General features: G+C 45.7%; 3 protein-coding genes and 1 long non-coding RNA gene across 5 annotated transcripts in view; 2 read left to right on the plus strand and 2 right to left on the minus strand.

Annotated features, from left to right (window-relative positions):
- Window positions 1–62106: 62106 nt before the first annotated feature.
- LOC116472549 (uncharacterized) lies at window positions 62107–89129 on the minus strand. 2 transcript variants are annotated; one of them, XR_009214457.1, is made up of 2 exons: window positions 88982–89129; window positions 62107–62533 (listed from the first exon to the last, which is right to left on the minus strand). It is a non-coding gene; the product is annotated as an uncharacterized LOC116472549 (long non-coding RNA). The 2 variants fall into 2 exon arrangements; XR_004249113.3 differs by lacking the exon at window positions 88982–89129 and adding an exon at window positions 65511–65610.
- CCND2 (cyclin D2) lies at window positions 87716–116192 on the plus strand. The gene is made up of 5 exons (XM_032159341.3): window positions 87716–88200; window positions 89963–90178; window positions 92719–92878; window positions 102733–102881; window positions 114059–116192. The coding sequence occupies exons 1-5, from the start codon at window positions 88006–88008 to the stop codon at window positions 114206–114208; spliced, it is 870 nt and encodes a 289-aa protein (XP_032015232.1). The 5' UTR covers window positions 87716–88005; the 3' UTR covers window positions 114209–116192.
- A 14861-nt stretch (window positions 116193–131053) lies between these two features.
- TIGAR (TP53 induced glycolysis regulatory phosphatase) overlaps window positions 131054–143537 on the plus strand; it is a 33334-nt gene continuing 20850 nt past the window's right edge. The window contains exons 1-2 of the mRNA XM_032159342.2: window positions 131054–131182; window positions 141112–141149. Coding sequence (XP_032015233.1) covers window positions 131151–131182; window positions 141112–141149 — 70 coding nt within the window. The 5' untranslated portion in view covers window positions 131054–131150. The remainder of the gene's footprint in view (window positions 131183–141111; window positions 141150–143537) is intronic.
- On the minus strand, window positions 134255–134677 carry LOC116472552 (small ribosomal subunit protein uS19-like). Its single transcript, XM_032758093.1, has one exon. It carries the CDS (start codon window positions 134675–134677, stop codon window positions 134255–134257), a length of 423 nt encoding a protein of 140 aa, XP_032613984.1.

Consider the following 143537-nt stretch of genomic DNA (forward strand, 5'->3'; position numbering starts at 1 on the left):
CAAAAAATTAGCTGGGTATGGTGGTGGGCGCCTGTAATCCCAGCTACTCAGGAGGCCCAGGCAGGAGAATCCCTTGAGACCCAGGAGGCGGAGGTTGCAGTGAACCGAGATCACGCCATTACACTCCAGCCTGAACAACAAGAGTTAACCCTGTCTAAAAAAAAAAAAAAAAAAAAAAGTGTGAAAGCATTCACATACTGTTGATGGGAGTATAAATTGATGCATCTTCTATGCAGGGACATTGCTAAACCATCAAAATTACAAATTCACATATCCTTTGAGTCAACAGTTTCATTTCTAGGCATCTATCCTGCAAATATGCTTGCACATATTAAAAATCACTATTTACAGAAACATTAATTAATGTTTTATTTTGAGACAGGGTCTCATTTTGTCACCCAGGCTGGAGTGCAGTGGTGCGATCTCGGCTCACTGCAATCTCAACCTCCTAGGCTCAAGCCATCCTCCCACCTCAGCCCCCCAAGTAGCTGGTACTGCAGGCACCCACCACCACATCCAGATAAGTTTTGTATTTTTTGTGGAGATGGGGTTTTGCCATGTTTCCCACGCCGTTCTCATATTCCTGAGCTCAAATGATCTGCCCGCCTCAGCTTCCCAAAGTGCTGGGCTTACAGGTGTGAGCTGCCATGCTCCACTTAATTAAATTTTGATATAGCCATACAATGGAATAGTATGCATGGTCTATTAAAAACTGTATAGCAGCTTTTCGTTATGATTCAGAAAAATTGCTAAGATAAATAAAAAAGACAAAGTACAGTACAATGTATATAATATGCTACCACTTGTATAAAATATATTGTGTATAAATGCACGGGGGGTGTGTGTGTGTGTATCAAGCAGCTGGTAACTCTGGTTGCCTCTGAAGAAAGAAGCCAGGTAGATGGAGAAGAGGGATGGAAGGGAGACTTTCTTTTCACTAAATATCTATTTTTTGTACCATAGACATGTAGAACCTATTTTTTAAAGTAATAGAAGATATCAAAACAGTGAGGAAGAAAAACACATAATCTCGCCACCAAAGATAACATTTTGGTGTGATTATTTTCCAGTAATTATTATTTATTTTTAATTGTTTTTATTATTATTTTATGTTCACTTTGCAGGAGTTGTAAAAAGTTTTTTTTCTACACATGTAATTTTTTAGCAGGTGTGTTAAGTTCATACCACGGACTAGGTGCTATGGTTCATGCCTGTAATCCCAGCACTTTGGGAGGCCAGGGTGGGTGGATTGCTTGAGTCCAGGAGTTTGGGAGCAGCCTGGGCAAGGTGGTGAAACCCTGTCTCTACTAAAAATATAAAAATTAGCCAGGTGTGGTGGTGTGCGCCTGTAGTCCCAGCTACCGTGGGGCATGGGTTGGGGGTGGGTGGGGATGCTGAGGCAGGAGGATCACCTAAGCTTTGGGTGGTCGAGGCTGCAGTGAGCTGTGATCGTGTGACTGTACTCCAGCCTGGTCAACAGAGTGAGACCCTGTCAAAAAAAAAAAAAGAAAAGATCAAGAAAAGATCAAACCATGTATGCATGTATTGTTTTGTATGTTCATCATTTCCTTTTATATCATATCATGAACGACTGGAATTATGTTGATACTTGTATTTCATTTTACATTATGTAGGCAGCACCTTCTCAGGAAGAAATGCTTTCATAGGTAACACAAGCCATTACAAGCTTCTGACTCAAGCTCATGGAGGAAGGGAGCTGGAGACTCTCAGGAGCCCTTCTTGTGAAGTGTAGTACCTGATAGGAAGAGAGAAATAGAGGTGACTAGATATTCTGTAGTAGAAGTTGCCAAGTGGTGGAGCAGGAGGAAGACATTAACAATCACCCTGAGGTTGGGTGTAGGAAGCTTCCAAGACCCTGAGGGCGGGGGTTAGGGGAGGGGAGGGGACAGGCAAGGGGCCTCAGTGGGCCTCAGGGGGCTTAAACCAGAGCCAAGGCTACTGAGCACACACCCCAAGTTTTCTACTTATAACCCAAGGAATACATTTAACAGACTCTTTGAGCACCTACCATGACACTGCTGGACGAGGCACTAGGAATCAACAATGAATAAGATACAGGCTCTTCTTTCAATGGGCTCTGCTGGTAGAACTCACTAGTTGCAGTTAAAAAGGAGTGTGGTGAAGGCTCCATGAAAGAGTGCACAGGGTGCGAGGTGGAGCTGCAAGGCCTGAGTGCCTGAGCATCCAAGAGGCTGCAGCATCCTGAGACCTGGAGACTGAGCTTGTCTCTGCAGTGTTCTGTACCGTGTGCCGTGGAAATGGCAGTGGGGTGGGGTGATGCCTTCCATTTCTGGATATTTGATCCACACCTTGAAAAATGACCGCACCATGTGTCTTTGGGATTTCCTGAAAGCAGCGTTTGAGACAAATATTTGTTTGAAAACATGATTCTGGGGAGCAGAGAAGAAGGGAATATTTATACAAGAATGCTTTATTTAGTTGGCCACTAGTAAGGGCAAAGGATGCTAGATCCCATGGGATTCCTCTGAGGAGCTTATGAAATGCATGTTGACCCACGGTCCTGAGAACACAGGATGAAGAACCTAAGATGAAGCTAAGGGATACAATCTCTTGTATCCCCTAGCTCAAGGGGGGGCCCACCAGTTGTGCTTGTGTGAATAGATTCCCCAGGAAGCCCAGGCACCAGAATGGGAAACAGAGGCACAGGTCAACTGCGCGAGGTGCTGTAATGGGAACCTGAACAAGGCTGCGTGAAGCCTGTGCAGATGGTCGCCACACAGAGGCTGGATGAAGAGGGAGGGCCAGGGGGATTGGAAATGGCACACGAGTGTTCCATCAACTGTAGAAAGGCAGCAGGGGCAAAGGCCCTGAGATGGGAAGCGCATTTTAACACTGGGTTTGCCCAAGCATTGTTGGAGGGTCGTGGTGCATCTAGAGGCTGGGGTAGACTTGAGCTGGGTACACACTGCAATGAGTCCTGAATCCAGGTTAGACTGTAGTAGAAATTATGTATGTCCTTGTGGTGGAAATGAGAATAAAACAGTCCCCACCTCAGGGCTGCCATGTAAGTTGTCTGGCCTAACAGAGTTCGTGTTGGTTTCCTCTCTTGATACACCACATGGAGGATTTCACCATCCCTAACAGACATATAGACGGGAAATGTCAGGGAGAGACAAAAAAATTCAATTTATTTGGCTTTTCCCCAACTCTAATTCTTTCTAGGGTGCGACGCATATTTAACTCAGGGCTTGGGTTATAGTAAATGTTTAAAGGGGAACTAACATTTTACTCAGAGTCTCTTACGTACCAAGGACTGTGCTAAGTACTGTCTTCATGTTATTTCATTTAATAGTCCTGATGATTCTGTGACATATGGGCAGTGTTCTTTTCTCCATCCATATAGGTAAGGAAAGCAGGATTCAGACACATTGAATAGTGTATCTGGGATCACACAACTAGTATGACGGACACAGAATTTAAACCCAGATCTCTCTGATGCCAAAGCCCACATATGCTCTCTCCCCTCCCCATGTTGCTTGCTACATTAGCTTCTGAGGGCTGATGCAACACATTGCCACAAACTGGGTAGCTTCAGAAAACAGAAATTGATTATTTCACTGTTCTGGAGGCAAGAAGAGCAAAATCAAGGTGTCCGCAGGGCTGTGCTCTCTCTTTGAAAGCTGTAGGGGTGAGTCCTTCGTTGCCTCTTCCTAGCTCTGGGGGTGGCCAGTAATCTTTGGCATTTGTTGCCTTGCAATTGCAGAAACTTTACTCTGTCTCCATCATCACACTGCATTCTCCCCTTGTTTATCAATGCCTCTGTCTCTCTTTTCCTGCAAGGATACCAGTCATACAGGATTAAGGGCCCATCCTACTGTAGTGTGGCCTTATCTTAAGTAATTACATTTGCAACACCCCTCATTTCTAAATAAGGTAACATTATGAGGTACCGGGGGTTAGGACTTCAACATAACTTTTTGGGACACGCAATTCAACCCGTAACACTTGCTTCATATACATTTGATGAGTGGATTCATAGGTGAATGAATAAATGAATAGGAATAGAGGAGCTTGATGAGAAATAGGAAGCGTGGTTAATAATTCCCCTCTCTGGTATAGAGCTCTAATTTACATGCTTTTCATATCAATCATTTTCACTCATTCTCGGTGGGAATTGCTGAAAAGTGAATTATTTCCACATTTATCTGGTGGAATAAGTTAACCTTCTCCACGCTCTCTAGTTACACATTTTTAACCATACCCAAGATCATGTATCTCCATTCACCTAAACTTTACTGCAACCATGTGAAGTATGAAACAGTATTATCCCCATTTCATGGATGGGGAAGCTGAGATATAGAAGATTACGTGCAAGCCCTGTTAATAAGTGACAAAACCAGGACTGCAGCCCGGAACTTTGGCCCTCACAGGCATTTTTCTTCTCGTAAAAAAATTACTCATTTTTTCATTGCACTTACAGTATATAAACATGTGTTCACCATAAAAAAGTTTTTAATAATACAGAATTAAATAAAGCACAATGTTACAGAGCCTTTTTGCCACCCCCAACCCACTCCCAGAACTAATTCCCAGCTGAGAGGTCATCATACTTTCAGGCTTCTCCTTCCTGGATTGTTTTTCTCTACATTTACTGTCAAATATGTATATGTACGCCTATTTTTAGGGCTTGTTTTTTATTTACCTAAAGGGGATTACACTCCTTGTGCTGTTCTGGTACTGACGTTTTCCACTTAACAACACCCTGGAGATTTTTTTCATGTGTCAGCAAAGCTGATCTTCACTCTGTGTGCACCAGTACGTCAGCGGGGCCAGGTTCTGCTCTGCTGCTCAGGTGTCTGTTCTGACTGGTCACGCTCAAGCAGGAGCTGCAGGCTTTGGGGTTGTTTTTGTTTCTGACACAGGGTCTTACTCTGTCACCCAGGTTAGAGTGCAGTGGCACAATCATGGCTTACTGCAGCCTCGACCTCCTGTGCTCAGATGATACTCCCACCTCAGCCTCCTGAGTAGCTGCAACTACAGGCACGCAACACCATACCTGGCTCATTTTTTGTAGAGATGGAGTCTTGCTTTGTTGCCCGGGCTGGTCTTGAACCCCTGGGCTCAAGCGATCCTCCTTGCCTTGGCCTCCCAAGTACTGGAATTAAAGGTGTGAGCCACCACACCTGGCTGGTTGCAGATTTTGAATATCACCCTGCATGCCAATACCTACAGGTGTGTCTCACTTCATTTACATCACTGCGTCGTGTTCTTGAGCATGGAGCTACCATTTTTATGTAATCATCTACTATTAGTGCAGATTCAGGTTTTTCTGGTTTTTCAGTATTTTTTAGCAAGGTAGCCCTCAACATGCTATACCTGCCTCTCTGTGAACCTGTGTGAGAATGCAAAATACTCTTTCTATCACTGCTTATATAATAGAGACACCTGTGAGCTCTTCTTGCCCTACAGTAGGACCCTTGAAGAAGGGCCAGGTATCTGGGCCTCAACACCTCTAAGAATCTAATTCATTGCAAGAACATTAGCTAGGACAGAGGCTCACCACACTAGCTGCCATTAGGATCATCTGGGGAGATTCTGAAGCAACATCTATGCCTGGGTCTCCAGAAGATCTCATTTAACTCAATCAAGGTTAGTTCCAGGCGTCAGGATGATTCCATCATCCAAGCTGGAATGCAGTGGTGCAATTATAGCTCACTGCAGCCTCGAACTCCTGGGCTCAAGCGATCCTCCCACCCCAGCCTCCTTAGTAGCTGGGACTACAGGTGTGTACCACCATGCTCAGCTAATTTTTTAAAAAATTTTTTGTAGAGGCAGGGTCTTACTATGTTGTCCAGGCTGGTCTTGAACTCCTGGCTTCCAGCAATCCTCCCACCTTGGCCTCCCGAGTAGCTGGGACTAGAGGTGGGCGGCACTACACCCATGATTTTTTTAAACTGCTATATGTACTTCAAATGCACACTTAAGGTTGAGAACCAATGCCAAAGAACCTCTAAGACTTTTATAAAGGGCCTTCCAAAAGATTTTAAACCTGAAGAGGAAAAAATATTAACAAAAGAGAGGGAGAAAGGAGAAATAAAAGAGGACAGAACTATTTCTTTCACCCCACAAATGCTGAGACCAGCCCCAGCTCCAGCCCTGTAAGTACCCACAAGTTGGGCTGTTTCTTTCTCCAGGAGCTGCGTCCCCACCTGTGGCTCTCTTGCAAATCCGTTCCCCCAAACGAGCCCCCAGCTCTAACCCAGTGGTTTCCAGCCTCTGAGGATAAGGATTCCTAACATCATGGTGACTTTCAGGGCAGTGAAACTCTTCTGAATGAGACTGTAATGGTGGGTACATAACATTATGCATTAGGCAAAGCCTGTAGGACTGTACAACACAAAGAGTGAACTCTAATGCAAACTGTGGACCTGTGGACTCTAGTTGATAATAATGCATGGATATTGGTTCATCATTTGTAACAAGTGCATCACACCAATGCCAGATGTTAATAATAGGGGAAACTGAGGCAAGTGACTGGGAGTATAAGGGAACTCTTTGTATTCTCTGCTCAATTTTTCTGTAAGTGTAGCATTGCTCTAAAAAATAAAATCTATTAATTAAAAAAAAAGACCTTCTTACACACAGATATAAGTCTTCCCTCTCTATCTCCCCTCCCCCTTCCCAGGAGAGAAGCTAACATTTTAACATCTTTCGATTGAGAAATTAAAGGATGAGCAAGACCCTGTAAATGCCTAAAAGCTTTTTTAAAATAAATAAGTAAATAAATCAATAGTTTATTCATCCCCACGGCATCAGCACACATCGAAGACAATGTTGCTCCATCTATATTCAAGTCCTCTTTCTTCTTCAAACTACACGCAGTGCCTGCCATGCTTACTTCTCCAGGTCCTCCATGGCCATCTAAGGGTTAAGGACCGCCGTGTGTGTGCGTGTGTGTGTGTGTGTGTGTGTGTGTGTGTGCGCGTTCTCCCTCACTTCACGTTTCCGGGCCCAAGACTCCTTTTGCAGCAGAGGTTAATCTGATTAGAGTTGAGGTGCTAATAACTTAAATGAATGCCATTAAACACTACCTGATAAAATCTGCATTTAAACCTGAGCTCCCAAAGGGCCAGAGGCTGTAATGTCAAGCATCTGGGTAGGGCAGAAGGAGTGAGACTAGTGGCGAGGGGGTCCTTTCCGGGTCCTTGGGTAGCCTCCTGCTGTCTATATAATAATCCCTTTCATTGGCACAGAATTTTATAGTTTGTAACGCAATTTAATAAGGACTTTTTGAGTGCATCTAAGCCTCAGATACAGTGCTCAGTGCTTTATACAAATCATCTCATTTGATTTTCATAACAACTCAATAAAGGTATTGCTGTCTCCATTTTGCAGAGGAGGCACTGGAGGTTGGGTGAGCCAAGAAACTTGCCAGTATGCAAGGGAAATCCAAACCTAGTTTGAATCCCGCTTCAATCCCTTCCCTTTCTCATCTACTTCTCCCTAACTATGTATTAGTGGGGGTTAGATGTGGTAGAATTTCTGTCACTCCTGGGTGACAGCAATGGACAGGACCCTGGGATGCATGCAGCCTTCCCCTCGGCACACCCCACTTTCCTCCCCTCCCCACCTCCCTGCTAGTCCTCCCTCTCCTCCTGACCCTGCATAGCTGAAGTTATCAATCCAGCCTGAAGAGCACTCCGTCTTTCCTGACCTGACTGTGCCTTTAAGCCAGCTTTGATATAAGCAGGTTCGGTCCTCATGGGTCTGTACCTGGAGCCACAGTTGGCCCAGGTGTTGGAGCATCATGCTAAAGACACCAGGACCGTGGGTGTCATTCACTATTTCCTGTGCACTCATCGAGTGCCTGAAAAAGTACTGCAGCTGGGACACCAACTATGACCCTGCCCTTGGAAAGCCCCCAGTCCCTTGGAGGAGTAAGAAACCCATGGAGGAGTAAGAAAGAGAGGTGAGGGCGGGCGCGGTGGCTCACTCCTATATTCCCAGAACTGTGGGAGGCCAAGGCGGGCAGATCACCTGAGGTCGGGAGTTGGAGACCAGTCTTAACAACATGGAGAAACCCTATCTCTAATAAAAATACAAAATTAGCCGGGTGTGGTGGCTCATGCCTGTAATCCCAGCTACTCAGGAGGCTGAGGCAGGAGAATCGCTTGAACCCGGGAGGTGGAGGTTGCAGTGAGCTGAGATCGCACCATTGCACTCCAGCCTGGGCGACAGAGCAAAACTCTCTCAAAAAAGAAAAGAGAAAGAGAGGGGAGAACTGGGGTTAGAGGTTGGGCAGGCCATTTATTCCGGAAAAACCACACAAGGAATTCTGGTGTTCCCTTTACGAAAAGCACTTTCACAGAGCATATTCCAGTCTGAAGGTCCCTCTCACCCCTCCCTTTCCACAGATGTGGCCATTAGGCTTAAGAAGACAGATAAAAGCATGCACATGAATGATTTCAAACCCATGTCCTCCTTGTCTGTTCCTCTATTTGACCCATATATACTGTGTGCCCGCCTTGTGCCTGGCACTATTGTACTCTCTGGAGAGCACAGGAGGGAAACAAGGAGAAGACGCTTGCCTTGAAGGAGCTCACCTTCCAGTTGGGTCCCCCGGCCACAAACTGATAAATAAGTAGACATAGTATAATCACAGTGACATTTAGTGCTGGGAAGGAAAGAAAAGCAGTGTCAGGGAAAGGCGAGAAAGTATCGCGAGAGAAAAACAATTTCATGTAGAGCCAGGGCCTCACAGGTGCGCCAGCGACGTCAATTCCACCCGAAAAGCACAGCCCTGCCGCTGAAAAATAAGTTAACTTGTGCATGCAGATCACAGAAGTCATGACAGTGTCACACGCAGTATGACCAGGCGGCGATCTGGGACTCGGGTGCCGGTGCGGCGCGTTGCTTAAGAATTTGAAATCCGGCCGGACGTGGTGGCTCACACTTGTAATCCCAGCACTTTGGGAGGCTGAGGCGGGTGGATCACGAGGTCAAGAGATCAAGACCATCCTGGCCAACATGGTGAAACCCCGTCTCTACTAAAAATACAAAAATTAGCTGGGCGTGGTGGCAGGCGCCTGTAATCCCAGCTACTCGGGAGGCTGAGGCAGGAGAATCGCTTGAAGCCGGGAGGAAGCAGTTGCAGTGAGCCGAGATCATGCCACTGCACTCCAGCCTGGTGACGGAGCGAGACTCCATCTCGGAAAAAAAAAAAAAAAAAAAAATCTGAAATCAGCCCAGGTCCAAATCCAGGTTTTACCATTTGCTAGCTGTGTGACTAGGGGACAGTTACATGTTCTTTTCAATTCTGTTTCTTCACTTGAAAAATGGGGAGAGTAATTATCTGTCTTAAAGATTGCTGTGACGTTTAAAAATAGATCATATTCGTGTAGCACAGTATCTGGTACTCAGTATTCAATAAGTAGTAAATACAATTTTTAATTTTTGTTACTAAAGGCTGAGATGGTCTAAAAAGTTTTCTTATTTTGTTATCAATAGAAAGCATAATGACTTGAATTTGTAATGCTTTCTTTTTTAAAGTAGTTTTACGTATGTTATCTTAATCCTCATGGCAGATCTGAGAGTTGAGTATTATTTAGGGACAGTTTCCTAGGAGCAATATTATTCATTTCTCACATAGGAAAATGGACACTAAGTGATGTTTTGATCATGCTCCCTTTTGCTTTTGACCCGTTAGTGTCTTCTTGTTGCTCCCAAGAAAATGCCCAGAGTCCCTAACACGACTGCTCAGTCCTGCATGGTGGGGGCCGAGCCCTTCCCAGCCCCATCCCACACCACCCTTACCCTCCGATCTGCGTCCTCCCCGCACTGGGCTTCCAGTGTCTGTTCAGCGCTGTGCTTGCTGTCCCCATGAGGCCTCTACCCAGGCTGACCCCTCCTCCAAACCCTGCAGTCCTCTGCCCCAGCACCTGGCTACTTACCCCCACTCCTCCTTGGTACTCACCACCCTACCCTCACACCTCCATCTAGATCAGGTTTCCATGTAAACACTGTATCAATTGGGAGTTACATTCATCTCTGAGCAATTAAGATTCCTTTCCCAATGATGGCTTAACCAAAATGGGTAGGGGCACCAGGCGGCAGTGGGGGAGTTCCTCTCTCATGAGGCTAGCAGCCCAGAGGCAGGCAGCGGAGGCAGGCAGCGGAGGCAGGCCCACCCCTTGCCCTGTGCGGAGGCCTCCTCAGGCTCACCTTCCTGGGGCCCTGGACAGCATTGCACTCACTCCCTATTAGAGAGCTTCCCCAGAAGTCCCGCTCCAGAAATTTTACTCTTAAAAAAAAAAAATTAGCCGGGCATGGTAGCACAGGCCTGTAGGCCACTAGGGAGGCTGAGGCGGGAGGATTGCTCGAGCATGGGGAGGCTGAGGCTGTAGTGAGCCATGATCATGTCACTGCACTCCAGCCCGAGTGACAGAGGGAGACCCTGTCTCAAAGAAAAAGAAAAAGAAAAAAATTTTACTATAGCTTATTCACCTCAAATGAGCTAAACAGCTGCTCCAGGGGAAGCTAAGAAATGTAACATTCTAGCTGGACCCATTTTTCTCCCTAACCAAATAGGGATCCAATGAGGAAAGAAGAGAGGAGACTGGATATTGAGGAAGCAACCGGCAGCCTCTGCCGCATAGACTTTCATGGCGCTGTTCCCTCTCCTTCATAACACTTCCCCCAGCTCACAGTTACACATTCGTTAGATTCAGTGTTTGTGTGTTTATTAATATCTGCCTTCCAGCTGGACCATAAGCTCCATAACAGCAGAGGCTGTGTCTGGTTTTGTTCACTATTGAATTGCCGATGCCTAGCACACACCTGATACGTAGTCACACACGTAGTCAGGTGTGTGCTAGGAATCAATGAATAGTTAAAGAGCAAGCATGAAGCTATATGGAGGCACAGCTATGGAGCTAGCTTCCTACTAGCTTATCCCATCTAGTCACTCTGTAGTGATGAGGATAAGGTGATAACTGAATTCCTACATATTCAGGGATCTGCAGACAAGTGGAGAGAAGCGACAGGTGAATTATGGCTTCCCTAGGAGCTGCCTACAGAGACAGATCACCGGGTGGTGCAGAGCATCATACGCTGAAGCAGGAAATCGACTCCTCCCCACTCAGTCCTGACAGGCTCAGTAGCTGTAGGTCCACCATGTGGCACTGAGTACCTAAGCTAAGAGGCCATGACTTCCTGACCTTGTTTACCTCATTAACACCCAAGGCGTGACCTGAAAGTGACAGGTTCATTTCCCTGTGAAGAACTCATTATCTAGAAGCCTCTGGCATCCTGGAATCCATAGTAGAAAATGTCCAACTAGTAAGTGTCCAAAACCACACCTTTCATGGACATCAGCTATGGAAAGTGAGTCACAGAATGTTTGTCTCATGAGAAACCATAGCAATGACCTTGCCAACCCCTTCATCTTCCATCCCGGGACACTGAAGCTCGGAAGATGAGGGGCTTCCCCTGAGGCACATGGTAAGTCGGGGCAAAGGGAGGCCTGGAAGCCAGGACCCCACTCTTCCTACTAAACTACTTGAATGGGAGCGAGTCTGAGAGCAGAAAGCAGAGGGCCCACAGTGAGAGCTGGGAGTCCTTTCCCACTTCTCTCCCCTCGTCTCTGTTCAGCAACAGAGCAGATTTTCCAAGCAGTCAGTACCCTTGAATTGTAAGCAGTGGCTTCATGAGTGCTCCTGCTCTCAGGAAATTTAGATTATTAGAGGGCACTGGATGCACAGCTGAAACAAATGACCCCTAAATGGAGGTGCTAACCGGAGCTTTGCCCCGAGAGAATGACCCGGTGCCTCCTCCATCCTGCAACTCGCCCGTGCCATCACTGGATGCAGTGGAGGCCTGGATAGTGTGAATCAAAGGATTGCTGTTCAGGCTACATCTAGGTCAGTGTTTTCATCCAAAATTACAAGTTTGGGTTCCTGGCATAACTCTTTACTTATTCATATTATTGTTGTTGTTCAATATATGTTTCTTATACATCAGTATTTGTTGATTGACTGCCTAAATGAATTAATTAACAGCACATACATAGTAACAACCGGTTGAGGAATGTGTTGCAAACAACTTCAATCAAGATTATTATTTATTTAGTATGTATTATGTTCTAGGTCCATTACATAAATTACTTTTAATCTTTACAACAAATATGCAAAAAAGATATTTAAAAAGAAGATCATTTGCCCAAAGGCATACAGCTTTATAGGTAATGGAGACGGGATCTGAACTCAGTTCTGGCTGATGCCAAAGACTGTTCTTCCACCACTGTGCTTCCTTCTAACTTTTCAGGATATGCTTGTCCACACAAACGTGGGTCAGCTCTGTTCTTCCTACCATGGGTGTCAAATGAAATTAATTTTTGCCATCAGCCTAGCTTACAGTTTTCCATTTTCTGGACCAGTAGGCAAGCAATTATTTGCAAGAATATAGAACACTCAGTAGGGGTGGGGGCAGAGGGTGAGAAGAAGCCTCCCTTTTGCAGATAGACAGGAAGCAGGCAGTGGGCATTCAGTATATTTTTACCAGGTAAGTATCCTTAGAGTGGAAGAACTACTTAAAAGAAACAGGCCAAGATAAAAGGGATTTCTCATCCCCTTTGCAAATGATGTTCTCTTAGCACTCCCTAACACAATGAACGGAGGCCAGTCTTTCTGTCTTTCATGTCACAGATTGTTCAGGCTTTGCCTCTCTGGTGAAAGGGGTCCCGTGAGGTTGAATCTCCTATAAGGGCTCTCACACCATCTTATACTCCCTGAATCACTGGAGGGGACACAGATTGAGCTAGCATGGAACAAAGGATGCACAGAGGAGGAGAAGGTGAGGAAAGGGGGGAGGAAAAGGGAGGGGTGCAAGATTCCACTCGGAACCTAATGCGTGGTTATCCATCAGCCTCTGTCGTTCCTGACTCTGGGTTGTTTACAAAATCCTCACCCTAGTATGCCCTGGGCTGCCTCAAATAGCCGTTGCTCCTTCCTTTAAGGAGGCATTGCTTTTGTTATAGCAAAATCCAAAAGCCTTAACTTACCACCAGGCAGGACACAGCCAAAAGCTGGCCTGGGGAAGATGGGACGAACTCACAGGTAAATTAAACACCCACTCGGTGTGCATGCTTTCTCTGAATATTCCCAAAGACATTCTCCCCTCCCCTATGCCCACCCCACACTCTTCATGTGAGTGAATCTATCATAAGCATGGGGTGGAGGAAATGTGAGTGCTCAGAGCCTTGTGAAGTGAGTGCCAGCAATTCTAAACAGGAATGGGGAAGGACTGTGGTAGGCAAGCCATGAAGCCTCTAAGTCACTTAACTGTGATCTGTATATCCCAGCAAAACCTAGGCCCCATTAGGGAATCTTTTAGGGAAAAGGGTACTCCTGTCATCCCACGTGCTCATTCGTGAGTGAGGGCAGATGCGGGGAGCCGCATTGGACAGCAACCAGGATGGAGAGCCGTGTAGTGCAGCATGGTGCCCTCCCGTAAATTCCACCTGCGCACTCCAAGGTTCCAGGGCACACGTAAACCATCTGCCCAGCCCTGAGACACCATCTCACCTGTTCTGTGTATATGCAAGTCCCACTCTCCTCTGTCCTCAGCACTGGCCTCTAGTCCATTCTCCATCCCCATTCTACCTCTCACAAAATAAGTGTGTGCTCAGGGAATGCAAATGCATTGAAGAAACCTTGAAGAACGGAGCTGAAGGTAGGTCTGCTGCCTACCTGCACCAAGAAAACCAAACAACTCTTAAATATTACTAAGGCCGTGACCCCTGATTAGGGATGCAAATGCATCTCTATTGACCAAGATTATAAATCAATGTTTAAGAAATTAGATCATCTGGCAGATGTATATTTAGAGGAACAGTGTTGTAGGCCCTTTTGCACAGTGTGACCCCATCTCCCCGCGTACATCTTGACCATGGGTAGCCATGGGTGTGGGGCACCGGGAGCTCCTGGCGAAGGCAGTCCTGCCTGTCCCCTGCATGTCCACAGGCCAACTGAGCTGCAGTGGATGGGGTTTGGTCCAGCGTCTCTCATAGATTTACTTTTTGCAGGAGCTTGAGCTGGCAGATGCGAAAAAGTATTTGCCTCCAGCATATTCTCCCTTGATTTTCACACCTTTCTGCATTTCAAGAGTAACGTAACTCATGGGAGCCTGATTCACTGAAAACAGCTCAGCGAAGTCTGGTTTGTGAGAGCCATTTGGTATCTAAGAGGCCTTTCTTTCCTCATCTTCTGAGCCCATCTACTCCAAACCCCAACTCTGGCTGGAAGTCGAAGAGGCAGAACCCAAAGCAATAGCAGGGAGGGGAGCCCAGGCACCGTGCAGAGGTGGATTTAATCCTCTGAAATCACCTATGATTCTTATCCCCATTTAGCAGATGAGAGCATCAACACTCAGACAGGGGCAGCACCTGCCTTACAGTTTGTAAGTGAGAGATCTGCCACTACACTGCCGCACATCCTGGGAAGCAAACTGCTCAGCCCCAAGATGCCAGGCCAGGCTATGCTTCACTTAGTGGCTCTTTTGAGCTTCCTCCTTCTGAAGCCCTACACTAGCAGGAAGCCAGAAGGGTCCACTCACAGTTACCCTGCAGATCAGTTCTGGTTCAGACCCTACTACTGGCATTGAAATCTTGCCGTGTTCTTAAACAGTGGTCCTGGTGGCTTGGGGAGTAAGTGGTGAAGTTGAGAGGGACGCAGTATACCATACTGCCATGAGCCTTCAAAGGCGCCTCAGCGGTCTCCCACCCTGGCGCCACATCCTGCTCGGCTTCAGGTTCCCTGGTCACCAAGTCTCCTTCCCACCCTGAAAACCTACAAGGTAAGTTGATACAGATATGTTGGTGCCAGGGGCGATGCTGTTCCAGATTGCATCTGAAGGCAGAACCAGGGGTCAGGGACTACAATTACAGCCAGAGGATTTAGATTAGAGAAGGGCTTCCTGATAAGTTGCTAAACTCAGTGGGTAATAGGGAGAGTTTACAGAAACTCTTTCCCAGGAAATATAATCCCATCACCCTACTCAGGAAGAGTCTCCCTAGGAGGACAAACCAGAAAGTTTCAGGCTTTTCAACCTCGAAAGACTATGGATGTGAGTGTCGTGAAATGAAGCGGGGTTGATGGGGAGTTGTAGCGCGCGAAATCAAAATCAGGGCGAAGCTGACCTGCCTCCTTTACAGACTTGCCAGGATAAAAGGAGATAACATCTCTGCAAGCATTTGTCAACTGTTTGGTGCCAAGGCGAGGATAAGGGATTTTTATTGTGCCCAGGAGCTGGGGTCTCTCCCATGAGGCTTTAAGGAGTAAATAAATGCAGCATCGCTTTACACAGAGGGCAGCAAACTACCCAACTGAGAGCAGTGTAGACTGAGGAGTGCAACAGGCTCCAAACAAAACTTTAAGACAATTCACCAATATCAGGGGCTTCCAGGTTAAAATCAAGGGACGCCACTGTGGCTTAATGCGACCAAAAAAATTGTCATGATCATCTCCATTATCATCCATTACTCTTTGTATATGCGTTTCGCACATTTTCTCATTTGATCCTCATCGCACTTCTGGGGAGCAGCTCAGGGAGGTATAACCCCATTCTACCAATGAGGAAGTTGAGGTTCAAAATTGGGTTGTGTGAATTGCCCAAGGTCACATAACCAGCAAGTGGTACCACTGCCTTGTTTAACTTCGGGTGGAGGTCAACGCCCTTTCCACTCTAACTTTGCCCACTCTTGTGATCGATTCCTTCATTCACCCATGTGTTCATTAACCCAACGGATATTTGCTAAACATCTTTAAAACAAAGGAAACAGCAAACTGGAACATATTTTATTTCCAAGCTCATTGTGAAATTGGGACATACTCCAGGAAATAGTAACATCATTTCTTTCCCTTGCTCTAAAAACACTTAATCTCATCTCGTTAGGTCTGTGACGCTTCTTACTGATGGCCGACAAGGTCTTAACAATTTGCCTCATCCCTTTGACCCCGTCTTCTGCCGCTTCCCACCTCCTTCTCTAGATCCTGAGTACACTGACCTTTCAAGTCCTCGGTGACACCAACTAGGCTGCTTCCTCAGGCCTCAGGGCCTTTGTGCATGCTATTTCCCCCGTGCATACATGTCTGCACCATTCTGATAATTCAGGTCTGAGCACCAATGTCATATTCCCAGAAAGGATTTTCCTGAGCTGCTTCATCACACACAGGCCTGCCCCATCACAGTACTTTTTATTTTCTTGATGGCATCTATTACTTTCTAAAACATTCATATTTATATTTACTTGTTGGCTATCTGTATCCCCTTGCCCCCAGCCTCAAATTCTGGGAAAGCAGGGGTCTTGTCTGTCTTGCTTGCTGAAGCAGGCACCTGCCCCATGTTTAACATATAATAAATAAATTAATTAATTAAATAAAATCATGAATTATTGGTCAAAAGTATTTATTACATTACATTTGATTGATGAATTATTGGTCAAAGGTATTTATTACATTACACTTGATTGCACAGTACAATTATTGTTATAAGCTATAGATTAAAAAATTTTTTTCTTAGGTTGCACTGAAATCTAATTGCAAGAGAACTGCGCCTGCAGCAGTAGGTCAAGTTCACACAGAGTATATACCCTGGATCAGAATACTGTTCTGTTCATTCCGTGTTTTGTTTGTTTACATATGGCTTCAATTTATGGACACAGTTTCTTCTGCTTCCAGACTTACCTTAGAACCTCCAGTCCTTAATAAATGCTGAATATGGAGAAAGTTTCTGTAAGTTGTGGCCAGTGGACAGTGGTCCACTTAGGAGTCATTGTGAAGTTAAAAATACTGACAGGTCACAGAGGGCGATGGGTGTCCAGCCAAAGCTAAGACTTCTGTCCTTAGACTTAGAACTACGCCTGCAAGAAATGAAGCCCCTTTCATCAGCTTTAGCCCCTTTCATCAGCTTTAGCCCCTTTCATCAGCTTCAGCCCCTTTCATCAGCTTTAGCCCCTTTCATCAGCTGTTTTCTTCATGGCTGGCAGCTTTTCCTCAGTTACTTCTTCTTTTCTCTTTCTTATTTCCTTCTTTCCTCATCTCACTTGCTCTTGCAAAAGGAGCCTTAAAAAAACCTTATTCACATTAAGATGTAAATGACTGTTCACTTCCCAGGGGTCCCTGCAGACTAAGAGAGAACCCACACTAAGGAATAAAGCCACGGTGGGATTCCAGGCATGCAGAAGCACCTGCTTAGAAGGCTCTGCCCTGCTCCTTCCTGCTTCAACTCTTAAGTGTCTTGAGAAAACAAAGACCTTACAGGCCATCCAGCCATGCTGACGAGCATGGAGACCCGGAATCTAAGGAGTTGATAACAATAAAGTGTCATGGCCTGAAGATAAATCTGGAGGGATCTTCAAGGTACATGGCTGGGTCTTCCTTGCAGCCACCACTCTTCATAAAATTTCCATTGCCAGGTGTATCTTACAGGCATTTGGCTGCAGAACCCTTAACTCTTCTCTTGTCCCAGTGATATGGGCTGTAATCACAGACAATGAGTGTGGGTTTAAGGAACTTTCAGGAAGATAATCACTCATTTACAAGGCACCCCCTTTATAGTTGCAGTTATGGGGGGAGGACTAGCACCTGCTTCCTTGCTGTGGTTTGAGCTGTGTGATATTAACATGACTCCAAGAACAATGTAATCAATACATTTCTATTTATTGAAGAGTGCTTTATGTAATGCCCACAACTATCCTCTGAAATAGATATTGCTACGTCCATTTTCAGCTGAGAAGAAAACTAAAGCTCATGGAGGTAAACTAATTTGCTCAAGTTCACATAGCTGGAAATGGTGAGGCCAGGATTCCTTCCGACTCCAAAGGTCTTGATCTTTCCCTTAGTTTCTGCCTTCACGTTTGCAGGTCATAGTAACCTACTGTAGAATGAGCTCATAATTCCCAATAAAATGTATGCAATTACATTTTTAATTTCCTGAATGAGAAGTAAGTGTTAAAACTATGTTTTGAGTCGTTTACTTGAGTTGAATGAGTCAATCTATGTGATATTCACTTCTTAAACAAATATTGACTGAGCAGATACTAAGTGCCAGATGCTATCATTTGAGGACACAGGGAAAACTGTGACCAGAAGAGCCCAACAGCTCTGTCTTCAAAGAGCTTACATTCTACTTGGGGAAGATGGAGAATAAACAAATAAGGAAAACCTAGACTATGTCAGGAAGTGCAGAGGATCGTGGTATCAAACAAAGCAGAGAGCAGAATTGGGAATGCCAGGAGTGGGGTTTGCGATTTTAAATAGGCTGTTCAGGGGAGGCCTTGCTGAAAAGAAGGGATTTGAACAAGGAGCTGACAGAGGTGGGGAATACAGCATGGGCCTCTCTGGGGAAGCCTCATTCCAACAGTGGGAGAGCAAGGATAAAGGCTCTGAGCTGGAGTGCACCACTTTGCTCAGTTACTTACAAAGATAGATTAATATGAAAAATGTTAGTCCGATAAGTTGTTTGGTATTTTAAATGCCAAAAAAAAGAGGGAGAAAATCTGAAGATTAATCTCTGAGATAGAATCAGGGGGAGTGGTTGCTGCAGGAGAGGGTGGGTTATGGCTGAGAGGTGAGGGAGCTGGAGGGTGCTGGGGCGGTTCCACATCTTGATCGAGGTGGAGGTTAGAGGCTTACTGTCACCTGCTGCATATTGAGGACTGTGCACTTTACTCTGTGAAGTTATATCTCAGGGTTTTATTTTGTTTTGTTTTGAGATGGAGTCTGGCTTTGTCTCCCAGGCTGGAGTGCAGTGGCGCCATCTCAGCTCACTGCAACCTCCACCCCCGGGTTCAAGCGATTATCCTACCTCAGCCTCCTGAGTAGCTGGGGTTACAGGCATGCACCACCATGCCTGGCTAATTTTTGTATTTTTAGTAGAGATGGGGTTTCTCCATGTTGGTCAGGCTGGTCTCGAACTCTCGACCTCAGGTGATCCATCGCCTCAGCCTCCCAAAGTGCTGGGATTACAGGTGTGAGCCACTGCACCCAGCCCATTATCTCAGTTTTTTAAAATGAATTTAAAAAGAGGCCTTAGATCTCCACTTCCAGTATTCTGAAGTTACATATTCACATGCCGTGTAATATCAGAATTTTTAGCGCACGCTTCATGGTTTCTTCTTTGCTGCTCAAGCTTATGAGATTCACTGAGAAAAATGCAAGCTTGAAAAGAACAGGGTTCAAGTGTTTGCTCTGGGATCTTGAGACAATTGACCATCCTTCCTGGATCTGAGTTTCTTTTTTTTTTTTTTTTTAATTTTTTGAGATGGAGTCTCGCTCTGTCGCCCAGGTTGGACTGCAGTGGCGCGATCTCGGCTCACTGCAAGCTCCGCCTCCCGGGTTCACGCCATTCTCCTGCCTCAGCCTCTCCGAGTAGCTGGGACTACAGGCGCCCGCCACCACGCCCGGCTAATTTTTTGTATTTTTAATAGAGACGGGGTTTCACCGTGGTCTCGATCTCCTGACCTCGTGATCCGCCCGCCTTGGCCTTCCAAAGTGCTGGGATTACAAGCGTGAGCCACCGCGCCGGGCCCTGGATCTGAGTTTCTAAACTATAAAGTAGGACTGTCAATGACGGGATCCACCTCGCAGAACTGTTGGGAGGCCAAAACCAGATCATATCTGGGAAAGTTCTCATTTAGTTGCGAGACCACAGAAATCCAACTTCACGTGATAATTAACAGGTGCATCCAGTGTTTTACTGGAGTGCCTGCGGGGTCACCACCGCGTCAGCTCCTACTTGGGCTATGTCCCTTGCCTCTTGTCTCCTGCCAGTCACCCTCTGCTAGGCGCTAGGCACTGCCACACACGGCAGGTCACGCTGCCAAATGATGTTCTATGGTGGGGGGCAAAATGACTCCTGTTCCTTTTGGGCAATGCTCTGACTCTCAAACAGATTATTATACTCTAAAAATCTAGAGGGTGACTCAACAGCCCTTTCTGTTACCATCCCCTCGACCCTGCAAGACTCAGACCTGAGTGCAGGGGAAGCTGGACTGGGAGAGTCATGTGACTGGTGGGAGAGGCGAGGCTGTGCGGTGCTAAGATGTAATGCTGCAAGATGTAATGTTTTGTTTGGTAACAGTTCATTTGGGTTCAAGCATAAAACGTTTTACAAACTCTCCCAGTGGTGACTAAGCCCTGTCACTAGATCACGCTTGTCCTCCTGTTCCTTTAGGAGGAGGTTTCCCAGGTATCAGCCACTCGCATGGAGACAATTAAGTTTGCGGGCGGGGGGCGGGTGGAGGGGTGCATCGTCAACACGGGATTTGGAACTTAGGGAAGCTCAAGTGGGTCTGACTTTTATTATCACCATGCACTTGAAGTTCTAAAGAAAGTCAGTGACACAATACTGCCCCCCTCATCTTTGTCTTATCGCTCATCTTGGTCTTATCTTGGTCTAAGTCTCAAATAGTTGCTGTGATTACTATTTACTGACTTTAATTACATATAGATCTATAATTACATCTGTATAATATTGTTCTATGATGTAGATGATTACTTTTTAATTGCTTACTTTTAATAAACACTGTGTTCTCCATGGCAGTTAATTTTGAGAACTCCCAATTGTATAGTGCTCTCCCCAGCTACTAACCCCAGCCCCCGAAGATTAGCTAAATGCGTCTGATTCCAGAGCTATTCCTAATGGCATAATGGTTTGGAATGGTTAGAACTTTCTTCCGGGTATAGTCTGCCCCTATGATATCACATATTCTTGCACTTAAACAGTTTGCTTGAAAAAAATAAGCACATTGATTATATGAATAAAGGCAAAGAAACATAGTGTGAGTGACTTCAATTCTGCCATCCTATGTGAGAACTTAGAGTTTTTATCTGCATTTAAAATTGGAAACAGCGAAATAAAGTGTGAACTGCAAGGTATAATGTTTTGTTTGGTAATAGTTCATTTGGGTTCAAGCATAAAACGTTCTACAAACTGTGGATAATATCTTTAATATTGCTGTTTATTTTTTAGTTGTTGTTTTTAAAGTAAAGAACAAATCAAGAAAATAATTATTACTACGTGGCTATTATGGAAAATAGTTTTGAGGTTCAGAGGGAGGAGGTATCAAATATTAACAACTCCAGGTTGAGATGCACTAGGCACAGCAAAGACTGTGTGTACCACTCAGCCAAACATACTGAATTCCAGTGATGGACATATTTGACTCTCAAGAGCCATGCCCTGTGATGTTGTTATTGCTACCCTCCTAGGATGGTTTCAGATACAGCCCCATCAAGAAGCAAGTGGGTGATGCAGATGGCCCAGGAGCTCTCTGCTGTCATCACTCATACATTCAAAAAGCACTTACTGGGCAGCCTTAGTGCACATTGCCCTGGCAGAGCTCTGCACTTGACCTGGAGGTTATAGGGTTAAGGAGGCTAAGGTCTCCCTACATATACCCAAACTGAGAAAACCAGCACCAGATGAAGGCTAAATACCTTGCTGTTTGGTTGGTCAGACACAGTGGCTCACACCTGTAATCCCAGCACTTTGGGAGGCCGAGGTGGGCAGATCACCCGAGGTCGGGAGTTTGACACCAGCCTGGCCAACATGGTGAAACCCCGTCTCTACTAAAAATACAAAAATTAGCTGTGCGTGGTGGTGTGTGCCTGTAATCCCAGCTATTTGGGAGGCTGAGGCAGGAGAATCGCTTGAACCCAGAAGATGGAGGTTGCAGTGAGCTGAGATCGCGCCACTGCACTCCAGGCTGGGCAACAGAGTGAGACTGCATCTCAGCAAAAAAAAAAAGAAAAAAGAAAGAAAGAAAAAAAAATCTTGCTGTTTAAAAAGCTACAATTACAGTATCATTTCCAAAGCACACCTATTAAAAAGAGGGCTTTATAGGGAGGAAACGCACACTTATAATGTAATAGTTGATAAACAGAAAACCCATTTATGTTATTATACAGTTAGAAGATGAGTCCTAACCTGCTGTGGAGAGACTAGTAATTGTGGAGAAACTCATCCGTAACGGATGACAACACATGCTCCAACATCACCCGAGCATTTAGAGCCTCTTGAGGTGTCTCTGGAACTAGTTGTAAAGTGCATCTTCCTGATTTATTTAATAAAAGCAATTCCTGCTCATTATTCCTCTTATTATCGTTGGTAATAATAGTGACAGGGTGTTTGAACACGTTAGTTTAGCTCTGGGATTGGCCAGGAGGAGAGGCTTATATTCTACTGTTTATTACTCATCTAATAGTGAAGACCTGTGAACCAGCTGGTATAAGCATGGGAGGCTGGGGGCAGTAAAGACACTGCCAGGAAGGCCAGGGAGAGGGTGATCAGTGTGACATGTATTGGTGGCAAAAACCATCGGACACTGGCAACTGACTCTCTCTCCGTAAGAGCAGAGATGCAGACGTCCTCCCTGGTATGAAAACAATAACTAGCAATTTCACAACCTGCTGAGTTCTCCGAACTTTCTCACCCAGAAAAGTTCTTCTGGCTTGTTTGTAAACACCGGTACAGTCCTTTTTGTTCTAGACTCAGAGGAGCTGGAAATCAACCAGGAATACCAGGAAAAGCAAGCTCTAGCATTGACTTGAGTTTGAAGCTCTTTTGCTGGCTGTAGGTGAGACTTTCAAGAAGTTTCTCAAGGGTCAGGAGCCCTGTTGTCCTCAGCTGTATAGGGTACACCATAATACCAAGCATTTGGCACGTTATGAGAATTGGATGCAAAGCTCTATGTTAAAACAGCTAGCATACACTGTGGATCCGCCCTGGTACAGAAATACACGGTTGTACTACTGCGCCCAACTACAGCTTGTGTCATCCTCATTTCCATTACAGTCCCGTCCAAGTGGGGACTGTTGCTGTCGCTGCTCCTTCTTCTTACTCAAAGTCTTGAGAAATTCTTCTTTCCACATGCTAGTAATGGTCAGAATAAGAAGAATGAATTAGAAATGTCTGTTTCCTCCCACGGCACTGAAAGATCAGTCTGATTAAAAAATAACTTCACTGGGGTTTAATAGCAGCACTAAGGGCAAAGTGTAATTACTCTCATGCTTTAGATGGAGAAACTGAGGCTGGAGAAGTTAGGGAAGTTGCTCAAAATCATGTAATAAGCCTGAATTTTTATTCAGGGAGTTCTGGATGTTTTGTCCCCCTTAGGGATGCTTCCCACTATTATCAGTTGGTGAATAAGAAAATCCTTTCTTGAGTCTGAGTAAAATAAATTGGAACCAATATTAAACAGAGTTCTTTACAGTTTTACAAAGCACTTTTACAAAAAGTCTCTAACTTCATGCAAGATTACTTGTATTACTAAATAGTACTACTAGATATTGTCATTTTACAAAAGAGGAAACTGAAATTCTGAAACATTATTGACCTGTCCAAAGTCACGATATTCAAATACGTAGAGCCCAGACCACTGTGGTTCCAAACCCCCATCCTACCATTGTATTTCCTAGACACGTAAGGTAAAAATGGTATCTCCCCATCCCTGTGTTCCTCACCACCTGCCTCCTGCATCTTTTCTCTCAGTCCATGTAGCTTCCAGTCTTCAAATTGCTTGCTCCACTGTTAAGGCTTCCTTGATTAATACCTTTCTTCCTGACCTCAAGGCATCTTTTAACCGTATCTGTGTGGTCCTGACACTCCAAGAACATTGGATGTGAGTCATGGATTTGCAGAATTCTATTTTATCATCTGATTTCAAAACCCAATCCCTCATGAAGGATAATCTAATGTTTCTGGGTCCCGAAGCTTATGCAATTTGGGGAGCCCTTGGTAGGAAAAAAGAAAGAAAAACAAAATTAGATACAGAGCTTTGAAAGAAGCCCATCTGTGTGAGGCGTCGGTACAACGCTTAAGCTTCAGAGCTTCAAAGTAGAAGCCATGAATTCACCTCCATCCCCACGTAAGATTCAACTCCAGTCTGGTTCTCCTTCAGTGAACATACTTTGGGCAAATACTGAGCTGTCCACCTTGCAGGTTTAGCTCACCTAACTCTCACAGCAACACAGACAAGAAGGTATGATTGTCTTTTATTTTTTTGAGACAGAGTTTCGCTCTTATCGGCCATGCTGGAGTGCAATGGCACTATCTCAGCTCACTGCAATCTCTGCCTCCTGGGTTCAAGTGATTCTCCTGCCTCAGCCTCCCAAGTAGCTGGGATTATAGGCACCTGCCACCACGCCCAGCTAATTTTTGTATTTTTAGTGTAGCATGTTGGTCAGGCTGGTCTCAAACCCCTGACCTCAGGTGATCCGCCCGCCTCAACCTCCCAAAGTATTAGGATGACAGGCGTGAGCCATCGGGCCCAGCTGATTGTCTTTATGTTATAATTTGATTAGTCTCTAGTTCATTGTTTTCTTTTTCTTTTTTTTTTTTTTTGAGATGGAGTCTTGCTCTGTAGCCCAGGCTGGAGTGCAGTGGCGCAATCGCGGCTCACTGCAAGCTCTGCCTCCCGGGTTCAGGCCATTCTCCTGCCTCAGCCTCCCGAGTAGCTGGGACTACAGGCACCCGCCACCATGCCCTGCTCATTTTTTGTACTTTTAGTAGAAACGGGGTTTCACCGTGTTAGCTAGGATGGTCTCGATCTCCTGACCTCATGATCCGCCCGCCTCGGCCTCCCAAAGTGCTAGGATTACAGGCGTGAGCCACCGCGCCCGGCCTAGTTCGTTGTTTTCAACTCAAGTTTCAGTTTGTTGAGCCAAGGAGTCTTGCTTCTAATTTCTTGGTAGGACCTCCCTTGATCCCAGAACAATCTTGAGTTCATAAACGTTTTATGAATGAATGGATATTTGAACAAATGAATGAATAAAGGAACACGTTCAATGGCTACTTGTTGGATTTATAGCAGAAAATGTAATCGTTATAATAATTGCTACTTTTGGAGTGCTTATTACGATGCAGTCACTCCTCATATGTTATTTCTAATTCTCACAGCCTCCCTGCGGAGTGGGTATTATTATCTCTAATTTATAGCCAAGGAAACTGAGGCTCGTTGCAGTTAAGTTATCTGCCCAGGGTCAAACAGTTAGTAAATGGCAGAGCCAGATCCGATTTTCTCCAAAGCTTAAGTTATTTCCATCTCAGAAGCGACACTCCGGATTCTGTGGTCAGGGGCTGTGTCCTCCCTCGTGCTGTATCTGCTCACAATTATGCCTCGCCTGTACCTGGAGGTGGGTGAGGCACCTTCCTGCTTCACCATGCTCTTTCTTCTCCTGCCCCATGTGCTCCCACAGTACCTTGGACATGCTCTGCACATGTAACATGCTTGTCACATGGAAATGAACAGTGGGCAAATTCCCTTAGTGGGTCTACAGGAGGAAGTAGAATGAAATAGGAGTTGCCTTGGCAAACAGAGAATGCGGGCCAAGGAGACCAGGGTGTTGAGGGGAACAACTACCCCGGCCCAAGCAGAGGGGAGGAGGCAAACAAGATCCTCTGGGGCTTTTTACTTTCTGCCCCAGACGGACCAGACGAAAGATGCCCTTTGTGGTCTCTTTGGACCAACAAGACTCTGTGATCATAGAGGAATGTGAGCATGAATGCCAGATTCCCACCAAGCGCTGGTAATGATGAAGTGTCTCTTGGGCAATTTTTATATGATGAAAATGTGGTGGTGCTTTTAAGAGGTTTCAAGAGCCTTAGGCAAAAAGATGCTCTGATAACAGTGGAATGGGATGCTCAAAGGCTCTCACCTCCATTATCTCATTGAAGTCTCTCCAGTCCTTTAGGGATAAGAGGGAAGCAGTCAAGATAATTCCCATCTTACAGAGGGGAAATTAAAAATCCAAGATCTTAGAGCCCAGAAGTTCACCATGTTTATTCTATATTTAGCTTAGTAAGTGATTACCCTTAATACCAGAAGTTTCTAGTAGACAGGACAACTGGAATATTTCCTTCCTTTACATTAAAATTCAATCTAGCATCACTGAGAATTTGGTATTTAAAAAATGCTGTTTGCTGCTGGGAAAGAAGGTTATGGTGAAGATGGTGATGATGCTGACAATGATGACTCTCACCAGTACCAGAGACTTGAATTCATTCAGGAATAACAGTACAAAGAACACCTGTCCCCAGGTCCTTGAGCACTGAGGCCCAAACACCTTACAGAATCCCCCCAGTTTGGTGACAAACCACCCCTAACATGAGCTACCAAAAAAGGGGAGCACAGATTGGAATAACCAGCTCTTTGGTGGATAATCCAGGTCCATAGTCTATGGTTTGGGATTCTCGATGATTCCCTGAGCCAGCCTGTCAATAACTGATTCCAGCAGGGATGTCTGGCTTGGGCTGACATGGGGCGCTGGCAGATAAGGACATGCACTGCTCAGACACTGCTTCAGAAAAGGACTGCAGAGTGTGATTAGCTGATGGGCTCCAGCTTTTAGCTCCCTGGGGTCCGCCATGGCTTCCTAGCTGAGGTCACACATTCCTTGCAAGAGGGTGGATGGGAATCAGCCAATGATTGAGCAAGATGCTAGCACAAATGCGTACCCATTTCCATGCTATGTGGGACTCCTTCATTGGGCAGTCTTTGCTCTGGAGCTGCCCATTGGGCTGGCATGGACTTTGTTGGATGTACATGGTAATCTTGTGGCTCTTTCTGCCGTGTTCTACGTTCTCCTCTTTTCTCTCATAAGTCTTCCTCCTGCAAACTTTCTGCACTCCTAACTCCACCGCAGCATCTGCCTCTTGGAGAACACAGCTGTCACACCTGTGTTAAGCTCCAAAGCGCTGGAGGTACCTAGTGCCTGGATGAAACTAGAGACATGGAGATATTGCACTCAATAGGAGGACAAGGATGAATCCAGCCCACAGGCCACCAGAGAGGAGGAATACCGCTAAGTGGCTGAGGGCATCGATGCTAGCAGCTGGCACCAGCGCTAACCAAGGGCTTATCAGGACAAGGGAGGCAGCTCCCCTCCATGCCAGCCAACTGCACTTAGTTGACGATGCTGAGGATTTCTGCAGTCTAAGTTACTCTGAAGCTTGGGTAAATTGTTTGACTGCCTTCAGCCTCAGTTACCCCATATATATAATGGGATAAGTGACATGTGTTGTTAAGGTTCACCTTTCATCGTACCCCAGAATGATTCCAGAGATAAAGAGCAGATTAGGGGTTGCTTAGGACTGAGGAGGATGGGGCTATAGGAGGATGATAGCTAAAGGGTACAGGGTTTCTTTTGGATGTGATAAAAAAAAAAAGCTCTAAAATTGATTGTGGTAATGATTGCACAACTCTGTGAATATACTAAAAAATCATTGAATTGTACACTTTGAATGAGTGAGTTGTATGACACGTGAATTGTATTTCAATAAAGCTGCTATTTTAGAACATTTAGCTCAATGAATCATTGCAAGATGAATAACCCATGTAACCATCACCCAAGTCAGGAAATGGAATATTCTAGAATCCCAAAGTCCACCTACTGCCTGCGAGGACATGTATTTTTTGTTTGTTTAGTCTCCTGTCCCCAGAAATCTTATGGCACATCTCTGAAATAGGTCATTTTGTGTGACTGGCATTAACTTCCACTGAGTCTGCAAGGAAACATGGTGGCCTCTCTGGTGATCCTTCCCATGAAACACAGAGTTCATTCCTAGTCTCCTATTTTAAAAGGGATACTGGCAAATCTGAGCCCATCCCAAAGGTGTGTGAACGGATGAGGAGAGGACTAGATCACATGAACAAAAGCTGAGGATCCAGGTCCACATAGCCCGGAGAAAAGATTTCTGGGGGACTGAACTGTTGTCTTTCCATAGTAAAAGGTTACCACATGGAAGTGAAGGTGCCTGTGCTTTGTCACCCACGGGGCAGATCTAGGAAACAGGAGATAGGGGTAGTGCCAACATGTGTAGTGTCCAGCATTACATATGGCACGTGACAAACAAACACCACCAGAGTCATTTATCAAGAGCCTCGTACGTGTTGGGCTTTGCGTGTTCTCTCGAATCCTCACAAGGACCTTGTCAGATGGGTATAATAATCCATGTTTTGCAAAAGAGGAATGAACTGGGAGAAGAAGATTTGCCAATGGGGACAGATGAGACAGTGTGGTCCTCTTGGGCGCCAACATCTTTATCCTGCATTAAATGAACATGCAAGCTTGTCCAACAAACAGCTATCAAAGGCTATTTAGAAGAGGAGGGAAAAGAAATGGAGAGGGAGCATGGGACCTCCCAAGCTCACTGCCGGTGTGGCCCTAAGAACTGCAGAGGCCGGCCAGGCGCAGTGGCTCACGCCTGTAGTAGCAGCTCTTTGGGAGGTGGGCGGATCACGGGGTCAGGGGATCGAGACCGCCCTGGCTAACACGGTGAAACCCCGTCTCTACTAAAAAAATACAAAAAAATTAGCCGGGCGTGGTGGTGGGCGGCTGTAGTCCCAGCTCCTCGGGAGGTGAAGGCAGGAGAATGGCGTGAACCCGGGAGGCGGAGCTTGCAGTGAGCGGAGATCGCGCCACTGCACTCCAGCCTGGGTGACAGAGCGAGACTCTGTCTAAACAAAAAAAAAAAAGAAGATGATGAAACTGAGGATCAGGAAGGTTAAGTGACTTCCCTGGACCAAGACCATCAGCTGCATGAACCTCTTAACAAAATATTGGTCTGAAAAGCTATGTCAGGCTTATTCCTGGTTCCTCATCTAAGCTGCTGTGACATTATTCACACACATCACCTCTTCCCTAGCCTTAGTTTCCCAATCTTTGAGCATGGGGCCTGAGCAGAGGGCTGTATAGCGGCTTGAGCAAGTGGTCTGGGGAGAAAAAAGAAAGTGCCTTTTGAAATTGAGTCTGTTCTGTGGTAGCGTTCGGGTGCAGCCCCCGATTTTGGCCTAAATTGCGCAAATAGTTGATCATAAAATTAGACAAGTGAGATTTGCGCTGATGGTCTCAAGATGGGACGAGTTTGTTCTAGATTTGAAAGTCATGCTTCGATGCCCCAATGTAGCAAATTTTCTGTCGCTGGGGCTCTGGGGAAACCCTTGTGTAGTATATTTGCTTTCAGTTTCCCTTGACAGAGGTAGGGAGCTGGTGAGTGGGGGAAACATGCCCTTTTTCTGGGATCCCTCAACACTTAATAGACATGCAATCACCATCATCCAGCAAGGGCGTTGACAGCTTCTCAACTTCTGAACATTAACCCAGCAACCCGCACCATGCCCCTGCGGTCTGGCCCTTGTCCAGCCTGCTGAGCCTTCTCTGTCAGAACCTTCATAAAAAGAGGAACAGGATCTCTGATGGCCCAGAGGCTGACTCTGTCTCCTTTCTTGCCCATTCTACTCTGGGCCCTCCCACGTGCCCTCCAAACTCTGAAGGGAAGATTTTCTCAACTCAGTGAATGGCCACACATGTGTCTCGCTTCTGCAGTTCTGGCTTGGAGAAGTTTAATGTCTCAGGGCTGGAATAGCCTTGGAAGTCCTCAGGTTCATCCCGCTGCCTCTGGGTTGGCCATGTCGAGAGCTCCCCAAGACTCTCTGCCTCCCCATGTTTCTTAAGCCCACATCTGTGCAGAGCTTGTGGATCCTTGGTCAGATCAACCAGTCAGTCTCCAAAGCTGCTCACCATCTAGTGCCAATGAGAGCCTTAATGCACATAGAGATGATGACCTGGTAGCTCACATGTACTACCTAGGGCTTCAGAGAATATTCAAAAAGTGCAAGTCCTTGTATGACTCAGGATGTGTCAGGTAGGTAGATCCCGGGAGGCAGAGAGAAGGTAGGTAGCCCCTCCACTGTGTGGTTAGCTCTTTCAACAATCCCTTGTAAGGTCTGTTAAATGATCTTGAGCACACAGCTCATTTGCTCAAATAAAATCTGTTCACTTTAAGGAAGAGAGATGCTTTATCCTCCCTCCTATTATTCCTGGCATCAAACCTAGCAAATAGTAATAATAATAATAGCTATGAGTTATGACTGCCTACTCTGTTCCAGACACTGCAAAAGGAACTGTAAATACATTCGCTTATCTTACCTTGATGAGAATTCTATGAGTCAGATATTGTTACCATTTGAAAGACGAAGAATGAAGGAAAGATCAGATTCATTCAGTGACTTGTTCCATCCTGACCTTTCAGCCTGTAGCTGATGGAATCAGCATTCTAACCCAGGATAATCTGAGAAAAGGCTGGATTAGTCAGGATAAGCCAAGCTATGCTGCAGGTACAAGTAAACTCTAAAGTTTCCGTGGCTTTGTATAATAAAAGTGTATTTTTCACCCATGCAAAAGCGGTTGCAGATCTGAGTGCATCTCCAGGGTAGTTTTCCTCCTTGTGGCAGCTCAGCTACCCTTCCCTTTTCCCACCCCAACATGGGGCCTCTGTTGTCAATCTACCTGAAGACAAAGGGCTGGAGCTTCACACAGGGGCTTCCATGCTCAGGGCTGAAGATGACCTAACTGGATCACCACCAAACACATTCCATTAGCTAGCCACTCACAGGCCCCACCTAACTTCAAGGAGCCTGGGAAAGTAGACTTCTCTGTGTCCAGGAAAGAGGAAAACCAGGTAAGGAGAGGCCCTAGTAATCTCTGCTGCAAAAGCCAACATGCTTTCTACCATGCTAAACTGCCTCTAAAACTGAAAGTAAAAAATAAAGTATGTTCTAATGACATTGCCACTGAGGTTGTCATGTGCATACAAAAGACTGGAGTGGGTGAGTTGGGGGAAATAGAGGAGCCGTTCATGCTGTAGACAAAACACAAGACTTTTTGGTACATCAAATCAGCCCCCAAATCCCCGACCTAACTAGCGCCCAGACAGAGGAGCTGGACTGCCCCCATCTTTCCCCTCAGATGGATTGCCAGTCTTCTGTGACTTCTTCTTATCAAGGTGCCCCTAATATTCACTGTAACGGAACCTCCCACATATACACCACTCGCTGCTGGGGTGCACAGCAGAGAGAGAGGAAGTTAGGAGGCAGGGCTGGCATATGTGACACTTCGCATACATTTTCTCATTTCATCCTCGCAGCAAACTCACTTGGTGTAGCTCTTGGTAGTTTCATCCATTGAATACTACAGGAAATTGAGACTCAGAATAATGAAATCACTTTTGAAAGGCCACTTACCGGGATCTTCTCACTCCAAATGGACTTTTCTCACTACGACCATGTCGAATTTGCCCCCAGTCTGTTTTATTTACTTAAGTGAATCTCAGTCACGTGGAAATGGATTAATCATAATACTTATTTCATGATGCACTCCTATAGTTGCCCCATGTGTAACCCTACTTGATTGTTTGGATATTGTTTTGAATAATGGAACACGCTCCTAGAAACATACCACCCAACACATGGTTCTTCTTCATCCCACTCTCCCTGCCTCTTCCATGCAATGTAATTAATATACTACATTTTAGATGCATCATTATCTTGCTTTCCTTTTATATAATTTCATTTTGTTTATTTATTTATTTATTTTAGAGACAGAGTCTTGCTCTGTCACCCAGGCTGGAGTGCATTGGTGCAATCATAGCTAACTGCAGCCTCAAACTCCTGGGCTCAAGCGATCCTCCTGCCTCCCAAAATGCTGGGACCACTGGCAGGCACCATCATGCCCAGCTACTTCTTTCTAATTTTTTTGTAGAGATTGGGGGGTCTCACTATGTTGCCTAGGCTGGTCTTGAACTCCTGGCCTCAAGCAACCCTCCCATCTCAGCCTCCCAAAGAGCTGCAATTACAGGTATGAGCTACTTTGCCTGGCTGCTTTATTAATTTTGAACACTGTAATATTTCATTGTGTGAAATACTACAAATAATGTTTTCAGCTACTCTCTTATTTTTGCTATTGTGAGCAATTGCTATGAATGTCTTTTGCTGTGTGTGAAAAGGTTGTTTGTATAACCAAGAGTGAAATTGCTGGGCTACAGAGTATGTGAACATTTTTCAAAATGGTTGTAATCATTTATACCCCCTTAAGGAATGAGAGATTTGCGGATTTATTAATACATCTTCTGCAACATTTGGTTTGGTTAGACTTTGTAACTTGCCAGTAGAATTAACACATTTCCCTGATCACAATGAGGTTGAGTATCTCTTTGTTTATTAACTATGTGTGTTTCCTCTTCTTCAGAAGACCTGTCCAGGTCTCTTAATGATTTTTCTATCAGCTTGCTTATGTTTTTCTTACTGATTTCTAGGAGTTCTTTATAATATTCTTCAAACTAATCTGTTTACAACTTGTCTTTTCTGTTTATTCAAGGCATTACATGATGTTCTTTGCTTTAATATCTCTAAGGTTAGCACTTTCTGTGTTTTGAGAAACTCTTTTCTGCTTCAAGGTTTAAAAGATATTTGCCTATATTTTCAACTAAATTTAGAATTTACAACCTGAAGTTTAAAAATTTTAGGGTTTTTTTTTGACAATTAAGTCAATCTGGAGTTGTTTGTTTTTGTATGGTGTGAGGTAGGGAATAATTTTCATATTTTCCTTATAGATAACCTTTTTTTTTCAGCTTTATTTATCAGATAGTACACAGGTCTGTTTCTGCATTCTCTCTCCTATTCCATCAGTCAATGTGCCCATCCTGTGGCACTACCACAACGTCTTCATTACTCAGGCAGTGTGTGATTAGCCTCTTGTGGCTCTGATTCCCCCAAAATTGGCAATGATGTTATCTCTTTCTTTAGAACTTTACGGTTCAGATGAATTTCCTTTTCTCTCTGACCTACTCAATTGTAATCTGATATTTGTCACACCCAAAAAGTCTTTACACACAGAGGGAGTGGGCAAAGTAAGCTCTTGCTCCCATCAGACACCCTCCTCTAGGGACTCTCGCCTGTTCACCCTTCAGTGGCCAGGGCCCAGAATCTCAAACTTGCTTGCCTCTAGCACCAGGCACCTCTGTCCATCCCAAACAACTTCCATCACCTCTGGAAGGTCTCACAGTATCCCCGCCAGGCAGAGTCCCCATCTCCAGTTTTTTGTTTCGTTTTTGTTGTTGTTATTGTTTTCTTTTTTTGAGACAGGATCTGGCTCTGTCGCCCAGGCTGGAATGCAATGGTGAGATCTTTGCTCACTGCAACCTCTGCCTCCTGGGTTCAAGTGATCCTTCTGCCTCAGCCTCCCGAGTAACTGGGATTACAAGCATATGCCACCATGCCAGCCTAATTTTTGTATTTTCAGTAGAAATGGGGTTTCACCATATTGGCCAGGCTGGTCTGGAACTCCTGGCCTCAAGTGATCCACCCGCCTCAGCCTCCCAAAGTGCTGGGATTACAGGTGTGAGCCACCATGCCCAGCCCCTGCCTCCAGTTTTACTAAATCCCAGGGAAGCATTTGTGATGGGAAAAGAAAAGCTTTACAACTTCTGCGGCTAGCTCTGTTTGGTGGATGAGTGAGTCCTGCTTGTCTAAGATTTGATCCAGTTCAAATTAAGAAAACTGTAATTTCAGAGTTTCTCTTGGTTCTTTGTGTACTTAATGACAAAACAGCTGGGGTTTAGGAAATCTTAAAGGGATGCAAAGGGAGATAGATCTCAGAGCTCGGTGTGATATTGAAGTTGAAAGCAAAATCGCTTAGTGATCTGGTAAAGAGCTATCTGGACATTACATAGGTGTTGGAACTCCGAAAGAGAGGAGATGGGTGCGAGGGTCTGGAAAGGAGGGTCTTCAGTAGGAACATGCCCAGTAAAAGCATTCCAGATCAGAGAAGGGCCAGGGAGTTTCCAGAAACAGTAGTGTCTGACCTTCAGTGTGTAGTTTTTCCTGTTCTGTGCCACCCAGCCAGGGATTCTCAAACCTTGGAAAAGTCTCTTCAGCACAATAGCCTTGTGTTAGTGATGCTTTGCAGGGAAAAGAAGCGGCTCTGCCTTCTGGACAAGAGAGAAATGAGGAAGAACAGCTGTCCCACGGTGGGGGTGGGGAGTGGGGAGCGAAATGTAAGTGAGAATCAAAAACTTCATGAGGGAAAGAATTAAGAGGAAAATATGAACATAAGAATATAAACCCCCAGCAGAATTCTGGGAAATACTTGGGAGGGTTCTAGGGAAGGCTCTGGGCTTCCTATGGTACTGTGATGAATGTGCAAGTTGTATTACTTGGATATTAATGCAAAGGTAACAACAGAAGGGCAGAGGATATGAATTCATTTAGTGATATAGGAACAGAGGGGCTGCCAGGGAAGTGATGGTCATGAAAACACATGGGGCCTCTTTAAGTCTGGTCTGAGCCCTTCATTTCACAGTTGCTTTGTGGAAGGAGCAGAGACAGCTAAGTGGGCAACTCCAGGAACTGAAGGATCAACTTACTAGAACTGAAAGACAAAAATCCATCCCTTAGAAGCCCCTATGTTCTAACAACAGGCCCTTCTCTGAGGCAGGAGGCTGGCCAGAGTCAAATGTTGGCGGAGATCTTTCTTCCTCCCTCCGGTCTCCTCTGTTGCGCATGGATATGATCACCCCAGAGAGCATTCGTCAGGCCTATCTGAGCTTAGGCTGCATGCACCAGGCAAGCTTGCATGAAGGAAAAGGAAGCAGCCCTTAATGTGGCACTGGGTCAGGGGCCCCCAGCCACTCACCACTGATGACTGAATCTTCTCTCTCTCTCATACATATTTTTATTCTGATAAAATATACATTTTAACCATTCACCATTTTAAACATTTTTAAGTATACAGTTTAGTGCCATTGATTATATTCACAATGTTGTGCAACCATCACCACTATCTATTTCCAACATTCCTCATCATCTCAAATGGAAACTCTGTACCCATTCCCCCATTCCCCACTTCTCCCAGCCCCTGGTAACCAGCCTCTAATCTACTTTTTGTCCCTGTGAGCTTGATTACTCTAGATACCTCATGTAAGTGGAATCATGCAATATTTGTCCTTTTGTGTCTAGCTTACTTAGCATAATGCCTTCAAGTTTCATCCACGTTGTAGCATGTATCAGAACTTCATTCATTTTTAATGGCTAAATCATAGTCTATTGTATGTAAATACCACACGTTGTTTATACATTCTCTGTTGATAGAAATTTGGATTGTTTCCAACTTTTGGCTATCATGAGTAATGCTGCTATGAACACTGATGTACAAGCATCTGTTCAAGTCCCTGCTCTCAATTCTTATGGGTGTATACCTGGGATTGGAATTGCCAGATCATATGGTTTAGCTTTTTGAGAACTCATCAAACTATTTTTCCATAGCAGCTGTTCCATCTTACATTCCGCCAGCAATGCACAAGTGTCCCAATTTCTCCACAATCTTTGCCTCATTTGTTATGTTCTGTTTTGTTTTTTAATTTGTTTTTCATAGTAGCTATCCTGAGGCGTATGAGATGGTTTCTCATTGTGGTTTTGCTTTGCATTTCTCTAATGACTAGTGATGTTGAGCATGTTTTCTGTGCTTATTGGCCATTCACAGATCCTCTTTGCAGAAATGTCTATCCAAGTTCCTTGCCCATTTTTTAATTTGGTTGTTTAGTTTTTTGTTGTTGAGTTGTAGGCATTCTTTATATATTCTTGATATTAATCCCTTATCAGATACATAATTTGCAAATATTCTCTCCCATCCTGTGTGTTGTCTTTTCACTTTTTTTTTTTTCGAGATGGAGTCTCACTCTGTTGCCCAGGCTGGAGTGCAGTGGCATGATCTCAGTTCACTGAAATCTCTGCCTCCCAGGTTCAAGGGATTCTCCTGCCTCAGCCTCCAGAGCAGCTAGGATTACAGGCACATGCCACCACATCTGGCTAATTTTTGTATTTTTAGTACAGGGTTTCACCACGTTGGCCAGGATGGTCTCAATCTCCTGACCTCGTGATCCACCTGCCTCGACCTCTCAAAGTGCTGGGATTACAGGTATGAGCCCCTGCGCCTGGCCCACATTTTCTTAATAGTGTTCTTTGAGGCACAATAGTTTTAAATTTTGATGTAGTCGAATTTATTTATTTATTTTTCATTGCCTGTTCTTTTGGTGTCATATCCAAGAATTGCCAAATCCAATGTTATGAGAATTTTTTCCTTTTTCTCCTAAGAGCTTTATAGTTTTAGCTCTTACATTTAGGTCTTTGATCCATGTTGAGCTGATTTTCGCATATAGCATAAGGTAGGAGTCCAACTTTATTCTTTTGCTTGTAAAATTCCGTTTTCCTAGCACAATTTATTCTGGAAACTGTCCTTTACCTATCAAATAGTCTTGTCCCCCTTGTTGAAAGTCATTTGACCATGTATTTGAAGGTTTATTTCTGGACTCTCTATGCTATTCTGCTGGTCCACATGTCTGTCTTTATGTCAGTACCACACAGTTTTGATTACTATAGCTTTGTAGTAAGCTTTGAAATGAAGAAGTATGAGTCCTCCAACTTTGTTTTCCCTTTCCGAGATTGTTTTGGCTATCTGGGTTCCTTGAGATTCCATGTGAATGTTAGGATGGGTTTTTCTATTCCTATAAAATAATCAAATTTTAATAGGAAATGCAATCAATCTCTAGAAATAGAATCTCAAGAAATGAAATTATTTTACTCTGCTGTCAGAAATGAAGTTTAAAATGTATCTGGAAAAGCACTTTGGGTATAAATTTATGATAACAAATGAATGACTACTAGCATTAGATCCTCCCTTTGGAACAATTCTTAGACGATTAGAACTTGTAGGAACTTTAGAGATCACTGTAGCTGAAGGCCCAGAAAGGTTAAGTTTTTCTGACTCTTCTCAAATGCTATTTATGTTATACTACACAGCAAAAACACAAAACAGGCCCCTGCAACTCTATAGATGAGAAAAGGATCTCGAAAAGCAGAAAAGGCACAGAACAGGGTGAAGCATTGGAGAGTTGGATTGGTTCTGAGGACAAGTCCTCACTTCTTCACAATTTGGCTAGCAGTCACCCAGAAACAAATTAAGTTGCACAGCCCTATTTCTGAAAAAGGCGTGGCATGGATCTGAATGCAAGAAAATCAGGTCCAGTTGTAGAGTTCAATTCTAGAAACTATGGGGAAAGCAACCATGGGAATCTTTCGCTGTCAGAAGTCCGGCCTGCATCATCGACATTCTTAGGGTTGTTCCTTTCTCACAGCTACGTCTCTCTACTCCGCCTGCCCCTGTCTTGCTATCCTACTCTCTACCCTAGCCTCAGCTCTAGTGGGCAAAATGGAAGAGCAGGGAGCAAGTAATGAGAAAGCCTTCAGAGAACATGGCTGAGTCTCCACCCTGAAGTTCAAGGGAAGGTCAGAAGCAGGAGTCAGAAGAATTGGATTTGAGCTTCATTTCTTTCTTTAGCTTGTTTGCGTCCCTGAAAAAAAAAAATCACTTTACTGTTCTTGACCTCAGCTTCCTCATCTGAAAAATGGGGAACTGCATTAGTTAAGGTAATAGTAGCTAATAATATAGCAGTGAAAGTCCCAAATCTCAGTGCCTTAAGAAGAAGGAAATTTCGCATTCACTTAAAGTCCACCTGGTACCAAAGACGGGGAGCCACTTCACAATATCATTCAGGAACCCAGGCTGGCACTGGCTCTGCCATCTTCAACCTGGCTTCCAGGGACACCTAGATGGTGACATCCAGCTGCCAGACAGGGTAGAGAAAGTGGAGTGAGGGTTCTGTGAGAGGCGTCTATTCCAGGGACCAGGCCTGTAAACTGCATACATCATTTTTTGCACATTCAATGGCAGCATCGCACTGCAAGGAAGACTGGGAAACACAGATGAGCCACATACCTGGGGGGGCAAGGGGAGCAGGTTTCATGAGTAGCAAGTCAGCCTCTGTCATAGGAGCCCAACCTCTGCTTTGTAGGGGACATGGAATTGTTTTGACTTTTAATTAGATAGTAGGTATCAAAATGCTCTGAAATATCAACATTGCCACACAGTGTGTGGAAGTGATGATAATTATGATGACAATGATTCGTCATTGGTCCAATAAATAATTGTATAACACCTAATATATGCTCTGAGCACTGGAAATTGAGCATTTGCAGACCTTGCACTTCTAAGCCTTGCTGCTCTCAGTGTGGTTCATGGACCAGCAGCATCATCATTTCCTGGGGAAGTATTAGAAAGGCAGAAGCTCAGACCCCACCCCAGATGCAGTCAGAATCTGCAATTTAACGACAGCCCCCAGCAGCCTGTATGCACATTGCAGGTGTGAGAGGCATGCTCTAGTAAGGGGAAATGAGGACGTGGGTCCAGCAGCCTAGGTTACCTGCTGACAATGCGGAAGGACTGTGGAGTCCAATGATCCAGACCGAATCCTCGCTCTCCCACTCGTTAGCTGCATCATCTTGGGCAAGATACTCACCAAAGTCTCAGTTACCCCAGCAGGAGTAATTAATCACAGTGTTTCCTTCTCAGGGTTGTCAAATGAGACAAATTACCAAATAAGGCCATCCATGAGAAGTCCTGTTCACAGTGCCTGGTGTGCAGTTTGTGTTCAATACCTGTTAACTAGCATTAATCATCTTATCGCTGTTAATGTTGCCACAGGTTGATCCCGTTACCTTCCATAAACCAACCCCAGCACAAGGACAGCAAACACATGGCATGTGTCTCACTACTTTAGTCTCCCATATCCACAATAGATGTTGCTGATGCATCAAGATGTACTTTCTCCTAGAGCCCAGGCTTGCCTTAGAATCTGTCTCACACAAGTCTCCAGGTAGTTATTACTAATGAATGGAGGCAGGTATGCAAGATAAAAGCCGTTGGCCATCCCTGGTTGACTTGGGCATTCCCAAAGACCAGATTTTCCCATTACTCTCTGCAACTCTGATATTCTTGTTAGTGGCTGAAATGGAGACAAGGAAAGGCAGGAGGGCAAAGACCTGCAGGAAGTTTCCCATCTGGGAGCCTATGAGAATGGTAGAGTCATCAACAACTCAGGGGACTCAAGAGAGAGAGAAAGCTGCCCTGAGGAATGTGCTCAGCCAGGAGTATGTTAAATGTGAGTCGTCTTTAAGACCTCCAAGCAGACATATCCAGAAGGTAGTTGAAAATACAGGTCTGGATTTAGGAGAAACAGCTGAGTTGGAGGCAAAGACCTGGCCACCATATGTGGCAGAAACAGTTGATTATCCAACAACTCTCTCCCTTTTCTCAGCTAACTGTGCCCCACATTTGTTCACGTCGAGTGGCCACATTTTCAGAGGAGGCTGGATCCTAGTCCAGCGTTAGACCCTAGTAAAATCTTGATTAGCCCAATACAATCACAGAGAATTCCATTCCCTTGGCCAGTATTTAAGATTGGAAACATAATACAGGTCTGGACAATGAAATGGTAGAGGAAGTGTGCAAGGAGGATTTGAGAAAAGTCATCTTTATTTTTAAAGGGATAAAAAGAGACAAAAAGAGCATCTCCCCTGCAGTTATGGGTCTGTGAGGAGGCATTGCCAGAAGCTGCTGCAGCCATCTGGTGACCATGAGAGGACATGGCTGAGGCCAAAACCAACATGCTAAGGATGGCAGAGCAGAAAGATGCAAAGAAATTGGGTCTCTGATGATATCATCAGCCCACCAAGTTATCCCACCCTAGAAACAACCTCAGGACTCCTGTCCTCCTTGTTTAAGCCAGCTGAGCCAAGGTCTCCATTACGTGCTGCTAAAAGTATTCCAAGCAATCCACCATCTCTGCAGATAAATATCCACCTAACAGAGGTGCCTGCTGAAGCCATGGGCGTGTTTGTAAAACTCAGCAGAGTGTGCACAAGGAGGAAAAAGGCAGTGGGAAGGACCCATAGTACAGAGGGAGAGAAGAAAAGGAAAGAGCACAGGAGACAGAGAAAGAGCACCACCAGGGCGGGAAGGGAATCAGAACACACTCCGCCATGCCAGCTCATGGAATGATGTTCAAGAAGACATACATGATAAGCAGAATGAAATCGTGTATGGAACTAAAGCTGGACTAGTTCGGCAACAATAGAGTGGTGCAGATGCCAGTGGCAAAAGAGGGAGGGAAGAGTTATATGTTGGCTGACTGACACTACCTGTCTGATGAATTGCCTGTTTGACAGCTTTGGTTCCCCTCACTGGCCACTTCACAGTGGTCAGGATAACCCTGGTGTCTAGGACTTGGGAAACATTGACCTTTGGGGTGAGAAAGAAGCATCCCTCTGTGGATATGAAAATCATATGCCCAGGGTCTCCTGGGACCACGGAGTTTACAGAATGCTGCCCATTGTCAGAGCAACAGTCCCGACACCTGGTCCTGACCCTATCTTCTGCAGACAGAATATGAAACACAGAGCTGTGTTTATCAGCTGTGTGAGTTTTGTTTATCATTTGATGGAAGCCAATTTGTTGCATTCTTGTTACCAGTACAGGGAGCAGCCCCAGCTTCCTGGTCCTCTCCTCCCTCCTTCTTCCTTCCTCTTTGCTCCCTTGGTGTTGCTATACCCTGGGCTTCCTGGCCTTCGATCACAGGGTTCCTACTGTCGTGAATGCCCTTCCTCCTCATCCCATCTCTACTTGGCAAAATCCCTTTCTTGTCCTTCAAGACTGACACCTCCTCCATGAAGCCCTCCCTAGTCTCCACAGGTGAACATCACCCCTAGCGTTCGGCACTCCTATTCCACTTGATTGGAAACTCTGTTCCCCTAAGCACCAGGGAGGAAGTGTTTGGGGCATGTGTGGTCTCCTGGGAGACAAGAACATAGACCAAGAAATAAACCCACCTATACGAATAAACAGAAAGCCTGCACAAAGTCTGCCCCATGTAAGTGCAGAGGGGGACACAGTGGGGAGAGAAAAGTGACCGGACCCTCTCCTCCCACCTACAAAACAGCCCTGCCTCTCTTCCCTTCTGAGATTATCTTTAGGGTAGAACCTTGGCAAAGTGGACTGCGTAGCCCCCCAGACATTGGCTACGAGCAGCCCTCCCAGGCCCCAGTATGCACTGTCTGCCTTCCCCACCTTCTGAGAGCAAGTGACCTGACAGGCCTCCAGACAAATGCCCACTGCCTTTGGGCCAGCCGCGCTCTGAGCCTTCCCTCCTCTTGGCCTCTCTCCACCTCAGCAGCCCCTCTCCTGGGCTCCAGTCCCAATGTCTGACCACTCTCTCCTTATCCCTTTCTCATTCTTCATCTGTTACTGTTTCTTTCTCTGACTGCCCATCTCTGTCAGACACTGTCCTTGTCCTTCCTCACCTCTCTTCCTCACTCCCCAGTCTCACTGACTGAAATGAAAATCTTCCAAAGAAAACAGATAGTTTTCCTTGCACACAAGAAGTGAGAAGTTGCTAACAGATCCTGGGAAACTAGGAAAGAGACCCGAAGGAGACAAGATTTTAGGATATACTGAGCCTCACAGAAACTTACACACGTTCTAACTGTTCTGGGTCTAACTGCAGACTCAGTTAGAACTTGGGGTGACAGCACCTATCAGGATCCGAGAATACTGAGCCAGAAATACAAACTGTCCCCTGGCTGGTATTTGAGACTGGTGGCGTATATTATTTTTATTGTGTACCTCTATCAGTTAAAAAATGCACAGTCCTTTCAATATATGCATACCCACTTATTTACAAATCATAAAATAAATAAATAAATACAAATATCATCAACTATGGCAAAGAATGCTCGTTGTCTCTCAACATCCTGTTTACCTTCTTCTACAGTATTAAGCCCCCGACATGTCGGGTGGGCCTGCAGCTACTCAAAATTCAGACTCTGTTTTCCATGCCCTAGCAGCTGGGCATAGCCATTTGGATTACGTTCTGGAGACTTTAGCGGAAGTGATATGTACATTTTTTAACCTGCCCTGCTATAGTTTGGATGTTTGTTCCCACAAACCTCGTGTCTAAATTGGATCCCTAATGTTACAGTGTTTGGGTCATAGGAGTGGATCCCTAATAAATCGCTTGGTTCTGTTCTCGCGATACTGAGTGAGTTCTCACGCTACTAGCTCCCGCTAGAGCTGGTTGTTTAAAACAGCCCGGCAATTCCCATCATCCCTCACTCATGGCTCCCTCTCTCACCACGTGATGTCCGCACACACCAACACCCCATCCCCTTCCGCCATGAGTGGAAGCAGCCTGAAGCTCTCACCAGAAGCAGATGTTGGCGCCAAGCTTCTTACACAGCCTGCAGAACCGTGAGCCAAATAATCCCTTTTTCTTTATAAATTATCCAGCCTCAGGTATTCTTTTCTTGCAACACAAATGGACTAAGACGATCCCCTATACTTCACTTTCTTCATGCCGCCCCCTGGAGCATGGACTGGGGAGCAAGCTCTCTCGGCCTCTATGGATAAGGACAAATCTAAAACTGTTGAAGGAACGGGAAAGGGAAGACACAAGTCTTTGGATAGCCTGATGGAGCAGAGATGTTTTAGCGGCCTGGGTGATCTGCCTCTAGACACTTCTACCTAATTTGGGTGCTGCTATCATGAAGCAGAATCTATATTTTAACTATGTTGTGCTTTTAGAATAACATTGCGTACATCACAAAACACCTGTAAAATACAGACTATGAGAATATTAGTATTTTTAAATCAGCTTTTAATTTTAGAATAAGTGTAGATTTAGAGAGAAGTTGTGAAGATAGTACAGCAGGTTCTTATATGCCCACACCCGGTTTCTCCCATAATTACTGTAGTATCTTATATTACTGTAGTACACTTGTCACAATTAATGAACCAATATTGATATTGTTAACATATTATTAATAATAATTATATTGATACATTGTTAACATTATGTTGTCGTTAACATATTATTATTGGTACATTATTATTAAAGCCCCTGCTTTACAATGGTATTTTCTTTTTTTGAGACAGAGTCTCACTCTGTTGCCCAGGCCGGAGTGCAGTGGCACCATCAGGCTCACTGCAGCCTCAATCACCCAGGTGCAAGTAATCCTCCCGCCTCAGCCTCCCAAGTAGCTGAGGCCACAGGTGTATGCCATTTTGCCTAGTGAAATTAAAAATACCTTTGTTTCAGAAAAGGGATCTCCCTATGTTCCTAGGCTGAATGATGGTGTTTCTGAAATCAATAGAAGTTTACCATGCTGTTTCTAACCCCATGCATCTCATGCAGTCTCGGTGGTGTATATACACCCCATGGGAGACTATTGTGGGAAATAGAGGACCAGAGAGACCGATATGGGGAACAGGAGGATTATTTATTTAAGTTACTCACTGGCTCAGCTTTTTGGATATGAATCCACTGAGCTGGTGTGTACCTTAAATAAACAATCCTCCTATTCCCCATATCAGTGTCTCTGGTCCTCTATTTCCTTCAACAAGACCATTGCCTTTAATGCTTAAGCCCCTATATCAAGGCCTGTCAGTCTTCTTCCTAGTCACACAGCATAGGAACGAGGCCCTGAAAAGGAGTATCAGGTGAAAAGAGGCCAAGCTTTCCATATTAGAGTCCAAAGAGTTTAAATACTGTGCAGGTACTAAGAATTAGAGTGGTTGGTGTCACTAAGCTTCTTGGAAGTGGTACCAGGGAAGCCAGGTATTGCTAGGAGACACAAGGACTGATGAAGAGAAGGGTGTGGCATTTCCAAGGTGGAGATTAGCCCATGTGCAGACCCCAGGAGTGGGAAGGAGCAAAGTCAAGGTGTGGGTGGCAATGAAGTGGAATCTGGGTTGCCTGAGGAACGTGGGCTGGGAAGCAGCACAAAGCAAGGCTAAAAGTCAGAGTGATGGGTGGGAGACTTCTGCCCCGAGTCTTGGGTACTTTCCTTGTTGCAGAGCCTGTCTGCATTGCTCGAAGCCCAAGGCACTGTCTGTTCTGCCAGGCTCTGTGTGTCCTGGCTCCTCATTAAAGCAGTGGGATTTTTCCTTGACCCTTGGGGGCCCATGTATCTGGAGGGCAGCCATAATTTTGGAGAAAATTTATAGCAAGACTCCTTTTTCCTGGACAGGCCATGAGATAAGATTTATCAGGAGAATTAAGGAGAATTAAGGCTTTTTTTCTGAAATATACACTGAATGTATCCAGAGCCTACATGACATGTCCCTTACTGACAGCTTCTGTTTAAATTCTGATTTACAGAAAAGAGGAGGAAGAACAAGGTTTTATGTGGCTGTGCAGGCAAGGTGCCTGTGGATCAGCGGAATTCAGGAAGCAGTGCCTCTGAGATCACCTGCATTTTTTTTCTCATTTGAGGACAAATTAACCCAGGGAGTTGTGCCTGATTGCCCAGCATCCTCACTGTCACCTAGGTCTGGTCTGTAGAAACAGAGGCATAGAACAAAGAGGTCACAGATAGCCCTGAAGGAAGGAACATAAGGCCTCATAAATACCTGGGGTTTTGAAACCACCTGCTTTTTTGTGTAGACTGTGCACACCCCTGAGGATGGAGGCTGGGTCTTACTCATTTTGGATCTGCAGCCCAGTGCCTGGCATGTAATATGTGCTCAGTAAATGTGTTGAATGAACTGTCTTTCCAGCCACCACTTACCTCACTCATGGCAGAATCAATGGGAGCCCGAGTATCCTGAGCCTTGGGTCTTAGCATCCTGTTCACTACACCGAATTGCTTCTGGACCTCAATCTCACTTAGCAGAAGTTCCAGCTATGGTCTGGTTCCGCCAGCCATCTTGCTCCTCCACCCCGAGAATATCCACGCTAACCTCTTCCTCTGGTGCCTCACCCGGGCTGATCAAAGCATGTGCTAACCAAGGCAGTTGTGTTCGCAGGGTTGTTGCTCATCTGGGCTGGTTGGCATCTATCAGGCTGGGCTCTGGCTCCAGGAACTCTTCTTGTAAATGGGAAGGTACAAATGAGTACAGATGGCGTTGCTCAAATCCATAAGTTTCCATGGATCCATAGAGGGCAATGGTCTCCCCATGGGTACACATACCACAGGGGTGCACAAGACACATGGGGTTAAGAAGAACAAGGTAAACTTCTACTGATTTTAAGAATACTACCATAAAGCAGGGGCTTAGTTAATAATAATGTATCAGTGTTCGTTCATTAATTTTGACAAATGTATCGCAGTAGTATAAGATATTAATAGTAAGGAGGCTGGGCATGGTGGCTCACGCCTGTAATCCCAGGACTTTGGGAGGCCGAGGCAGGTGGATCACGAGGTCGGGAGATCGAGACCATCCTGGCTAACACAGTGAAACTCCATCTCTGCCAAAAATACAAAAAAATTAGCCAGGCATGGTGGCACACGCCTGTAGTCCCAGCTACTTGGGAGGCTGAGGCGGGAGAATCACTTGAATCTGGGAGGCAGAGGTTGCAGTGAGCTGAGGTCGTGTCATTGCACTTCAGCCTGGGCAACACAGCGAGACTCTGTCTCAAAAAAAAAAAAAAAGATATTAATAGTAAGGAGTATGGGTGTGGAGTACAAGGGAACCGTCCACCTGGAGGATGAACTACAAAATCTTTAGGGTAGAATTAAAGTCCTCCACAATCCGGCTGGAGCCTCCTGTATCTCCGGCAACATCTTTTACGCTCTCACTTGAATCCTTACTCTGATCACCTACTTCCCCCTCAAACATCCATGGCTCAGTCAAATTTAATATTGACCATTTTTTAGACACGGCATTTCCCTTGCCTCTGCTCTAATCTCCCCATGCCTGGGAGTGCCATCCATCTATCTCTCCCTATGAAAATCCTAAATTCAGAGTGAAATTCCATCTCCTTTAAGCTTTCCTGACTCCTGCCTGCTGGGTGGTGATGAGAATCTCTCCATCCTCTGCATTTCCATAGCCGCATTTACTCCCCAGTAATACAATTAGTTTTATATACACCTGTGTCCAGCAAGAGACTGTGAGCTTTGAGGGCCATGGACATGACCTCCTTGTTTTCTGCCTCCCTCACCCAGAATGGCCCTGGCACAGTCTACACTGAGGAAAGGTGAGGGCAAGGGCGAGTGGTCAGTAGCATTTTCTATGTGTTGAAAGAGCAGCACTTTCTTATTAGTTTACACCATGCATGAGAACATCCCAAATGGACCATCCTTCTCTTAAGCTTAGTGAGACCATTACTGTGCAAGGAGGTGAGGATCTTGCTTGGGAATCATGAGATTGAGCAGGGGTCATTTGAATTAGTCTGTCTGTCAGCAGAAGCATCTAGACATGGGAGGAGGAGGCTGTTTAGGGCCCAGGCTGGGAGAAACTGGCTGGCCTAGTCCCTGGGAAAGTCGCCCAGATAGCTAAGTGGGCAGGAGAGCTGAGTTACGAATTCGCAGGAAGTTCAATGGATCCTGAAGAGGAGAGGAAGCAAGTCCCTGTGAAGGGCCCCAGCCCCTCTTCTATCTCTCTCGTCCTCCCCATATCCCATTGCTGGGTTTTCCCTGCTACGTGGAAGCTGTGCGTGCCCATGCTCCCTCCACTTGCTATCTCTTCCCTCCTGGAAAGATCTGCAGATATGCTCCCTAAGAAGCTATATGAGTGGGTCGTAGTAGAATCGAGGGTATGCTCTTTGAAATCATAAAGGGCCCTAAAGAAACCCAGTGGCCCCCAGAAAGTCACTGAGCCTAGAGCTTTAACAGAACTAGTTCCCGTCAGTGGCCTTCTCCTAAAATCCTCCATGCCTCCCTCCCTGCATTCCCTCTGTGCCTTTTCCCTCCAAATGCTGCTGGGATCATTGGATGGAAGGCGCTTGGCGGCTCTATGGTTTTCCCAGGCCCTACTAGGGCCCTAGACTCTGGGTACTGGTAACCTCTGCTCTGACACAGCCATGACCCTTGGGCTTAGAACCAGAATCATTAAATCCATCTTTCTCTTCCTCTCCAAAGCGGGTGGAATGGATTGGCTTCTAGGAAGCAGCCGGATTTCCCCGCAGTGTTTGACTTCAGACTGGGCAGGAAAAATAGAACAGCCTGGGAAGAGCTGTTCATTGCTTCCCTCAGAAAGGCTCGTCTCAAAAACACGACTAGCTTTTTCTCCATTAGATGTCAGATCCCGCACAGTCTCAGAAGAAAGTACTGGATCATGCACACTATCGTAAGGAAGAATTGGCCAGGATATTACAAAATCCATGCATTCCCTGGTCGGGGATAGGGGAAGCTGATTCCTTATGAGAATTGGCTACCGACAAGTCTCAAAATAGACATTCTACGTGGCAATGTCCAGGAAGTCATTCTCTGGAAAGTTTTTAAAAAGTTGCAGGAATAGAGGAGAATCTAAGAGCTGTATGTGTTCAATATTTTCTCTGATTTGAAAACAAAACCAGTCATAAAGTATCAATGCTGGAAGACTATTGAATCTTAACCCTTCCTTAAGTAGATGAGGAAACTGGGACCCACATGGTGGGGAGACTAGGTAGGCTGCAGCTGAAATGTGATGGCACATTTCCTCTCATCGAAACTTTGAGTCATATAGTCTTATACCACCTGGAAACCCACCTACCCAGTGCCCCTCACCAATGGCTCTGCAACTCCCCATAAATTTCTGCCCAATTGCTATTCTTTGCACCTGCTGAGTTTGTCTTTTTTGTATGTGTCATAATGTACATTTTAACGACTTATTTCCCCTGTTAATCTAGAAGCTGGAAAAAAACTGGGACCTTTGGGCTTCTTCTTGTAAATTCCATGTTAATGACTTATTAGTGTCTTGGCAAAAATACCTAACGACTTCTAACTAACCTCCTACTGACAACTATCTCGGGATTTAAGTTCTGACTCTGCTAGTTTCTAGGTGTGCAATCTTTGGCAATTGACTTAACTTCCCTGTAGAAGTGGTACCTTTGCTTGGCAAAAGAGGGTTTTAGTCCCCATGATTGCCGTAGCCACCCCCAAACATGCAATGTGTAGGGTAAAAGCAACACAGAGCAAAAATCAGCTTCAGGACAAAACCTCCTGGTACGCCTGCAACCAAATTATAATCCATAAATCCCTGCCATAGGTTAACATTCTAGAGCTGCCACTGCTCCCTTCCTCTAAATTTCCTCATCTGGAAAAGGGGGGAAATAACATATTGTAGGGTTTTTAAATTGATATGTAATATTTTACATATTTATAGGGTACATGTGATATTCTGTTGCATGCAGAGAATGTGTAATGATCAAGTTAGGATATTTGTGGTATACATCACCTTGAGTATTTTTCATTTCTATGTGTGTCAAACATTAGAACTTATTCCTTTTGTCTGACTGTTATGTTTGTACCTATTCACCAACCTCTCTTCTTTCCCCAACTCTCGCCACCCACACACCCTTCCCAGCCCCTGGTAAACATCATTCTACTTTCTGCTTCCATGAGATGAACTATTTTAGCTCTCCCACATATGAGTGAGAACACACTAAATTTGTCTTTCTGTGTCTGGCTTACTTCACTAAACACAGCAATCTCTAGTTGCATCCATGTTGCTGGAAATGACATGATTTCATTCTTTTTTTTATGGCCAAATAGTATTCCGATGTGTATTTATACCACATTTCTTTTACCTATTCCAAGTGTCTGTCCCTTGGTGGACACTTAAATTGATGCCATATAATTGCTATTGTGAATAGTGCTGCAAAAAACATGTGAGTGCAGGTATCCCTTTAATATACTGATTTCCTTTCCTTTGGATAAATGTCTAGAAGTGGGATTGCTGGATTGTATGGTAGTTCTGTATTTAGTTTTGTGAATAATCTCCACACTGTTCTCCATAATGGCTGTACTAATTTACATTCCCACCAACAGTGTTTAAGAGTTCCCTTTTCTCCACATCCTCACCTGCATCTGTTATTTTTTGTCTTTTTAATCACAGCCATTCTAACTGGGTTAAGATGATACCTCACTGTGGTATTGATTTGCATTCTTCTGATGATTAGCGATGTTAAGTATTTTTTATATAACTATTTACCATTTGTCTTCTTTTGAGAAATGTCTTTGTATGTCCTTTGCCAAATCTTTAATGGGATTATATGTTTGTTTGTTTACTGTTGAATTGTTTGAGTTCCTTGTATATTCTGAACGCTAGTCCATTATTGGATAAATAGTTTTCTCCCATTTGGCAGGTTTTCTCTTTAGTCTGCTGATTGTTTCCTTTGGTGTGAAGAAGTTTTCTGGTTTAGTATAGTCCCATCTGTCTATTTCTGGTTTTGTTGCCTATGCTTTTGAGGTCTCAGCCATAAAATATTTGCCTAGATCAATATTCTAAAGTGTTTTCCCTATGTTTTCTTCTAGTATTTTTATAGTTTCAAGTCTTATGTTTAAGTCTTTAATTCATCTTGAATTGATTTTTGTATATGATGAGGTAAGGGCTCAATTTCACTTTTCTGCATATGGATGTCCAATGTTCTCAATACCATTTATTGAAGAGAGTATCTTTCTCCAATGTATGTGCTTGGCACCTTTGTCAAAAATCAATTGGCTATAAATAAGTGGATTTACTTCTGGATTCTCAATTCTGTTCCATTGGTCTATGTATCTGTTTTTATACTAATACTATGCTGTTTTGATTAGTATAGCCTTGTGAATTATTTTGAAGTCAGATAGTGTGATGCCTCCAGCTTTGTTCTTTTTGCTCAGGATTTCTTTGGCTATTCAGGCTCTTTTTGGTTCCATACAAATTTTAGGATTATTTTTATATTTCTGTGAAAAATGACATTGGAAATTTGATAGGGATTGCATTGAATCTGTAGATTGCATTGGGCAGTTGGTCATTTTAATGATATTAATTCTTCTAATCCATGATCGTGGGATGTCTTTTCAATTTGTGTCCTCTTCAATTTCTTTCATCAGTGCTTTGTAGTTTTCCTTGTAGAGATCTTTTATATCCTTAGTTAAATTTATTCCTAGATATTTTAATAACTGTTGTAAATGAAATTGCCTTCTTGATTTCTTTCTTAATTATTGGTTTATAGAAATGGTACTGATTTTTGTATGTTGATTTTGTTTCCTGAGACTTTACTGATTTTATCAGATCTAAGAGTTTTTTGGTAGAATCTTTAGTTTTTTTATATATAAGATAGAACCATCAGCAAAGAGGGACCATTTGACTTCTTTTTCAATTTAGATGCCTTTTATTTCTTTCTCTTGCCTAATTGCTCTGGCTAGGACTGCCAGTACTATGTTGTATAGGAGTGTTGAAACTGGGCATCTTTATCTTTTTTCAGTTCTTGGAGGAAAGGCTTTCAGCTTTTCCCCATTCAGTATGATGTCAGTTGTGGGTTTGTCACACATGGCCTTTATTATGTTGAGGTATGTCCCTTCTGTACATAGTTTGTTGAAGAGTTTTTAATCATGAAGCACTGCTGAATTTTATCAAATGCCTTTTCTGCATCTATTGACGTAATCATATGGGTTTTTTTTTCATTCTGTTTATGTGATGTATCACATTTATTTATTTGTGCATGTTGAGCATCCTTGCATCACTGGGATAAATACCACTTGATCATGGTGTATTTTTTTTTTTTTTTGGTGTGCTGTTGGATTTGGTTTACTATCATTTTGTTGAGAATTTTTGCATCTGTATTCATCAGGGATATTGGCCTGTAGTTTTCTTTTTTTGGTTGGGTCCTTGCCTAGTTTTGGGATCAGGGTAATGCTGTCCTTAGAGAATGATTTAGGAAGAATTTCCTTTGCTTCACTTTTTTCTTTTCTTCTTCTTTTTTTCTTTTTTTGAGATGGAGTTTCATTCTGTTGCCAAGGCAAGAGTGCAATGGCATAATGCCTGCCTCCCAGGTTCACGTGATTCTCCTGCCTCAGCCTCTGGAGTAGCTGGAATTACAGACACCTGCCACCATGCCTGGTTAATTTTTGTATTTTTAATAGAGACAGGTTTTCACCATGTTGGCCAGGCTGGTCTCAAACTCTTGACCTCAAGTGATCCACCCGCCTTGGCCCCTAAGTGCTGGGATTACAGGCGTAAGCCACTGCACCTGGCCTTGCTTCAATTTTTTTGAATAGTTTGAGGAGAGTTAGTGTTGGTTCTTCTTTGAATGTTTGGCTAAATTTGGCAGTGAAGTGATCCTGTTCTGGACTTTCCTTTTTTGGGGAGATTTTCATTATTCATTAAAATCATGAGATTTTAATGTGGCAGGGTGTTGTCTGTTCAGGTTTTCTCCATCTTCCTGATTCAATCTCCATAGGTTGCATGTGTTCTGGAATGTATCCATTTCCTCTAGGTTTTCCAGTTTGTTAGCATATAGTTAGTAGTCCTGATGATGTTTTGTATTTCTGTGATATCAGTTGTAAATTATTTTTCATTTCTGATTTTGCTTGTTTGGGTCTTCTTTCTTTCTTCTGTTAGACTAGAAAGTGGTTTATCTATTTGGTTTATCATCTCCAAAAACTAACTTTTCATTTTGTTTATCCTTTGTATTTTTTTTTTTTAGTTTCTATTTCATTTAGTTCTGCTCTGATCTTTAGTCTCTCTTTCCAACTACTAATTTGGGGTTTGGTTTATTCTTGCTTTTCTAGTTCCTTGAGGTGATTGTTATATTGTTTACTTGAAATGTTTCTACTTTTTTGATGTAGGTATTTATTGCTATAAGATTCCCTCTTAGCACTGCTTTAGCTGTATCTCAAAGGTTTTGGTATATTGTATTTTGATTTTCATTTGTTTCAAGGTATAAAAGATAATTTTGCTGGGTATAGTATCTTTGACAGACAGGTTTTTTTTTTCTTTCAGCACTGAATATATTATTCCATTCTCTCCTGGTCTGTAAGGTTTCTGCTGAGAAATCTGCTGTTTTTGATTTCCTACTTAATTTCTTCCTTGAGCCAATGGTCATTCTGAAGCTTGTTGTTTAATTTCCACATATTTGTACAATTTCCAAAGTTCCTCTTGATATTGATTTCTGGTTTTCTTCTGTTGTGGTCTGAGAAAATACTTGATATGATTTTAATTTTTAAAAATTGTTTGAGAATTGTTTTGTGTCCTAACATATGATCTATACTGAAAACTGTTCTGTGTGCTGATGAGAAGAATGAGTACTCTGTAGCTGTTTGATGACATGTTCTGTAAATGTCTGTTATGCATATTTGGTGTAATATGAAGTTTGAATAAAATGTTTTTTAATTTTCTGTCTAGATGATCTGTCTAATGCTGAGTGGGGAGTTGAAATCTACAACTATTAATGTATTAAAGTCTATCTCTCCCTTTATATCTAATATTATTTGCTTTATATATCTGGGTGCTCCAGTGTTGGATGCATGTATGTTTAGAATTGTTATATCCTCTTGCTGAATTGATCCTTTTTCATTATGTAATGACCTTCTTTGTCTGTTTTTACTATTTTTGATTTAAAGCCTGTTTTACTTAAGTTTACCTGATATACTCCTACTTGCTTTTGGTTTCCATTTGCATGGAATATCTTTTCCACTTCTTTACTTGCAGTCTATATGTGTCTTTACAGATGAGAGGTTTCTTGCAGGCAGCATATAGTTGGTCATGGTTTTTTTTTTTTTAATCCATTCAGCTAGTCTATATCTTTTAAATGGAAAGTTTAATCTATTTACATTCAAGGTTATTATTGATATGTGAGGACCTATTTCTGTGATTTTAATTGATTTCTGATTATTTTGTATATCCTTTGCTCCTTTATTTCTCTCTTGTTTATCATTGTGATTTGGTGGTATTCTATAGTGGTAACATTTGAGTTTTTTCTCTTCCTTATTTGTATGTTTGCTCGACCAGTGGTTTTATATTTTCATGTGTTTTCATGATAGTAGCTATTGTTCTTTCATTTCCAGGTGTAGGACTCTCTCAAGCATTTCTTTTAGGGCCAGTCTAGTGGTGATGAATTACCTCAGCATTTACTTGTCTGAGAAAGACTAATTATCCTTCAGGTATAAAAGACAATTTTGCTGGGTATAGTATCTTTGACAGACAGGTTTTTTTTTTTTTCTTTCAGCACTGAATATATTATTCCATTCTCTCCCGGCCTGTAAGATTTCTGCCGAGAAATCTGCTGTTAGTCTGATGAGGTTTCCTTTATAGGTGACTAGTTGCTTTTTTTCTTGTTGTTTTCAGAATTTTCCCTTGTCTTGACTTTTGACAGTTTGATTATAATATACTATGGAAAAGACCTTTTTGAATTGTGCTTATTTGGGGATTTTTAGGCCTCCTGTATCTGGACGTCTAAATCTCTTGCTAGTCTTAGGAACTTTTTATTTATTGTTTTGTTAAATAGGTTTTCTAACTCTTCTGTTTTCTTTTCATCTTTTGGGACTTTGAAAATTTGAATATTTGGTCACTTCTAAAGTCTTATATGTCACAAAGCTTTTGCTCATTATTTTATTACTTTTTTCTTTATTTTTGTCTTAGTAGGTTATTTCAAAAGACCTGTCTTTAAGTTCTGAGATTCTTTCTTCTGTTTGATCTAGTCTATTGTTGAAGCTTTAGAAAGTATTTTGTATTTCATTCAATTAATTCTATCATTCCAGAATTTGTTTGGTTCTTTTTCATGACATCTATCCCTTTGGTAAATTTCTCATTCATATACTGAATTATTTTTCTGATTTATTTGTATTGTTTTTCAGAATTCTCTTGTATCTCACTATGATTCTTTAGTATTAATATTTCAAATTCTTTTTCCAGGATTTCATAAATTTCTTTTTGATTGATATCTGTTGTTGCACAATTATTGTGTTCCCTTGGAGGTGTCATATTTCCTTGCTTTTTCATGTTTTCTGTGTCTTACATCTGCTCATCTAATGTAACAGTAGCTTCTTCTAATTTTTTGAATTTGCTTTTGTGGGGAAGGACATTTTTCTGAAGAGACATCTATGGTGGTGGTTGGGTAGAGCACTTTGGCTTTGATTCTGGGTACACGCAGTAGTGCAGTTTCTGTATAATTTTTTTTGGCTGTAAACAGCATCAATGGTGCGTGTCATTTTTTTCAATGGCTTAGGGTGCAGTTGGTAGAGGAAGTTGTGGTGAAGTTTTGTTGGGGACTAGGATGCCAGGTGGGCCAATCTTTGGGCCCCAGTGGTGGCAGCAGTAGTGTGAGTGTGTCTGTCCTTGAGCGCCAGAGTGGCACTGGTGTTAATGAGTCCAGGCAGGCCATTTCTTGGGCCTCTAAGTGGCTTGCGTGCATTCTAGCAATGGCAGCAGTGGATCAGGCATATGGGCAGGTTCCCAAGTTCCTAGGTGGTGGGCATGGAATGAGTGATGGCAGTAGCAGTGGCAGGACAACCCTCTGGGACCTAAGTGGTTCACCCTGATGTGGGCAGTGGCTGCAAAGAGTTGGGAGGACCAGTCCCCAGACTCACAGGTGGCATGTGCAGGTGGGTGCCAGCTGCAGTGGTAGTGGCAGATTGGGTAAGCCTGACCTTAGGCCCCCAGGAGAAGTGCTCAGGTATCAATGGTGGTGGACTGGGCTGATTGCTCCCCAGGTCCCTAGACAGTGTGCATGGGTTCTGGGGGTGGAAGGGGGGTGGTGCAGGGCTGTGTTGACCTGACCTTAGTCTCCCTGGTGGTGCAGGCAGGTGCTGACTGTGGTAGCAGAAGCGGGGTAATCTCCTGGCTGCCACAGAATGCTCAGGTGGGGACAGCTGATGAGAGCCATTCTTCAGGCCATTGCAACATTCTCCTAGCTGCACTCCCTGCTACTGGGAAGGGTGGGGTTGCTTTCCTGGGGAACAGTAGTAGGCAGGCAGCTGAAGAATACAGGCTTTGCTCTCACCTCAGCCCTACAGCAGCCTACAGGGGCAGTGGTTGTGGGCAGTGAAATTTGTCCTCGGGGTGCAGCTGCCCATCTGCTGGTGGAGATAGTGAGATAGTTGCCCATGGCCCCAGAAGCAGAGCAGGATGCAGTCCATGAGGGCTGAACTCTCAAAATGGCACCATGCTGTGGCTGCTTAGGACTTGGGGGTTTATGGGACCCAGCATGAGCTCCCTCTCTGGAGCAATGCCTCCGTGTGGTCTCCAGAGAGCTCCTTATGTTAGACTTGGGGCCTATGATGGTCAAGATGCTCTCCCATGGCTAGGACTGTAGGAGTCCACAGCAGGAATGTGGACCACTAAGGGCCTCTCGCTTACCCTTTCCCCACAAGTAGGGAGCCTCTCCAGACTCACGACTGATCCCGGCCAAGCAGGCTGCCTTGCTTCTCTCTCCTTCCCAGCCAAGCAGGCTGCCTTGCTTCTCTCTCTCCTTCCTTGCTTTTGGTGCTTCCTGTCACTTCACTGTTGAATTCCAGTGTTCTCTCTTACATGATCTATTTGAAGTTGTATTATCTACTCGCTATGTTGGTTTCTCTCCATGGAAAAGGTGAGTACCAGATGCATCTTGAAGCCCTCCATCTCTTACAGGGTTATTAAGGAACTTAAATAAGATAATCCTTGTAAAGCACATGGTACTTTGAAAAAGTCAGTACACATTAGTGTCAGGTACTCTAACTGGCTTTAGGGAATTGATGACAAATAAAACCTGGTCCCTACCTTCAAGCTGCTCACAGATCCACAGAACAGACAGAGATATGATTGATGGAGTAACAGAAGGATAGAGATGGCAGTGTACCTGAATAGGTGTTTCGTAAGCAGGCATGTGAGTATCATACTAGCCAGAAGGACTGCTCCTTAAAAATAGCAAGAGGCTTTACACTCGTGGCACCTTCAAGGTGTGTGAGTAATAAAGTAAGGGAAGTGAGAAGCAACACACAATGAGGCTGGGGAATGAGACATTGTGATGTGCAGTAAAGGGCATAAACTCTGGAGTCAACAAGTCTTTGGTTCCAATGATGGCTCCATCACAGACCAGATACATGAACACATCCCTTTACCTCTCCAAGAACCATTTGGATGGAGGTTGCATCCAAGGAGAGAGACATGCTTCAGGCCATTACAACATTCCAGGAAAATGCTGACAAGGGGCTCAGCCACTCATGGAAACGGTAGGGATGCCAGTGGAAGGAGGGGGTTAAGAGACTCAGTGGGCATGGAGGCAAAATCAACATCTTGGAGAAACTTCAGATGGGGTGAATGATGTTAAGAGAAATTGACAGTGAAGCCCTTTTATAAAAGCTTTTCGGGCATGAATTAAAAGAAAAAAAAAGGAGCGTACACAGACAGCACACGAAAGTTAGCATTACTATTGCGCTTTTATTGCTGAGTTTTCCTTTTGGAAAGAAATCTTGCCCCTCTCTCCTCCTTTCAGACTGAGAAAGCTGAGGCCCAGAGTTGCCAAATCACTCTTGCAAGGCCCCGTGGAGGTAGAGGGTGGGGGTGGGGATGCCCAGTGATGGGGTTGAAACAAAGATCAAGGTCTCCTTGAGCCAAAGTCATTGGTTCAATGGCCATGTGTAGAAATAGCTATACACATTCATTTTTAAAACCATGTTGTGTGCTATTTAAGTTGGTCTTAAAATGCTGTGTACTGCAGAAAGGGGTATGGGCCCTTTTACGAGAGGCCAGTCAATGTCAGGGGCCAGACTATAAAAATTGCTACCCAGTGCCTAGGAGGATAAAACCATGTCTGGAGGGCTGACCTTGAAACGCCAGAGTCCTGAGGTGGTGGCAGTCACACCTCGGGTAGACCTTTGTGTCAACTCCATTTCCCTGCCCCCTGCACTGCGAGGCTACCTTCTTGCCTAGGGGGCCGGGCAGAAGAGAGAACTGAGAACGTGCCAGCACACACTTGTGCCTGCAGGAGCAAACTGGCAAGTCCTCTCCATTTGAGTGCCTTTCTGAGGGTGGAGCTAATGTGTATGAGTGAGGATGATTGGTGGGAAGGGCCACAGGGGGTCTCTGCACTCCAGGAGCAGCAAGGGAGGCCATGAACTTTGCGCATGATTCTAGCCAAGCAAGGTGCTTCCTCCATTGGAAGAGCCAGCCAGAGCCTGCCAGGCTCAGCCCTGTTTTCCTCTGGTTTCAGTGGGCAGTGCGCACCTTATGCCCTGCGTGCTGGCCCTGGATTTCTCCAGCATCCCACACATAGGTTCTCTGAGCCTCGTCCTGCCCCCACCCAAAGTCCCTCATGCATTATCTAAGCTGAGAGCAGGCGGCAGCCCCCAGGCCCAGCACAGGCTGGCAGGAGAAGGCTCTGACCCTGCTACCGCTCTACCCCCCAGCTGTCGCTCCCCCTCCATTCCCACTGGCACCATTTGGCAGAGAGCGGCACCCCACCCCCAACCCAGCCTGGTCCAGCAGGCACAGCTTAAGTATCCACAGAAACTCTGCCTTTCCTGGGGTTTGGAGCAAGCCAGGCAGGGAGGGAAGGAGGTGGTTTCTGCTGACCACAGGCTCAGCAGCCACACTTCCCTCTGGGTTCCAACTGCCGCTGGTTGCTGGAGCCCCTCTCCTCCCATGGCTTCTGGTGGGGGATGGCCACTGCCACTGCAGAGGTTTGGCAAATGCTGGCTGCCAGGGCTGGGGAAGCCTCGTGTAGGCTCCTATTCCTCCACTCCCTGAAATCCAGGATAACAACAACCCCACTTACGTGTCTCTTTTAACCTTTCTAAGAACTGTCCAAACTTTCTCTCCCTAGATCCTGTTTTCCCTACGAGGCAAGCAGGATGATTAAGATGAACCCTTTTTGACCAAAGGAGAAATGGAGACTAGAGAGGATGAGATGACTCACGACTATTTACTGGGTGTGGAACCCACGGGACCTTCCCTGTGCCACACCGTCACCAGCATCGCACATTCCATACCCCCCTGGAGGTGCCACAGCCTACTCTCAAAAGCCACTGCAGAAACATCTTTGCACTTTTCACAGTCTCCCCTAACATTGAAGAACCTGGACGTGCCCCACTTAAGGAGTGCACAGGGCAGCCGAGGGGATGCAGTTCCCTTCTGGGCAGCCTCTCCAGGTCTGGGCACAGAAGCTGCCCCTGCTTCTCTTCCAAAGAATGAAGCCCCTCCCAAGCCTGCTGGACCCATATGCTTTGTGATCAATTCTGTGTCCTGCAAGTGTTTTTCTTTATTGACATGAAAACCCCGTGAAAAGATGCTTTGTCTGCATTTTCCCGTAGAGGTGATAGGAAGCTTCAAAGGTAAAGGAAGTTAGAAAAGACTGGGAAGGGTGAGGACACATGAGAAAAAGGTGTGCAGCCTGATGTGTGGGCAAGGACAGGTGTGTCTGGAGTTTGCTCCATATACGCCCACTTCTCGGTCCCTTGTGTGGACTTACTGCCTTGGCCCTACTCTGGCTTGAGAAGAGAACGCCCCCAAGGCCAACACTACTCCTCTCTCCTGAATCCATAGGGCTGACATCATTGAGTCCATGCCTCTGCCTCCTTGCAGGCCCTTCCCTAAACTCCCCAAATGATGAGCCTGAACCCTGGCCTTCAAGATCTCCAGAGAAGGACATGTTTGGGTCTCTGTATTTGGATGCTTTCTATCGTCTTCCTTGGATCTAGCCAAGATCTTTCTTCTGGATTTGTAAAAGATCTCTTCTTCAGAAGAGAAGAAGGTCTCTGTGGAAGAGAGCAGGCATGGTGCCAACAGACAGGAAATGAAGTCACGATGCTGGTCATTTTCCTCTTCTCTTCCCTTGCTTCTCCCCTCCTCCTTCCCCATCACCCTGCTGCACCACCCTTGCGACTGCCTGTCAGATGTTTTCACTGTGATGAGCAGTGCCTGCCTGTACAGTGCCTTTATGTGTTACTGATTTTTGCCATGAGCCTTCAGGCTTCTCCTTGTAGCCCTGACAAGCGAAATCCCATAATGAAGGATTTCACGGAGCTCCACGGGCTGGTGGAGGCTTTTCTTTCCATCTGTCATTTTACTTTAAGCCTTGACCTTTCTGTTCCCACGTGAGGCAGTACCAGGAAGGGGTTGGGCTGGAGAGCAAACATCTGGGTTTGGACCCCAGATTGGGCTGCCAGTGAAGCAGAGAAAGTAGCCTAGGGCTTGGACAACATTAAAATAAGTCAAGGAAGACAGTGCACATCCCAGGGGATGTGATGTGGGGGCAAAGATGGGGGTGAAGAGTTTAAATAAAGGAGAGCCCCTTGGTTTAGAAGGAGGTCCTACATGGAAGCAGGAAGGCAGAATAGTCTAGGCAACCCCCTCTCTGGCCACCCCTGGCCACTCAGGGATCCCACTTTTACTGAAGAAAGCAGAGGCTTCAGAGTCCAAAATATCTGGGTTTGAATATTGGCTCCACCACTTGCTGGAAAGTTGGAGCCACGTGGCAAACAACCTTGCTAAGCAACCTTGGGCAAGCTGCTTATTTTCTGTAACTCTCAGTTTCCTCATGTGAAAGTTAGAGGTCTCAACGCAGACGTCACAGGCTGCTCTGCAGCTAGAACGGGATAATGGCAGGTGCTTGGCAGAGCACCTGCACACAGGTAGCGCTTAATCAAGAGTGGCCACAGGTTTGTTTCAGATGAGGATAGAACCTCAACATAAACTGGAAGATAACAGAAACCAAAATGCCCAGCCTTGGCCCCTCTTTGCTGAGAGAACCCCCCGAAACTCTCCAGAGGGGCCTCAAAGCAGGACAAACAGCCAATAGGAAAGCAAGCTCGGGGCTTTGATGGCAGTAAACGGCCATCTTCTGACCAACTTTCCCATGTCAGGTCGATAGGGAGACTGAAAAAAAAATTACAGTCTCCAAGGCTCCAAGACAAAATACCCACCCAGCACTGCTTTGAGAGTGCCAACCCTTCGAGATGCACAAGGATTTTGATTGTTTGAAATGTTGGTAACATTTCGTCTTCCCAGAGACCTTGTTCATTTATCAGGGTTCTTAAAACCCTTTTGTTCATAAGCTTGTGGTGAGGACAGAAAACATTCTATCTAATATCAGAGCACAGCTGTTCAGCGATAGAAAGACTTAGGGGAAAAGCCCTTCAAAAAAAAAAAAAAAAAAAGGAAGGGGGGAAACACCAGGGCTCTAAACATGGGAAAAGCGACCGTGGCTGAAAGAAGGCCTTGCAAGCAACAGCTGCCTAACAAGAATATGCTGTTTGGGGAAGTGTGAGAAAGAGAATCAGCACACTGACAGCAGGGCCTCTGCAAGGGCTCAGTAAACACTGGGACCAAGGCGAGGCCCCCAGAGCTGGGCTCCTCCTCTCTGTCGGGTTCCTGGCAGTTCTGCACAAGGCCCCAGCCAGGGCCCCTAAAAATGTTTGAAGTAGGTGTGGAGCCTTGAGTAACATCTTCTTAAGGGCCAGTGTGGCTGGAAAAAAAAAAAAAAAAAAAGCCTAGTGGAAAACTCTGTCCATCCAATGCCACAGAAGACCAAGAAATATTTTCTAAAAAGGGCTTTGACTGCTCCTGAAAGCACAAGACAGAGCGAGCAGGGTCAGACCAAGGCAGGGACCGTGTGGCACTAGCCACCGGCTGAGTGAGGCCAGGATAGACAGTTCCGGGGTCTTGGATTCATTTTCAGCTCTGCATTTTTCAGTCGAGGGTCATGTTGATTTTCACAAATTCGAACAAAGGAAAATCACATCCACATTTATGAAATGTCTGAATAGTAGCATTTTAAAAAATGTGGTTTCACATTTCAAGCCAAATTCTAAAAGGGAATAAGGATAAAGTCGATAGAAGAAAATTTTCACTACTGTGAATTACAGTCACCTTGTTACGTGATGTTAGCATGTGATAGCTATTGCAAGCAGGAGCTCTAGAATCAGAAAGACCTGGGCTTAAATGCTGGTGCTGGGTGACCTTGAAAAATGTTTCTACGCCTCTGTGCCTGAGATTCCCCGTCAGTGCAATGAGAATCCGAGCATCTCCTCTACAGGGTTGTCCTGACGGTTCCATGAGCTTCTACATAGGAAGTATCTAGAAGGGGGTTGATCCTTGCGAGCTGCACAAAATTGAAGCTATAATTGTAATGAGATGGGAGTTATAATGAGATTCTGTTGCAGTGAAAAGAGCCAAGTCAGGAAGCGTGAGAGATCTGAGCTCGACCACTAATTAGATTCCATGCCACCTCCAAGCCTCAGTTTCCTCTGTTGGAGGCAAATGATACCTGTCTCCTTATCTGACATGAAAGTTATGGTTGGCCGGGTGCGTGGCTCACGCCTGTAATCCCAGCACTTTGGGAGGCCGAGGCAGGCGGATCACCTGAGGTCATGAGTTCGAGACCAGCCTAGCCAACATGGGGAAACCCTGTCTCTACTAAAAATACAAAAAAAAAAAAAAAAAAAATAGTCAGCGTAGTGGCGGGCAGCTATAATCCCAGTTACTGGGGAGGCCAAGTCAGGAAAATTGCTTGAACTCAGGAGACGGAGGTTGCAGTGACCCGAGATTGTGCCACGGCACTCCAGCCTGGGTGACAGAGTGAGACTCCATCTCAAAAAAAAAAAATAAAGTTATGGTTAAAGAGACTCAGGAAGTATAAAGGCATGTATGAATGTGATCTATGGTTATTATAAAATCTCCTTATTATGCAATTTATTTTCCCTCATTCAGCAAAATTCTAATGCAAGGACTTTGAATGATCAGCTCATAATTCTACCCCATAATCTTGATTCCAATAAACCAATTGCAAAGAGAGAGAGAGAGACATAGTAAGAAGGACAATCAGGGAAATTTGATGATATTAAGGAATTATTGTTCACTCTTTTTAGTTGTGACAATTGTACTGTGGACACACATGTATGTAGGAGAGGGGTCACACACTGTTACACATAGAGCATTCACAGATGAAATGACATGATGTTTGGATTTGCCTTAAAGTCATCTGGGTGGGAGGGGTAACTGGGGTCAGGTATAGAGAAAAACAGATTGGCCACGTGCTAATAATTGTAGAAGCTGGGTGAGGGGGCGTGGTAGTTATTTATATTATCTACTTTTATGTTTGAAACGTTTCCATAATAAAAGGAAAAAACAATAACAATGAAATCCAAAAGAGGGATCAATGATTAAACATCTGTGATGGCAGCTGAGGACCAGGTAGAGAGGCCTGACTGGGAGGGTCAGCTTCCCTGTATACCTTGGATGCAAGGAAGATGCACAGTAATGGGAGAAAGCTGGAAACTGGGCAGCCTGCTACGCACAAGACTGTGTGATGAAAACAAGTCACTTAACCTCTCCAGGCCACAGTTTCTTCATCTTTAAAGTGAGAATGTGAGACTCAAATGCCCCTTTCAACGTTAATGTAATGTGATTTTTAGGGATCTCAAGCAATCAGGTATATCTTGCCAGATTTTCTGAACATAATAGATAAATCTCACTTTCAAGGAAATGAAACAATTTAAAATACACCAGGAAAAGAGCCAGGCACTGTGGCTCACGCTTGTGATCCCAATGAATCATGAGGCTGAGGCAGGCAGATTATTTGAGCCCAGGAGTTCAAGGCTGTAATAAGCTCTGATCATATCACGGCATTCTTGCCTGAGCAACAGAGCAAGACCCCAACTCTGAAAAATAAAAATAAATAAATAAAATATACCAGAAATGTTCTTTATTTAAAGAAGCATGGCAACAGAGTATCTGGCTAAGTGACAAATCTTTTGTGAAGGGTATACCTTCCTCCCCAGTGTATTTGTGGCTTCAGATTTGCTTAGTACCGTAAAAGGTCAATTGACCAAAACACTCAGAGTTTGCAGAAGTTCTTCCAAACTTCATTTTTACGAGTGGAATGTTAAGGAAAAAAAAGTCCTTTATGTTTCTCTTGAAATCAGGTAATTTCTCTCAAAAACAGGAGTCTACTTTGCCTTAGGAAGGCTAGAGCGAGGCATGCAGTCTTCTTGGTGATCTTCCAGGGTTCCAGCTTGCGGTGGCCACAGGGCACCAGCTCTCAGTGTCCGGAGCTAGAGAGGCAGACAGCACAGGTAGAGATCAGGAAGAGTCTGTCGGTTTTATGGTAGATTCTCCTGGAAGTGGGGGACAAAAGAAAGAGGGCCATTAATAAAAGCTTCTGATTGGCTGCCTCAGTTACAGGGCTTTCTTGCATCCTTCATTCCCAAATGGGCTTCTCACATTTCTCCTTGTTACCTTAAGGACTTGGAACATGGCTGGGCGTGGTGGATCACACCCATAATCCCAGCACTTTGGGAGGCTGAGGCGGGCGGATCACTTGGGGTCAGGAGTTCCAGACCAGCCTGGCCAACATGGTGAAACCCCGTCTCTACAAAAATACAAAAATTAGGCAGGCGTCATGGTGCATGCCTGTAATCCCAGCTACTCAGGAAGCTGAGGCAGGAGAATTGCTTGAACCCCGGAAGCAGAGGTTACTGTGAACCGAGATCATGTCACTGCACTCCAGCCTGGGCAGCAGAGCAAGACTCTGTCTCAAAAAAAAAAAAAAAAAAAAAGACATGGAACAAAGTTTCCTAATACATGGCCTGCAAATCTCTCTCTCATTTCTTCCAAAGAGCACCTGATTTTGTCTACCAAGGATTCAACATTATTTTGCCCACCAAGGATTCAACACTATTTTGCCCTGTTAAGGGCACCCTGTCTCGCTAATCATTAAAAAACCAACCTAGAAATGTCTTTGAACAGTCAGTAAAAGCCCACATTTTTTGAATCACTACCGTATACAGACACTCACCGGGAGCTACGGGAGATATAAAGGAGTAAGAAAGACTCTGACTTCTTTTTATTGAGACACAAACCAGGGACAAATCACAGATTTTGATGGCCGCAGTTCCAGTATTGTGTTTGAGTCCCAGCTCATCCCGTAGCCACCGAGCACTTAGGCCCCCGTTTCCTTCTCTGTAATATGGTGATAAAAATAATATCAACTAGGCCGGGCGCGGTGGCTCACGCTTGTAATCCCAGCACTTTGGGAGGCCGAGGCGGGCGGATCACGAGGTCAGGAGATCGAGACCACGGTGAAACCCCGTCTCTACTAAAAAATACAAAAAATTAGCCGGGCGTGGTGGCGGGCGCCTGTAGTCCCAGCTACTCGGAGAGGCTGAGGCAGGAGAATGGCGTGAACCTGGGAGGCGGAGCTTGCAGTGAGCCGAGATTGCGCCACTGCACTCCAGCCTGGGCGACAGAGCGAGACTCCGTCTCAAAAAAAAAAAAAAAAAAAAAAAAAAAAAATCAACTCATGGGGTTCTTGGGAGAATTAAATGGATAACCCCATAAAGCAGTTACAACGGGAGGCGGCACATGGTAAGTGTTCAATAAATGTTGTCTGATCATCTGAGCAATGTACTCATGCAAGAAGCCACTAACACCAGGAGATGCCATACCAGTGAGGTCACATGATACCTAATACCCAAGGCCAAACGAATAGTACAGAGGGTATATTTGCTGCAGGAGAATAGGGTGTGAGTGTTACTGGGGGCACCAAATGACTGGTTTGAGCCACAGCCCACCCAGGGATGAATGTGCAGCAGCCCGGACCTCAGCACACTTGGGCTTTCTGTCCCCCAAAAAGAACTTGGAGTCTTATGGGTGTGGGGGATGGCTGCTCAGGAAGGGATTCGCAGAGTGGAGTCACTGGCGCCAGGGGCTGAAAAATGGACAAAGGATTCCCAAAGGTTAGAGGCAGAGATAATAAAGAGGCCAGCCTAAGGGCAGCCCGTCTCCTCTTTCTAGAGGCCCCCTTGATGGTCACCTCTTCCACGGTTGAACATTATGCACTGTTGGGAACGGATTCCTCTCTCTCCCTGCAATTCCCCGGCTGCTGCTCAAGCAGAAACCAACTTTTGCTTGCCTGGCTCTTGGCAGAGCTGTTACCTACATCCCGTCTCCTACAGAGCAGCCCTTCTCAGAGCCGAGGGCGAGGTCCCATCAGCCCTTCCCTCGGGCTTTCTCCTCTCCCGAGGACCATGTTCTGCTGGCCTCCTGGAAGCCACGACTCGCCTCTGTGCACGGCCCAGCACAGGGAAGCCAACCCTCGAGGGGACTTTGAGGTCTCTCCTGGCAGGGACCCAGGCTTGTGGCTGCTGTGTAGTTGCTGTCTCCACTGCCTCCACCTTCCAGAGCTGTAGGGGACACAGCCGCCACTGGCACCCCTTCCCAGTTCATCTCAGAGACTTTATTCTCAGGACCCTAGCATTCCACTCTGGGCCATCGTGGGGGATTTCAAGTGAAAAACACAACAGAACAAAATCAGGAATATCTTCCTCGGTGAAACAGAAGCCCAGCTCTGTCACTTACTAGCTGGGTGACCTGGGGAAAATTACATGACCTTTCTGTGCTTCAGTTTCCCAATGTATTAAACAAGGATAATAGTAATTTCTATTGTGCTTGTTTGGAGGAGTGAGTGAGTTGATAAAAAGGATGCGTTTAAAACAGTGCCTTTCATAGCATTAGGGAACTATTGGCATGTTGTTCTTTTATAGTGGTTAAGGGTGCAGGGTACTGAATTAGGCAGATGGTGGAGACATCAATTAACCTCTCTGAGCTTCAGTTTCTTCATTTTCTTAAAATGAGGATAATGATAGTACCTACCCATTAGACTGTGGGAGGACCAGATGAGGTGATGCACACTAGTGGTTTTATGTGAATGATTTAGCACAGTCCTTGGCGTGTAGTAAACCAGAAAAAGGCTTACACCTTTAAAAAAGAAAGAAAGAAAGAAAAATCTTGAAAGAACAAAGGAAGGAAGGAAGGGAGAGAGAGAGAGAGAGACCAAGAGAGGGAGGAGAGGAGGGAGGGAGAAAGAAAGAAGGAGAGAAAGGGAGGGAGGGAGGAAGAGAGAAAGAAAAAGAGACAGAGAAAATAAAAGAAAGAGAGAGAGGAAGAAGGAAGGAAGGGAGGGAGGGACGAAAGAAGGAAGGAAGGAAGGAGGGAAGGAAGGAAAAAAGGAAGGAAGACAGGGAGGGAGGAAGAAAACCCTGGCTGAAAAAATAATGACCAAACTCATTAGAGATCTAAGACATGCAACCCAACCTCCAAAATGCAGCTGGCTACAACAGCGCCTCCAGTCTGCAGCCTCCTCCAGAGCGGTCTCCACGCTGGGTGATCCTCATGCCTCTTACTGTTCCTGGCCCAGCCACTGAAGTAAACAAGCGTCGGATGAACAGCATGTTTAAACATGTCTACTCGGCCCCCAGGAAAACAGGGGAGGAAGAAGAATCCTTTTAGAACGTTTCTCTACTTGTTCAACACACAGGGTTCTACCATCCAAGAGGTGGCTGTGTGGGGGTGGCACAGATGGCATGAACCAGCCACGGGACTGCTGAGGGTAGTAGTGAGTGCCCAGGCTTTGGCTTTTGAGAGACTGTGGTTCACGTCTTGATTTTGCGCATTTCTGGCTGCAGGATTTGGGCAAGTTTCTTAATCTTTCTAAGCCTCAGTTTCCCTCATCATAAAATGGAAATTGTAAAACTTACCTCATTAAGGAATGTGAGAATTAAATGAATTACTTTTAAGATACAGACAGTGTCTGGTAGAGGTAAGTGCTTCATAAATTTCGGCTGTTGTCAACCCTGGATTTCCTAAAAACCTGAAGACAGCAGGGCATTCCGTACATTAAGTTTTAGGGAAAATCTTGTACCTTCTTAATTTTTCTGGTTGTGGGGCAGGAGAAAAGGGATGTGGTCATGACCTGAGCCCCTGGAGTGCTTCTGCCCAGCATCACTGACATGTGCCCACCCTGCTTTGGGGTCATTTTGCCCCTCTGGCTGCAACTGTCATTCCCCTCACCATCAACACCCCCTCCTTCTGCAGAGACAGTGAACACTCTGGCATTGTTCCTTCCAGCCAATGGCTTCTCTCTGGCCTGTGATTGGTACCCCCCAGATTCCAGCGCAATCCAGGCATCCCAGCTATGTCAGCGTGACTCAAATTGTGTGTGCCTGACATCCACATGGCCCCGTAGAAGGCTGGCTCCAGCAAGAGGGCATTTGGAACGCTGCTGAATGTTTGATGGCTGTCAAGTTATCTTTTTGGGGTTAGGCCATTAATGTTGCATCTGATGTTTTATGGAACAAACCAAGATAAACTTCATTTTGAAATCCATGAGACATGAAGAAGATTTTTACAGATGAAGACACAACGGCAGCTAAAGTTAGGTGGGGTTTTTTCCCTTCAAAACTTTGTAGTTTTTCTTCCACATGGCTATTTCAAAGCAGAAGCAATCCCCAAAAGTGAAGCATAGAAGCTGCCAAAGTAACAGGTTCAGTGAGACCTGGAGCTGCTGGGGCACCTGGAAAGAACACGGATCTGTCTCTCCGCTTTCATCATCCCAACTAGAGTCGTCTGCTCCATTCCTAAATTCCCTACTCAACTTTCCTCACATACCCTGACGAAACATCCTTTTCTGTGCAAACCTAAATTCGTCTTGGGTGCTTTTTAGTGCATGCTCCCAGCTCTCTCTATTCTCATGCTACTTGCAAGCGACCAAGGAGCCAGTCACTCCACCCAACTCCTGGCCCTCTGGGCACACTGTGCACCTTCCGACTTTTGTTCCTGGGCTTTGTCACCTTTGTCCAGAGCACCCTTCCTTTCCACTTCTGCCCACTGTTCGTCCAAGCAAATGGTCCAAGAAGAGTCCACTCAAATAACAGGCATACTGCCAGGCAACGATACGATAAGAAAGATTAGCAGACCAAGCATCAGAACCTTTTGACCCTTGAACCCAGGACTCAAGCACACCTCCTCCAGGCAGCATTCTCAGTCATCCCCTCGACTGAACCCCTCAGTCTCCCTCTTCTTGCACTTGCTTAACCTTTAGTTGACCCCCATCTCCCTGAGTAAAAGCTATGTGTGTGTCTGCTCCCCTCCAGACTGTAAGACTGTTGAAGATGGAGACCTCAAGATGCTCATTCTCTTTCTTGGACCACTTAATTGATAGAATCAGGACTTCAAGATCTTTCTCCTTCCACTGGCACTGGAATGCATAAAGAAGCAAGTGCGACAATGCTAATGGCACATTATGTGTACAAGCAAACAACTGGTGAAGGAGGGCCCCCAAATGCCCATTAATTGTGGGAAGTCGTAAAATTCTGGCATATCCTTGCTATTGAAAAGTGTTCTGCACTTACAATGAATGAAGTAGATGTATATGTACTGGCATGGCAAGACTCCAAGAGATTATTATTCACTGAAAAAAATCAAGTCACAGAACAATATGTTTGGCATGATCCTATTTAGGTTTTTAAACTGTTATGTTCCAAAAAGAAAACCATCAAGATGTCTCTGATGTGACTGGGAAAATGATGAGTTATCTGAAAATGTTGGGAAAGTGAGAAATCATAAAAAATGAATCATACACACCATACACATTTTATTTAAAGTTAATGTACATTTATTTACCAATCTCTTTTTTTTTTTTTTTTTTTGAGACAGAGTCTCGCTCTGTTACCCAGGCTGGAGTGCAATAGTGCGATCTCGGCTCACTGCAAGCTCCGCCTCCCGGGTTCACGCCATTCTCCTGCCTCAGCCTCCCGAGTAGCTGGGACTACAGGCGCCCGCCACCACGCCCGGCTAATTTTTTTATATTTTTAGTAGAGACGGGGTTTCACCGTGGTCTCGATCTCCTGACCTCGTGATCCGCCCACCTCGGCCTCCCAAAGTGCTGGGATTACAAGTGTGAGCCACTGCGCCCAGCCAATTTACCAATCTCTTGATAGCAGTCCGAAGCTTTTTTAGTCTGGGTTTGTTGATTAGAGCTGTACACCATTTTACTGAGTATGTAAGCCATACTCAGAATGCATTGTCTAAGACTTCTAATTTCATTTTCTTTAAAGTGGGATGAGAAAAAGTTACAGATACAGTAATTTGAGTGCAGCATCCTAAATTGGGCTATTTAGAGGCTGTGTGATCTACATAAGTTAAATATCATTGTTGAGCATAAATTTCCAATCTGCAACACAGGGCATTAATAATATACCCATAGGTAACTGATAGGAAAAATGATGATCCGGTGTGTACAATCCCTGGTGCTCAATAAGGGTGAGCTAATCTATTAACTATTTTCCTTTCCTCTCATTATAGGACAGTAAAAAGACAAAGCAGCAGCAGGCCATCACCCTACCTGGGACTCTGGCCACCTCCTCTTTCTGCCTTAAAGATGCTCAAAGTCTGGGCCGGGCATGGTGATTCACGGCTGTAATCCCAGCACTTTGGGAGGCTGAGGTGGGCGGATCACCTGAAGTGAGAACTTTGAGACCAGCCTGGCCAACATGGTGAAACCCCAGTCTCTACTAAAAATACAAAAATTAGCTGGCGTGGTGGTGCATGCCTGTAGTCTTAGATACTTGGGAGGCTGAGGCAGGAGAACGCTTGAACCCGGGAGGTGGAGGTTGCAATGAGCCAAGATTGTACCATTGCAACCTAGCCTGGGCGACAGAGTGAGACTCCTTCGTCTCAAAAAAAAAAAAATGCTCAAAATCCATAGATACCGGGGGAAATTAGTATCCAATATGAAGTGTGAATGGATGAGAACCTGCTATGTGCCAGATCTGTCCTAGGTGGAATGGCAGGATACTGCTCAGTAAGTTCATTTTAGTTCATTTTTGTTCCAAAGGACATTATGATCTAATGACAAAGGTTTGATATACATGGGAAGATGATAGCAATAATAATATATAGTATCAATGAGGATATCGAGGATATTTCCAGTTACAGATGATTTAAAAAACTAACAAATTAGCTTAACTGCCAATTTATTTTTTGAAACAGGGTTTCGTATGTTGCCTAGGCTGGAGTGCAGTGGCTATTCATAGGTATGATCATAGCGCACTACACCTTCAAACTCCTGGCCTTAAGCAATCCTCCTGCCTCAGCCTCCTGAGTAGCTGGGACTACAGGTGCACGCCACCCCACCTGACTTAAAAGTATGCATTTTTTTTTTTTGGCTGGGCGCGGTGGCTCACACCTGTAATCCCAGCACTTTGGGAGGCGGAGGCGGGCAGATCACAAGGTCAGGAGATCGAGACCATCCTGGCTAACACGGTGAAACCCCGTCTCTACTAAAAAATACAAAACATTAGCTGGGCGTCGTGGCGGGCGCCTGTAGTCCCAGCTACTCAGGAGGCTGGGGCAGGAGAATGGCATGAACCCAGGAGGCGGAGCTTGCAGTGAGCCGAGATCACACCACTGCACTCCAGCCTGGGTGACAGAGCGAGACTCCGTCTCAAAAAAAAAAAAATAGTATGCATTTTTATTAATTTTTTTAGAGACAAGGTCTCACTATGTTGCCCAGGCTGGATGCAAACTCCTGAGCTCAAGTGATCCTCCCACCTCAGCCTCTTCAGTAGCTGGGACTACAGGCAACTATAGGCATGCACCACTGTGCTTGGTTCCCCAAATTTTTAATTGGCTCAAGCAACAAAACTTACAAAGGTCAGTGGGACTTCAGGAGATATCTGATCAAGCCTCTGGTTCTAGTTCCTTTGCTTTTCTCAGTTCTTTCTTACTACATGTGTCCGCTTTGTCCTCAAGCTGACTTTCCTCTAGTAAAAAAAACACTCTGGCAATTCCAATTCCAAGCTTCATACCTGAGGCCACGTCATCTGCATCCTGCAAGTCACTCTAAACTAGTCAAGTGCATGTACCCAACTCTGACTCAATCATTCTGCAAGATGGATGGGATTATGTTGATCATCTTGGGCCAATCAGGGATTACCCCAAGATCTGGTGAAGGGGTCAATTTAATGTGTGCTTCTTTCATGTGTCAGGCACTGTGCTACTTGCCTTTACATGGATTATCACATTTATCCTCGTAACAACTCTATGAAGTAAGTGCTACTAGCAGTTCCAGATTATAGTTGAAGAAACTGAGGCCCAGAGAGGTTAAGTAACTTTTCTGTGGTCGCACAGCCAATAAGTGGTAGAGCCAGGATTCATACTTTGGCCCTCTGTCTCCAGACCCCACATTCATAACCACTAGACCACAAAGTCTGCCAAGGGGTAAGTTCCAAGGTGATGCCTGATGTGCAGTGCAAACATCACTCTCTGGGTAAATTGGGAGGGAGGAGCACTTGGCCTGGCGTGATGATGACAGGTTAGGGCTTGAGCTAGGTCTTAAGCAAGGGTGGGAAAGTAAGATCAAGTGAACTTTCAGAGATGGGAATCATGTAGCAGAAATAACAAACACAGTGGGATCAGACAGACTGTCAAGTTTGCTGCTAATAGCTGAGTGAACTTTGTCAAATTATTCACTTCTCTGAGCTCATAGGTGAAATTAAGAAGCCATGAGAGTGAATCAAAGGCCCATGAGAGTGAATCAAAGGCCCATGGGAAAATCTAAAGTGAGAAGTAGGCTGAGAATATGATCCTGGAAACCCTGAACAGGACCAGTAAAAGTCAAGCCAAGTCCTATGGGCAAATGGAAAGTCCCTTGGAAGGGTAGACATACAAAGGATTCGCTACAGTGACAAGTCTAAAGAAAGTATTCTAATCTTCCTTACCATTTTCTGCCAGCCCAGGAAACAAGAAAGAGGAAGATAAAGATGAAGCCTCAGGCATTATAAGACTATACTAATAAAGATAGCTTTTTACAGTCATCCAATTCCGGAGCTGGACAGGACAACAGACAACCTGCTTACTATATAGATAAGAAAGGAGACACATTTTGAACACTTACTTGAAGAGGCATACAGGTAAAGTGCCCGGTATAGTGCCTCATAAACAGCAGGTACTCAATAGACAGTGTAAAATATTATTGGTGAATAATAAGTTATTATTTTCATAAGTGACTTATCCAAGGCCTCGGAAGTTGATTAGTGACCAAAAAAGATAAGAATCCATGTCTTTTAATGTCTAGTGCAGTTTCTTCACCACTCTGAGCTTTTTTCTCTGATGAAGAATGCCAGATACCACTGAAAGAAGGGAGAAGAAATAGCAACCTAAAGTACGAAAAACTATCAAAGAAGGAAAATGTTGGAATAAACACTGAACAAGTAGTTTGAAAACCAAGATTATGAATCTTGGTCTGCCATTGACTGGCTCAATGACTTAACCAGCTCAGGCCCCAGTTTACTCATCTAGAAAAGTAGAGATTTGAATAAGATCATCTTGGTTTCCTTCCAACTCTGAAATTCTGTGAAAGCAGGTTCCTCTCTTAACATTGCAGTAGCCTTCTTTATAAAAGATATAAATACATTCTAGGAAAAAAAAATGTATAGGGACAAGGTCACATAAAAAATTGAAAGTAAGAATAGGCATGAGAGTTGGCTTCAAATATCTGAAAAACCTTCTAGTCATATATGTGTCAGATGTATGTTGTGTGAGGCTCCAGATAACAGAAATAAGATCCAGGAGTAAAAGCAACACAGAGGCAAGTTTCTGTCTAATACAAAACAGATTTTTTCCATGGATTTTGGAGCTCTGCTATTAGGTGCATATGTGTTCATAATTGTTAGGTCTTCAGATGGACTGACCCTTTTATCATTATAAAACATTCTTTTTATCTCTAGTAACAATTTGTATCTTAAAGTCTATTTTGTCCGGTATTTGCATGGCAACTCCAGCTCTCTTTTGGTTATTATTTTCATAGTATGTATTTTTTCCATCTTTAAACTTATTTGCTTTTTAATTTAAAGTGTGTCTCTTACAGACAGCATATAGTTGGATCATATTTTCTTTATCTATTCTCTCCCTTTTGATTAGAGTGTTTAGTCCATTTACATTTAATGTAAGTATCTATCAGGTAGAATTTATGTTTGCCATTCTGCTATTTGTTTTCTATATGCATTATGTCTTTTTTGTTGTTCTGTTCCTCTGTTACTGTCTTCTTTTGTGTTAAATGTCTATTATCTAGTGTGACATGTAGCTTTTTCATTTCCTGTATTTTCAAAATTATTTTCTTACTGGGTGCTCTGGGGATTACAATTAACACTTAAATTTTAAACAATCTAGTTTGGATTAACACCAACTTAATTTCAGCACTATATAAAAACTTGACTCCAAGACAGCTTAGCTCCCTCCCCTCTCCTGTGTTATTTTTGTCATAAAATTACACCTTTATATAAGTCCATCAACACATTTAAAATTATTGCTTTATGTAGTTAGTTGTCTTTCAATCAGATAAAAACAATTACAAAAAAAGAAAACTTACATTCATATTGTCTTATATATTTACCTGTGTTGTTGCATTTACCATTGCTTTTTATGTATTTATATGGATTTGAGTTACTGTCTAGCATCCTTTCATTTAAGCCACAAGAACACCCTTTAGGGCTGGGCGCGGTGGCTCACGCCTGTAATCCCAGCACTTTGGGAGGCCGAGACGGGCAGATCACAAGGTCAGGAGATCGAGACCACAGTGAAACCCCGTCTCTACTAAAAATACAAAAAAAAAAAAAAAATTAGCCGGGCGTGGTGGCGGGCGCCTGCAGTCCCAGCTACTCGGAGAGGCTGAGGCAGGAGAATGGCGTGAACCCGGGAGGCGGAGCTTGCAGTGAGCCGAGATTGCGCTACTGCACTCCAGCCTGGGCGACAGAGCGAGACTCCGTCTCAAAAAAAAAAAAAAAAAGAACACCCTTTAGTATTTCTTGTAGGAAGGGTCTACTAGCAATGAAATCTCTGTTGTTTTAAAAAAAAATCTGGAAATGTCTTAATTGTGCCTTCATTTTTGAAGAATAATTTTGCCAGATATAGAATTATTGGTTGACTGTGTTTTTCTTTCAGTGCTTTGAACATGATAGCCCACTACTTTCTGGCTTCCATGGTTTCTGATGAGAAGTCAACTGTTTAACTTATTGAAGATTCCTTGTATTTGATGAGTTGCTTTTTGTCTTGATGTTTTCAAGTTTCCCTCTTTCTTTTGAAAGTTTGACTATGTTGTGTCTAGGTGTGACTCTCTTTGAGTTTAATCTACTTAGAGTTTGATGAGCTTCTTGTATGTGTAATGTTTTAAATAAATTTGGGATTTTTCAGCCATCATTTCTTTAAATATTCTTTCTGCACTTTTTTTCTCTCCTCCTTCTGACACTCCAATTATGTGTATGTTGGTAGGCTTGATGGTGCCCCACAGGTCTCTAAGACTCTGTTCATTTTTCTTCATTATTTTTTTTTTCTCTGTTTCTCAGACTGGATGATCTCAATTAACACAGCTTCAAGTTAGGTGATTCTTTCTTCTGCTGGTTCAAATCTGCTATTGAGCCCCTGCCTGGTGATTTTTCTTTTCTTTTCTTTTTTTTTTTTTGAGACAGAGTCTCACTCTGTAGCCCAGGCTGGAGTGCAGTGGTGCAATCTCGGCTCACTGCAACCTCCACCTCCTGGGTTCATGCCATTCTCCTGCCTCAGCCTCCCGAGTAGCTGGGACTACAAGTGCATGCTGCCATGCCCGGCTAATTTTTTGTATTTTTAGTAAAGATGGGGTTTCACTGTGTTAGCCAGGATGGTCTCGATCTCCTGACCTCGTGATCTGCCCGCCTCTGCTTCCCAAAGTGCTGGGATTACAGGTGTGAGCCACTGCACCCGGCTGTGAATTTTTTATTTTAGTTATTTTACTATTTGATTTCAGAATTTCTATTTGGTTCTTTTAAAGAATTTCTTCCTCTTTACTGACATTCTCTGTTTCTTATAATTTAATTCCTTAGAGATGGTTTCATTTAGTGCTTTGAACATATTTATATTTATAATAGCTAAAGTCTTTGTCTAGTAAGTGCAACATTTGGGCTGCCTGGGGTACAGTTTCAATTAATTGCTTTTTTCCCCTATGCATAGGCCATACTTTCCTGTTTCTTTGTGTGCCTCATAAGTTTTTATTGAAAACCAAACATTTAAAATAATACAAGGTAGCAACTCTGGAAATCAGAATCCCCCAACATCCTGCTGAACTTATTGTTGTTGTTGTTTACTTAGTGATTTTCCTGGACTAATTCTATAAAGTCTGTATTTTTGGTCGTGTGCAACCACTAAATTCTCTGTTTGATTTGCTTCCTGGTCAGCTAATGATTAGACAGAGATTTCCTTGAATGCTTTAAACCAATACATTTCCTAGCCTTTGCTGGGGGACTCTGTATGTGTTGGAGCATGCCTTCAACAATCTGGTGGGAAGCTTGAAGTTCTGTCTTCACTGTCACTTTCTACCTGCGCAGAGCCTCCAGGTCAGCTGGTTTGGTGAAAGAGTAGCACCTTCTCAGGTCTTTCTTGGGCATGTACAGAGCCATAGATACACATGTGGTTTTCTAGATTCTCAAGAATATGTTAGAGCTTTTCAAAGTCCCTTGTGGACAGCACATTCACCTGTTCTTCTTTTTCCTTTTTCTAGTCAGCCTCTTGGTAGCACCAACAGGTATCACCACCTCAGGTAGTTGAAAGATAAGTTCAAAAGTGACTTTGAAAAGGCAGAGAAATTTGAGAAGGTGAGAAAACAGATGCAAACCCACCTAGGGACGCAAAAGTCACAGGTCTGGTGAAAAGCAAGGTACCCGATCCAAAAACCCAAAGTAGGGAGCATCATTAAAGCAAAAGTAAGCAATAAGAAGTATCTAATGTCATTCATGACGTGAACCCGGGAGATGGAGCTTGCAGTGAGCCGAGATTGCGCTACTGCACTCCAGCCTGGGCGACAGAGCGAGACTCCGTCTCAAAAAAAAAAAAAAAAAAAAAAATCAGTTCCCTTTATAAACTTAAATACCATCGTAATATCTGTGAAATTATGAGTTTAAGTGTTACTTTTTTCCTAATACTCATTAGAATAAACCTCAAATTACTAAAATGCAAAATGCATGCTCCTCCATATACCTCCTCTGATATGATTTGGCGGTGTCTCCACTCAAGTCTTATCTTGAATTCTAATACCCATAATCCCTACGTGTCAAGGGAGGGGCCCAGTGGGAGGTGATTGGATCATGGGGGCAGTTTCCTCAATGCTGTTCTCATGATAGTGAGTGAGTTCTCGTGAGACCTGATGGTTTTATAAGTGTCTGGCATTTCCCTTGCTTGCATTTCTCTCTCCTGCTGCCATGGGAAGAAGGTCCTTGATTCCCCTTTGCCTTCCACCATGATTGTAAGTTTCCTGAGGCCTCCTCAGCCATATGGAACTGTGAGTCAATTAAATCTCTTTTCTTTATAAATTACCTAGTCTCGGATATGTCTTTATAGCAGTGCAAAAATGAACTAATATATCCTTCCTCACTTTGGGAAACATTGGATTGGGTGCCTAAGGTTCTTTGCACTTCTGGGATTCTGTGGATGAGTTTTCCCTGTGCCTTCTACTCAAGTTGGAAGGTTACCTCTTAGTACCTGTCAGTGAGGATGTAGTAATCTGGAGTTCAGAATAGACTGGTTTGAGATTACAGCATGTTGGCCACAGTCATTGAGTGACTGATCCATGGTGAAATGAAAAAGTAAAACCCCCCCAGAGCTGAGATCTGGTACCGAAATTCCCATACCTTCACATAATATGTGACATACATTAATCATTCCACAGACTCCTAGAGGTAAATTGGTTCTGAAAGAACACAATAGACTTTAATTACTGCTAAAGTTTAAAAAACCCACTTAGCTTTGTTTCAGTGCTTACTATGCCAGGGCACTGTATTAAACATACTATAAACATTTACTCATTACAATCACTCTGCTTGGTAGGTATTATTATTCCAGTTTTACAGATGAGGAAACCAAGGCTAAGAGCAAATAAATGACTATTCAGTCCCCTCATAACATCCTAATGAGTTGCCATAGGCACTTTACCTGATTCCTGAAGTCAACCCTACTGTGTAGGGATGGCTTGCAGAGGAAGCTCATTATACAAACAAATCTGTCTTCTCTTTTGAGACAGAGTCTCGCTCTGTTGCCCAGGCTGGAGTGCAGTGGCGTGTTCTCAGCTCACTGCAACCTTTGCCTCCCAGTTCAAGTGATTCTCCTGCCTCAGCCTCCCAAGCAGCTGGGACTACAGGCATGTGCCACCACGCCCAACTAATTTTTGTTTTTTTTTTTAGTAGAGACGGGGTTTCACCATGTTGGCCAGGCTAGTCTCGAATTCCTGACCTCAAGTGATTTGTTCACCTCGGCCTCCCAAAGTGCTGGGACTGCAGGTGTGAGCCACCACGCTGTGCCCAAAAATCTGTCTTCTAATGTTTAATCAGTGACACTAGTTTTATTCGTTGGGGCCACAGAACACAGATGAGGTAAAATGATCCCTTATTTAGTTCACCCGATTTACAGATGAGAAAATGGAGTGCAACTTGGGGTTTCATTAATGAGATCAGCTTCCAGAGGAAGAGATAACTATTTTATCTTTCCTCTCTAGACCAGTATCCCCAGTGGTACTGGGAGAGGCTTGCTCCAGGAGCCTGGGGTGGAGAATGCAAAGATGGCAGGCACGCCCTATTGTATTCTTCTGTAACTGCCTTGATGGGCCGCAGGTTTCTGAAGTTGCTCCAAATTGCTCTCTCTCATTAGCCACACATTAAGAAGGACACAGCACTTTAAGATGGATTATCAGTGAACTAGTCAGGATCCACAGGAGGGCAGCCTGCTGGTGGTCTAATGTCCAGTTGAACAGCTAAAGAGAAAGGGTAATTCAGTCTAAGGGACAGAAGATGAAGAGATGGCGTTTTCAAGTATCTGAGCAGCTGTCAGTATAAATGAGGGAGATGGCTTGTTCTGCCTCGTTTCAGTGGCTGGAGACAGCACTTAAGGGTAAAAATTGCCAGGAGGTAGGAAGTTTGGGCCCCTAACTAGCTGTGTGACCTTTAGTAAATCATTTAACTGAATAGGTACTGCCATGATAGATGGGAGTATGACCTCGGAGACCCATGAAGTTTCCTTATAATCCTAAATTGCTGTGATCTCGATCAAGTCTTGCCCCAAGTTACACAGCTTGTGGCAGAATGGGGACTAGACCACACCTCTCCTAACCCCAAATCCAGCACTCTCTCCATGCCGTATACCATACGTTTTAAACATTATGTAGAACATTGTTTAAAAACTGTCTCAGATATAATTCTTTATTAATTACTATGAGTTTCTCTGTTGTAGTAGCCACACCTTAAAAAGGCAACGTGTCTACAAACATACCATTTTGTAAAGCAAATAATTTGCATCTAAGTGGACTTCACTGGAGTGCATGTAACCTCAATAAATGATGTTTCTCCCATGTTCAAAGCAATGAAAAGTGGGGGAGAAAAGTGGGATACAGCAGAAATCTTTCCTTACTTGTTTCTGGTTATCAAGACTTGCCAGGAAACAAAAGGGGATGTCTTGTCCAAAGATTGCAACTCCGCAAAATTTGCTTAATTCCCTTTTCACTAAAGGAGCAACCTGATGCTCCATGAGTTCTGGGTGGCTCAGAACGAGCTTTGTTTAAAGAGGCTCACCAGGTCCATGGACTGTCACCTAAAGAAGGATCTGCAGGTCAGAGTCCATTCCAAACTGTGTCTATATGTGCTCTGATGGGGGCTCTGTTTGAGTTGTAGGAATAAGCTTTAGGTTAGTTTAAGCTTTAGGTTAAACTAACCTGCTAGGATTTCCTTAAGCACCCTGGAGCAGTGTTATATTCCATATATTCTTATGCTCTATATATTTTTGAAGACTGCCATTCTATTAACTTAGAACAAGGAAAACAGCATCTTTCCTCAGCTGACAACATGTACCAAGTGCCCATCTATATGAGGAACTAAATGTTAAAAGTGCCAACTCTTATTAGATTAATTCTCCCAGATACCTGGGGAGTGAGAACATACCTAAACCCACAATTTAAGAATCCTTGTTTAAAACATAAAATATATAATAAATTGATTCCGATTTTGATTATGATAATAAAGTCACTGGAATTTTAGAGATTTTGAGCGGAAAGGGAACTTAATGATCATTTACTATAGCCAGTTAATTTTGTAGCTGAGAAAACTCAGTCTTGGAAACACATAATCTATCCCCAAGGTCACAGTGCTGGTTAGTGGCAGAGTAGGAGCAAGAAAGAGGGTAGAGTCGGCCCTCTCTATCCATGGGTTCCGTATCCATGGATACACCCAACCACGGATCAAAAATATTCAGAGAAAAAAACACGGTAAAAAAATAACAAATACAACAATCAGAAGTAATACAAATAAAAGCACAGCATAACCGCTTCCAAAGCATTTACATTATATTAGGTACTGTAAGCAATCTAGTGATAATTTAAAGTGTATGGGAGGAGTGTGTAGGCTATATGCAAATATTACACCATTTTATATCAGGGATTTTTACATCCTGGATTTTGGTGGTGGGGTGGGAGTCTTTGAACCAATATCCCCACGGACACTGAGGGATGGCTGTATTCTGACTTCTAGGCTAGAGCTGTTTCACCAACATGATGCTAATAAAAAGGACAGTATTTTCTGCATGAATTCTAGGAGACAGTCAAGCTAATAATCAGAGGTCTATATTCTGCTCTTAATGTCTGGGTGTCCCAGGACAAGAAAATGAGCTATTGTGACCTTAAATTCCCTAGCCAAAGGAGTGAAACACTAATCAATGCCCTGTCAGATACAGGGAGGGCTCGTTCAGACGAGAAACAGATGCTGTGGGAAATATAGCTACTCAAAGAAAGGAATGCTCTCAGTATGATGGACCAAGGAAACGGCTCTATCTTTGGCTACTTTAAAGGGACTGAGTCCCAAATATGTGACAAGTGAATCAGACATCCAACCAACTTGTTCCCATAGATTATAAACAAATTAAGAACATAATTTAGGAACATAATTCTTAAAATCACTATGCAATCCAAGTAATAGTTACTTGACTAGACTGAGTTTTAAAGAGAAGATAAATTTCCACCTCCCTGGTTTAAGGTGTGTTGTATAAGGTGGATAAAATAGCATATCATTCTATGCCTTTTGTTCTATGATTTTATTATTTTTTAAGAACATGTACTTATCCGGGATATTGTTTCCCATGCTTAATCACTAGACAACGTGCTTCCCAGGGACAGGGACTGTATGATTCAACCCTCCTTCCTGTCTACCTTCCAAAACATTGTCTATGTCCACGATATCCCCAATGCCTAGCATGGTGTTTGGTACGTGGTAAGGACTCAATTTTAATCAAATAAATGGATGGATAAATTGCAAACCCCAAAGGCATTCTCCAAAGCACAAAAATCTCAGCATATTTAACTCTTCCATTAAAACCACTTAAATTCTACCTTACAGATTGGAATCATACCCCTGACATGTTCTGATGTATCTCTGCACAGACCTGTGATGTTATCAGTTTAACACATATGTGATCTCTCAGCATGAATAACCTTAATGAATACTATATAGAGTTTCAGTCGCAAACTTCCAGACACAGAAGGCGTATTCTATGACTGGCCAAAATGGCGTGAGGTCCTGCAGTCCATTCCCCTGGCTCCAAGCAAGACTGCATCTAATCTATGGTTGAGAACGATGCTTTCCTGAATGGGAAAGGTTTCCGCTAAATGAAACATACAGTCTGCCTAGGTAAAGTCTTATGTGTCTAAATGGAAGGTCAGACTTTGATTTCTTGAGGTAAGTATGGTTTTCATCCCAAGTGTAGCAAATTTCACTGGCGTTCCATTACCGACTTACTTAAATCATTTGCTAGATGACATAAAATTGCTGGTAATTACACTACAAAGAGTGATTATATGAACTTTTCTTGTACAAAAGCAAGTAAATTTGAGCCTTATTCAATATTTTGTTAGGGAAATTTTAAATTAAATATGCCATTTTATTTAAAAAGAGAAACATTAGAAGAATATATATTCAGAAGAAAATGGGGGTAGAAGAGGTTGCAAGTCACTAGTTTACTGGAACTACACAATGGGGATCATGTGCTGCTACTTGATACAACTAAATTTCCTGAGTTTAAATGATTTTAGTGAGACCCCCACACAAAATGGCCTGCACAGCCCTAATCCATAATCTAGGCTCGCCTCTCTCAAAATATTTTTTTAAAATAATGGTTCACGATCCTGAAATAATTGGTGGCCATGGGATGCCAGATGTGAGACATTTCATCTGAAACCTTATGTGAACTAACCCAAACCATTTGCTTCAGAATATCTTCCTTGACACCAGGAAAGAGTTTGGGTCCTGGGTTTGCATTTGCCTGATGGACTGACTGGCTGCTCTCAAAAACGGAAACATATGTGGGCACGATGAAGGAAAGGCTTTGGAAATTACACAAAGGAATTTTCTTTTCCTTTTTAATCCTGTCTTTTTTTTTTTTTGCTTCCTCTAGGCAATAGGTATATTAAACGTTGGTGACTTTTTATTTTCGAAAGCACAAAATTAAATGTTTTTTGTGTTATTTCTCAGAACAATAACCTAACTTTGGCATCCATACTTTTTTTTTTACAATTTGATGACAATGTTTAAAGAAATAAAGTGAACATCCCCCCTAACACACTCATCGAAAGAATAAGGAAGATAATTTTTATTATTATCATCATCATAATTACTATTATTACCAGTGAAGCTTGAAGGAACTCACCTCTATACATCACAAAGAAATAATTATTTGGTTTACAACTGATGAGACCACAATGAAAGTATGATTTGGGATAGCTAAGAGCAAAAATAAATTTGAATTTTTTTGCTCTAATTTCACCTTCCACATAAACCCCCTTTGCTCTGGATTTGTGCTTTTTGAGTTGTTTCCATCATGCATAGGTGCAGACTTTGTTTGAAGTTCTTGTAAGAGCAGATGCCCTTATTTAAGGCTGAGCAAAGAGGAAATGCATTCCTTATAGGCATCTACATCCAACTAGCTTGGATTGTCTAGCAAAGTTATACGAACTACATATTTTCAGGTCAATTCTAAAATAGAACATATCTCTCCAGAGGTATACATTTTGAAGATTATAAAACTTTAAAATCAACCTGTTTCACATTTCAAAACTCATTCCTTTTAATGCCAACAAAAGAACAAGAAAATGATTTTAGAAAAATTTTAAATCTGCCTCCTGAAATTTGCCACAAGGAAAACAAACCAAAAAAAGCCTCAAGAAGAGAACTATTTCTCTGTTTTTTTTATTAATTTGTTTTTTAAAGTTTGGTAAATATGAATTTAGCATGTTATGGAATTATGTTATAAACTGTACTAATAGATGCTAGTAATTCTTAAGTTTAAAGATTGAAAATTAAAATATGAAATATTTATTAGAAATACTTTATATTGCTTCAGTTGGCTGTAACTGATACACAGCTGAATAAAACCATGAAATCGAAAGAATATTTAATCACATTGGGAAAGTGGACATTTTTAAGAGGAATGAATGTTTGAATTTGGACAAAATTAAAGTGTTTAGAAAACAAATAAAAGTGACTATTGTTCAAAAAAAAATTCTGGTGAGGATAGTCTTGACATTTTACAAAAAATTCACATCTCTAAAGTGCTTAACTTAACCTCCACTACTTAACTGTCTGAAATGAAGCTGAAGCAAAATTTAAAGGACATTTTGCTTTTTTAGTTTTTAAACACTTCCTTTGGCTCCTTCCTTTTCTTTTAATAATTTATCCTATTTTTTCTACCTTTATGCAGACAAACCAAGTGTCCATCAAATCAGGCACCAAAAAGCAAGCACTCTTAAATACAGTTCACTCAGGCTAATCATGACAGTAATTACTGACATTTTTATTAATTATAGCTCATTTTTTCCCCCAGAAGAAACAAAACCAAGTCTCTTGGGTCAGACCAGCAATCACAAAACGAAAAAGAAATAAATAATAAGTTAAAAATAGAGGGAATGTGTTAAAAAGAAGGAAAAAGTACTGCTCATAACCAAACTGTGTCACCTTAAAAAAGAAACAGTTCCACACTTAATATCTGATTCAGACAGAAAGCTTCTCTCCTACTTTTGAAACAAATAATTCCACTTCAAATCCACATTTTCAGAGAAGCTCCTAGCTTTCTGCATCTGATTCCTACAACAGCCCCTTTACCTCAAAGAGGTAAAAGTCAGTTCACAGTATTTCTCTCCCAAACATCCCCACTGAAGCTCCTTGTAAATTTCAACATAAACTCAGAACTGTCACCGTGGGTTTAGAAAATAATGACACATTTCAGCTATAACCCCCCAGATTGAAAGATTAAAAGGACTTTGCCCAAATTTAGGGGAAATGAAGGTGCGTGGGCTCACTCTGCAGATGCAGTTTTCAGCCCTTGCAGTTTAGAAGATTCTGCACGAGCACGGATGCCACGAGGGTATCCAGCGAGTGGGAAGGGAGTCGCCCTACACATTTCCACATCGATTTGTAAAACTGTTTTGAAAAGGGTATTTCTAGATCCATTTGTTGCAAGTGCAGCAAGATTCATCCGATACCGCTCACAATGCATGCACGGGATATCTTACATGTAATAGCCATCGTATTAACCAACCCAGCTGATACTGAGATGGTGAATGGGGCGGGGGAGCAGGGAGGAATATGTCGCGCATGAAAAACTCCGGGTGTAAAAGTCAATGCAGAACTCACTCCCCGAGAAGCCGAAAAAGACATTCACGACTCTCTTAAGTGGAGAGAGGATAGAAAGCCAAGTGGCGGGGGTCGCGAGCAGTGATCGCGATTTCAGTCTGATCTCAGTACCCAGCGGAACAGGACCACAACCTAAAGAAAGGAGCTTTTTCCGGAGCAAAGAGCGGCCCCGATTTCAAAGTAGAAAAAATAAACTGCTTGGGGGTGGAAGATGGCGGGGGGCGGGGAGGGAGGCGGGTCGCGGCGCTGGCTCCCGGGTCCGCGGCACGGCCTCCTCTGCCGCGCTGCCCAGGGCCCGGACCCTGCCCGGCGCGGCGCCCACCGCGAGGGTGCCAGACCCGCCGCGCCGCCGCCGCGCTCTCCCAGCCGCGGCCCCCTCCCCCGCCGCTTCCTCTCGCTCTCCCAGCCCCTTCCCCCACGTGTGGATGACGTCAAAATTCCGCGAAAAAGCCGCGTGGTGGCTCCCCGAGCGGAGGCGCGATTCCACCGCCCAGCGGCCCCCTCCCGGGGGCGCCTGGAGGGGGAGAAGGGCGGAGGCGGCCGGTTCCTTCTCCTCCAGGGAGGCAGGGCCCCCCGACGCCGACCGCCGGAAGCCCCCCGCCCCAAAGCTTATTGGAAAATTCACTTTTGTAAAGCAAATGTATTTCCAGAGCTATTTTCGGCCGCGTGAGGCGTGTCCTAAGCTGAATCAGACAGGAAGAGGGGGAAGCTCGGGTCTTTTAATTTTTTTTTTTTCCTAAGGGAGGGGAGTGAGATGCTAGGTGGGTGACAGACGGCAGGCGCTCGCCTTCTTAACTCACGCCTGTCGCATCTGCCGCCTCAGTAATCCAGCCCCGTCCAAGCCGAAATTCGCCGAAGAGAGTGCGGATGCACAGGCCGGGCGGACTCTGCCCCCCTCCAGAACGCAGCGGCCCAGCGCCCCAGCGCCCCGACGGGCGCGGCTGCGACCAGAGGGTCCCGGAAGCGAGTTCACACCTGCAATCGCACTGCCCGTCCCCACCCACCGTCCTCCCCCGTGCTCTCCGCTTCCCGACGTTTCCCTCTTCTCCTTGTCCGCATTTTTCTACTTTGCCTGTACTCCCTCCTTCCTCCTGAGGTGCCTCCTATGTGTCCCCTCGGATTCATGTGTCCCCTCGCATTTTGCCAGTCGGGTTTTCGGTTTTGATTGACCATCCATCCCTCCGCGGAGAAACACAAACACAGCTTCACTCTTTGGGATAGCCGAGGGGAAGGCAGTGGCTCCCATTTCTGAGCCTGAACTCAGTCACTCTCCGCTCCCCACCTGGCCTAGGCGCCCCTGCGCGAAGAAGGTGGGACTCGAACTCGCGCTGCTCCCGGGCCTGGAGCCGACCGCGGAATCACCTGGCTGGCAGGCATCCGCCAGGTGAGCTTGGGAGTATGTGTGCTTAGTGCTGCAGGCTCCTGCAGAAATGTGCCTATGAACACCCAACACCCTGCTGCACCCTCCACCTCCAGGCTTTGTACACTTTCCAACCGAAACTCCAAAACGCTAGCGTCGAGGGTGGGGAGCCGGCCGGAAAAGGAATAAAAGTCCCATAAAACTGGCATTCGCCAAAGTTCATCACCAGTCCTACACGGGATATATATATGTATTTTTTTTTTCCGTGAAGGGTGAAAAGGAGATAAGGAAGAACCAACATTCTACCCCGCCTCGCCGCCCCCCACCCCCGCGCCACGGTGATCAATTTGGACTTCCAAGCCAGAGCACAGGCTCTTGCGCTTTTTCTTGAAACCTAAGTCTACACTGAAAGAAAATGTGCACTTTTGCCTAGAAGGCAACATGCCTTTTCCCGCGTGCTAGGTGGAGTGCATTTTAACAAGAAATTAGGGTTTTAACACATGGCTGGAGTGGCGACCAAAAGGGAGAACTCAGTTTCCAGTCCAAGCCTCCTAGAGACATTCCTGCCAACCTCCGCACCCTCTCACGCCCCACCCCACGTGTGAGAGTCTGCAAAATCACCGGGGATTGGATTCGATGGCGAGCTTCACGCTCGGGAACAGTCAGTAATCGGAAGGGGAAGTGGACAGGGGAACGTCAAGAGGCGAGCCTGCCACGCGGGAAGCGCCCGAACTTGCGGGTCTCCATGAATGCAGAGGGCGCCGGGAAGGGGGGGCATCCGGCCGCGACCCTCTCTGCCCCTCCCATTCGCTGCCCCCCTCCCCGCTGGAATTTCTCTGTAAAGCAAGACGGAGTAGGGGGAGGGGGAGAGGGAAGGGGCGAGAGGGCCCTCGGCTCCCTCCCGAGACGTGAGGACTCGCCACCCAGGCATTCTCCTCGGGGTGGGCTAGGCCCCGGGACGACCACCCGCTTCTTCCTCGCCCCCCCTGCCCCCACTTCGGGAGACCCAGCGCTCTGGATGCCTTTCCCCGGGGAAGGGAGGGTGTGCGGAGTGGGGGTGGAAGAGACCTAGCTCGCAGAGCTATCAAGTGATGTCCAGAGGCTGGGACCCCGGCGGCCTCTGTCCTTGCCTGTCGGGTTAGATTTATACTTTAAAAATACCTCCCGCGCTCCCTCCTTCTCTCCCCTCTCCCCACTGCAACTTTCTCTGATCCGCTCAAAGGTGGCTTAGGTGAAATTGGAGTAATTCCCTTATGGGGGTCTTAAAATGTAAGTGAATGTAGTTATCCGGGGTGACTCAAAAGCTTAAGTCGGGAAGCCCAGCGTGACTAAAATCAATAGGCGATTGTTCGGGACCGACTGCGTGCGGGTGTACACGGTATTCGGCCCGGGTGTCATCCGCGGCGCTGGACTGTTTCATTTTGAGTTTGCAACTTGGGTTTTTCAGCGAGCTTTTTTTCTTCCTGAAAGCTAATGGCTTCCACAGCAATTAGACATTTTCCTCGCCCGCCCCTCCCCTCCCCTTTCTTTACACATAGGAGATGGGATACTCATTCCCGCTGCTATTGATAAGGTCGGAAGCGGCCGGGCCTCTCCCCAGCTTTCGCCCGCCCCAGCGCCCGCTCTCCCTCCGCCCTCCCTTGGCTTCCTTTTGATGTAGTGGGGAACGCGTCCTACTAAAAAAAAAAAAAAAAAAAAAAAAAAAAAAAAGAATCACCCGGCCGGAAACAAACCAGCGGCAGGAAGGGCCCCCCCCAAGTTGGTAGGCAAATAGAGGGAGGGGAGACGGCGCCCCAAACTCTTACTCACCCTTTTAAAGCGATATCCCCTCCTTTCCCCCCCCCACCCCTTCCGCCCCACCCTCTTTTAAAGAGGCTGGCTCCGGGGCCTGAGTTAATCGCTTGCACCTCTAGTTTATTCGCTCCCCTCCTCCGCCTTGCAGGGAACCTAGTGTGCGGCTCACCCAGCCCGCGCCCCACCCCGCCTTGCTGGCTCTCCGCGCCCCTGCCCGGGCCCCCTCTCTCGGTGAGGGAGGTACTCGGTCGGCCTCGGTGTGCCCAGAGAGCTCGAGCCACGCCATGCCCGCTGCACGTGCCAGCTTGGCCAGCACATCAGGGCGCTGGTCTCTCCCCTTCCTCCTGGAGTGAAATACACCAAAGGGCAGGGTGGGGGTGGGGGTGGGGGGGTGACAGGAGGAAGGGGGTGAAGAAACGCCACCAGATCATATCTCCTGTAAAGACAGCCTTGACTCAAGCATGCGTTAGAGCACGTGTCAGGGCCGACCGTGCTGGCGGCGACTTCACCGCAGTCGGCTCCCAGGGAGAAAGCCTGGCGAGTGAGGCGCGAAACCGGAGGGGTCGGCGAGGATGCGGGCGAAGGACCGAGGGTGGAGGCCTCATGCCTCCGGGGAAAGGAAGGGGTGGTGGTGTTTGTGCAGGGGGAGCGATGGGGAGCCAGACCTAATCCCTCACTCGCCCCCTCCCCCTCCCCCTCCCGGGCCATTTCCTAGAAAGCTGTATCGGTGTGGCCACGCTCAGCGCAGACACCTCGGGCGGCTTGTCAACAGATGCAGGGGCGAGGAAGCGGGTTTTTCCTGCGTGGCCGCTGGCCGCGGAGGAACCGCTGGGAGCCCTGCCCCCGGCCTGCGGCGGCCCTAGACGCTGCACCGCGTCGCCCCACGGCGCCCGAAGAGCCCCCAGAAACACGATGGTTTCTGCTCGAGGATCACATTCTATCCCTCCAGAGAAGCATCCCCCTTCCTTCCTAACACCCACCCCTCCCTCCCTTTTCTTCCTCTGCACACACTCTGCAGGGGGGCAGAAGGGACGTTGTTCTGGTCCCTTTAATCGGGGCTTTTGAAACAGCTTCGAAGTTATCAGGATCACAAACTTCAAGGACATGACCTTTATCTCCGGGTATGCGAGGTTGCTATTTTCTAAAATAACCCCCTCCCTTATTTTTCACTTAAGCGATCTATTTCTATTTCTAAATTGTCTGAGGTCACCCCATCTTCAAATCTACCCTACATTCCTGGATCTTAAATACAAGGGCAGGAGGATTAGGATCCGTTTTGAAGAAGCCAAAGTTGAAGGGTCGTATTTTGGCGTCCTACACCTACAGAATGAGTGAAATTAGAGGGCAGAAATAGGAATCGGTAGTTTTTTGTGGGTTGCCCTGTCCGGGGCCCCTGGCATGCAGGGCTGGATGGAGGGAGAGGGGTGGGGGGTGGCGGGGGACCGCGTTTGAAGTTAGGTCGGGCCAGCTGCTGTTCTCCTTAATAACGAGAGGGGAAAAGGAGGGAGGGAGGGAGAGATTGAAAGGAGGAGGGGAGGACCGGGAGGGGAGGGAAGGGGAGGAGGAACCAGAGCGGGGAGCGCGGGGAGAGGGAGGAGAGCTAACTGCCCAGCCAGCTTGCGTCACCGCCTCAGAGCGGAGAAGAGCGAGCAGGGGAGAGCGAGACCAGTTTGAAGGGGAGGACCGGTGCGAGTGAGGCAGCCCCGAGGCTCTGCTCGCCCACCACCCAGTCCTCGCCTCTCTTCTGCTCCACCTTCTCTCTCTGCCCTCACCTCTCCCCCGAAAACCCCCTATTTAGCCAAAGGAAGGAGGTAAGGGGAACACTTTCCCCTCCCCTTCCAAAAAACAAAACCAGAAAAACACTTTTCCAGACCGGAGAAAGCAGGAGAGAAGAGGGGTCGCCGGGCTCGCCATGGAGCTGCTGTGCTGCGAGGTGGACCCGGTCCGCAGGGCCGTGCGGGACCGCAACCTGCTCCAAGACGACCGCGTCCTGCAGAACCTGCTCACCATCGAGGAGCGCTACCTTCCGCAGTGCTCTTACTTCAAGTGCGTGCAGAAAGACATCCAACCCTACATGCGCAGAATGGTGGCCACCTGGATGCTGGAGGTAGGTCGGGGGGCGGCGCTCGCTAGGAGCTAGGACCCCTCCGGATTCTCGGGTCCCCGGCTGGAGCCCTAAACCTGGGAGAGGGCAGTCCCCGCGCCGGCTCCCAGCTCCTGTGCGGGAGGTTACCGCGCGCCATTGGGCGAGACGCGTGGCTTCATTTCTGTTCCTCTCCAGATAAACTGGGGAGGGAGAGGGGGGAGGAAAATCTGGGAGAAGCGAGGCTGTCCCGGGCGGGGGTGGGGGAGCATCCCGCGCGCGTGTGCCTGCATGTATGTGGCTGCCTCTTCTTCCCACCCGCCTCGCGACCTGTCTTTTGCGAAGCCGCCGCGGCTGCTTGCGCTGCGGCCAGGAAGGGAGCCGGGGCCTGAAATAGGGACCCCGAGCAGAAAGGCAGCCCCCGCAAAAGGCCAGAGCAAATTCGTCTTGGCCTCAGGTCCCCGCATGTGGTCGCGACTCCGCGCTGGCACTTCAGGGGGGAGGTGGAGGGAGAAGGAGAGAAACAGGGAATTCAGGAGCCCCGGAAGTCCCATTGAAGAAACGTGTGTTTCAGGGGAACCCAAAAGAACCACTTCTTGCCCCTCACTCCAAGTCTTTGCCCAGCGAGCCGTGTGCCCACGTATGCACAGCTCTGGACCTGCCGTGGTTTCGCCATGTTGCTTTGCAAACTCCCTTTGGAAAGGCTGGGAAACGTCGCCCGCTTACCCTCGCACCCCATTAGCCCGGCCACCCCACTTTTAATCGTGCCCTCTCCCCCACCCCCCACCTCACGAAGATTACTTACAGTTTGGTTTTCCAGCTTCCTCGGTGCGGAGATTTGGGTGGGGTAAGAAGGGGGGAGGGGGTGTGTGTAGGGGGGATAGCGGGTCACCCCTAAAGGAGAGGTTGGAGCCCCCCGTGCCTCTTTCCAGGGCTCCCTGCTCCCGTCTTTCCCTTAGCTCGTCACCACGTTCCCTAGTTTCTGTCCTTGTGGGCCGCAGCCGGACACTCCCGCCGCGGCGCTCACCCCTTCAAGTTTCCTCCCGGGATCCAAAGCCCCAGGGGTCGGAATCCAGACCTTTCTGGCACCCGAAACCTCTGTGTCGGGAAGCCTGGCTCCTCTTTGGGGTTTTCACGCCAAAAGGGCTTTTCTAGGATATTTCCTCGATTTTTAATTATTTTTTGAAACCATCCCCCCCCGCTCCGACTCCAGCTGCCGAGGCTGCGGCGCTCTTCCTCCTCTCCTCCCTCCCCCTCTCTTCCCCACCTCTCCCCACCCGCCCCCCCAATAGCGGCCCCTGGGCCGCAGGGACCCCCCCAGACATTTTTTCCAATTGTCGGGAATGATAGAGGAGGATCTGGGGATCCGGATGAGACCAAGAAGTGGACCCCCGGAGCCTCCAGAATATTTTTATTGATTTTTTGAAAAGATGACGAAATCCAAAAAAGAGTGAGTGAGTTAGAGTGCGCGAAGGAGTAGCCAAAGGGAGCGTCGCGGAGCTGCCGCGGCTGCTGCGCACTTCTCCGACTCCCCGTTTTGGAGCTGTAGTTCACCCCCTTTTATAGGCTCCCTGGGAATACCAAAGCACTGATGGGCTATTCTGATTCACCCCAGTTTCCTCATCTTTGTTCTTTATTCTTATCACGCATTCTACTCCCCTCCCCCTCCCCACAAAAAAATTAATTTTTTTTGTTTCCATAGATGATGCTTTTTTATTCTTTTTCTCTTTTGCTGATGCTATGCTCTCCACCCCCGCCCCCCAACCCTTTCCCACTCCCATTATAGGTCTGTGAGGAACAGAAGTGCGAAGAAGAGGTCTTTCCTCTGGCCATGAATTACCTGGACCGTTTCTTGGCTGGGGTCCCGACTCCGAAGTCCCATCTGCAACTCCTGGGTGCTGTCTGCATGTTCCTGGCCTCCAAACTCAAAGAGACCAGCCCTCTGACTGCGGAGAAGCTGTGCATTTATACAGACAACTCCATCAAGCCTCAGGAGCTGCTGGTAATGACCGGCCCCTTCCTCCCTTCCTTTCTGCGATTCCCGCTTTGCCCTGGCCTACAGTATGCCTTCCACTCACCACTTCCAGAGCAAATTCTTGGGATCCAAAATGACCCCACCAATAGAATTTACCCACTTATGGGCGATAGCTCATTTAATAGGAAACCACTGTCTATTTTTTTGTGTGTTCCTACTATGTGCCCAGGCCCCGTGCCCAGCACTGAGGCTACATCTGTGAATAAGATCGTCATGGAGATGTGGGTTGGTGAGACTCATTTGCAATTGTGTATGCATGTGTGTAGGGGACGCGTGGGATATTTTAATTAACAGTGATAATATTTTAATTAAATTCCAAATTTCCAAAAATAGTCTGAGAATGTGTTCACATGGTAGGTATGTGGCTGTGGTGTCTCCTAAAAACTTGGAGTTCAAAGGTAATGCCCTCTATAGCTACAAAATCGCAGGACATCAACACATAATAGCTGTTCACTAAATATCAGTTCATTGACTTTTGAGCAAAGTCAAAATGTGGCCTTTCACTGAAGGAGTCCGAGGCCTGGGTTCCTACCTCCAGTGGGACTGTGACCTCTGTACAACCCCAGGGATCCTGTCTTATCTCTGGTTTTCTACCAGGGAACCTTTTTCCCACCTGATCTAACTCCTTTTCCCTGCAGCTTGACATATAAGACGACCATATTGCAGCTGTACTGGATGGAAGAGCGGCTCCAAGGCCCACCTTCCGTGGTTTGCACACCCCTCTTTGCACTGTTGAGAAAAGCACCCCCCTCCTTCCCGCCCCCTCCCCCTCCTTACTGGCAGGGCCCGCACAAAGTCCACAGGGCTGAGGCTGGCTTCTTGAACTGAGCTCTTTGTGAGGCGCCTTCCTTTCTGGGGCTCTGCTGCCATCTAGTGGAAGACATGCACAAGGTTGGGGGAGGAATTGCCGAGAATGTGGAGAGGGGCCTGAATGACTTCACCTTTGAACGGCTGCCAGGTTTTAGCTGCTTCTGGTTTGGTCCGAGAGGCCTAGAAAGGTGCTTTCTTCTGGGAGATCTGCTTCCTTTAATAATGGTGCAAGACCAGTGGTTCGTACTCGCATTACCCTGTGAAGAGGAAGGGCTGGCATTTCAAGCCATCTTTGAAGATGATGTTGGTTTAGTAGTTTATTGGGGCGCTTTACCCCAGGTGTCCACAGAAAGCCAAGGCAGATTTTAAAGCTTATGAAGAAAACATTGTTAGAATTGGGAACCAATTTGTTTTTCTCATGAGAGAGCAGGAAAAATCATCTTCATATGGTTCATTTGTTTCAAGAGGATGGTGAATTGAGATGCTCTTCAGGACACCCAGATCTTTCCAAGACTAGCCAAGCAATATATTGCTCCAAACAAACTTGGCTTTTTCCTATTCCCTTTACCCTAGAAGTTGGGATTTGGAAGAGTCCTATTTTACAAATGAGAAGGCTGAGGCCTGGGAGGGAAAGGGGATCATCCCCGGCCCCACAGCTGTGGGACTGGTGCTCTGGTTGCTGGTTTAGCAAATGAAAGAGATTGCAGGTTCTCCAGGTGAATGAGAGGCAGGGTGCATTGGCAAACAGGCCCTGCCTCTCATTCTTCTGATGACAGCTCAGTGGATAGGCATATTTGCTGGTAGCACATACGATATTTTTAATGTTTGATTTTGGACTGTTTCCCTTTGAGCACAGTTTCCCTTAAGTATCTCAGTGAAAGAGAGAAACAAGGTTCTTTTTCAGGTGGGTTGCTGGTGAGAGACCCAAAAGAGACAGGGTTGTGTGGTCGCCACACTTGCACTGAGGGATGCTGTGACACTGAGCAGGCACCTTCACCTTGCCCCAAATCACCTCCATCTGCAAAATGGGGTTGCTGATGACCATGTGGTCCTTTAGTCATGATGACAACGGCCTGTGAAACAATTAGGTGAAAGGGCTGAGTGTCACATCCCCAGAATTTCTGCCTGATATGTAAAAGGGGAGTTTGAGCAGCAGAGAGATAAAGGCACTTTTTGGCGCTAAGTAAAAGCAAGCTAATTGGTTGCCAAGGGGTTGGGCCAAGGAACCTTATTTTGAGCTTTATCTGTGTGCATCATTTTTCCATGAAGATTAGAAAGACTGTTAATTCGGTGATAGAGACATATACAATAAATTACCATGAAAGGGCCACAATGACCTTGGCCGTATCTCATTGTAGGTTCAGCTTTCTGGGTGGGCGGGAAGCAGTATTGCCTGCAAGTCAGGGTTGGGAGGGGGTAAGGGGAGCTGGAGTGGAAACGAAGTAGAAGAAAATAGAATCTTGGCAACAGCTACCTGGGCTCTCATTATTTTCAGTGGAGCCTGACATTTGAAGCATAAGAAGAGCTGTCAACAACTTCAAAGCTTCAGGGGCACATTGACAAATGGGCCCGCCTTACAATCTAGCAGCCACGTCCTAATGAGCGGCCTTAAAACTGGTCTGGAGCCCAACCCCCAGCCCCCTACACCAGGTCAGCCTGTGGATTTTAGATTCTCCTCTTCCTGCCTTCCCCTCCAGGAGTGGGAACTGGTGGTGCTGGGGAAGTTGAAGTGGAACCTGGCAGCTGTCACTCCTCATGACTTCATTGAGCACATCTTGCGCAAGCTGCCCCAGCAGCGGGAGAAGCTGTCTCTGATCCGCAAGCATGCCCAGACCTTCATTGCTCTGTGTGCCACCGGTAAGATGAGGCTTGAGCCAGGGAGGGAGATGGGAGAGCTGTTTTGGGAGATGTCCAGGGAGAGGCGAAATGCCGTACGAACTTTCATTTCAGTTGAGGAGTTTGGAGGAGGGGTGGTCTTGAGTAGTCTAAAGTCTGAAGCTGCATTCCTAGGTTGCTTTTTCTTTATCTGAGCTTTGTATATTCGCTTTCTCTGCTAAACTCATAAATGGTTTATGAGGACAGGTGTGGTTAAGGCGAAAAAATTAGTGCCTGTTAAAGTATTCTTTATGATGGCTAAAGTGCTCTTTGAAGATTACATATACTGCTCACTGGTTGTGTTTAAATCTTTAATCTTTTAAGGAAAAGGATGGCTTGGAGATAAGCCCAAGAGGAAATCTCGGGGGGGGGGGGGGGGGGGGGGAAATACAGGTTAAAGGAACAACATCAAGATAAATATGCTGCCTGCCTTGATTAGTGGTAAGGGAGGCCAAAGAAATTCTTTTTTTTTTGCTGTAGGGCATTTATGGCCTTCTAGCTGTTCGCTTCTCTAGCTGTTTACCCCCCTGGGCGTGGGAGTGAACCTGGTTGGCTTGACTTTCTGAGCGCGGGGTTCTGATGCCCTCAGTTCATGTGGAGGTGTTTCGATTTTGGCGGCAGCCTTTAACATTGCAATTCTGCCTACCACGTGGATCCCACAATTGATACATCGTTCCTACTGGCTTATTTGCCTTGTAGTTTTCTAATAAACTAAAGGCAGTGGTTTGCTGTTGTCTTTTATTAAACAGCCAGCCTTGGCCAGTATCTACTGTTTTTTTGGGTTTTTTTCTTGGTAGTGGCCATGGCAGAGACCCTGGGACCTTATTCATCCAAGGAAGAGATGTCAGGAGTTCATGTTTTGACAATCAGAAACCTTAGGTGAAAAGCTGATCACTTGGGAAGACCTTTTGGTGTGGTTCACCTCAAATTTGCCAAGAGCAGTTAAATTTCTAGGCGGACTCGGGTGGTAACTTTTCTCAGTACGTTGTTACATGGTTACTCATGAGTTCTACAGATGATTATATAATGTACGATGTAGTGCATATGCCCTGTGCTCACAGTCAAAAAGTCAGGCTTTGCTACATATCAGTGGGTGACCTTTAATTGCATATGCCCTGTGCTCACAGTCAAAAAGTCAGGATTTGCTACATATCAGTGGGTGACCTTTAATTGGCTGCTTAACCTCTCTGAACCCCAGCTTCTTCATCTCCAAAACAAGCCTATTGATACATCATCCTACAGCCTTTTCAGAGCAACTAGGAAAATTAAAACTCAGAAAGAGGTGATGCACGTGGAAGTGCTTTGTAAACCGGAAGTGTAGGTTGGACCTTCACTACTTGTGAAAATGCTACCATCTCCCATTTTAACCCTGATTTTAACTGTTGCGACTAAGGTGGATACGATGGCTTTCCTTTTCTGGCTGCCCTTATCTGTTTCTAGCAGAACCTGTGTGTTCTGCACTTGCAGGCTTGAGTGTGAAGTCCTCCCGGCCCCCTGCCTGTTCATCTAGGGCACAGGTTTCCCCTTGCTGGTTTTCTGTAGTCCTGTTCTTCTGGATGCAGGCCAGGCCTCATGGTGTGCACATGCGCCCCGTGTCCCTTGGTGGGAGAGTCCGTTATCCTTCCTGCAGCCCTGGGGGCGGTTCTTAGGACCCCCGTGGACCCCTGCTGCCTTTTGGATAGTGGTCACTCTGGCTTCCTTCCCTTGTGCTGTCTGGCCTGGGCCCGAGAGGTCAGTCCTCCAGTGACCTGTCATTCTGTCTCCCAGGCTCAGCTGTCTCCTTCCTCTCTCATCATGATTCACTGTGGGGGAGGGGTCAGCCAGTTCTTTCTCTCTGGCCCAAGGACAGCTGACCCCCGACCCTAAACTCCCCCATTGCCCAGCTGTTGATAGCCAGAACTCTGCTTAACACTGTCTCTTGACTAACAGATCTTTTGGGGTCTATGTGCCCCTTCCCCCTCTCTGATCTCTGATTGGGGTAGGGGTGCCGGGTGGAGTTACCCGGGTGTGGGCAGATCCCCAGATTCCGTCTAGACCCATTCTCGAAAACTGGGGATCCCATCCCCCACCCGTGGCCTTCTTGCCCAGATCTTTGGGCTGGCTGCCAACTCCGGGGCCAGAGTAGGGAGCCTGGGACTCAGGGACTGAGGACAGAGGCCCAAAGGGAGACAGAGGCAGTTATAAAGACTGTGTTTTGGGGGCCTTGAACTAGCTTTGGTCAGGGACTGGGAAAGGACACCCCCAAACCAGATGCAAATCGTGTGCTAAGCACTAAGCCTCAGGCGTGGACTGGGGAGAGCACAGGGAGGTCCTCGGCAGTTTCCTGGGTCTGGAAAGGAGGGGCCTGTATCGCAAGACGTTGCTTTCCCTCATCTGCACTTGGGTTTGTGCAACTGACTGAGTCACATAGAATCCTGGCTGCGTGGAGTTTTACAGCAGTTGGCCTCACAATACAAACACCAAAGGCCGCTTTTCTTGAAGGAAACCCCTTCCATGGAGAGGAGATTGTGCCTTGTGGGGCCAGGGTGTGAGGAATGGGCGAGGACCCGGGACTCTGGCCAGTAGCGGGCACAGAGTGGCTGAGGAACAGAGGTAGGAGATGCAGATTCCCCAGCCTGAGCTGCTGCCCTCACCTGCACCTCATATTGCACACTTCTCTCCTTTTCTCCCAGTCCTGGATGTTCTGTCCTGGAGCTGATGAAACACCTTCGGCCAGGGTCTTGGAGGTCCACAGTGGCTGGAGGATGGGGGTCCCGAGAGATGGCAGCCAACCCTCAGGCTGTGCAGCTCTTTCATGGGAAAAGCTGGTTGTGAAAGAGCTGGCAGTGGTTCTGCAGTGTGTGGGGAGCGTATGTGTGTGTGAAAGGGGAAGGGAGAGCAGGAGAACACAGGGGCTGCGGAAGTGTGGCGAAGTGGCGGTCTTGCTTTATGGGGCTCTGGGTTAAGATGGTGGCAAGGCAGAGAGGAGCCCTCCTTCCTTCCCTGCTCGGCCTGAAATGGCTTCTGGAAGAGCAAGGGCCGCAAGCTGCTGGTATCCCTCTGCAGCAGGTCCTGGTCAGTGCAGGTATGGGTGGGTTGGGTGGGGGATCTTCCTGACTACAGCTCCTAGCATTCCTGTTCCTGGAGTTTCCAAAACTGAGGAAGCAGAACTGAGCCATAGCTTCCCTGGTTGCAGCTCTGCTGATAGAGCACCCAGGTCTGCAAGCAAGGAAAGAAGGCCACTGGAGATGACCTGGGTTCGCACTCTGGCTGGCATTGGGAGATTCTTGAGATGTGATATCATGCTCGGTGGATGATTCCAGTTAGTCTAGCAGAGCCAATGGCATTGAGTTTACACCTGGCACTGGGTAGGGGGAGGTGCTCACCCTCCCTCTCCAGGCACCCACATCCCCTCTTTCTTCACTAGAAGCCCACCCTAAGATGCTGCACCTTGGTATTTGTGCCACACACGATAGCCACCCCCAGGCCTCCCCACGCCAAGGCCAGAGCCCCAGTGTTGACTAGAACCCATTGTGCTGTCCTAGCCCCTGCCCTGGCTTTACCTACAGGTGTTCCCTCAGATTCCATCCCCAAGTGAGAGGGAGACAGTGGTGGCCCAGAGAAGTCCGATGATTTGGCCCTTGATCTAGAGTGGGAGATTCACCTTGATGGGTGCTGGGAAGGAAGAATGGAAACCATCTTTCCATCTGCAAGCCTCTGAGCTGCCCCTGAAGCTGTGAGAGGTCATGGGACTGAGGGGAAGTCGTTAGCATGCCCTGTGGGGACAAGCAGCCAGGCAGTGTGGTGCTTGCTATTGCTCTTCCCTCTGGCTGTAAGATGAATGGGTAGCAGTCTGCTCATCGCCCTCCAACCAGCTCCTCCCAGCAGGCCTTGCAGTTGCATGGGCATTCCCTTGTCATGGCAGCCCTGCCCCACAAGGACAGGGTATGCTGGTCCTCTTCTGGGGGTGGCAGATGAGGTGCGTGCCCAGTGACGTCCCTGGCCTGTGAACACTCTGGTTCTGGCCCTTTGAACTTCACCTGACTGCAGGTTGGAGAAGAGAGATTGGGAAAGCCTGACCTGGCCTTCCCTTTCTTTTTCAGCCTCAGAGGGCGTATCTCTATCCCCTTATTGGTGAACAGGAGCAAAGCCATCACCCCTGCACCCCAAGACCTCAGCCACCATAGCCAAAATGATGGGTGCTAAACGTACTGAGCAGGGCCTTGTATTCCATGGTTTTAAACTTACTTAGCTCTGAACTCTTTATTCAGTAAAATCCTACCAAGAAGTACAGATACCAAGTTGATGAAATGGAGCACTTATCAGGGCCTGTGCCCAGATGAGGGAGCCCAGTGGGACCCCCAGGGCATCCTTGGGAGGATAAGCCTTTTGTGCTTGCTGGTGCCGGGGCTGGGGCTGGGACCCAAGTCCTTTCAGTCCTGAGCCAGAGCGCCACCTTTGGGGCTCTTCCCCCACTTGTGACATGAAAGGCTGCCCTGTCCTCCTGAGTGGTATATGGGAGGTGACCTCGAGGAGCTGGTCAGCTTCCAGTAAGTTATGAAGAGCTCTGGATCCAGAGTCTCAAAGTCTCATCTGGACCCCAGGCCCAACACTCACAGTGAGCCAGATCACTTCATCTCCCAAGACTTCATTGATTCACCTGTAAAAGGAGATGGTTTGAAACAGATGAACTTCAACCTCCTTTTTATTAATACCTCACCATCACCACCGCGGTCATGAACGAGCATGCAGCCCACACCAGAGCTGCCCCTGGCACCTGTGGGTCCAGCTGGCATTCCCCTAAGGTGCGTCCTTTGCCTCTACCATTTTGCCAGGAGGGAGGCGGGAATGTCGGGTGTTCCTGGTTATGTGGGCATCGTTCCTTGGCTCGGGTGAACTGCATCTCAATGAATTGTGGAATGTGCTGGGTTAGAGTTGCCAACTTCTCTCTTCCATTCGCTGAGTGTTCATGGGGTTCTTTTCATTCCCCTGTGGGGCTGCACTTTCTCCCAGTTCTGCAAAGCAGCAGGAGACTTGGGGACTCAATGATGTCATTTCTGGGACACATACACTACTGGATAGTGACAGATTCTCCAGGAAGCACAGAGCCCTCATTCTTCCTGGCCGGCTTGGCCTGCTCCCTGCATCTGCCTGCAATCCAGGGATGCTGGGCGCCTTTCTCCTCATCCCTCCAGACACGGGAGAGCATCTCCAGTCAGAACTCCTCGCCACAGTCCTGCAGGAAGTCCCAGGAGTGAGAGCAGAGGAGGGGCAGGTTGGGGAGGATGCTGGCTGACATTCATTGCTTATCTTGAACCAGGCACTGTGCTTTTACAAGGATTATTTTAAGTGAATCCTCAGAACAGCACTAGGACGTGGGTATTGCTGTTCTCATTATTTGCAGATCAGAAAATGAAGACTCAGAGAGGTCAGGTAATTTGCTCATCTTCACACACTTGGTAGGTGGTGGGATGGAGATTCAACCTCAGTCTGATTCCAGAGTGAATACTCTGAACCAGTGAGCTGTGTTCTCCAGAGGTCTGCTTTGGTTGGAGGGGAGCTGGAGCCCCAGGCCCTGGGACAGCCTCTGTTCCCCATGGCAAGGCGTGTGGCTGCTCCTGCCCCTTCAGATCCCCAGATGCAGCAACCTGGAGAAAGGCCTTCCTGGGTCTGGTGGGGGCTGGGGCAGGAGTGGAGGCTGCTGCCCAAGCTCCATGCACTCCACCTTCCAGCTTGGAGCTTTTTGGGTCTACTCTCCAAATCTGGGAAGGGAGACTCCCCCCCTTTTTTTTTCTTTTCTTTTCTTTTCTTTTTTTTTGAGACAGAGTCTTACTCTGTCACCCAGGCTGGAGTGCGTGGCACAATCTCTGCTCACTGCAACCTCCAAGTGATTCTCCTGCCTCAGCCTCCAGAGTAGCTGGGATTACAGGCGCGTGCCACCATGCCTGGCTAATTTTTATATTTTTAGTAGAGACAGGGTTTCACCATGTTGGCCAGACTGGTCTCGAACTTCCGACCTCAGGTCATCTGCCTGCCTCGGCCTCCCAGAGTGCAGTGCTGGGATTACGGATGTGAGCCACTGCACACCCAGCCTTCAAGAGCCTGCTTTCTTTGAGAAGTTTCTTTCGAAGTTATCCATATAGTAGTACAGACCTAGCCATTATAGCACACCATCCTCTGCTATCTGATGCACTGATGCCCAGCCTTAAGAAGTCTCGATGTTGTACGTTTTTGGGGGAGTCCTCCATGCTGCCTGGAACAGGGAGGAGCACATTGTAATGAGTCGATCAGAATGGATCGCTGATCAGTTCATTGCCTCTTTCTGTGCTGCAGGAGGAGGGATCTCAGGAAGTCACCAGCATCTCACCTCTCTAGGTGGACAGTTAAGGATGGAGAGGGTACACCCTCACCCCTGAGCGTGCCTTCTGCACCAGCATATAGCTTGTTGGCATTTTTGATCAAGAGACTTTGCTGAGAAATTTGTACCTGGTTTTTATTTGTTAAAATAATATTACGTGCAAATTTTACAAACTCATCTGTGTTTCTCCCACCTAACAGAACAGCTTTTATTTTCCGTGCATCCTTCCAGTTCATCCATAGGCATGTACGTATGTATTTGCCCATGGTTGTAATCTTCATCATTGCATGCATGCATGCAATTTGGTTTTCTGCTTCCTTCTCCTGAGAGGATATTGTGACCATTTCTCCATCCTGTCATAGCGACAAAGCTGATGGTTTCCAGGAATGGCTGCATTGGGTAGGTGGAGCTTTCTGCAGCTGAGGGTGGGGGTTGGCTAATTACAGCTAGGAAGCTAGTGCACAGATGAAATGATGTTTCATTTTTCTGTTTTTCTCTCTGCTCAGTATCCCCTGCCAGTAGAGAGGGGGATGTCCTTGAGCGTGGCCCTGGGGCAGCCCTGGTGCCACGGGGAAGTAGCGCCGCTCTGTGGAGAGGGCTGCTTTGTGAACTTGCCGGCTGGTAGGCGCCGTGACCCGTTCTATTGTCTCCTCATTGTTCTCCTTGGGAGTCATTCCCATTCCAGATCCTCAAATAAGAGCAAAGTAGAGCTGTAAGGCACCCGGGAGGTTATCCTGCCTATCTTTAAACTCTTGACCTAACCCATGAAGGAAGAAACACATTTTATAGCGCAACTCAGGATACGTGTACGAGTATATCAAACTGATACAAAATTTCTCCGAACAATATTTACCCTTAACTACATGCGGTGAGCCTGATACTTTCCATCCTACTCTGTTTGGTTAAAGGAGAACAACAACAAAAAAAGCTGGTCACGACCCACAAATGCATTTCATGACCCATTAATGAGTTGCAGCTAGACGTTAGAAAAACACTTATTTAGACAAATGGGAAAACAAGCCCTTGGAAAGAGGAAGTGACTTGCCTGCAGACCCACGTCTGGACCTAGCTGGAGGGCTGATGTTGCCTCAGTATTTGACTAACCTGGAGGAGAGGTGGGGCGTGCTCAGGGATCCAGAGGAAGATGCTCGTCTCCTGCGTAGCAGGCAACAGAGGGCAGCACGGCTGCTGTCCTGGTCTCCAGCGGCTCTTTCCTCTGGCTGTGGGAACACACTACTCCTTTGGTGCCACTCCGAGCTGCTGAGAGGCAGCCAAGTTCATGCACATAGTGCTCCCCAATTCTGTGGGACGGGACACTGTCCCCAAGAGGACTCCCCTGGAAATCTTCTTAGTAAAACAAAAGGGAGGTAGAGTCTCCCTGTGCAACTGGTGCACCTGTTCCCCCTATGCCTGCTGGCTTCCAGAAGTTCGTTCGTATGCCAATAATAAGAGTTGGTTTTGCTAGCAGTGGGACAGCAGAGACGGGCATGTGTGAGGTGTGCTTCCCGGTCTGAGGCCTATGGCAGAGGGAGGGGAGGGCCGGGGACACTTGCCTGCCCCTTCCCTGGCAGATGCTCCTGCCCGGGCCTTTGTGGGCCCAGGGCCATGGGCCGGCTGCCCCGCTTGTGTTATGAATGTCACAGGGGGGAGCTAACGAGGTTATTGGGCAGAGAAACACTCTCCTGTGACCCATGTGGAAGAGACCTACAGCAGAGCAAGAGGCAGGGAGGCTGGCTTTGTCACACTGTTCGTGGCGACAGAGAAGGCATAGGAGGGGCAGGTGGACAGCAGGCGTGGGCGCAGCACCATTATATACGTCCCTCAAGAGGTGGAGATGGTGAGAGAGCAGTGGAAAGAAAGCCAAGGAGACAGGCAGATGGCCAGGTTTGCTCTGCGTTCACGATGGGAGGGGAGGGCTGTGCTTGGCTTAGGGATCCACGGTGTCTAACAATGCTGCTAACTTGATGCTGGGGCAATGGGCTCACCATTAAAAGAGCTGCTGTAGAAAATGTGTTTGTAATAGAGCGTGTACAGGAAGAAGGGGAAATAGGAGAGGGGCTGGTTTTTGTAGGTTTAACCTGATTGTTTTTGCTGTAAGTTGAAGGGTGACCCATGGTTCCCTGTACGCTGTGTCTCCTGCCTCCACGTGCCCCTTCCATGTCTACACGCAGTAAGCTCACTAGAGCAATGCTAAAACTAGAAACAGTACGCTTTGGAAGACTTGCTGCACTCCAGGACCGTCCCTAGGGTGATGGCTGCAACTATAACTACCCTTATGTCAACACGAGCAGGTGCAACTTAAACTCTCAAAAGTCTCAGGGTTCTCACCCCTACCATTAGGGTGACGCACGTGTGCACCTTCTGTGGCTGATGGGTAAATTAAACAGGACGTCACGTGTAGCGTACTGCATATGGTGGTCATTGGTAGCTGTCAGCAGCAGTAACAGGAGAAGTTGGCTGTCTTTATTTCCCCTCGATGGACCAAGCAGCTGCTGGATCACGGCCACCCGGCCCCTCTGAAGGAGTGCTCGGAGGAACACAAGGGGGCTGGTCTTTCAAGAGGAGCCGTCTAGCATGGCAGTGGATGGGGTTCAAGCCCCTCTGATTTATTATCCTCATTCTGCACTTCTCTGTAGCAAGTCACATTTTTTTCTCTTAGCAATAAAATGGGGCCTTCAGGCTCATGAGTCATAACGTCGAAACCAAGTCACCCATCTGATTCGGATGCAATGATTAATCTTTGGTGCTTAGTTAGAGCCCTATGTTAGGGTTAGAATCCTCCGCCCTAATGTTCTGAGGGTTCTTGCTGTTGGGCCAGAGGTTGGGAACTGGATGGAACTCAGCCCCCACTCGTGCACTCCCTGCATGGCTGCTTCTCTCATTTCCTTTTTTAAATCAAATCTTTTTTTTTTTTTTTTTTGGGTGGGGGTCATATTAATCCTTGATGCCTGTCAAAAACGATAACAAGATCCCATCTGAATTAGCATTCTGCAGAGATTTTGCCCGTTTCTCCCACCTCCTTGTACTTTCCCTCCTTCTCACATCTGGAGCGCCTGGTCTGTCCTGCTTGCATGGCCTGTGGGGTGCACTGGTCTCAGGCATTCTCTGCTCTGTTCCCACCATCACCTCTAGAGGAGACCATGACTCGCTCACCTTGCTCCCCCCACCAGGGTCAAGAATGTTACCTAGGACATGCTTAATATGACTGGGATTTGGGGATTGGGGACCTTGAATCCTCTGTGCATTCATTGTTTGCACTTAGATAAACTATCTTCCTTCCCTGCCTCAGTCTCCTTCGTTTAAATCTGGAACAGCCATGGTGATGGCAAATCAACACAGGCTCCTTGTGAAAGAACTCGAGGGAGGACATGCGTGTAGGGCATGGGGTCACTCATGCCGCTGACCTGGTGCCGTCCTGTTTCTGAGTCTCTGCAGTCTCGGGAGCTCTGGGATCCAAATGTGTTCTGTGCCCTGACCTTCTGCCTCTCATTCCTTGCAGACTTTAAGTTTGCCATGTACCCACCATCAATGATCGCAACTGGAAGCGTGGGAGCAGCCATCTGTGGGCTCCAGCAGGATGAGGAAGTGAGCTCGCTCACTTGTGATGCCCTGACTGAGCTGCTGGCTAAGATCACCAACACAGACGTGGTAGGTGGCCACCACCTTCTTGGCTAAGTCCAGATGTCTCTTCTCAGCTCAGGGAAGGAGACGACGGGTTTGATTATGTTGTGTCAGAGGTATTTTTCTGGTTTGTTTTCTAAGATCGACATCCAAGGGGGTGCAAAGTTCAGCAGGTGACACCCCCTGTTAAGGTTCTGAAAAGCTGTGCACGGTAAAATACAGAAGAAAACTCAGCAAGCAGATGAAGGGGGTGGGGGCGGGAGGGCTGTTTACCGATGTTCCTTTATGGCGTGGGCTTCTCAGTGGGTCTGAATTGTTGCTTCATTGCCATATTTGTACACGCTGCCGGGCTGCCTCTGCCCGGCAGTGAAGAGCTGCCGTGTCTGCTTTCACACGCTGAGGCTGTAAGGCGCACAGAGGAGAAAGGAGAGCCAGGACTCAGCTGCAGGGGAAAGAGCAGACACACAAGAGGTGCCTCACTGTGAGAACAGTGTCCGTCCCTGGCGAACCTCTCGACCCCTCCCCGCTCTCTCTTCCCTTTTGTTCAATGCAGTAATGGATTACAAAGTGCTTTCAAAAGACAAAGTGCCATACAAACTCAAGAAACTATTATTAGCTACGGAGCTTCCCCATTCTGTGTGCCCTGTGGACGGCCCAGAGGCTGTTAACTTCCTGTTGCCAGAATTTGGAGCTCCTGAGAAGACAGGTTTTGAGAGAGACCAGGGTCAAGTGAGACTCTGAATTCAATCGGTAGGAAGCTGCAGTCCTAGCCCATCCGAGCCAGGATGGTGCTAAGAGGTCAGAGAGGCAGTTCCTTCATTTTCCACGGGCAGGACAGGGGCTGAAGTAACCAGCCAGGAGGGGGTGGGCAGTGGCTGAGCTGGGACTACAACCCTCAAGCTCCAACTGCCCCCTGGAAACTTTCCACTCCACCCTTGCTGCCGCTCCTGGGATCTTTTGGTTTGAAAAAAAAAAAAACCCTTGGGTTTAAAGTCAACCCGAGAGAGGGGTGTTGGCCCTGAGCCCTCATGCGTCACCATGGAGAGGCTGAAGAATGCTGGGCACTTCACGATGACACCCTCTGGATGGTCCAGGGGGATTCAGATGCCCTCTGTGGGCTTTTATTGAGTTAAGAGATCATGTGATTTACAGGCCTATGGCTGAGGCCTGCACAAGGGATACTGAACAGATTAAACTTCAGAGAGCCCACGGCTGCAGCTGGCTGGCCTCCTCTCCTGCCCACCTGGATTTTTCCTGGCATTTGTTCCCCGCTCAGAGAAATGGTGCGGGGAGATGCTGACAGAGCAAATCCGGGGTCCTTCTCTGAGATAGTTCTTAGATATGGTTTTAAAATGCGGGCTCCAAACATACGCTTTTTAAACGAGGACTCCAGAACACAGACTGAAAAGCTCCCTCCAGTGCAGCATGAAGAATGCTTCTCTAATCCTCCAGAGAAAAATCGTGGACAGGACTTAACATTTATAGAAATGGTACGCTTTCCTCCTTTTCTGAATGTCTCCAATTAAGGCTGCCTTACAAATAGGACTCTCAACCAGTTTAAGACAAGCCCTTCCTCAGTGCCTGGAGACAAAAATGTCAGTGACAGGAGTTTGAGCGGCCACCCCCCCTCCTCCTGCCCCCAGGCATTGTAACGTTTTCCCCCGATGTAGATAGACCTGCTCTGATGGGCTGACCACCCTACCGGCTCCAGCCTTTTCCCACTTCCCTTTGTCCCCTCTTACTGATCTCACATGGACAGTGGTGTCAATTTCACTCCTGGGAGTTGCTGCAAAGTCTCTTGGCTTTTCAAGACTGCAGGCAAGTCAGTCTGTTATCTCATCTGGAGAAACTGCCTTTTTCTGATACTAGGTAGCCAGTCCATTTAAGTCAGCTGGCCAACTCTGTTAAATGTACATGAAATGAATACGACGCTGGTTTAGGGGTGTCCTCCTATAAATCCTAACTGTTGGTCGAGTTGGTATCTCATTTCTATAATGGGCACACACCGTGTTTCTTAACTGGGGCTGCCTGTGTGTGCCTCATTCACACCAGTGGGCCTGGGTTGAACATTTTCACATTAAAAAACCAAGAGTGAACATAGTGAAATGTAAAATTCATAATACTTTTTCAAATAAAAATCGGAGACCTCAGGAAGTTCCAGGCTTACCTCTGGCACCCCAGAGGCTGGTTCACTCTCCCTGAAAATGTTTTTAGTGGAAAGGTTCAAGCAGCTCTGGGCTAGGCTGTGTGTGTGTGTGTGTGTGTGTATGCACCTTCCCAAGTGCTAAATCTCCTCCCATCCATCAGCCTGTGTTCTCTGAAAAGCTGACGCTCAGAGGGAAGAAAAATAAAAGGACTAGAATTTAGAACACATTAGCGTTTGGAGGGAGGTGAGTTGTCTGTCCTTCCTGACCTCTGTTTACCATTTCATGAGTCAAGAAGTGGTGGTGTATTTCCTTCATTCATTTCTGGAAGTGTTTACTGAGGGCCCAGTTGTTGCTAGAAGTTGGGGTGGATGGGTGGCATGTGGGAAATAGAGGATGAGATTCCTGCCTTGAAGGAACTTAGCAGTTGTACAATGAATCAAGAGTAAAGCATGCAAAACCCTAGCAAATTAAGAACATAAACGAAGGTGTGCTAAGTAATGTGTTATGAACACTAAATGCAGTAGGAAATCAACCCAAAAGAAGACGCTCATGAGGCCTAATACAGAGTGCCCGCCTCCCAGCAGAGAAAAGTTGGTGATGGAAACTGTTCTTAGAGTAGAGAAACAAAATGTGTGGGCACGCAATGGAATATCATTCAAACCTTAAGAAATGAAATTCCGATCCATGTTATAACATGGGCGAACCTTGAAAATACTATGTTAAGTGAAATGAATCAGACACAAAAAGACAAATACTGTATGATTCCACTTATACCAGATACCTGGAATAGTCAAATTCATAGATTCAGAAAGTAGAATAGAGGTTCCCAGGAGTCTGGGGAGGAGAGGATGGGGAGGTAGTGTTTAATGGGTGTGGAGTTTCAGTTTGGGATGATGAAAACAATTCTGTAGATGGAGAGTTGTGATGGCCGCACAGCAGTGTCAATGTACGTAATGCCACTGTACATTTAGAAGTGGCTGAAAAGGGAAATTTGACATGATGTGTATTTATGATAGTAAAATGTATGTGTGTATATGTATATACACACACACATACATAAATGGATATATATATATATATATATATGTATGTACGTATGTCTGAAACATCCTTGGGCCACGCTATGAAATGCCCATAGGTTGATGCTGAACTCTTCCCTGGAAAAGTGAAATACACAGGACCACATTTTGCCCCCTGGCCCTAGTGCATTGACAAACAGGAATCAGGAAGAGCTGACAGTTTCCCAGAGCCCCTGAAGTTATACGTCAGCTCCTACACACCTTGCTGTTTCTGATTTCTTCAAGCTTGCAGTGCTCTCTGTCACTTTGGGGGTTAGGTCTTGGGTTGTCGGGGATCGAGCTGTTGAAAGAGAGTCCCCCTGATTCTTGTGAGATGGCCAGGCGAGTCTCTGTGGTTCGTTGGCCAGGAGCAGATAGCTTTGATGTGAGGGACGCATGCGGCTCTGAGAAAGTCGGCCTTTGTTGCTCCGTCTGGTTGCCAAAATAAACCAGAACGCTTCATTCCAAAGAGAAAGCTGAGTGAGGGGCCTGACAGTTTTATAGGGAATAAAAGTCTCAGAGAGTGGTATATTTTAAATGCTTTTTCCTTCCAATCGTAAGAGTTGCTAAAAACAGCCAGAGAGGCAGTTTGGCTGTAGCGGGGGATGTCTGTTGCGGGTGTCCAGTGCCTGGGTAGGTTTGAGAGGGGAGGGCGCCACTGGCCTGGGTCCCCGGTGACCATGGCCCTGCTTCCTTGGGCTGAATCGGGGTCCTCTTCCATCCCCTCTGCACACTAGTCGGGCTGCGTGCCAGCATTGATCTCACTGCTTCCTTGTCTATAGAACCTCTTGAATAAGGCCCAGCTTTTCCTCAGCTCTTTATCCAGAGCCCCTGGCAGAGTCACTGGGAGTGATGCTTAAGAGAGGAAGGAAAGAGGAAGGAAGGAGCAAAGGACAAAGGCAGGCAGACGGGTTTCCAGTACATTTCCAATTCACTGGTCTGTCCATGTCCTTTGAAAAGCTGTATCTTTTTTTAACTTCGATTCTGTGTCAGGGCCTTCCAAGCCTTCTGAGTTTTCCCTAACCTTATCTTAGAGTAGGTTAAATGAAGTGGCTTCATTTTCACATGACACAGTTGCACAGATTCACTCACTAAAAAATGGAATTGAGGCTCACGGGTCATAAAGATGTTGTGAAGTTACTGCAAGATAGTTAACAGAAGAAAGACTCTAGTCACCTGTTCCTTATATTTATCCTTTTTTGTCTAAGTCACATCAAAACTCTTTGTCACATTCTTTAAAAAAAACAAAAAACAAAAAACAAAACTTTAGATTCAGGGGATCCATGTGTGGTTTGTTACGTGGATATATTGGGTGATGCTGAGGTTTGGGCTTCAGTTGAACCCGTCACCCAGATAGTGTACACGGTACCCAATAGGGAGTGTTTCAACTCTCGTCCCTGTCCCTAGACACCTTCTTAAATATTGCCCGGAGAAGATTCCAGGATATCCCTTCCTCAGGGTCATCCTGGCATTTTATGGTCCTGATGATCAGTTAGCTATTAAAAAGCAGGGAGGTGGAGGCGCCGTGGAAGAAGTCTCAGTTTCGACCACATGTGTGTGATTCCTGGGGTTCAGCATCGTGTCTTTCTGTTCCGTAGCGGGAAGTGCCGGCGCCCTCGCCGCACATGTCATTTTCAAGGCTCCACTGTTACAGATTCTGTCTTCCGTGGACTCTTCGGGGCCTGTGGTCAGGAACCTTGTGAAGTGTTCCTGGAAGCTGGGGGTGGGGAGGTGGAATAGAATCGGGGGCTGATGCCTCCCTCTCCTGCCTCATTTTTCTGTGGGCCTCATTTGGTATGCAAGGAAATAAGCCAAACAGCCTGTGAAGAAAGGAAGAATGAGATAGTTTCCTAAGTTGTCTCTGCCTGAGTTGGCCGCGGGTCTGGGGCTCATTCAGCCCTTTGTCCCCCTGTTGAGTGCAGTGCGTGTGTGGTGACAATGGAGTGGTGCAGTTACACTGAGGGCTAATGGTAGGAGTTCCGTCAGCCCATTCATGGAGGCAGAGGAGGGTGCAGGGCGCGGAGCTGGAGCCAGCAAGCAGAGGAAGTCAGAGGCCCTTGTAACGAGCTGAAGATCACAAACACTGCTGTCAGGGCTCCAGGCTTGGGGGTGGGGGCAGCCAGGAGGGAAGGGGGCAAGGGAGGGGGCCTATCATCGTGGAAGTTGGCGGTCTGCCCGACCTCCAGCGCGGTAGGGTACCACCTGTCCAGGCTGACAGACGAGCATTATGGCTTCCCTTTTAATCAGCTTAATTTGGGGCATCTCAACACAATGGCTGGTGCTTTGGAGGCTGCAGGAAAGCTGATGTCTTAGAGCCGCCGCACTTGACATGCGTGTAACATCTTTTGATTAGAGGCGCTTTCGTGTTTTTCCAGCCACTTGGGCTACGTCTGTCTTTCTTGGAGATTCTCTGGTCTGTATATCTTTACTTAGAGCTTAGAAGTCGAGGTATATAGGAAAAAGGAGTTCTGAAATTGGAGGCTTGCCCCTTCTAAAGCCAGTCTGAGCTTTCAGCCAGATGTCACTGTGGGGCAAGCCATGTCAACTCTCCACACTCCATTCCCTAGCTGAGAAACGAGAGCGTTTGGCTATTTGATTTCCAAAGGCCCTTTGGACCTCCAAATTCTCCAAGTCTGTGATTATTTATGTATGTCTTCTTATAATCCAGTCCCTTTGGAAACACTAACTCCACTCTTCTCTCAGCTTGATCCTCTAACAGAAGCAACCTGGTTAGATTTAAGGTGGAGGTCTTCCTCTCTCCAGGTGGTTGCCCCCATCCCTACCCCCACCCCAATCCCATGCATTCTCCTGCCCTCCTGCTTGGGGCAAGACCCGGGCGATGTGGAGTTTGTTATGTCCAGTTGCAGGTATCAGCACCATTGCACAATCTCCTCTGCCTTCCCTTCCCACCAGCACACAGAATTTATATGCCCTTCACAAGTCCAGAAAGGGCCCCTGCCATGCTAAACAAAGGTATTCATATGCAAGGCGTGAGCTCTGTCTCATGGAAGGGAGAGGCCAAGTTTCCACCATCAGAGAGCAGTGTTCAACATCATTTATACAAGACAGGCTTTTGCTCTTTTAGTCTTGCTGAGCTAGAATGAGGGGTTTGTGTAGTTGAAAGTCAAGCTGATCATTTTCAAGTTTCGTGGAAATGGAACCTGAAGGAAGGCTAGGTGGAGACTGCAGAGAGGGTTAGCGTCCTGCTTTGCCACAAGGTAAGTCTAGAAGAGGGTGGGGAAGGGAGTTAAGAATTCTTCATTCATGGAGTACCTGCTTTGGTCATCCTTTTATCTTCCAGTCAGAGGGGTCATCAATCAAGAGCTGGCCAGGCTGGGTGTGGTGGCTCATGTCTGTAATCCTAGCACTTTGGGCGGCCAAGGCAGGTGGATCACCTGAGGTCAGGAGTTCGAGACCAGCCTGACCAATATGGTGAAACCCTGTTTCTATTAAAAATACAAAAATCAGCTGGGCGTGGTGGCGTGCGCCTGTAATCCCAGCTACTCGGGATGCTGAGACAGGAGAATTGCTTGAACCCAGGAGGTGGAGGTTGCAGTGAGCCAAGATCGCACCACTGCACTCCAGCCTGAGTGACAGTGAGACTGCATCTCAAAAAAACAAAACAAAACAAAGCTGGCCATAGTCAAGTCAGTGATGATTTGGATTGAAATTAAAATGTGACTAAAGAAAAGAGAGAGTATGCAGTTTTGTCTATCTATGAAACCTTCCTCTGTTTTATGTGGGATAGCCTGGGCACTCATTCTTGGCTAGAACTTACATAAAACGCTACTGTGCACGCACATGTCACCTCAAGTCCCTTGGCTCTGAAAGTCCAGTAGAAGTGACAGCCAGACATCCCAGTCCTCCCTGAAGGGTTTTCTCAGAACTGTTCCTTTAAGGTCTCAGGCTGCTGGAAGGGAAGGCTGATAGCAGAAAAAGTGGGGACACTGGGAACCCCAAAGGGAAGACGTGCATGGCCTGAAACCGAGTTCTTTAGCTTTCTGGAGCCTGGTCTCCCCAAGTGGAGGGTCATGCTGGCATGGTTAATTCACTGATGGCCATGGAGTCCCAAGTTGGCCATATTATCGCGGTAGAAGATACATTAACCCCGATGATCTTGCCGGGGGCCAGAATAGAACCTGTGAGGCAGGAGAGCAAGGCAGGATTGGCCGGGAGGCAAGAGGGTTTTTGTTGAGGAGCAAAGTCTTCACAGGAACTGCAACTTGGAAAGTATTCACCGAGGGCTATGCCACGCGAAACCCTCTTTAAAGGTACCACATTGCTAGGCCTAACGGGCATTTCTTTTTTAATGTAATGGCTCAGAGCTATTGTCTACCACACCTCGCATGCACACGCACACACACGCAAGTTCCCTCAGTCAGCCAAGAATCCTGCCATCTCTTTTAGATAACAAAAGCTCTTAGGCCTTATGCTTTGGGTAGGATTTGACTTCCATGGGCAAGTATTCAGTTGGAAACAAGTATATAGTCACTGCCTCTGTGGTATGGAGATACTCTGATTTAGTCCCTCTGCCTCTTGGGAAAAAAAATTGGTAAACATCCCCTTCAACAGCTTCTCAAATCCCTGTACAGTAGAGGAACATTACACGTGAACTTCCTGGATTCAATGGATTCGTCTTTGCAAGAAAAAAAAAAACAGAAAGAAGAAAATATCAATTTAGATTGTTAGGTCCAACGTTTCGCTCAGTGAGTGAGCGCAGGGGATGAGGGAGGATGGACGGAGTGTGGGGTTGAAGCTGCGGTTCTGGGTCTCAGCTCCTGCCCATGTACCGTGGAGTGAGCATCTCACACCACGATGATTCTGGCATTTAAGTCAACTCCTTCACACGGTGCTCAGATGGAGAAAGGGCTGTCTATGTCTATCCCAGCTTTAGAAGAAAAACTGATGGCATGAGACTTGCCATTCCTCTCTGATGTAGAACCTTCCTAAGGGACATTCCACAGTAGTTTTGACCGTTGTCACTTTTTGCCTTTAACCCCCACATTCATTTTGAGTCTATATTTAGTATTCAATTTTTTAGATTATAAGGATTTAAGGTTTTCAGACATCTACTGAAATGCAAGTGGCCCTAGAAACATTATACTTTTAGGCTGGGCTCAGTGGCTTATGCCTGTAATCCCAGTACTTTGGGAGGCCAAGGAGGGCAGATACCTGAGGTCAGGAGTTCGAGACCAGCCGGGCCAATCTGGTAAAATCCCATCTCAACTAAAAATACAAAAATTAGCTGGGCATGGTGGCACGTGCCTCTATAATCCCAGCTACTCAGGAGGCTGAGGAAGGAGAATCACTTGAACCCGAGAGGTGGAGGTTGCAGTGAGCCAAGATTGTGCCATTGCACTCCAGCCTGGGCGACAGAGCAACACTGTCTGTCTCAAAACAACAGCAACAACAACAACAAAAAAAAACAGAAAAGAAAAGAAACATTATACCTTAACTTTTCCCACCTAGCGAGTGGTAACCTGTGAGGATAATGCTGCCACATGCTCCTTGAGGGAAGAACTTGGGGAAGAGCTGAACAGGGATGAGGCAGGTGAGCCCCATGCGATTTATCATCATTCATTCAGCTCAACAGGTCGGACAGGGTAAGGGATGTGACCAGGAGATGCCACAGGAAAGTCTGAGAGGTGTTAGCAAGTCCCAGAGGCCAGTGCTTGACTCCATTTCAGCCTTGTTCAGGGTGGCACGGAGACTCCTGCTGCTGGGTCATGTCTGTCATGTTCAGCACTCTCCCCAGCACCAGACACGCAATCTTGACTAAAGATTGTCAAGATCTTGACACACACTTCACTAGTCTTGACTAGACGCGAATCTATACCTCATTTCAAAGAAATCTGAATTCTTTCAGGTTCCAGGACCAGTTTATTAGAAATAATCACGATCATTTATTGAGCTCCACTTAGCACTGCACATATGTCAGTATCATCTCAGTTGCCCTTTACTCTGGTTGTTTTGTGGGGAAACTGAGATCAGAAAAGTTAAATAACTCAGGTGCCACCTGCAAGTATGGTGGGTGGGCAGCAAATACCACCCTTCCTCATTTCATTGTTCCAGGTGATATTTCATCTCTGCCTTCGGTCTTTAGTCTGTGATTGTTCCTAATCTTAATTTTCATTGAAAGCTATAGTTTGAAATGTGGGATAGACGAGAGATAGGAAAGGAAAATTTAGAGGTATGGAAATTTTTTTACTTAGTGGTTAGTTCCAGCTTTATTTTATTTATTTATATGTTTGTTTTTAAAGATGGGGAACTTGTTATGTTGTCCAGGCTGGGATCGAACTCCTGGTTTCAACTTCCCGCCTCAGCCTCCTAGAGTGCTAGGATTGCAGGTGTGAGCCAATATGCCTGGCCAGCTGTTTTAGATCTTTGGGAAATAAAGAGAATGCTTTTGGGCTTGGCAAAATAGAAACCTCTGGGTGGGGAGAATTGCACAGTGAAAGAAACAAAAGGGAAGTTTATATTAAACTATGAAAAGACACACGGAGGTTCGATTTAACATATTTTCCTTATGTATGTGCTTAAGAGAGTGCACAAAGGCACCTTTGCAGAGGAGAGAGGCTAGAAAATGCCTGTTAGGGGCTGGGCGCGGTGGCTCACACTTGTAATCCCAGCACTTTGGGAGGCCGAGGCGGGCAGATCACGAGGTCAGGAGATCGAGACCACGGTGAAACCCCATCTCTACTAAAAATACAAAAAATTAGCCGGGCGTGGTGGCGGGCGCCTGTAGTCCCAGCTACTCGGACAGGCTGAGGCAGGAGAATGGCGTGAACCCGGGAGGCGGAGCTTGCAGTGAGCCGAGATTGCGCCGCCACGGCACTCCAGCCTGGGCGACAGAGCGAGACTCCGTCTCAAAAAAAAAAAAAAAAAAGAAAAAAAAGAAAATGCCTGTTAGAAGCAAGTCTACTGTTTGTACCCTCTTACTAGCACCAGGAACGGTCCCTGTCTATTGATACCTGTGACTTGTCATTGCATTGCATGTCACCTGCCTAAGAGAAGCTCCTGCCTGGGGCAGACACACTGTCAATTACCCCTACAATATAGAATGATACTAAAGCAATGCTGCATATTCTTGCTTATTCCCAAATTGGATGGCTCAAGGGTCCAGAATGTTGTAGACATTCTGCATTATGTCTTTATAAAGAGAGTTAAGGAAATGGTAAAGAAGCAGAAAAAATTGGGGATTTTTTTTAAGTATTTACAGTGAGGCGCGGTGGCTTACGCCTGTAATCCCAGCACTTTGGGAGGCTGAGGTGGGTGGATCAAAAGGTCAGGAGTTCGAGGCCAGCCTGGCCAATATGGTGAAACCCTGTCTATATTAAAAATACAAAAATTAGCCGGGCATGGTAGCGGGCTCTTGTAGTCCCAGCTAATTGGGAGTCTGAGGCAGGAGAATCGCTTGAACCCGGGAGGCGGAGGTTGCAGTGAGCCGAGATCGTGCCACTGCACTCCAGCCTGGGGGGCAGAGTGAGAAAAAGTATTTACAGTTTATGTGAGGGTCAGTACGTTGGTTCATTGGCTTCCTTCTTATCTAGTTCTCAGGGGCTGAGTTTGCTAATGTCGTAGCACTTCTAGTAGCCTTCCCCTTTTCTCTGCCACTTCCCAGCTTCCCCAGGCAGAAAGCATCTGGTTGGCGCCTTGATTACCAGGCATCCGTAAGTGACCATCATTTAGGCCAGTGCTTCTCAGAATACCAGTCACCTGGGCTCCACTAAAATGCAGGTTCTGAATAGCTCGGCCTGGGTTGACTGAGATTCTGCGTTTCCACCAAGCTCGCAGGTGATGCTGATGCCGCCAGCCCATGGACCCCACCTGGAGTAGTGAGGTTCCTTGGCACTTTAAGAACATCCCTCCTTTATTTCACATGTATTTCTACTGGAAACTAGCACAGACTCATGCAAGCTAAATTATGCGTGTTTTCTCGGTAGGCTGCTCTGTGTCCTGTTCCTCTTACTAACAGCTCTGGTCTGGACCATTGTTCCAGGATTGTCTCAAAGCTTGCCAGGAGCAGATTGAGGCGGTGCTCCTCAATAGCCTGCAGCAGTACCGTCAGGACCAGCGTGACGGATCCAAGTCGGAGGATGAACTGGACCAAGCCAGCACCCCTACAGACGTGCGGGATATCGACCTGTGAGGATGCCAGTTGGGCCGAAAGAGAGAGATGCATCCATCATCTGCTCTCTCCTTCTTTCTGGTTATGTTTTTGTTCTTTGTGTTTTAGGGTGAAACTTAAAAAAAAAAATTCTGCCCCCGCCTAGATCATATTTAAAGATCTTTTAGAAGTGAGAGAAAAGGTCCTACGAAAACGGAATAATAAAAAGCATTTGGTGCCTATTTGAAGTACAGCATAAGGGAATCCCTTGTATATGCGAACAGTTATTGTTTGATTATGTAAAAGTAATAGTAAAATGCTTACAGGAAAACCTGCAGAGTAGTTAGAGAATATGTATGCCTGCAATATGGGAACAAATTAGAGGAGACTTTTTTTTTCATGTTATGAGCTAGCACATACACCCCCTTGTAGTATAATTTCAAGGAACTGTGTACGCCATTTATGGCATGATTAGATTGCAAAGCAATGAACTCAAGAAGGAATTGAAATAAGGAGGGACATGATGGGGAAGGAGTACAAAACAATCTCTCAACATGATTGAACCATTTGGGATGGAGAAGCACCTTTGCTCTCAGCCACCTGTTACTAAGTCAGGAGTGTGGTTGGGTCTCTACATTAACATCCTTTTGCTGTCTGCAGTAGCTGCTACCTAAAAAAAGATGTTTTATTTTGCCAGTTGGACACAGGTGATTGGCTCCTGGGTTTCATGTTCTGTGACATCCTGCTTCTTCTTCCAAATGCAGTTCATTGCAGACACCACCATATTGCTGTCTAATGGGGAAATGTAGCTATGGGCCATAACCAAAACTCACATGAAACGGAGGCAGATGGAGACCAAGGGTGGGATCCAGAATGGGATCTTTTCTGTTACTGTATTTAAAAGGGTAATGTGGCCTTGGCATTTCTTCTTAGAAAACAACTAATTTTTGGTGCTGATTGGCATGTCTGGTTCACAGTTTAGCATTGTTATAAACCATTCCATTCGAAAAGCACTTTGAAAAATTGTTCCCGAGCAATAGATGGGATGGTTTATGCAAGTCATGCTGAATACTCCTCCCCTCTTCTCTTTGGCCCCCTCCCTTCCTGCCCCCAGTCTGGGTTACTCTTCGCTTCTGGTATCTGACATTCTTTGGTACACAGTTCTGGTGTTCCTACCAGGACTCAAGTGACACCCCTTCCTGCTGACATTCCCATCACAACATTCCTCAGAAAAGCCTGTAAACTAAAATCTGTTACCATTCTGATGGCACAGAAGGATCTTAATTCCCATCTCTATACTTCTCCTTTGGACATGGAAAGAAAAGTTATTGCTGGTGCAAAGATAGATGGCTGAATATCAGGGTGTGGCATTTTGTTCCCTTTTCCGTTTTTTTTTTTATTGTTGTTGTTAATTTTATTGCAAAGTTGTATTCAGCGTACTTGAATTTTTCTTCCTCTCCACTTCTTAGAGGCATTCAGTTAGCAAAGAGGTTGGAGCAACAACTTTTTTTTTTTTTTTTTTTGCACAATTGTAATTGACAGGTAATGAAGCTATTTGTTAAAATATTTGCCTTTTTAAGTGAAAAAGAAAAATCAGAACAGGGCTATTTGAAGAATTATTTTATACACAGATTCTGCCTTGTTTCATAGTATGAGGGTTGAAGACGGAAAACAATCTAAGGGTCTCTCATTTTTTTCATTTTGTTTTGTTCAGTTTGGTTTTTTTTTTTTTTTTTGCGCTGCTAAGAAGCTAAAATCATCCATCCTTATTCACATTGACAGTACCTAGCTGTAATGTTTCACAGAGTGTGCTGCTATTTTATAAACATTTTTATAATATATTATTTTACTGCTTAAATTCCAAGTCCTGAAGTAGATGGTTGAGATATGAGTTCTTCGTACTGGAAAAGCCCTTCTGTAGTTTGTTTTCTTCTGGTAGCATATTCATGGTTGTTTTTTTTTTTTCTTCTTTGGTTTTTTGGTTTTTTTTTTCTCTGATGACATTCTTCAAAGACGGAGTATTCTTTACCTCAGGTTTACTGGACAAAATCAATAACTACAAAAGACAATGATTCACGCTTTTGTTTTCATAATACCTCACAACCGTACAGTTTCTGCTTGGGAGCCCATTCGCGTGAGGAACACAGAAGCAGTGTGAGCAGGGCTGACTCCCTCTCAGGTGGAAGGCAGGGCGGTCTCATCACTCCCAGGGACCTTTTTGGTCGTGGAGGCCATCGGGCTCCCATTTAGACCCTGGTATCCTCATCGTGATGGAAAAAATACATTGAACCAAGGGATCCTCCCTCCCCTTCAAGGCAGACGTTCAGTACAAACATTTATGCAGTAGACTCAGACGTCGTAATTTGCACTTAGGTACCAGGTATCAGGAAAGAGACTAAAAAGAATTCCAGCAGGCTGTTTGGAGATCTTCATCTTGCAGCTTTTTCGAAAGCGGGGCTTCATCTGCAAAGGGCCCTTTCATCTTGAAGTTTTCCCCTCCGTCTTTCCCCTCCCCTGGCATGGACACCTTGAGTTTAGGATCATCTCTGCAGGTTTCCTAAGTCTGAGTCTGCGAGTAGATGAATCTGCAGCAAGCAGCGTTTATGGTGCTTCTTTCTCCCTCCTCTGTCTCAAAACTGCGCGGGCAAGCACTATGCAAGCCCAGGTCCTCTGCTAAGTGGTACTAAACGGTCAGGTTTTCAATCACACTGAATTGGCAGGATAAGAAAAATAGGTCAGATAAGTATGGGATGATAGTTGAAGGGAGGTGAAGAGGCTGCTTCTCTACAGAGGTGAAATTCCAGATGAGTCAGTCTCTTGGGAAGTGTGTTTAGAAGGGTTCAGGACTTTGTGAGTTAGCATGACCCTAAAATTCTAGGGGATTTCTGGTGGGACAATGGGTGGTGAATTCTGAAGTTTTGGAGAGGAAAGTGGAGCAGCCAGCAAGTTAGCTAGCCAGAGTTTTCTCAAGAGCCAGCTTTGCTCAGCACACTCTCCTGGGCCCCAAGGAGTCCCACAGAATGGGGAAAGCGGGAACCCTGGAGTTCTCGGGAATCTTGGAGCCTAAAGAGAAATCGAGGTGCAAATTCATTTCGCGGCGACTGACCCTTGAGCTTAAACAGAAGCAGCAAATGAAAGAACCGGACAAATAAGGAAGGGCACAAGCCTCCCCGACTCTATTTACAGTCTGGAACTTTCCACTCTTCCTGTAGTCCTGAGGCCCCTGGGTCCTTCTAGCTTTTCTCTTTCCCATCCTTGGGGCCTTGTGTGATGATGGGTGTGGGGCTGCTGATGGGAAAGTCGGGAGTTTGTTAGGCTTTTCTGCGTGCTCCTGCTTAAACAAAAGAAGGAATCCTGGATTTTGCCCTCTCCTTAGATCTTAGTCTCTTTGGTAGCAGTTTTGTTCCAGAGGGGCTCCTCTCCCCCTTGCATTTGAACTTGCTCTTTTTTTTGTTGTTCTTTCTCTTCTTTTTCTTACCTCCCACTAAAGGGTTTCCAAATTATCCTGGTCTTTTTCTACCTTGTTGTGTTTCTATCTCGTCTTTACTTCCATCTGTTTGTTTTTTTCTCCATCAGTGGGGGCTGAGTTGTTCCCCCTGCCTGCCAAATTTTGATCCTTCCCCTCTTTTGGCCAAATCCTAGGGGGAAGAAATCCTAGTATGCCAAAAATATATGCTAAGCATAATGAAACTCCATGCGGGCCCATGACAGCCAAGAAGCCTGCAGGAGAAAGCCAAGGGCGGTTCCCTCCGTAGAACACCCCATGCGTCCTGAGAGGCGAGCTCCTTGGAGAAGGGGCTGTTCTTCCAGGAGGCCTTATTTTGAACTGCCTCAGGACCCCACTGGAGAGCACAGCATGCCTGACTACTGGATCATCCTTGGTCTATGTGCTCTGTACTGGAGGCTCTGTTCTGCCTCTTATCAGCCAGGTCAGGGGCACACATGGCTTAAGTGACAAAGCCAGAGGAGAAGGCAACCCTGACGGCATCACGTTGCATCCCTTTGCTAGCAGGATGGGTAACTCTTCAGACGGAGCTGCGCTTTCCTGCAGTCTAGCACCTCTAGGGCCTCTCCAGACTGTGCCCTGGGAGCTCTGGGACTGAAAGGTTAAGAAGATTAGGCAGGATCAGATGACTCTCTCAAAGAGGGCAGGGGAATTTTCTCTCCATGGGCCACAGGGGACAGGGCTGGGAGAAGAAATAGACTTGCACCTTATGTCATGTAAATAATTGATTTTCTAGTTCAAGAAGTTAATATTGGTAGTGTGGGAATTGGAGGTAGGAAGGGGAGGAAGTCTGAGTTAAGCCAGTTGGCTTCTAAGCCAAAAGGATTCCTCTTTGTTTATCTCTGAGACAGTCCAACGTTGAGAATAGCTTTAAAAGGGAAATTAATGCTGAGACGATAAAGTCCCCTTAAGCCAACAAACCCTCTGTAGCTATAGAATGAGTGCAGGTTTCTATTGGTGTGGACTCAGAGCAATTAACAAGAGCTGTTCATGCAGCCATCCATTTGTGCAAAATAGGGTAAGAAGATTCAAGAGGATATTTATTACTTCCTCATACCACATGGCTTTTGATGATTCTGGATTCTAAACAATCCAGAATGGTCATTTCAGGCACAACGATACTACATTCGTGTGTGTCTGCTTTTAAACTTGGCTGGGCTATCAGACCCTATTCTCGGCTCAGGTTTTAAGAAGCCATCAGCAAATGTGTACGTGCATGCGGTAGCTGCAGCCTGCATCCCTTCGCCTGCAGCCTACTTTGGGGAAATAAAGTGCCTTACTGACTGTAGCCATTACAGTATCCAATGTCTTTTGACAGGTGCCTGTCCTTGAAAAACAAAGTTTCTATTTTTATTTTTAATTGGTTTAGTTCTTACTGCTGGCCAACTCTTATATCCCCAGCAAATCATCGGGCCATTGGATCTTTTCCATTATGTTCATTACCCTTATATCATGTACCTCAGATCTCTCTCTCTCTCCTCTCTCTCTCAGTTATATAGTTTCTTGTCTTGGGCTTTTTTTTTTCTTTTCTTTTTCTTTTTTCTTTTTTTTTTTTTGCTTTAAAACAAGTGTGATGCCATATCAAGTCCATGTTATTCTCTCACAGTGTACTCTATAAGAGGTGTGGGTGTCTGTTTGGTCAGGATGTTAGAAAGTGCTGAAGTAGCATGATCAGTGTACGCGAAAAGGTTTTTAGGAAGTATGGCAAAAATGTTGTATTGGCTATGATGGTGACATGATATAGTCAGCTGCCTTTTAAGAGGTCTTATCTGTTCAGTGTTAAGTGATTTAAAAAAATAATAACCTGTTTTCTGACTAGTTTAAAGATGGATTTGAAAATGGTTTTGAATGCAATTAGGTTATGCTATTTGGACAATAAACTCACCTTGACCTAAATTATCTGGCCGTTTTTGACTTATTTATAAACCAGCAGTCCTCGGAATGGAATACACTTGTCTCATGTCAGAACTCTGTTTCATGCCGCTGCAACAATTGGCAGTGGCATAAAAGACACATTCTAACCTGGAATAGAATCTACATATGCCTCTGTGTTATGGCAGTACAAGTCATTGTTGACATTGCTAGGGGACGAGGGGTGCCCATGCAGCCAGCTTATAAGCTAGAAGCCTCAGCCCACCTTCAGAAGGTGGGTACATCACAGACACTATGACCGGTCCTCAGAGGATCGCCCCTGATTATTGCCAGCTACTCATTCTGGGCTGTGAGGAAGCATCTCCTGGCATGAGAGGTACCAGAAGCCTGCGGTGCCATCTCCAGATTTTAGGGAGTCTCTGGGGAACCCCGCCCCTGCAGCTTTCCTGTCTCCTGCCTGCTGTTCTTTGTGGTTCCCACCTGATTTCTGATCCTTCCTGCATCCCTCCTCTGAGACACAGGCTGCAACTACCCTTGGTGGAGTCTGGAGGAGCAGAGCCTGGGAATGGGATGTGACAGTCTCCGTACTGCTGAAATGAGTTGCCAGGCCCTAGGCCCAGCTGCTCTTGGACCTTAGCTCAGACCAGCTTCTTTCCCAAGAGTGATGGGTGTGCAGAAGGCAAGGACCTAATGAACACTTTTTTTGTGTTTTGTTTTGAAACAGGGTCTTGTGTCCCCCAGGCTGGAGTGCAGTGGCACAATCCCAGCTTGCTACAGCCTCAAACTCCTGGGCTCAAGCAATCCTCCTGCCTCAGCCTCCCAAGTAACTGGGATTACAGGCACCCACCACCACGCCCAGTTAATTTTTTTATTTTTTGTACAGATGGGGTTTCCCTTTGTTGCACAAGCTATAATAGACATTTTGATGTTACTATAAAATTCATTTTTTCCAAAGTTCCCTGTCTCTGAAAGTCATCGAAGGCTGTTTTCCATTTTAATTCTGACCTGAGTTGTAAACAAGATTAAAAACTGGCCATTGGGGAAGTCCAGATTAAGATATTCCCTGTTGATCTCAAGTAACCTCACTTAGTAGGACTTTTAAGCTTGCATGGACCCTAGAAATTCCCCTTTGTTCCCATTCCCCTTGACATCTGACATTCTTAGCGACAAATGGGGGTAACTTTTTTCTTGTGTTTCTGCCTGGTCTGCTGGCCTCTTGGGAGTTTCAAGGGCCTCTGGTTGCCATTCTTAACCGTCCTTGGAATTCTCTTCGGCATGACATAATGTCCACCTGGGTTCCTCTCCCTCCCCTTCCCCATCTTTCTGCTCTGTAGGATCAATGCTTGATCTGTTTATAGCATGACAACTCCACTCCCTCTCCCAAATGCCGCCCAGCAACACTGCTGGGCTTCCCCGTTCTGAGCAATGGATGTTTTAAGGGTGGGAAGAGCAGATGAAGCACACAGCCGAGCAGTGAGAAATCTGACTGCCCCATCTACGCTCTTTCAGACCCAGATCATCTTACAACTGGAAAATCTCAAACTTGAAAGTGCCTTTCCTGCAAGTGGCCATTAAAAATGCAATGAAGACTGAAGACCTGGAAATCCCCGATCTTTTGTGTGTGTTCAAGGGAGTGCTTTTGTATCTCTAACGACTTTCTGAGATCTGGAGCTTTTATTCAATATGCAGAGGTATCACCAAAATTCACCTTCCCAGTTGGCTTAGCAGTAATATTGTCAAAATACTGACACGAAGCAAGTACTCAAAAGCTGAATATTACACCAGATTACTTCCCTGCTGTGCTAGCAATTACAGCAACAGCAAAAATGCTGTGAACAGAGTAGGGAGATTCAGAGTATCAAGGTAAGCCCCGTACTCACAGCCGATGTGTATGTGGGGCCTGTACTGAGCCTTTAAGGAAAAGCACAGAAAAAAACAGGACACACAGGCCTACAAAACTGCAAAGAGAAACAACAACAAATGCAAATGAATCTGGGGGGAAATCGACGCTAAGGTGTGGGAGGGGCCCTTGCAGAGAAACAGGTTTCCTCAAGCGAGTGAGTTTTAGGAAAACACTTCTGCTAGGAAGATCATGTGGGTCAGCATAGTTTGGAAACGGAAACAGAGTGTGACCTTTTCCAAAAATAAAAGGGATGGGAAGTAATTGTTTTTTTAAATGAAGGGAAAATATTCAAATAGGCGGCTTGAAGAGCACACACAATTTAATAGATTTTAAACACTATAAACACAGATGTTACGCTTGTGAAACAGGATAAGCACCACCACAAACATTGATTTGGGACGCCCACCCACCTAATTTCTCGTGAGGCTTAAGGAAAGAAGGCTGGAAGTTTCAATATGACTGGTGGCTTTCCTTGTGTTTGGTCTCTGGGGGCCTCCCCGTGCTGGAGGGGCTGATTCCATCCGCTGGGACCACAGGCTCAGTCAAACAGAACTGGGCGGCCTGAAAAAGCAAGACCAGCTCCCCTGCCTCTGTCTCGTTATCCCCCTGAAGCTTTGAGTTTATGCTTTAAGCTTGGAGTTTATTCATTATTATGGTTTCTTTCATGCTGATTTGCTTGGGCCCTGGCCGTTCTGCTGCTCTCACCACCACCGCTCTGCTAAATGACTGTCCACGTGGTTTCAACGCACAGTTCTTCCTGCGAAGTCCACTAGGTGGTACTAATGCCACAGACAGGATCACTCACAAAGAAACCCAGAGCCAGCCAGGTGTAGGTTGTCTCTGCCCTGCAGGGAAGGGAACACCTCCCTCCAGCAGACAGCGGGAGCAGCACCCCCGCCCGCCTCCGCCATCTCCCCAGGGCAGCCTGGGGAAGGAACGTCAGGCCTTTCCCGTCCGCACCTGAGGCAGTTCCCTCACCTGGTTCTCTCACTACCGCCGCATCATGACTCCATCTGGGGTGGCTGGTGCTGGTTCATCACCTTTCCTGCCTCTTCAGTGACTAATCCAGAGATGGCACACTGGCAGCTTACAGACCAAATCCAGCCTGCAGACATAATTAGCTTGACTCCCACAGTGATTGAAATTGTCTTGGATTTACTTGCCAATACAAGATGAGAGCTTTCACGTAAAAGTCAGGATTGTAACGACTCTTGGGAAATTTAAGTCCTGGCAACCACAGGCCTGCGAGGCCGCGAGGGCTGCAGCTGAGTGTGACTGGCCCCTTTCTCTACCCCCTGCCCACCCCACAACCCACTGAACCCGCTGCTCTCTTTTACGGCGCCTGCCACTCCGCGTAGGGCTTACAGCTCTGCAGCCTAATCTGTGTCTGTTTTACCTCCCTGGCCAGGAAGGAGGACTCGGTAAGTCACAAGAGGGGGTCATCCTCCTCCAACCCTCTCCACCACAAACAGACCTGGAATACTCCCTTCAGTTTGTGGACCATAACCTCTCCTTCTCAGATAAAGAAAGACCTTATGCTCATTAAGCATTAAGATCTCTTTATGTCTTTATGAGTTTTTAGTTATCAGATTACCCCGGGGCTGGGCCAGATTTTTGAAATTCCTTTGAGATCCCAACATTCAGCCCCACGCCCAGGTCTGCAGGTAGGCCCAAATAAGGTGGGGTGGGTAAAGATCTGCTTTTTGCTTTTTGGTTTTCTTTTCTTTTGTTTCTTGAGACGGGATCTTCCTTTGTCTCTGAGGCTAGAGGGCAGTGGCGTGATCACAACTCACTGCAGCCTGAGCTTCCCAGGCTCGAGTGATCCTCCCACCTCAGCCTCCCAAGTAGCTGGGACGACAGGCATGCACCACCACATCTAGATTGTTTAAAAAAATGTTTTATAGAAACAGGGTCTCACTATGTTGCCCTGGCTGCTCTCAAACTCTGGGCCTCAAAAGATCCTTCCCACCTCAGCCTCCCAAAGTGCTGGGTTACAGGTGTGAGCCACTGCATCCAGACAGCTTGTCCTGCTTTTGTTTGTCTGGAGAGTCATTTTTAGTGCTCCTGGCACCATGGAGGTTCCATGAGAAGATTTGTTGAAAAAGTGCAAATCTCTGGCCGGGCGCGGTGGCTCACGCTTGTAATCCCAGCACTTTGGGAGGCCGAGGCGGGTGGATCACAAGGTCAGGAGATCGAGACCACGGTGAAACCCCGTCTCTACTAAAAATACAAAAAAAAATTAGCCGGGCGTAGTGGCGGGCGCCTGTAGTCCCAGCTACTCGGAGAGGCTGAGGCAGGAGAATGGCGTGAACCCGGGAGGCGGAGCTGCTGTAAGGAGCCAGAACGCCACCAAACTCTGGCCTGGCGATAGCGCAAGACCAGGCTCAAAAAAAAAAAAAAAAAAAAGAAAAAGTGCAAATCTCTGTGGCCATGTTTCGGTCAACCCATTCACTGAAAATCGTTACTCTTCACCATCCCCTTCCCACACAGGGCTCCTGGGCACTGCTCATTTATTCAACAAATGAGGGCTGGGTACGTGCCTGGTGCTCCATATGGGACCCCTCATTCAACAAATGTGTCTCAGTACCTGCTTTTCCAGCAATGAGATCTCTGCTGTCCTTGATCTCAAAGGCTAAAGACAGAGACAGATCGAAAGACAACTGCTTCTTGGTGGCTGGCCCAGAATACAAGTGCTCAATGCTCTGCTCTGGAATGCCCACCCGGCCACCCACTCGCTTTGTAACCTTGGGCTCATCACTGAGCCACCCAGTAACTCATAGTAAACTCGGTGACTCAGTTTTTTCATCTGTGAAATGGGGTTTTGTAGTTTTGAAAGAGCTTTCCACAAGCCTCTCCTGTAATCCTTTTATAACCCTCTGGTGAATTTGGTACCTTGTTTTGCAGCTAAGTGAATGGAGGGTCACATGGCTCACTTGGCTTATCACAAAGAGTTAGGCTAGGACTGGATCCCAGATGTGTCTAAATTCAAATATCATGCATCTTCTGCTACATTGGGCTACTTTATTGATCCATATTTTGCTTACTGAGCATTGAGCTGAAAGAGTGAGACTTTTAGCCTAGTGTGGGTTGGAAGATTGGAGGGGGGTGGGGTTGGATGATGACATCACTTAGTGAAATCATCAGGGGATAGTTTTTTAATGAAGACAAAGTCAATGAAGAAAGTAAAGGGCCTTGTAATCTAAGGAGGAGTTTGTCAGTGAATGTACACCAAGGAAGTAGCCTTTTCTTTCCAGCGTCTTTGCCTTGCCCCTTGGCTGTTCTTCATGCTCATTCCATTCAGGTTATAAATGAGTTGCTCATAAACTCCTGGGAAGGAGCCATGGGTTCTGCTTTCCTCCCAAATCCCCGAACCTATGTCAATTAAAAAAAGAATCACGGTCAGGCATGGTGGCTCATGCCTGTAATCCCAGCATTCTGGGAGGCCGAGGTGGGCAGATCATGAGGTCAGGAGATCAAGACCCTCCTGGCTAACATGGTGAAACCCCATCTCTACTAAAAATACAAAAAATTAGCTGGGTGTGGTGGCATGTGCCTGTAGTCCCAGCTACTCTGGAGGCTGAGGCAGGAGAATCACCCGAACCCAGGAGGCGGAGGTTGCATTGAGCCGAGATTGTGCCACTGCACTCCAGCCTGGGTGACACAGCGAGATTCCATCTAAAAAAAAAAAAGAAAAAAAAAATCACATATCTAGTTTGTCCCTATTCTTCAGGGACCCACGAATATCTGTGTTATTATTATTTCTCCCCCAACGCTCCCTCCTTCCCCCACCTAGCCCAGAGAATCTCAGTCCAGAGGCAGGGAAGCCTTGTTTTTATCATCACAGTCTCCCAAGCCTTTGCTATTTAAAGATTCCTTTTGTTATCCTATAGAAAGAGATATTCTTTTTCTTGGTTTTTCATGGCCACCTTCCTTGCCCCAAAAAATGGGACACAGGAGGAAGGGCCCAAAAACGTAGAGGAAAAATACTGGAGGAAAAAAATGCTGATTAATATTTCAAAAAATATTATTTTACCATGGATGCAATGACCTGAGGCCCTGCAAGGGTGAATGCCATACTGAGGGTCACCCAGCAATGTACGAATGAACATGAAAGAGAACTCCTGGCCTCTGCGGGCTTCCATTCATTGCTCAGCTCTGTGAGCCTCTGGACATCTTGGTGAATACTCTCTCAGAAAATCTTGAAGCATCACAGGTTTTCAAAGCAGTCACTCACTTATGTTTTTCCTATGTGACTGTGAACTCACAATGAAGGGACTGTGGAAGATTTGCTTCCATATGGCACTGCCTAGGTATTAGGGCCAAGACACCTAGGATTTTAGGGCCTAGCGGTCTTCTCTTTTCCTTAGCATTCCGTCAGGGCTCCGGCAAGAACAAGAGGGTTGGCCTTTCTAGCCGATGTCCCCCCAGTGCTTGCTACTTGCCTGGAATATTACGGACTGTATCGTACATTTCCGTATTACATACAATCATTGCGACAGAGTCAGGGTCCTGTGGTGGACAAAGGCTTAGTTAAAAAGATGATCTGACTTTGAATCCCGGGGCTGCCACTTAGCCCGAGTGGCTCTGAGTCTCTGAGTCTCCGCTGTTCTTTTATAAAATCTCTCTGGATTATTAGAAGGATTGAATGAGGTAGTCTGTGTAGAGTGCCTAATACATAGAAAGCTTTAACAAGAATCAGCTGGTCTGGACATACGCAAACACACCAAGGACTGTGTTAATTGCTCTTGAAGGCATTATAGATGCAACGTTCTTTTCCCAAAAAGTCAGGGGTGGAGGTGGATATGGGTTTTCTGTGGATCCTGATGAGACTACTCTCAAGAGCACAGCAGTGAAACATAAGCATTTACAACTCTCATAATAGCCCCTTGGTGCTGCTGCCCTTCTTCCAAACAGCAATGAACTTGGGCTTGGGGAGCGTTCTCTTCCCCACTAAGCAACAGGCTAACAGGCAAGGCATGAAAAGGGATTAGAGGATGCATGTATTCAAATAAAGGGGAGTTCCCCAGAAGCATAGCAGGCTGAGAAGGCATCTTTCGACTGTCCATCAGTAGGAAAGCTGTTTGACTGGCAGATATAATTTTTTTGGAACCAGCAATAATGGGGAGCTATTGGTGACAGATGTCAGATGTTGGCAGAGCAGCTGCCAAAACAAGTCTCCCTCCACCTTCAGACATCAAGCTGATGGGGGACTGGGAGTCCCTTCTCACTTGGATCATTGGTCACATTATTATTTCTCAGTCGCTGGACAAAGCAGATGGTTTACCATGTATTTGTGATTTTCTGTTGGCCTAGAAATTCTGTTCTTCCATCAGGGTACAGCATGTAATCAATTATGACAGTGGGTGGTGCAAGAAAATCCCTGCCAGTAAAAGCCCAAGACTTTCTCTTTTATTAAGTCTGCATAAACCACTACAATTTCCAACTTCAAAGCAATAGAAGAAAAAAGCAAAGTAGTGGTGTTATAAATAACTTGGGTAATCGCAAAAACCACAGTTCTCAGTTGGTCCCAAACACTCTCAGTCTGTACTATCTGATGTCAGTTTTGTCTGTCCATTTTTATTCTGAAACTTAAAATCCTCTTGTCTCTATTCTAGTAAGTCTTAATTATATATATATATGTATATGTTTAGACAGAGTCTTGCTCTGTCACCCAGTCTGGAGTGCAGTGGCACGATCTTGGCTCACTGTAACCTCCACCTTCCAGGTTCAAACAATTCTCCTGCCTCGGCCTCCGAAGTAGCTGGGACTATCATGCCCAGCTAATTTTGTGTTTTTAGTGGAGACAGGGCTTCACCATGTTGGCCAGGCTGGTCTTGAACTCCTGACCTCAAGTGATCTGCCCACCTTGGCCTCCCAAAGTGTGCCGGGATTGCAGGTGTGAGCCACTGTGCCCTGCCTCTATTCTGGTAAGTCTTAAAGAGCTTTATCTTAGAGTCATAAAGTGACCTAATTAAAAATAAACAGAACAGGCCGGGCGCGGTGGCTCACGCTTGTAATCCCAGCACTTTGGGAGGCCGAGGCGGGCGGATCACGAGGTCAGGAGATCGAGACCACGGTGAAACCCCGTCTCTACTAAAAATACAAAAAAATTAGCCGGGCGTAGTGGCGGGGCGCCTGTAGTCCCAGCTACTTGGAGAGGCTGAGGCAGGAGAATGGCGTGAACCCGGGAGGCAGAGCTTGCAGTGAGCCGAGACTGCGCCACTGCACTCCAGCCTGGGTGACAGAGCAAGACTCCGTCTCAAAAAAAAAAAATTAAAAAAAAAAAAATAATAAATAAATAAATAAACAGAACAAATACCGGGAACATACTACCCCTCAACTAAGGTGTTTTTTTTTTTGTTTTTTTTTTTTTAATTCTCAGCTGTATTCTATTACATAGTAAAAATAGTAAGTTGCCTTGCTTTAGTATGTATGAGTAGCCACATAGAACAGTTTATATGTTCTCCGTCACCCACCCTCTGGATAATTTTCTTTGTGAAAGACACCTTGCTTATTGGTATGCATGTGTCTCAGAAAACAAATTCTTTAGTAATAGAGAACAAGCATTTTTAACATTTTAACTACCAAGTAGAGAAACCGTTGACATAAATTACATGTTTCCTCTTGTGTTTTAAAAATATGTATGTATTTTTTCTTAAAAATCAGGCTCATAAATGAATGGCTTTCTGCTCTTTTTTCGTTTAATCTCCTATCGGGGAATGTTATCATACCATTAAATATTCTGTAAGAACATGATTTCTAGGGCTGGGCGCGGTGGCTCACACCTGTAATCCCAGCACTTTGGGAGGCCAAGGCAGGAGGATCACCTTAGGTCAGGAGTTTGAGACCAGCCTGGCCAACATGGTGAAACCTGATCTCTATTAAAAATACAAAAATCAGCTGGGCGTGGTGGCACGTGCCTGTAATCCCAGCTGTGTGGGAGCTGAGGCAGGAGAATTGCTTGAACCCTGGAAGCGGAGGTTGCAGTGAGCTGAGATGGTGCCACTGCACCCCAGCCTGGGTGACAGAGCAAGACTCCGTCTCAAAAAGAAAAAAAAAAAAAAAAACCCCAAAAAACCCCCTAGATTCTAATGAATTGTTTGGGTTCCTACAATACATCTAGTACTACTCGAGGTGCTGAAGACACAGAAGGGAACAAGCCAGTCCCCATGGTCAAGGAATACATACATATCTTGCTGAAGAAAGACAAGCAATGAACCTACAAAAATGTTCATAAATGATATAATTTCAGAATAAAATCGGATGATGGATAGTGACCGGGCAGGCTACTTTGCTTGAGGGAAGACCTCTTGAGAGTGGGACTTCTGAGTTGATACCTGAAGGCTGAGAAGGAGGCAGCCATGCAAATATCTTGGGAAAGAGCTCTGTGAGCAGAAGGAACAGAGAATGCAAAGATCCGGAGGTAGGAATGAGCATGACATGGTCTACGAACAGAGAGAAGCCCTGATGGCTGGAGCTGGATGAGGAGGGGCAGTGAAGAGAGAATTGCAACTGGAGGGCCAAGACGGGTCATGCCACATAGGCCTTGCAGGAGTTGGGACTTGATTCTAACCGCAATGAGAATTCAATAGAGAATTTTCCAGCAAGGGAGTGACACAATAGGGACATCTCTTCAATGGCTGAGTACCACAGTAGAGGCAGCAGAGCTATGCCAACAGGCTGTCACAGTAATCCAGACGAGAGGAGATGGAGGCTCAGCCTGGGACACAGTGAGACTCCAGAAGTGGTGGATTCAGGACATAATTTGGTGATAGACCCCATAAACTTTTTTTAAAGGTTTTGGATAGATAGCTTTTATCACTTATTTATTATTGAAGATATGTACAACACAATAAATAAGCTTGCTTCAGACGTATATATAGAACTCTGTATCCAATAATGAGTGAATGCACATTCTTCACAAGGACACACGAAACATTTCTGTGAAACACCTGTGGACTAGTCTACAAACCAAGTCTCCATAAATTTCAAAAATGTATACCCTTGAAAATCTTTGAAGTCCTGGAGATTTAAGTCTTCAACTATCTTAGTCTTACTACCAAGAATATCCCCTAAGGAAAAAAAAAAAACCTTTCGATAAAAAAAATGATAAACAAGAAGAATATAAATTTCACAGACTCCAGCTATTTTGGTGGTTAGTCAACAGGCCAGCTTTTGGTCACAATGTAATTAATTTCATTCTTAATGCATTGCTGAAATTATTTAAATGCCTGGGGAACTGGCTCCAACCCACAATCTCCTCCCCTACTCTACATTCCAAATAGATCAGGCATTTTACACTTGGCTCATCTTCAGTGAAGACAGTAATTAATCTTTATTTGAAAACAAGATTTGGGAGGCAGAGGCGGGCAGATCACCTGAGGTCAGGCGTTTGAGACCAGCCTGGCCAACATGGTGAAACCCCACTCTACTAAAAATATAGAAAAATTAGCTGGGCGTGGTGGTGTGCACCTGTAATCCCAGCTACTCAGGAGGCTAGGGCAGAAGAATTGCTTGAACCTGGGAGGTGGAGGTTGCAGTGAGCTGAGATCACGCCACTGCACTCCAGCATGGGTGACGGAGCGAGACTCTGTCTTAAAAAAAACACAACAACAACCAAGAAAACGAGTGAAATCCAGCACTCACTGCATTATTGAGCCTACAGAAATCTATGAGGAATTTGACAGGGAATATTAGGATAGGTAAAGAATCAAGGGTTTCAGGCCGGGCGCGGTGGCTCACGCTTGTAATCCCAGCACTTTGGGAGGCCGAGGCGGGCGGATCACGAGGTCAGGAGATCGAGACCACGGTGAAACCCCGTCTCTACTAAAAATACAAAAATATTAGCCGGGCGTGGTGGCGGGCGCCTGTAGTCCCAGCTACTCGGAGAGGCTGAGGCAGGAGAATGGCGTGAACCCGAGAGGCAGAGCTTGCCGTGAGCCGAGATCGCGCCACTGCACTCCAGCCTGGGTGAAAGTGCGAGACTCCGTCTCTACCAAAAAAAAACTCTACCAAAAAAAAAAAAAAAAAAAAAAGAGGTCTCTTGATAAACAGGCTTAGCAGGATTCTTTGGTAAAACCCGGCTCGGCAGGCCGAGGATGCCGTCTAGTATAGAAAAGGCCTCAAAGGAGCCCGACTCAAGCTTGGTCAAGGAGGGCGTCTGTCCGAGCGAAGTTGGGGTGGGTGGGTCTAAGTCTACAGACCTTGCCGAGCTACGTCCCCAAGGTTAGGGACTAACAGACCTCATAGAACACAGTGTGTTGGTCGCTGTACACCCGTGAGGGATTCATCACGGTGGCCAGCTGTAAGACGAACGGCTGCATTCCAGCCTCCATCGGATCAACCACAAATCAGTGCGCCAGCTTCCTTATCTGCCCCGAACGCAGGTTGCCGGCTACCGAGGGAGGGAATCCTACCGCGGACTCCGCGGGCGGGGCCTCCCGCACCTGCCGCGCGCCAATCACAGGCCGGCGCGCAGGGGCGCAAGCGCCGCAGCCCTGGGCGGGGCTTCCGTGGCTCCCGCATCTCCCCCGCCCCGTCGGCCTCGCCCGGCCCTGAGTGGCCTTCGGGGATGACGTGCGAGGCCGCCTCGGCCTATGGCGGCGGAGCCGGCCGGCTGCTTGGCGGAAGTGGTGTGGGGGAGGTGGCCCGCAGTGCAGGGGCAGCGCGGCGCGGGGCCGCTGACGGGACGCGGCTCCGGGAACATGGCTCGCTTCGCTCTGACTGTTGTCCGGCAGTGAGTATGGCTGTGGCAGGATGCCTTTCTCTCTCTCTTCCTTGAGTGTGTTGGAGCGGGTGAAGGGAAAACGGGTCTACCACCCTCTCCCCTGCTCGCTCCAGCCCCGGGGGACTGGCTTGGAAGCGCTTTTTCCGGGGCGCTTGCCCTAGGGCCGTCTCGTGTCGCCCCTCCTGTCACCCCAGCAGCCCCGAGGGACGACGGCAGGTCTTAGATAGCTTCGTCCCGTGTTTCAGATAAAGCGAGGCCCGGAGGGGCAAGGGATCGGGGTTCGTAGGCACTTGGTGGCTGCACCAGAAACGGTGCCAGACATGTCCATAGACTTGTCTGGGTACCGCTTTTGCTCCCCAGCAGATTGCAAAGAGTTTGCAGAATTGCTCGTCCTTGGCTGATGTTTTTGATGCCGGCTGCCTTCCGCTATCCTCTCCGTTTCCGAGGTTCCCCCTCGTTTCCCCAGGCAGTCAGCCCCCCAGGCACATATATGAGACTTCTTTCTTTTCCCCAGAGGTTACAGTTCTGGGAGAGAAGAGGATCACAGCTCTGATCTCAGCAGACCGTATCATCCCAAATAAATGTTTTTATTATCATAACATTACACGAAGCTGAATGCTGATAGGTCTTTATGTCTCTTATCTTTTCTTATCAACATGCATTTGCCAAATGTTAACGGGAGGTGAAAATCAGGGCACAGATTTTTCTTTTTTTTTTTTGTGAGATGGAGCCTCGCTCTGTCACCCAGGCTGGAGTGCAGTGGCGCTATCTCTGCTCACTGCAACCTCCCGCCTCCGGGGTTCAAGCGATTCTCCTGCCTCAGCCTCCTGAGTAGCTGGGATTACAGGCATGCGCCACCACGCCCGGCTAATTTTTGTATTTTTAGTAGAGATGGGGTTTCGCCATTTTGGCCAGGCAGGTCTGGAACTCCTGACCTTAAGTGATCCGACCACCTCGGCCTCGCAAAGTGTTGGGATTACAGACATGAGCCACCGCGCCCTGCTAAGAGCACAGATTTTTCAGGCAAGGTAGACCTCGGTTGGAATCTGTTCTCCAGCTAAGAGCCAAGTAGTCTGGACTTAAATTTCCTGCTATGCAAATGATAGTGCTTATCTCACTATTTTAATGCGAGAATTAAATGGGGGACAGGTAAAGTGTATGATGCAACAGGGGAAGAAATATATCTGAGAAATAACTTCTATAAAGAAAGCTCCAATAAAAGTGCAGTTGATTCCCAAATACGAACGTATAGCTTAGCACACCAGCATTTTGAGTAGGTACTATGTGCCAGTAGACTGGATCATACAGATAAATAACATACCATTTCTGCATTCATGGAGCTCGCAAAGGACGTTAATGTGATTTAACTTTGTCAATTGACTTTAACAGCTATCTTTTCTGGCCTGTGCTTCCTTTATAAGAAAGATAATCTTAAGAATCCTCTAAAATTGTCCGTTTAGGATTAGCAGGATTTTAATGGCTACCTTAGAAATCTAGTTCCTCACTATCTCTTCTCCCACCCCTCTCAGTTGTATAGAATGCCTTGGGAGAGTTCTTAACTTACTAAAGGTCACACAGCTAATTGGTAGCAGAACAGGAGCTAGAGGCCTGATCACCCTTTCTTCCAATGTTAGTGCACTTTCTAGACGCCTGACCCAGCCAGCCCAGTGTCATATTTATAATTGAAACTCAGACCATCAAGGTGATTCACCCCTGTAATCCTAGCACGTTGGGAGGCGGAAGTGGGTGAATCCCTTGAGCAAAGGAGTTAAAGACTAGCCTGGGCAACATGGTGAAACCTCCTCTACAAAAAAAAAAAAAAAGCTGGGTGTGGTGGTGCATGCCTGTGAACCTAGCTAATAGGGAGGCTGAGGCAGGAAGATCACTTGGATCACATGAGCCTGGGAAGTCAGGGCTGTAGTGACTGTGATTGGGCCACTGCACCCCAGCCTAGGCGACACAGTGAGACCCTGTCTCGAAAAAAAAAAAAAAAGAAAAAAAAAGAAAACTCAGAAGTTATAGAATATTTGGGGTAAGGCAACCCCTAAAAAGTAAGATGATTCCTATTTAGATTCTTAATAGACAATAGTCATATAAATATGGATTTTATTCCCTTTCTGCTGCTTAAAAAGGGTTTGATTCCGGAGGCCCTCATAGGAATCATTTAAAAAATGTCTTAATAAATGATTATTTGCCAGGCACTGTTGTAATTAAAATCTGACAATTTAGTGAGTTAAGGACTGATATCCTCATTTTTCACGTGAGGCAGCTGAGACAGAGATGCCTTGTAACTTGCTTAAAGTCACATGGCAAGTTGAGGAAGTAGGAGTTTAACCAAAGCAACTTAACCACTCACCGTCTTTTGTTTCCTACTTAATGTGTTAAAACCTGGCATTTGTAGATTACTTGAACATCACCAGCCATTTTTGAGGCTACTTTTTAGTCTCTTAATATAATTGTGTGGAGTTATGACAATAGTTTATTTTGTTCTGTTTTATGTGTAGGAAGATGGAGTGAGAGGGCTGGTTCAATGCTTTCCGGTCTGGATCATCCCTCTTCTTGCCTTCAGAGTTCTCAAAACCAAAACCTGGTGATCCTTTCAGGAAAAGAAGTGATTTTTAAATTTGACTCATTATCACCATAGTTAAATGTAATGACTTTTTGAAGAGTTAGATAATTTTATTGGACTTACCTCTTCAGATAATGCAAAAAAATCTTTAAAGCAATTTAAGTTCAACAGAACCTGTTAGGAATCTTGTGCTGTTCCTGAATGTGGTTTATCTTTCTTCATACTTTGAAATGAAAGTACCAGTGTGTATCATTTCTGGAACAGAATGCCCAAGATTCCAGAATTCAAGTCTATCATCATTGTCAGACTATAACTTCTCATGAGCTTACGGCACAGCATTGTTGAAAACTCCAACACGTGTATGTTGGCATTACCATCACCTATCCAGCACTATTGAAGGGTCTGGTTCCTTGAAATGTTGTAGGTGTTTGCAGTGAGTCCCCGGCGAAACCATCCATTTAACTTCTTTTTTTTTTTTTTTGGAGATATGTGTGCCTTTATTAGCTGAGCCACTACTTGAGGGGGATGAAGCGGGAGGAGTGGGTGGCCCCGATGCCGGGCCGGCAGTGCTTCACCGGCTTGTAGGTGATGGAGAACTCGCCCAGGTAGTGGCCGATCATCTCCGGCCTGATCTCCACCTTGCCGTTGTAGACGCCCACCATGCTGCCCACCATCTTGGGCAGGATGATCATGTCCCGCAGGTGCGTCTTCATCACTTCCGGCTTCTCCATGGGCGGTGCCTCCTTCTTGGCCTTGCGCAGGCGCTTCAGCGGCGAGTGCTGTTTCCGCCGCAGGCCCGGGTTTAGTTGCCGCCGTTGGCACGCACTGTACAGCTGCGTTAGCTGCTCGCAGGACATGTCCAGTAGCTGGTCCGAGTCTGTGTCGCAGTAGGTGAGTTTGCGGAAGGTCCGCTTCTTCTGCTCTACCTCGGCCATCTTGTCGGATCCTCAGAGAAGTTCACTTCCATTTTTAGGCAGCTCTTAAAGCTTTAAGATTTTTTGGCAAACTAAATTTAATTTACTTTTAATGATTTAAAAATGAATTAGTAAAGGTTTTTTGTTTTTGCTTTCTTTTTTTTTTTTGAGACGGAGTTTCACTCTTGTTACCCAGGTTGGAGTGCAATGGCATGATCTCGGCTCGCCACAACCTCCGCCTCCCGGGTTCAAGCTATTCTCCTGCCTCAGCCTCCGGAGTAGCTGGGATTACAGGCATGTGCCACCACGCCTGGCTACTTTTGTACTTTTAGTAGAGATGGTGTTTCTCCCTGTTGGTCAGACTGGTCTCGAACTCCCGACCTCAGGTGATCCGCCTACCTTGGCCTTCCAAAGTGTTGGGATTACAGGCGTGAGCCACCCCACCTGGCCGAATTAGTAAAGTTATGATAGCAAAACTGATTTGTTTTTGTTACTGTACTTCTATTGGCAGTTACTTTTTGTGTAAGGCTAATAATTGTTCTGTATATTAATAAAGCAAGCAAAATACTATTAGGTCATCTGTAATTTAGTACTTTTATAAAGCTAATACTTTTATAAAATTTTAATGCTTTATAAAAGTATAAAGGTAAAATCAAAAACACCCAAAGTCCTGTAACCACGATTTGGAGGCCCAGGCGGTGGATCACCTGAGGCCGGATTCAAGACCGCCTGGTCAAAGTAAAGGAATTAGGACTAAGCTGTATTCGTGATATGAGGTGAGGGTTTACATTTTCATTTACACTAAAGAACAACTTGGCCGGGCGCGGTGGCTCACGCTTGTAATCCCAGCACTTTGGGAGGCCGAGGCGGGCGGATCACGAGGTCAGGAGATCGAGACCACGGTGAAACCCCGTCTCTACTAAAAATATAAAAAATTAGCTGGGCGTGGTGGCGGGCGCCTGTAGTCCCAGCTACTCGGAGAGGCTGAGGCAGGAGAATGGCGTGAACCCGGGAGGCGGAGCTTGCAGTGAGCCGAGATCGCGCCACTGCACTCCAGCCTGGGCGACAGAGCGAGACTCCGTCTCAAAAAAAAAAAAAGAACAACTTTCCCATGATTTATCCCTCCTGTGTAGCACGCTGAATTTGTGTTGAATTTGAATTCCTTAAATGGAATTAAGGGAAATTGAGCTTTGTATATGATTTTTGAAGAAATGCTGCAGAGTATAAATCCAGGCTAACAAGATACAATGTCTTTTAAGAACTGTGAGATAACCTGCAAAATGAATGATGTATATTTGTAGGTCCTATAAATGGCTGATCCTAAGACTTAACATCTTGGCAGAAGCACTTGGATTCCTGCAGAGTCAGGTTTCTGTTTTGGAAATGGACCACACTGCAGATTTTGAAAATGAGTGGTGTTATTCTTGACTCCTTCAAAATATATCCCTCTGACCTTTCAGCTCCCTTCACCTTCTCTGCTGCTATCACAAGTCAGACTTGCTTAAGGGAAATAGATTAATAGTAAAACTGTTTTAGCCATCAACTTTCCTTTCCCATTCCCCGAACGTACTAATTAAACAGTTACTTCAAAGATTTATATAAACCTCTCAATAAAGCTGATAAAAGCTGTACAACTAAATATTTATGAAAGCTTTTGGAAAAAAATCTATTTTTGGATTCCTACTCTTTAATATTTATAAAGTGATTTGAACGCAAAAATGCCGAATAGAACTAAACTGAATGCTGTGATTGTTAATAATACTATTGAGTCTACAGCAGCCTCTGTTGATATATGGCTAAATGAATCCTTCATTATATCACAGTGGTTATGCTGCTTTCACTGAAAATCGTTAGATGGTGGGGCAGTGCTTTTATGAGACCATCAAATTTCTGGGATTCTATTTTTTATAAAATGACATTTTGACAGTATAAACCTTTAATTTGAATCTTTCGTTATCTACTTTGATTAAATAAAAATGCTGAGTTAATCGTCAGCAAGTATACAAAAAGTAATCATCTCGGCCAAATTTCTGTGATTCTAAATACTGAGTTTTTTGGTGGCTTTTGCATGATTTCTTTTCTTGGTTGGCAAATTATTAAATTTTTTCTCACCCCTCATTTCAAAATGAGGGTGCTTCTTTGGCTTTGGCTGGAAATTGTATTAGCAACATATAAAAAGAAAAACTTTAGACAAATTAGACTTAGTTTATTTGAGCAAAGAAATGATTCATAAATCAGGCAGCACCTGAACCAGTAAAGCTTCAGGGTGCTCAACCCAGCGACATAGGCAGGCAGTATTTATAGACAGAGAAAGGAAGTAACGTGGCCAGGCGCGGTGGCTCACACCTATAATCCCAGCACTTTGGGAGGCTGAGGCAGGAGGATCACCTTAGGTCAGGAGTTCAAGACCAGCCTGGCCAACATGGTGAAACCGTGTCTCTACTAAACATACAAAAATTAGCTGGGCGTGGTGGCGCTTGCCTGTAATCCCAGCTGTTTGGGAGGCCGAGGCAGGAGAATTGCTTGAATCCTGGAGTTGGAGATTGCAGTGAGCCGAGATCACACCACTGCACTCCAGCCTGGGCTGCAGAGTGAGACCCCATCTCAGAAAAAAAAAAAAAAAAAAAGGATGTGACATACAGAAATAGCCTGATTGGTTACAGCTCCGCTTTGCCTTAATAGGACATGTCTGAGCAGTTTGCAGCCCATAATTGGCTGAAAGCTCAGCTGCCATGGTTGGCTGAGACTTGGTTTTTATTACAGGAATATACTCTCAAATTGTGTTGTGGTTTGTGTACATATTAAGTTAGGTGACAGCTCCCTAGGCATGGAGGCAGTTTAGGCCAGGTTTAATTTAAGGGCTACAAGCCACTGTCTAGCGAGGATGTTACTTGTTTTGTTTTGTTTTTGAGGGCCTGATCTCGGCTCACTGCAGCCTCCGCCTCCTGGTTTCAAGCAATTCTTCTGTGTCAGCTTCCCGAGTGGCTGGGACTACAGGCACGTGCCACCATGCCCAGATAATTTTTGTGTTTTTGGTAGAGACAGGGTTTCACCATATTGGCCAGGCTGGTCTCAAACTCCTGACCTCATGATCCGCCCGCTTCGGCCTCCCAAAGTGCTGGGATTACAGGCATGAGCCACTGCGCCCAGCTGAGGATGTTGCTTATATTGAAATAACAGATATTTTATTCTTGGTCTCAGCAAGATTTTGAGGCTGAGACAGGAAGTGAATCCAATACATGGTAACTATTTTCTAGATTAAAAATGACAGGTTCCCCATGTTTGCCCTGAATGCTTCTGCTTTATCCATCTGAATGGTAGAGGTTAATATCCTCTTTCATGCCCATTTTATAAGATTCTGAATGAATTTTGGAGTGTAGGAAATCTTTCTTTTTTGAGACGAGGTCTTGTTTTTGTCGCCCAAGCTGGAGTGTAATGGCATGATCTTGGCTCACTGCAACCTCCGCCTCCTGGGTTCAAGTGATTCTCCTGCCTCAGCCTCCTGAGTAGCTGGGATTACAGGCACCTGCCACCACGCCTGGCTAATTTTTGTATTTTTAGTAGACACAGGGTTCTACCATGTTGGCCAGGATGGTCTCGAACTCCTGACCTCAGGTGATCTGCCCTCCTTGGCCTCCCAAAGTGCTGAGATTACAGGCGTGAGCCACTGCATGTGGCCTAGGAAATCTTTTATTAATATTAACAACAATGATAATGGCAAATCAGTGCTGTTGGTTTTTTACCAAGGTATAAATAGTTCTGTGTATTTTTTTTTTTTTTTTTTTTTTTTTGCTCTGTTGCCCAGGCTGAAGTGCAGTGGCATGATCTTGGCTCACTGCAACCTCCATCTCCCGGGTTCAAGTGATTCTTCTGCCTCAGCCTCCCAAGTAGCTGGGACTACAGGCACTCAACACCATGCCTGGCTAATTTTTGTATTTTTAGCAGAGATGGAGTTTCACCTTATTGGCCAGGCTGGTCTCGAACTCCTGACCTCGGGATCTGCCCACCTCGGCCTCCCAAAGTGCTGGGAGTACAGGCGTGAGCCACCGTGCCTGGCCAGTTCTGTGTAATTTTATTTCTTTATCTTGCATTTATTTTTTAAGCTAATACATCTACATATTTAGAAATCAAAACAATTCTCCCTAGTCTTCCTATTCTCCCCCCAACCAATAGGTGACCATGTTTATTAGTTTCATGTTTATCCTTCCATTGTTTCTTTGTGCAGATCCAGATGTTTATTTCCCTCCTTTCTAAAAAGGTAGCTTTCTTTTCATATTATTCTATACCTTGCTTTTTCTACTTAATCATATATCTTGGTGAGCATTCCATATCTTTGCATATAATGTCTCTCTTTAAAGGACACATTTACGTAGGATTCCATTAGGTAGATATGTCACTGTTTATTTGTTAATATAAATAATGGTTATTCTGGCCATAGTTAAGGAATGAGTTTCCCTGTTATGGACATTTGGGTTGTTTATAATCTGTTGCTACTAGAAATAATACTGTAGCTAATGATCTTTTTTTTTTGGTGAGACAGGGTCTTGCTCTGTCACCCATACTGGAGTGCAGTGGTGTGATTGCAGCTCACTGCAACCTCTGCCTGCCAGGTTTAAACAATTCTCGTGCCTCAGTCTCCCGAGTAGCTGGGATTACAGGCGCCCGCCACCACGCCTGGCTAAATTTTGTATTTTTAGTAGAGATGGGGTTTCATCATCTTGGCCATGCTGGGCTTGAACTCCTGACATCGTGATCCACCCACCTCGGCCTCCCAATGTGCTGGGATTACAAGCATGAGCCACCACGTCTGGCCGCAAATGATCTTTTAAATATGAGTGAATTCAGTTATTCCCAGTAATTGGGTTATTGGATAAAAGGGTAAACAGATTTGTCATTTTGATAGGTATTTCCAGATGACCCTCCCTAGGTAAAAGTACATTCACTGAAGTTCTGTCATTTCCCAGGATTTTCTCCAGGCCCTGGGCATGTTGAGGGTATGCAATCCCTGCTTGTGCCTTTAAGGAACTGAAGCCAGGATAGACACAGAGCTAAAAAGTCAATTAGCACACAAATGAAAACTTATGTTGGTAGTGCCAGGGGACCATGGGAGCATAGAGTGTGGGTATTAAATAGAGTAGGTAGATGGGGAATGGTTCTGGGGAGGGAGACTACCTAAAAGAACCGGTCTTGTGTTGGGTCTTAAAGAACATTCATATTGGCCAAATCCAGCAATCTGTGTCTTGGCAGAGGTTGGCATACAGCTGATTTTGTAAACATGCGGCAAGATTCCAGGCCGAGGCCTGAGTTTGTGATTCTGACTTCCAGGTCTGGTAGATTTTTTTTCTAGATCTGAGTAAATCAATCCTATGTGACATTTTAATTATTATAAACTAGTGCTTCACTTAAAAACAATGGATCGATCATTTTCCATGGAAATCAAGGAAATGCAAATTAAAATTAAAGTGAGATGAATTGTTCAGGTACCGGGTTGGTACAAATTGAAGAAACCTTCCATCACTGAATCTTGTTGAGGGTGGTACACCACACTACAGGGTAGTGTAACTTGCTATGATACTGGCATTACTTAATAAAGCTGGGTATTTGCATACCTTATGGCCCAGCAATTCTAGTGGTAGGTTGGGTCAGCAAACATTTAATTAGCGCTCAAAGAAATTTCAACTGAATTCTCCTTGATTCTACTTTTCATGTATTTGACAGTTGCATTTATTGTTAACCTATCCTGCTGTCTGTCTGGTCTTGCCCATGCACTTCCGGCCCTTTTCCCCCTCCAGCCTCAGTAACCCCAGTTATTTTGTGACAAAGTTTCCGGTTCTTTTACCCTTCCGGTTGCTTCAGATTGCTTTGATTTGTTTTGGTATTTTAGTTTTTAAAAGTGTAGTACTCAAACCTCAGTTCAGTGTGCAGTTGGTCTGCGAGATAGCTGTCAGTACTACAAAAAATAACTGCTGAAGACCTAGGAACTAAGAGAAGGCAGGGGGTTCTGAAGGTTTGTGCACTTCTCTCCCATTCCATTCAGATTCTCTTTAACTTGCTCATTCAGTCCAGCAGTGAATAGACTGACTCTTAAAGTTTTTGGTCCTGCTGCCAGTAAGAATAGTTTTGATCAATATATTTCTTTTAACAAAATTATTTGGCTAAAATGGTATTTGCATTATATTTTTTAGTAGGATTTTCCACCTGCAGTTCACTTAAGATTGATTCCTGATCTACACGTTTTAGTTTGGAGTAGTTTGAAATTCTTAGCTCTTCATTAAAGAAGACAATCGCAGATATTAGTTTAGAATAAATTGTTTTTACAGGTTGGATTATGAAGTGTGTTACAAGTTTCATATGATATTTTTATGAGTATCACCACACTTGATTGCTCATTTTTTTCCTCCTCTCAAAAATAATATAATTTGGCTAATAAGGTTCTCCTTCTCTTTCTATTTTAGTGGAGAAACAAGATTTAACAAGGAGAAAATAATCCAAGGTTGGTATAATCCGATTGTTATTTTAGCTCTCACCCTGGTGTTAATAAGATGTGTGAGTTAAGCAGATTTGGTAGGGTGGGGTAGACTGGGGGCAGCACTCCATTGTGAATTGGGATTACAGAATCAAAGCATTATAACCACAGAAATATGATCAGGGCTCTTAGTAACCAGGAGGAATAAATCTCTCAAGTGAACTGGGTGTGAAGTACAGGTCTCCAAGTTATTCTTTATGTATGGCTTCAAAGTGGCTCTGTCAGCTGATTAATTATATTGGGTCTGGGTGTCTTAAAATATAAATGTCTGGATTTGAAATTATTTTATATTTGGAAACATGAAGTTTACTGACTGGTGTTAATGGTATTTTTTTCTGCTAAGATAGTTATTTTAATTTTAGTAGTAATAAAGGTTTAAAAAAAGAACTATTTTCACATGTGGTCGTTACTTTATTCTGAAGAGATTCTTTCTCCCTTTCTCTGTTAATTTGGACTCAGATCTTTTATTTGCCCTGTGATCCAGCTAGTCTGGCTTTTTAAGAATATCTTGGGTGAACTTTTGGCTAGACATGCTATTTCTGTACTGTGATTATAAAAGCATTTAGTTTTATTTTTTTGGTTAGGGACTTCTGGGGTTTACAAAAACTAATTTTCATATTCCATGTGCCTGACTCCCTTTTATGGACACTAACTGGTCTGATTCTCAAAGGAACCTGCCCCACCCAGGTTATCCTTTGAACGGAAGCCTCTTACCACCTGGCCTTTAGTATTGCTCATTGCTCTTACTTCCTAAGACATTGACAGTGGAATGTCAAGAAGGTTTTTATGTTCTTTTCCTGACCTTGTCAGTTGGATGCTTTAGTTCTTTAAGTTACAGCCTTTTGTGTATAAGCATTCAAGGTTCATATATTTCTTTCTTTCTTTTTTTTTTTTTTGAGTCAGGGTCTCACTGTGCTGCCCAACCTGGAGTGCAGTGGCGCAATCTCGGCTCACTGCAACCTCCGCCTCCCAGGTTCAAGCAATTTCTCGTGCCTCAGCCTCCTGAGTAGCTGGGATTACAGGCGCGTGCCCCCATGCCCAGCTAATTTTTGTATTTTTGGTAGAGATGGGGTTTCGCCGTGTTGGCCAAGCTGGTCTTGAACTCCTGACCTCAGGTGATATGCCCGCCTCAGCATCCCAAAGTGCTGGGATTACAGGCGTGAGCTGCTGCGCCTGGCCTCAAGGCTTATATATTTCTAAGTACTGTTTTTGTTTGCATGCCCATAGTTTTGACACGTGGTAATGTGGTAAGCATTCAGCACCAAGTATTTTAGATTCCCATTGAGTGACTTCCATTGTAAATGCTTTTGTGTTCTGTCAGTATGGTTTATTTGATGATACTTCTTTGAAATGTGTTAATTATGGTCAGTTTTTATAATTCTTCCATTGTATGCTTCAGAAAAATGTATAATCCGTCATTGTTGGGACTGGAGTTATATATAAAATAATCAGCCTTCTTGATTTTGTTTTTCAAATCTTACACACTTCATTAGCTTTATAAATGCACTAGTTTCCCTGCATGTCCTAAATACCAATTTATGAGCGCAGTATTTTTAATTTCCTGCTGCGGTGGCCAGTTTGCCCTTTAATACTTGGAATTCTATCCATGTTTGCTTTCTGTGTTCTGCTTTTGTATGGATTGAGGTTATTTTATTAGGCTTATACAAGTTTAAATGATTACATCTTCTGGGTAAATTGGATCATTGATTTTCTTATAGTGGTCCCCAAATCCTTAGTGAGGCTTTTGTCATAAAGTCTTACTTTTCTGATAGTAATATAGCTACTTGAGCTGTTTGGGGGATGGAATTTCACTGGTATGTATTTTTGCATCTCATTCCTTTTACTCTTTGTGTGTACCTATGTTTAAGTGTTATCTCATAAACAGTATGTAGCTAAATTTTGGCTCTTTTGAAAATATATATAATTCGTCTTTTTTTTTTTTTTTTTTGAGACAGAGTCTTGCTCTATCACCCAGGGTGGAGTGCAATGGCGCGATCTCGGGTCACTGCAACCTCTGTCTCCCGGGTTCAGGCGATTCTCCTGCCCGAGACTCCCGAGTAGCTGGGACTACAGGTTCCCGGCACCACACCTGGCTCATTATTTATTTATTTATTTATTTATTTTGAGATGGAGTCTCACTCTGTTGCCCAGGCATATTTTTATATTTATTTATTTATTTTGAGATGGAGTCTCACTCTGTTGCCCAGGCTGGAGTGCAATGGCATGATCTCGGCTCCTGCAACCTCTGCCTCCCGGGGTTCAAGCGATTCTCCTGTCTCAGCCTCCTGAGTAGCTGGGATTACAGGTGTGCACTACCAGGCTCGGCTAATTTTTGTATTTTTAGTAGAGACGGGA

The sequence above is a fragment of the Hylobates moloch genome, unplaced genomic scaffold (genome assembly GCF_009828535.3).
Source record: "Hylobates moloch isolate HMO894 unplaced genomic scaffold, HMol_V3 SCAFFOLD_8, whole genome shotgun sequence".
Classification (NCBI taxonomy): domain Eukaryota; kingdom Metazoa; phylum Chordata; class Mammalia; order Primates; family Hylobatidae; genus Hylobates; species Hylobates moloch.

Excerpts from the sequence above, each read along its gene's own strand:
- CCND2 (XM_032159341.3), top strand. The coding sequence starts at position 88,006 with ATGGAGCTGCTGTGCTGCGAGGTGGACCCGGTCCGCAGGGCCGTGCGG. Across the intron at positions 88,201-89,962 it reads TGGCCACCTGGATGCTGGAG|GTCTGTGAGGAACAGAAGTG; the intron begins GTAGGTCGGGGG and ends CTCCCATTATAG. Across the intron at positions 90,179-92,718 it reads TCAAGCCTCAGGAGCTGCTG|GAGTGGGAACTGGTGGTGCT; the intron begins GTAATGACCGGC and ends CTTCCCCTCCAG.
- LOC116472552 (XM_032758093.1), bottom strand. The coding sequence starts at position 134,677 with ATGGCCGAGGTAGAGCAGAAGAAGCGGACCTTCCGCAAACTCACCTAC.